The sequence below is a fragment of the Terrapene carolina genome, unplaced genomic scaffold, assembly GCF_002925995.2.
Source record: "Terrapene carolina triunguis isolate 2854851 unplaced genomic scaffold, T_m_triunguis-2.0 Scaffold604, whole genome shotgun sequence".
Taxonomy (NCBI): domain Eukaryota; kingdom Metazoa; phylum Chordata; order Testudines; family Emydidae; genus Terrapene; species Terrapene triunguis.
Window position 1 is genome coordinate 563,456 of NW_020664955.1, and position 141,004 is coordinate 704,459.

Here is a 141,004-nt window from a genome sequence, read left to right on the forward strand (position 1 = left end):
TTTTTTTTTTAAATAGTGTTTAGTTTTCCTCTAGTTATGGCGATAAAAAGATCATCTGGTTGGAGAAGGACAGGTTCTGCTCTGAGTTACAGCATCAGCCAGGGCTTGCTGACGTCAGTGAAGAAGCACTGGTATGAGTGAGAAGAATTTCCATTTTGACTCAGGAGTGTGGGGACAGCGACTTGTAAGAAAGTCTGATGTTTACAGGACAAACCCACGTCTGGAGGGAAAGTTGATGCCATTGCATCCTTGCAGGAGGTGTGATGTCAGTAGCTGAATGCAGGTTTAGGAGTGTACTGGGCAGAGTATTTGTACATGCAGTGCAGTAACCCGAAAGGAGATTGGGGTCCCACTGCGCTAGTCCCTGCTCAAAGACAGCCCCAGTCCCAAGAACTTACAGTCTAAACACACAAGACAGGTGTTGGATCTTGTTAAACACTCGAGATGCGTTAGCAGAAAAATAAAATTAGAACAAAAGCAACTAGTTAAAAATGATACCGAGAAGAGTAACTCTTAAAGGTTTCGGAAGAGGCTGACTAAAAAGCCAGAGGATGTTCCCAGCAAAGTCGTTCTTATCCAGATCTATAATACTCAGTAGTGTGTATGTGCACTGCTCCTCTGTGTGTCATGGGTCCGATACTGATAAGTATTCAAGGTGATTTGCTTTCCGCTCATACTGTGGTGTGGGGGCCTAGGTTTTTGGATCAGAGTTCTGTCCCCGCTGTTGCTGTGAAATTCCAAGTGGCCATGGTGGGTGGCACAGTGACAACTGTGAAGTTGCTCGGTAACCACAGATTTGTTACAGCTGTTGTAAACATGGCCTCTGCTAGTGTGGATTGGGAGTGATGCAACTCTACCCTTCTTCTGCCTTGCCTGGAGCCATTTTTGTGTTGTTTCTGCATTAGGGTAGCTACCCTTGAACAAAGCCCCGGTGCAGAAGCACTGTGCCAGTGCAACACAGTCCCGTAAATTACCGGAGTAAATCACATGGGTGCAACTCCTGTTTTGCACTCTGTCTATATTAGTGGTTTGCATTAGTGCAAACTGCCCTATTTATACAAATCCTTACTCTAAATACAAAGGCTGTTGGGTGCCCCACTGGTGGACTCTGACCAGTAAGGGATGACAGAGGGGTACTGAAAAGGCAACTGTCTTGGGTTCATCTGCAGCCATCGAACCAATGAGAACTTGTACCTTTGAGTTGTGTGTTGAGCACAGCTGAACTAAATGTTCGTATTAGGCTGGGAAGGGTGAGTGTAGCAACCAGGATGTCGGTGCTGCTAATGGAAAGGAGCTTTATTCATCCATCTTCCCTCGTTTTCTTTTTCTTTCTTGTTCCTGTGAGTGTCTTTCAGCTCTTGCCCCCCTCTCTCTCTTTGGAAGGGGTTGATTTCTGGGTTTATTGAAGGGACATCTCCACTTCTCATGCGTATGTCCCTGTTTGCATGCCAGTGGTGTCGAGAATCTGGGGTTAGAGAGGAGAGGTTACGGTTACTCATGAGCACAGTGATTCTCCAGAGAGGGTCTTGATTGTGGTTAGGGAGGGAAAAGGAGGGGGTCTCAGTAGCAGGTGGCTTTTCAAAGATCCATTGTGCAGTCAAGGATATCGCTAGCAATTTATACACATGCTGCCGTCTTGCCCCATCCACAATATCCAAGACAACCTTGCTGCTACAAACACTCTGATCATTAGTGCCCTGATTCGGCAGCAAGGGCCACTGCTCTTGCATGGGGGTTGAGGTTGTTCCGTACCTACCTTGCAGGACAGGTCCAGTATCCCCATATAGGGTATAGTAGTTCCTCTGTCATTCCCTGCCCTAGGTTAAATCCCTGATCTCCAGTGCCTGGGAACAGAGAATTGCCAGATTGGATCACACAAGGAGTCCATCTAGTCAGGATCCTAGACTAGATGGACCACCAGCTGCTTCCAAGGAAGGAGTAAGAAACCCTAAAGGAGGCAGTGATAGGATAACCTGCTCTCGGGGTAAATTTCTTCCTGACCCTCAATAGATAGAGGTTAGCTTATGCCCTGAAGCATGAGGGCTTTGATCCCTTTCAAACCCCTTTCTTTATTTTTAGAATTTATTGTTTTAACTTTGGTTATCTTTGTTAGCCATCTCAGTGGATAACATTCAGCTTTGATTCCGAATGGATAGGGGACTAGATAGATTCACGGATCTTCCACGGGTTTGCTGAGTGATCTTGGGCAAGTCACTTCCTCTCTCTGCGCCTCATCAGCTGTAAAATGTGGATGATGATACTGAGCTCCTTTGTAAAGTGTTTTGAGATCTCCAGATGAAAACCACTAAAAACTAGCTATTATTACTAATCTTTTGGCCGCAGTGATATCTTGAGGCTAATCGTGCTTGTGTGAAAGATGTCTTTCCTTTTATTGGTCTGGAATGCTGGGATATTTGTTTAGCCAGCCAGCACTGTTTTGGATAACTGATCTAATTTCAAAAGTGTTTTGCTCATAAAACGTGCCACAAAGCTTCTCCACCCTCACACACTGACCGAGCTGTCCCAAAACTGATACTGTCTAGGGTTACCATACGTCCGGATTTTCCCGGACATGTCTGGCTTTTTGGTCCTCAAATCCCAGTCCAGGAGGAAATTCCAAAAAGCCAGACATGTCCGGGAAAATAGGGAGGGGTCGTAGGGCTTGGATCCGGGCTGGAGCCGCTGGGGCTGGCGGTGCTCGGCCGGCGCCGCTCGGCCAGGGCTGGGGCCGGGGCCGGGCCGGAGACGCTCGGCCAGAACCGGGGCCCGAGCTGAGCCGGGCCGGAGATGCTGGGACTGGGGCTGGGGGTGCTCGGCCGGTGCCCCGGGGCCCAAGCCAAGCTGGACTAGAACTGCAAGAGTTGGCAGCACTGGGGTTCTATCCCTTGCTCTGCTACCGACTTGCTGAGCAACCCTGGGGAAGTTTCTTCCTCTCAGTGTGCCTCTTTTCCCCCCCTCCCACCCTTTGTGTGTCGTGTCTATTTATACTTTGGGGTAGGGACTGTCTCTTACCATGTGTGTACAGTGCCCAAGTCACTGGGGCCCTGGTCTCATATGGAGTCTATAGACATGACTGTCATGCAAACAGCCGTTACTAATGGGCAGCAGTGGGAGTGCTTGAGATGAGTGATTTGCAGGGATGTGCGTGGTGATAAAGCCCTTAAAGGAAAGTCATCCCCGCTGAATGTCATTGAAAACACATTGCCTTGGGTGAAGAATGTCAGTGCTCAGAGCTTCTAAAGCACCTTTCATCTGGGGAGCTACAAACAGGAACTAATTATCATTCCACGACCCCTTCCCCACCATCTCTGTGCGGGATTTACGATGATCCCTATTTTACTGATGTAGAAACTGAGGCACAGAGCGGTTGAGCTGATTTGCCCACATTCACGCAGTGGAGTCTGTGCCTGACAGAGATAGGGACTAGGACCCTGGATTCCTGCCTCCCTGCTCTAAGCACTAGGTAGCACTGCCTCCCAAAACGGGGAACGGAACCCAGGGGTTTTCTTGCTCTAACCATGCTTTCCTGGAGATGGGACTAGTCTTGGCTCCTACTCCCCGGTACTAATCGTTAGCATCCGAAGAAGTGGGTTGTAGCCCACGAAAGCTTATGCTCTAATAAATTTGTTAGTCTCTAAGGTGCCACAAGTACTCCTGTTCTTTTCCCAGAAAATTGGCTCTTCAGCAGTATCCTGAATGATTCAGGGAGAAAGAGACCCTTGGGCTAAGATGGTTCACGCATTATCCAGCGAAGGGGATGGATCTCACCAGGGTAAGGCAAAGCCCCCGCCACCCATCGTATATTCGTACACGAAGTGGCGGGGTCTGGAACTGAGGAGAAGGGGGAAGCTGCTGAAATGCAGCAAAGATTCTAGATCATTTGCAGACCGATTCCTTTTGCTATTTCTAATTCTCCCTCTCCCTGCCTGCCCCTCCCCTACACCCACACAGCAAAAAGAAGAGAGCATATTCTTTGATCGGGAGTTTCCATTGATCCACAGAGTGAGGGTGCATAACATGCTCTCTTGTCTTGAGACCAGGCACCAAAGAGGTGTGCTGCGGATCATGGGATCTGTAAACTGGTTTCTTTAATTCCCTTTTCTGAACACACTCTATCCCTCCCCCCCCCCACCGCCCCATACACCTGCTCAACCCCCCCCCCCCTTCCTTCTGAACATGGCAAAAGGGGATGTGGGGGGGGAGATCGCATAGTGCTTGTTGGGTCTGGAGGTTGCATGGGAGTCTTGCATTGATCCATTGATTGCACATGGTCTCTTGCCTGACCTCCTTGCTCCCAGGGAAGCTGTCTCCATGGCTACTGGCCCTGCTCCCCCAGTGGCAGACTGTAAATTCCTGCAGGCAGAGCAGAGCCTGGGGATGGGGAGGGGGGGTGTGTGGAATCAAAGAAGGAGTAGCCAAAGCCAAATAGAAAGAAAGGAAGAAAGGGCGTTGCTTGGATGGATCTCTCCTTTCCACTCCCCTTTCTCAGGTCCCCAGCTCTAGACCAAGGCTCCTTGTTTCCCCCTTTCATTGCTGCTGCTGCTGCTGCTGCTCTCTTGCAAAACTGGAATTGGCTGGGATTATTTAAAAAAAAAATCAGAGGCAGCAGCCGGGAGAGCGATCAAGTCCACTTTCTTCAAACTGCCCTGGGTCTCCTTCTCTCACTCGCTTCTCTTTAGAACCAAGAGCCTCAAGCTGAACCCAGAGCAGCGTTTTCCATCAGTTCAGTTCCCTTCCCTCCCCCAGTCTCTCTCACAGCCAGAAGAGAGCTCCTTACCCCCACCCCTTTTTTTCTCCTTTCTTGCATGTTTAGGCTGTTGTTGAAAAGCATCAGAAAATTCCCCCCCAGCAACCATCCCCTGTCCTCCACATACACACACAGACTGCAATGGGGGCTTTGCAGATTGCTGGATTTTGCATTCTCTTCTTTCTCCTCCACTCTGGAAACACGTTGGCAAATAAAGCCAGCCAAGGTAAGAAGAATCTTCCCTGCTCGAAGGTTTACTGTTCTATCTGCATGCAGGCGACTTGTACCTTTCCTCTGGGTTTTTAATTCCGTCTGCCGTCTGAGAATTGAGCAGCATTAACAATAAATTGTGGAGTTGTTTGCAAGGTTGATCACAACATTATCCTGCTCTCCCTTTAGTTTTTAGCCCTTTAATGAATGCGGTGTTCATGTCTTAGGGGTTGGTTTAGACTTTCTTTGAGAGGAGAAAGGGGGAATATTGGGTGGGGAAAGTTTTTGTTGTTGTTTTGTGGCTTTGTTTTGTTTTTTAGCCCTAGAATCAGAAAGAGGAAAAAGGGAGCAGTTTTCTTCAGTGTCTCTATCTGTAAAATGGGAAGAAGAATACCTACTCCCATGTGGGTTGGGAAGACTAATTAGCTAATGATTTTAGAGTTAACAAGTGATGCTGAGAGAGACAAAAAAGAGTTGATGTTGGTAATGATGGAAGGTGTAAAGTGCATATTAATATTTATTTTTGTGTATATTCAAGTTTATTTAACCCTGTAAACATTTAGCTACTTCTTTGGTGATGGATGCTAGAGACAAACTTAAGATAGATGATGTATGGTGCTTTGGCTCTATATATATAGAGCCAAAGCACCATACATCATATATATATATGCAGGCGACTTGTACCTTTTCTTTGGGTTTTTAATTCCAAAGCCAAAGGGGGTGTGTGTGTGTGTGTGTGTCCAAAGCACTGTGTGTGTGTGTAAACACACCCTGTCTTTATCTGCTTCAGGTTTTTCTATATCACCACTTCTATATTTACCTTGACTTTTTCTATATACACGCACTTAACTTTATGTGTGGTCTATCTGTATTTTAAGGGTTTTTTTATAGCACCTCTATATTTTGCTTAGATTTTCACACGTGCGTGTGCGCACACACACACACACACACACACAGATATGCGTGGTCTGGCTAGCTATATCTTCATTTTTTCTATAGCACCACTATCGGTATCAATCTCTGTTTTTTCTGTACACTCACACACACACACACACTTTTCTCTCTCTGTATGTATAGATCATCTATATAAATCTGTCATGGCTTTTTTTTAATACTAGTATCTAAGCACCTATGGACATGCTGAGATTAAATAGTGTGTAGGAGAAATACAGGGGTCAGTAGGGGACGTTTCTAAAGAGCATTAATGATAATCATATTTCAGCCATGGGTATTCTCCCCCTCGTCCCCATCCCCTGCAAAGTTGGAAGGAATTTCAAGGCTATTGTCTTATCTCTTTTAAAGTGTTTTTAAAACAATAGAAGACTTTATGGGAGGACTGTCTGGGCAAACACAAGCGGATATTTTCCAGGGTTTGGAAAGAGAAAGTCCAGCTTAATGTAAAGCTTTATGATTTAGGCTCAGAAAGGAATGTTTCGTTTTTTATCCCGCCTCAAATTATCTTTGGTGTATACATTGCTTTCATTTCTTATCATAATATTTATTTATTAAGGCCTTTTGGTTTCCAGTTCCATTTAAGCCTGGCCCAGAATTGCATTAAAATAGCAAAGTAAAATTCCATCCTGCAGAGACTTGACAGATCCCTTCAGGGGAAGAAGGAGGAGGGGTGGGGAGAGACAAAACATTGGGCTAGATTCTCAACTGGGGTAAATCCAGAGATTTACCCCAGTTGATGATCTGCCCTCTCCCCATTTTAATTAAAAGAACCTTTCTGATCCAATGAGCAGATAAATTTAATTATTCTTGCAACTGTAGATTAGCAGGCAACTAATCTGTTATAATCAATTAATTTTGTAGCGTACAATAGTAGCTGTTCTCAATGAGGATGTTTCCAGTGAATTGTGAGTGAAAAGTAGCTGTGAAAAAGTTTGAAGTTGAGGATTAGATCCTTCTATATCGCTGGAAAGACCTGAGGTCTTGAACTAAATGGCATGGAGAGAGGGAGAGACAGGAAAAAAGTTGAACTTGGAAAGCATGGAGTATAAATTGCATATCACAGAGAAAAATTTATCCTCATTGGGAATCCAGTATCCACTGGCTTTCAGAATGAACAAGTCACTGTAGGTCTCTGGAAAACTGACATGTAAAAATTAGTGTGGTTAAGGCATGTTTTACTGGGAGGTTTTGAAAAACAATGGGCCAGATCTGTGGCTGGTGTAAATCTATGAAGCTATGCTGTTTTACACCAGCTGAGGATGTGGCATTGTATAAAATATTTCCCCCCCCCCCTTTTTTTTAAGGGCTCTTTAAAAATCTACTAACTTTGAAGCTTTTATCCTTCTAATGCTACCACCCAGGCAACTGTCTTGAAAGCTGGAGGCAGTTCATCTCCATATTATGGGTTTGCCTTCATTTTAATAAACAATCTCAGCATTTGTAGGGCTTGCTGACTTATTCATAACTTTGAATTATCCGTTGGAAGTTTAGTCTGAAAGAAAGGAACAAATTTAGTACAATCATCCTCCAGGCCTCACTTAAGTGGAGCCAGTGTCTGGAAGAGCTTTGGACCTCTGGGGAACTTGTCACGTCTGTTTAGGCAGGGAAAGGCAGGGGAATTAATAGAAAACCAAATAATCTGGGTTCAATTAACAGATAGACAAAAGAAGATGCTGGCAAGCCAAGAATTGTATGTACCAAGTTGCTACTAAGGTCTGCGTTCTTCCCATAAACCCATGGATAAACTGGTCAAAGAGTATATTTCAGGATACTTTGGAAGCCAGAGCTATATGTCAAGTCTCCTTTTGTACTGAAGAGCTGATAAATTCACCCATTCTTGTTTATTCCTTTGTCTACCTGTTAAACCATTTTACGATCCATAAGAGCGTGACATGGAAGTCACCTGTTCTACTGCCGGGCTTCACTCTTGTAAATACGCCACAAGTGCAAGCCAACCTCTAACGACTGGGGGTCAGGAGAACATAAGAATGGCCTTACTGGGTTAGACCAAAGGTCCATCTAGCCCAGTATCCTGTCTTCTGACAGTGGCCAGTGCCAGGTGCCCCAGAGGGAATGAACAGGGAATCATCAAGTGTCGCCCATTCCCAGCTTCTTTCTCCCAGGAAATCTTTCCTCCGGAGCAGGTCATCCCATCACTGCCTCCTGCAGGGTGTCTTGCACCTTCCTCTGAAGCAGCTGGTGCCAGCCTCTCTGAGACGGAATTCTGAGCCAGATGTGGACCCATTGTCTGATCCAGTCTGGCAGTTCCTATGGTCCTAGGTAATCATGCTTCTCCTTTAGATCCTCCCTTAAGTCATTGAGCTGCAGCCTCCACATTTTCAGAAGCAATGCAAAATTGCATTTGCCCTTTGATGGGCAAAATTCAGAAAGAAAATAAGGCGGGGGAGGGGGTGAATATAGCATCTATCAAAGGATTCTGCTACTTCGTTCTTAATACCAGGGTTGCAAACAGTAGCTAGTGCAAAGTCTAATACAGACCCTGTACAAATGCAGTAAAGCAAAATGAGGTTTAAAATCTCGTGTGTGTGCGTACGCGCATGCACATGTGTGTTAAATAGAGACAGAATGCATAGCCTAAATAATTGTTAATCTACAAGTAAAAGCATTAATTAGCCTTCTTTCTTAAATATCTATAAAGATATAATACTTTCCTGGCTCCAGTTTGCACTAGAAGGAAAAGATCTTTCAGCCTCCCATCAAGAAACTTCCCTATCTACCCAGAGGCATTAATCTCCAGTGTTATTACGAAGATGCTGATTGCAGATGGGTTTCTGGAGTAATGGGTTGGGTTGTCTTTTAATGGGAGTGTACCTGCAGGGCCCACAGCATGGGGAATTTTCAAGAATATAATTTATATGATTGCAGAGAAAAGACGCTCCCCTCCCATCTCAGTGTAACCTTTTCCCCCCACTCTTCCTCTTTCCTCCTCCCCCTGCTTATGCCCTGGAAAAGTCAGAGTATTATAATCACGCTCCCCCTGCCGCCACGCTAAAATATGAAATATAAAACTGTAAACATTTCAACATGCAGCAGTTCAAAGGAAATCTTTGATTGAGGGCATCTAACATGCCTGTACTTAGATTTAATAAAAAGGGGGGTAATGGGGAGGGAAAACGACTTTTTTTTTGTAACTGACAACTGGAGTATAAATATCCAGACACCTTGAATCTTCCTGTGTTGAGGTGCATTGCTGTCTCCGAACGGCAGAGGATTTTTATTTATTTATTTTTCTGAGCAGAAAGTCACACTGGAGTAATCTATCTGGGAAAAAATATGCATGAATAACTTTACCCTTCACTTTCGAAATTATAAGTCTCTAGAGAGGCGTTCGGAAAAGCTTGTGATGGTAAAGAAGGTTTGCTCTGTCTCACAATGTGAAACTAGCCCCAGTGCGCCATCCAGACTGACTTTTAGCTAAGGCCGTTTTCCCTTCTGGAGATCATGTGACCATCAGTTTCTAAACATAAAATTTTTTAAAAGGAAAGTTTGATTAGTTTAAAAAATCCACTATCCAAACGGGTGGGGGGGGGGGACGACACAAAAACCAAAACAAAAAACCCATAGTAACAAACACTCCTATTTTCTTAAAGAATTAAGGGCTGGTGCATTTTAGAATAGTTGCATCTAAATGGATTTAAAATGGTCTGTTAAATTGGTGCAAAACCCTCCTGGTGTAGACTGAATTGGAAGTAGAAGTGGGTTTAAATCGGCACTGCTTTTCCAATGCAGATCAGCTCACAGGGACTGAGTCTGATCTCCTGCGTGCTGGTGTGAAATTGGTATGAAGGAGAGGACCCAAACAATGATTAACATTTGCCATCCTCTCCAGAGCAGAGCAAATTATTTAAAAAATAGCTTGGGGGTGTTGTAACATGTTAAAGAAACAAACCTTAGGGGGGAGACAAGCACGAAAACCACAAAGAAATTTACAAAAGAAAGACCAGCTTGTAGTGAGGCGTTGGAGATTGCACAGCACGGACTGTGGGGCCGGGACGGCGCGGGGAACCATGGAGCCACAGGCTGATTATAAAAAGCCATGAGAGCTCGTCAGCAATAAAACAGAAGAGCAAGGTGTAATGGTGGAAAAACCTGATGAAAGGCTCAGCACTGCCTCCTACCCCGACCATTGAGTAAGGGAGCCCAAGGTATTATGGGGGTCAGCTGATGGGCCACTTGAGATCAGACTGTAAAATTGTTGCCTTGTGGCCAAATTCAGTTCTGTTACATGAAGTTATCAAGCCGTAATGCTGTCAAAGCCACTCCGTAACTGAGAGCGGAATTTGCCCATTCATCATCACAGTTCCCCTCATAGGAACCTGCACACAAAAGAAGTAGCAATGTACCATAAACATGGCATACAGGAGCTTTGCTGCCCCAATGTCGTCGTTGAATAGTCTCTCTTCTTTACATAAGGGAGGGTGTTATTGAGGAGGAAACATGGCTAGTGGATAGGACCCTGGACTAGGCTGCAGGAGACCTGGGTTCAAATCCTGCCGGTGCGTCCTTGAGCAAGTCACTTCATCTCCCTTTGCTGACTGTAAAATGGGGGATAACCCCTCTTGGGGCTCCGTGAAAAGACAATCCCTTATTGATTGTGAGGTGCTAAGATGTGGGGATGAGAGTCCCATGCTGTGGGATGGCTCCTTCGGTGCCTTAGGTGTGATGAGAAAGCTGCTGCTGCCCTGAGATTGGCTGACCACGGTGAATTCATCCTTCCTTCTGTGGCAGAGGCCAGGCGGTGGTGGAGAGCGGCAAGGGAGGAGAGGAGCACATGGCAGCATACATGCTAGCCAGCAAAAGGCCTGGTTTTGCCCAATAAGCAGTTACCATTCCTAGTGCAGGTGTTAGGAATTCTGCCCTCCTGCTGCATAAAATAGTGCTCACAACAAGCCTGTTACTCCTGTTCTCCACTGGTGACTTCAGTGGGTACGTCTACAGAGCAGCTTGGCGGGTGTGTCCCAGTGTGGGTAGAAAGACAAGCAATATGGTCGCAGTGGCATGGGTGGGCAGGCCCACCCGGTCCCCAGGGTCCCTCCCCGGGTGGCTAGCCCATGCTGCCATGTCTGCTCTGCTCTTTTTAATGCACTAGCTTGTGCAGAGCTAGCGTGTCTGTCTGCCCACACTAGGAAGCACTCGGCCAGCTGCTGTGTAGATACACCCTATGGAGTGACTCCTGATTTATGCCAGGGAAAGGGAAAGGGCGGTCGAGCCCAGAGCATCTCTGCACTCTCACTCCCTTCCCCCAGTAGCACAACCAATGATTTTGCCCTTAGAGATTGTGTCTGAGATTTTCATGACCCTTTAATTTTAATGGGAACTGGGTGTCCAAACTGGATGGCTTTGGGAATCTCAGCCTAGCAACAAGGGTACTTTCAAAGCGGTGCGGCCCCTTCTGATTGGTGTGGCAGGACAGTCTTGTGGGTAGAGCACAGGACTAGGAGTCAGGACACCTGCCCTGACTTGCTGTTCAGCTGTAGGCAAATCACTCTTTGTCTCCCCATGCTTCGAGTTCCCCTATCTGTGAAATGGGGATAATACCCCATCGGGGCGGGAAGGGAGAGGGGGCATGAAAGCCTGAGTAGTGCTTTGAGCCATGGGCAAGGAAGGCCGTCGCGAAGGCCACTGGCTTGTTGTCATCTGTTGGAAGTGCACATAAATGCCTGCTCCATCCGCCAGATTTTCAGAAGAGCTCAGAATGTTGGGTGCTGGTCACGTGACAATCTGGCCCCACGCGTCTACTGGAGTCACCAAATGCAGGGCCTGGCTAACGCTGGAAAGCCCTGGGAGTAGTGTTTGAGATTTGAATTCTAAGTCTTTGACTGCACATGTCCATTGCCTGTGGGTGTGTCTCCCCTTCTCTCTCAACTTTGTAACCCACCGCGGCCTCTAAGGTTGCCAGTTTTGTTTGGACGTATTCCTGGAGGTTTCATCATGTGACATAAACTTTGATTCCTGGAGACTCCAGGACAATCCTGGAGGGATGGCAACCCTATTGCCCTCTCCCAAAAAACAAGGCTCTGTAGAGAGTTGTCTGGGGAAGCGGTGAGCTCTGAGGCCTCCTGATAAACCATTCCACTACAAAGAGACTCAGCCAGCCAGCTTCTTTAGAGATGCCTCCAGAGTACATTCTGAGCTCGTGAGGTCTGTTTCTGGAGGAAGGGGCCATGTGTTCAGGCCGTTTCATCGTCTTCCAGATGAAGCAGTGCGTTGTCCTGTGACCAGACCTTTTAAGTGCAATACAAATTGCCCTCCCGAGTCCTTCTGCTCCCTGGCTGTGCTGTGCGCCAAACAAATGATTAATAAACTGCACCGCAGTGTCTGAGGTGGTTCTTAATACCCTGGTGAAAAGGGCTCCTGAAGTTATAAAGCTTAAATTTGGCATTAAGGCTGAGTGGAAACTTAATGAGGCTGCCAACAACTACACACACAAGTGTGCACGCACACGCACACACGGAAAGGCTGTTAACTTTATTTTTATATAGTATATATATTTAATTTAAAAGAAAAATCTGAAGCTCTTAGAGAGAGACGAAAATTACAGCATTTTTGTTTGTATTGGAGTTGTTTTTGCCACTACCCCGGCTTTGCAAATTGATTTGGGCTTTTAGCCTAGAGATAAAAACGTATTGGCGCTTTTTTTTTTGTCTTAACACAAAAAAGGAGGAGGAAAAAGGACCCTAGCCAGGCTTTTTAAAAAATAAATAAATAAATAAAGCTGGTAGCATGGATAATGTGTCCTAGTGGATGAAGCACTGGACTGGGATTCAGGAGACCTGTGTTCTGTTCTTGGCTCTGCTACTAGCCTGCTGGGTGACCTTGGGCAAGTAACATCTCTTTGTGCCTCGGTTTTCCCATCTGTAAAATAGGGATAATAATAGTGACCTCTTTTGAAAAGCGCTTTGAGATCTGATGATGAAAAGTGGCCGCATAAGAGCTAGGTATTATGATGTGTATGTACAGTGGAACCCTGGAACGTCTAGCACCACTGCAATACAAATAGGGCGGAAGCGAGGGACCACTGGTTAGGGTATTAGCCTAGGGCGCTGGAGATCTGGATTCAGTCCTTGCTTTGCCGCAGACTTTCTGCGTCCCCTTGGACAAGTCACTTAGGGTCCGTCTACACCGGGATAAAAGTCCCATGGTGGGCCTGGGTCAGCTGACTCGGTCTCATGGGGCTTGGGCTGCGGGGCTAAAAATTGCTGTGTAGACGTTTGGGCTTGGGCTGCAGCCCGAGCTCTGGGACCCTCCCCCATCGCCAGTTATTTAGGTGCCCAGATGGAAGCTGGGCTCTCTTGAAAATCCAGCACTAAGTGGGGACACTGAGCCCTTCTGAAAATTCTGGCCTTGGTGTTTACACTTTTCATATCTTTGCAGTCGTAAGAGAGGGCAATGCTGGTTTTGATTTTGCCTACAGTAGTCTGCATTTCCTTTGCTAACCAGGTCACTGATCCTTGCGCTCCCGTTTCTTAGGAATGCCACACATCCTTGGATCTGCCAGCATGGTCCTAGGGCACAACATCCTGTCTTACCTTCCTGCTCCTGTATGAAGAGCCAGCAGACACTCTAGCTTGCTAGGTAGCTTAGGTATTTACAAGGTCCCCATTAATGCAGTATCTTAGTGCCGGGCAATTTCTAATGTAGTTTTCCTTGTGACAGGCCTAGAAGCTATTGTCCTCACTGTGCAGATAAGGAATTGAGGCACAGAGACGTAAGGCTAGATTTTAAAATGTATTTAGGTGCCTAAGGGTGAAGATAAATGCCTAGGTGCCTAACTCCCTTTGGAAAGCCCACTCGGCACCTAGCTATCTGTACCTTTGGGTGCCTAAAGAAATTTGGCCCTAAGTGACATGACCAAAGTCTGTGATGGAGCAGGGAATTGAGCCCAGATCTCCCAAGTCCCAGGTTAGCACCCAAATCACTAGTGACTAGATGATCATTTCTCGGTCAGCAGTGCAGAGGGGGATGGGTCCAGACAGCAACCCCTAGTCATGAGCTCACTCTGTAGACTCCCCTTGCTCTCTGTACTTGGAGTGGAGCAGCAGGAGGGAGCTACCAGCTGACAGAGGTTGGGGCTGTCAGCATGAATAGGAGCTGGGAGGGAGAAGGGGTGGGCTGTGGCTCAAGAGGTGTGTGAGCACAGGGGGCCTTCCCCACCCCAAGTTTCTTACTGTATTTATTTTTGCCTTAGTGCTTTGAGGCTGTTTGCTCCAGGAACCCCTGTCCTTGGTGTTTGTTTTTGTTTCTGACCGGTGGCCACCCCTCTGGGGCCATGTCTGTGCTCCTTTGGTGGGTGCAGAGGCCCCGAGAGTGCTCAAAAGTGCGGGCTGTCCCCAAATAACTTCCCCTCAGCTTTTCCTTCTGCTTCTCCACTGCCCCATTCTCCTCCTGAGTGACCCACAAAATTCCATTTGGGGCAGGCTGTGCCCTAGGCATGTGCTATGGTTGCCACTTCCCAGAACCCTTTGCTGCTGCTGGGTGTCCACTAGCACCTGGCCACATGAAAGAGGAGAGAGAGACCGTGAAGAAGAAATTTTATCCTCACCCTCAGGTACACAAATGCTTCTTCCCCCCCACCCCCTTAGTGTGGCACCAGTCTTGGACCCATCCCACTGTGGGCCTGGTAGTGATAAGTGTTAATAATTTAGTCCTTGGTCAAGATCAGTGTAGGCACTAGTGCTACCCAGAGGGAGCTGCTGGCAGGATATTCTCCATGAGGGCCCATGGGATTCACTCTTCACATGTTGGTCCAAAATAGCCTGTGTGTCTCAACCTGCTGGTAAGCTGCAAAGTCTGCCCGTGTTCAGCAGGCGTTTGAGGAGGGCTGAGGGTGAGGGTCTGTCTCTCAGGAATTTGCAGGGTGGTTGGAGGTTTTGATCTGGTCTCTGAGATGTTCCAGTGACAGTGGATGGGAGGAGAATGTGCTGGTGTGATTTTTTTGCATTGGATTTTTAACTTCTTTGCCCAGAGCCTGGTATAGGCGGTGCCCGTGTTTTCCTTGCAATCAAAATAAGGCCTGGTCTATTCTTAAAAGTTAGGTCAACATCACTCTGGCACTCCCTGTGTGTTGTGGCTGTGCCGATCTAACCCCCGGTGTAAATGTGTCTCAGTGCACCTAATCACCACTGCTTGGAGAGGTGGATTACCTATGGCAAAGGAAGAACCCTTTCTGTCACTAGAGGAAGTGTCTACAGCGGCACAGCTACAGCACCCATAGTGTAGACGTGGCCTAAGTGAATTGTCTTGCAGCCTGGGCTGAGCCGGCGTCCAGATGAGTTGCTGTGTTCTAATTGTCTAGACGCGGCTGGGAACGGTCACATAGTGAAAGTTTGTGTCAGCTGATTTACCCAGCACCTGAATTCATCCTAATGAGGCTGATAAGTCTGGCTTTGCCTGGCGATGGAGCTGCGCAGAAGAGTGTGGGACTGCTAGGCAGAGCTCCTCTGGGAACGGAGCTGTATAGTCTCTCTCTCCTCATGTGTATTCACTAATTCTTGGTGCCTCCATTTTTGGATGGATTTTTGAATTCATCTGGAGGTCTAGCGGCTCAGCCCCATTGCAAATCAGACCCATAGGATCTCCAGCTGAGTTCCCATAATTAGCACCCACTTCTAATCATTTAGGTTGAAGTAGGTAGCAGTGACTCTACACAAGAACAAATGACTCCAGCCATTTCAACCCCAAAATGTTGAAATCCTTCCTCATGCTCCTAATTATGAGCCCTACTCATGGTCCAGGACCCCATTGTGCTGTATAAACAGAACAAATGTCAAATGTCAAGTGCTAGCTGTGTCAGGAAAGGATATTTCACACAGGAACTTCCTTCACCCAGAATGCTAGAAAAAACCTAAGTCTGAGCCTGGATTTGAGAGCTGAGATTAAAAGGACTTTCTTTTATCAAGGGGAAGCATCACATAGGTTGTGTCTTACATTTGAGAGAGAGAGGATTTTACAAAAGCAAATATGAACAGAAACATCAATGGGATGTTGAAAACATTCTGCTCAGATGGTCTAATAATCGAAACCCTCCTGCCTTCCAAAGTGCTGGAAACGCAAACAGCAATGTCGTGCCTAGAGCTTGTCAAAATTTTTCAACTGACATTTTTTTCCTGCAGAAAAACAGGGTTGCATTGTTGTTTTTTGTGAGCAATTTTTTAAAGGAAGTTAACTAAAAATGTTTGTTTCAAATTGAAACTTGTGTTTCATTTTGGTTTTCAAAAAACAACAATTTTCCAGGATTTTGATGTTCTGAAATATGGGATTTTTAGGGGGAGCGGAGGTTTCCTTTGCCAGTGAATGAATTGTATAGAGGAATTTGAGTGCGATGTTTGTTTGTTTTTGTTTTCCCCGTACAGTAACTTCTCAAAATTTCTCCAACTTTGGAAAAGTTACAAAGTGGCAAAGTTTTCATTTATCCTTTTGCCAACATGTATCTTCTCCACATTTGGAGATGTTTTGAAAAGCTACAGAATGCTAAAAATAAATAAAAAAAGACGTGGGAGGAAAACCTAGACATTGTTCATTAAGTTGGATTCACTGGCAAAAAAAGAAAAAAATGACAAGAAAGGGGGGGGAACCAAAAATGTGGTATTTTGAACATCTTCACTTTTCGAAAACCGCATTGAAAATTTCCCACAAAATATCGAACAATTTCAAATGCAAAATTTTGAATGAAAATTTTTTGTTTGAAAATGTTCATAGAAAAGAGATGGGGTTTTGACCAGCTTTAATTGAGCCTGTGCCCAGAAATCAGGACATGAAACAGACTAACATCAGAAAGCAAAATGGTCTAGAACAGCGTTTCTCAAACTGGGGTCTGTGGACCCCTGGGTGTCCGTAAGGGTACTCCAGGGGGTCTGCAGGCCCCGATGACCAACTCTTCCCCCTCCCTCCCAGCGCTTCCTGCACGGGACCGGGCGCATTCGGGGGAGGTGGTGGAAAGAGGTAGGGGTTGAGCAGAGGTGGGGCCTTGAGGGAACGGGTGGAGTGGGGGCGGGGCCTGGGGCTGAGTGTGGGGTTTTGGGGTTTGTGAAAATTTTTAAATCAAAATGGGGGTCCCCGGGTTGCTAAAGTTTGAGAACCGCTGGTCTAGAAGATCTCATTGTCCCCGCTGAGTGAAAATGAAGCAGAGTAAATTAAATTAAATATTTAGAAATTTCAAAGCTAATGTGATTTTATTATCAGGACTGGTAAAGAAGTGTCTTACCTTGAGAGCTGTTAAGGAGAGCGTCTGGGGACTGCTCCCGGATGCCTGCCTGTGTTCTAATTCCCGTTCTGACTCCGATTCCCTCAGTGACTGTCCACAAGTCACTTATACCAAAACTTTCAAGCCCTGGTACCTAAAATTACGCTCCTAAATCCAGATGTAAGTGCCTATGCATAACTGGCCTCCTTTCCGGAAGTGCTGAGTACCCACAAATCCAACTGAAGTCAGTGGAAACTGGTGTTGCTCAGCGCCTCTGAAAATCAGGCTGCTTTTACTTAGGTGTTTAAATATGGATCGGGGAGCCTCAGTTTAGCCTCCTGGGTTTGTAAATTTTGGCCAAAGGTCTTTTTTGTTCTCTGTATAGCGCCCACGGGCTCCTGGTCCGTGACTAGTGCTCAGAAGGAGGAGAGCAAGGTGATCTTGTGCTTTGAAGCATCAGACTTGGAGTAAAGAGATCTGGGTGCCTGTGCCGTGAACGCCCTGTGCACCTTTTGAGCCAGTCATTTCCAGCACTTTCAAGCACCCATGGGGGCCGCTGAAGACCAATGGAACCCCAAGTGCTCAGCACTTCTGAAAAGCCAGACCTTTGTGTCCGTGCCTCAGTTTCCTCATCTGTAAACTGATGCTTCCCTACTTCTGCAAGGCACAATCGGTTAGTGTCTGAAAAGTGCTGTGAAGATGGCAGCGGTGCCTAAGTGCTGAGTCTTGCTATTCTTAGCATCCCTTTCAATGTGATGAAAAAGGTTACATAGAGTTGAATATTCCTTTGAAAGTCTAATTGCAGCTGGACGCGATGCCAAATGGTGAGTTATGGTAATTCCAGCGCTTCCTCCTGCACTGAATGGCTCTTTGAGTGAAAAGTGTTTTAGCTGCAGCCTTGTGAATCCTCCCCTTCTCCCTCGTAGCAGGCACCACGCAGGTCCCCAACTCTGTGGTACCGGCTGAGAGAGTGTTTGCAACCCGTGCCAGTGGTGGTTTGTTGGGGCACAAGACGCCCTTGTCTGTACTAAGGGGCATCTCTGGCCTTTGCATAAGACTCCGGCGTCCTGTGTCTCCCCAGGGGCAGCATGTCAGGTCTGCGGATCGGTGTGGGCAGCAGCAAGAGCGTTGAAGCGGAAGGAAAAGGTTAGGGGGACTCTGCGTGTCCTGCAGCGACCATTAGCCTTTAACTTGGGATCCCTTCACCGCAGCCCGAGCCACGGGTTCCTGGCTCTGTATACCTGAGGGGTTGGAGCCGCTCCCGTTCCGTGGCGAGCTCTCTGAGCCCCTAGTCTCCTTTAGGAAATGTGGTCGTGGAGTTCTCTGTGTGATCCTGTGTGGAAGTCTCGGCTCTGTTCCCGGGAGCTGGGAAATATGACTCGGGGAAGGATGAACTTGACACTTTTGTGGGCTTTTGCAGGTTTTTCCATCTTGTTTTTATTTGCAGACGTTTTTAATTTTAAAAGTGGTGCCCGTGTCTTGTTGGGTGCGTGCGCCCTTGGGGGCAGGGTGAGGGGGGTGTATTTCCACAATAAAATGCCTGGCTCTGCTTGGGAGGAAATGACCTTCCCCATTTCTCCCGTAGAACTGTAAGGAACTTTGGGCCAGATCCCGAACTCAGCTACGTTCATGTAAATCAGGAGTAATGACATTTAAATCAGTGGAATTGCCCTGGAGTTATACCAGCATGACTGGAAAAAGAATCTGACCCGCCTTCCCTTCCATCTGTGTCTAAGACCCCTGTGTCCGAGGGGTTCCCTGCGGTGGAGTAGATGCTAGTTCTAAGCTACAGCATTGTCTTTGGCTCTGTGGAAGCCCTTTCATCTTCACCTATTGTTGGAGGGTCTGCAGCGGCGGCTGCCCTGTTGGAACTACACAGTTTCATAGGAATATGGGGGTGGGAAATCCCAGGAATGTGGAAGGTTTGGACTAGCAAGGACTCCCCTTCCCAGAAGGGTAAGCGAATAGGGATGGGCAGCAGGGCAGAGACCAGGGTGGAAAGGCAATGAGAGGAAGGATGCAGGGAGATGGGGCCGGTGACAGCCTTGATCCCAGCTTTAGAAAGGAAGGGAGGTGACCAGAAAGCATCCCTGGGGAAGCTGGGCAGCTTTCATTGCACACCGGCTCTTTATTGCAGCAGATCGGTGAAGTGCGCGTGGCAGCGGTTGGTGGGGGGACGGACAACGGGGAGCAGAGGGGAAGTCTGCAGCTGGGGACGTCTCACTACCGACAGCTTTAACAGTGGGGACCGGCCCCTTCTTTGTGCCCAGCCAGTGCGAGCTATCAGCGAGGCCAAATGCGCTCAGATGAGTTACGCCTCAAAATGTGGCTGTCTCCATGTTGCTGAGTTATGAGGTAACCGCTCGGGTCTGACAGGGGTCGCTACTAGCCGGAAAAGCTTTGGCACAAAGAATCTGATTTCTCTCCTCGCGAGCGCTCTGTGCACTGAGTGGCTGTATTAACCTCGAGCCCTAGAAGGATTTGAGCAGAGGGCTCCCTGGTGAATTTGATCAGAGCAAGTAGAACCTGAGGGCAGGTCTACGCTAGAAGCGCTCCAGCACCGAGGCAGCTGCACCGCGACTGGTGAAGACGCTCTGTGCTGACGGGAGAGCGCTCTCCCATTGGTGTGATTACTCCGCCTCCGTGAGAGAGCATCTCCCGGTGATACAGCACCAGTGCGGACAGCGCTTAGATCGCTGTAACTTATGTAGGTCGGGGGAGGTGTGTCTTTTTCACACCCCTGAGCGACGTAAGTTAGATCGACTCAAGCAGTAGCCTAGACCTGCCCTGAGTCTAAGAAGGCAATCAAGTCCCACGATGGCGACATGGAACCGTTGCATCGTGCTCTCTTCCACCCTGTCTGGAAGTGCCTCTTCCTGCAGAAAGTTGGATCCGATTTCCCCACCCCAGACTGTAAATCTTCTGTTGTCTCCAGTGTGTTGGGTGAGGTTCTAATGGGTGATTAATGATCCGGGGGTTGCAGTAGTGGCTCCCGGCCATGATTAATGTAGGATAACAAATCTGAATGCATTGTGTAAATATTTATACAGTACACATGCATGTGCCCCCTCTGCCTTGCAAGTGAAAACCTCCCAATAACAGCTCCTGTGATCTCCCTGCCAGTGTGAGAATAAGAGGCAGGGTGTGAGAGAGTAACTGGGGTTTTCTCCTGTTCGATGTGGGACTCCCTCCTTGGGATATCTCCCATTGGTCACGTTCACGCTTCGAATGGCGGCTTCCCCCACTTGGGAGTCTGCTCAGCAGATCTCCTGAGAGCAAAGATCTACCAGGCCAGCGGAATAGTCTCCCAAGAGAAGACTGCAGCATCCCGGCCACTCTGGGCTTTCTGAGCGAGACTGTGGGATCTGTGGGTTTCAATCTCTTTCTATTGAGATTAGCCGTTTGGGAAGGACCGAATAGTCACGACCCCCAAACTGAGAGCCTGTGTGCTAGATGGTGTATTGCAGGGAACAGTCCTGCTGTGGGTCAAGACCTATTTTATTATCCCCCTCTCCTATGTCTTATACAGCCCCCATTGCTGTAGTGTAGGGTGACCAGATGTCCCAATTTCATAGGGACAGTCCCGATTTTGGGGTGTTTTTCTTATATAGGCTCCTATTATCCTCCACCACCTGTCCCAATTTTTCACACTTGCTGTCTGGTCACCCTACTGTAGTGTCTGAGCCTCACAAGTATTAATGCACCTACCCAGACAACACCCTTACTATGATCCCCATGGTACAGATGGGACACTGAGGCACAGAGAGGTCAAGTGACTTGCCCAGGGTCACAAAGGTAGTCTGTAGCAGAGACAGGAATCGAACAGAGCTCTCCTGAGCCTCAGTCCCGTGCCTTAACCCAACCAGCCCACCATTCCTCTAGCTCGTGCGAAGCCATCTGTACAATACCTGGCGGTAGAGAGAGATGCAGCTACTGACTCTCTCTCCTTTTAGGGACTGTGTCATCATCACAATCCTTTTAAACGCCTGCATTATTCTGCTCATCAGCATAGCTTCTGTGCCCTTCGCTCTTGTGAGAACCGGGGGTGAAAGCCAGCCTGGGAAGGAAGCAAAACCAGAATAAGACCCCACAATAGCTCATCAGCCAGCTTACAGCATTGGGGGTGGGACCTGTACCTGTCAGTCCCTGGCCTGGGCTGAAAAGTCAACCAGTCGAGCTAATTACCCCCTCCGGAGTGGCAGTGGTGGCTCTCTAGCTGAACGAATGAGACATGAGCCGTAGACATGTTCGTGCCTGCTGCGGCACATGAGGACTCTCTTATTCACTTAGGGTATGTCTACACTGCCGTAAAACACCCTCCCACCTCGCAGGGTCCAGAGCCTGGGCACCAGCCCGAGCCCGAACGTCTACACTGCAGTTTTACAGGCCCTGACATGGACCAGCGACGGGTGTTTAATTGCAGTGTAGACATACCCTTAGGAACCACATAGTGAAAAGCCAGAAGGGAACCAGGTGAATAGCCTATTACTCATAAACCACAGTCAGGGGCTGTCTGTTTATAAATGGCCACTGTCATTAAAACCTCCAATAACTCTGCCTCCTGCTGTGTTAAACCTTTGCAGCCAGCAGACTGCGTCCTCCTGGAGCCGGGGTGTGCGGGGTGGTAGGGAAGCCAGGCCTTTCCTCCACCTCCTACCTGGTGCTTATCCCCTGCCATCGGTACATGGCCTGCCAGCGGAGCTGCTGTTGCTGAATTGCAACAGGGCTGGTGGACACCTTCTAGACAGTGAGCGAAAAGGGGGTGAGGCAGGGAGAGGAGGGCCGTGTGAAGCAGACGGATGGAGAGAAAGGGAGGGAAGAAGAGAGTGAGGTTAAGCAGGGGGAGCTGGGAAGGGGGACCAGGTTGGTGGGCGAAGGAGATAGAAAGGGTGGGGGGTTGGGGGGCAGAAGAAGGGGGAGACTGGCAAGAGGAGACCTGAGGGGAGAGAGCAGGAGAAGGAGCTCTCCACTCTGGAGCAAGGAGTCAGGAGGATGGGCTACGGGTTAAGTCACAGGCTGGGATACAGGAGACCTAGGTTCCGTTCTTGGTTCAGCCACCGTCCGACCTTGGGCCAGTCACCGAGTCGCTCTGTGCCTCATGTGTGCAGTGGCGATCATGGACCAGCCCTGCCTCACACAGGGGTTGTGAGGATAAACTCCATTGCTGAGAGGGGGGCCGGATGGAGACCTAGGCAGAGTGGAATGTCTCCAGCAGGGCTGAGAACCCGCTTCCGGAGACCAGGGGAGTTTAGTCACTAGTCATTGTGGGGGCTTGGTGCTCTCTGGCTGTGCCGGGGAGAAGGCTGGCTGGGGAGGGAGCGGCGCTCTCTGACTGTGTGGGGATTCCCGCACCAAGCCCAACAGCTCATGGCTGAACTTGTTTGTACTGATCCTGATCCAGCTCCTGGTGAAGTCACCGGGAGTCTTTCCACTGCTCTGAGCACCGGCTGCGTCAGGCCAGTCGTTGGCAGTCTCAGCAGAGGCCAAGGGCTGGAGGAGGCCTGGAGACTGATGGCTCGCCCCTAGCGGGGCTCCCTCCATGGCTCGGCTGAGGCCCATTGATTGGGTGCAGTCAGTGCGTGTGGCGAGCCTGCCTTGCTGCTGCCCGGGCTGCACCCAGTCAGTGGCTACACCGAGAATTTCAGTCTCTGAGGCTGATATTTCACCTGCAGAGCAGCATCAGCAGCAGCGGGCGCAGTATTGACAGGTTGGGTGTTTTTAGCGCATCTCCAGGCAGTGCAGAGATTCGTGACGTCGCTTGCTTTCTTCCTCTTCCACAGATGTTGACGAATGCGTTGAGGGGACTGACAACTGCCACATTGACGCCCTCTGCCAGAACACCCCCAAATCCTACAAGTGCATCTGCAAGTCCGGATACTCCGGGGACGGGAAGCATTGCAAAGGTAAGGAGCACAGCTGGGAGAAAAACCAACCCAGGCTATGAGTGTGTTCTTAAAGAGTTAGCAATTGGAAGTTTTGTGAGTGCTGTGCTGGCTGGAGTGAAAGTCGATACGTGGCTCTTTAAAGCCGGAGAGCTTTCTGCTACGGCTGCAGTCAGTTGTGCACCTTTATGGTCCTTTCCTGCCCAAATCCAGAGTTCGGTTTGGTAAATCCATGGCACGTCATCCATAAATCCATGGCTGCTGCTGTGGAGGAGCGACAGTGAATCCAAAGTGGCTCTGTTTATACTACTGTCGCCTTGACTACTCAGACCAAAATGAGAAGCTGCAATTCTTAACCAATGAAGTTCTACTGTTGGATTGGATGACAGTCCTAAAAACAGTCCTGTCTACATTACTGCAGCTTCCACTGTTGCTACCAGCTGTGTCATTGGAGAATTACAGGTCCCGTTTTGGCCAGCACAGGGTCAGCCTGTGCAATGGCAGGTTCTGGGCCAGGAGAAGGCTGGGTCTTATTTTTAATCGAAGGGTGGAATTTGGCTCTGAATCTGGAATTTGTAAAAACAAAGCCGTGGTGGCATCACCCTCACACTTTTAGGAAAAGACAGATTCCCGCGATTGTATCTGTTTAAATTCTAGTAGGATCTACTGGATTTTGTTTTAAAGAAATCAGCCTTTTCCTGCTGTGTTTGCAACCCAAACACTGCAGCCTTGTGCTAGGGCATGAGACCCTGAAAACATGAAAAGGACTAGTACACAGGAGCGAAATTGACTACCCATTTGGCGCTCTGCCCAGTCCCCTCAATCCTGTACCCTCTCTTCTGTGACCCCTGGGTAAGGTCCATTCCAAAATGATTTCACTGAAATGAAGAGCAACAATAAAATGGTTGGGCTGGAATTTTAATAGTCCTAGCTTTTTGCGTGATTTGAAATCACGCTCTGGGATCAGAATAGACTGGACACAAATAGCTGATGGATTCATAGAATCATGGGACTGGCAGGGACCTCGAGAGGTCATCTAGTCCAGTCCCCTGCACTCATGGCAGGACTAAGTATTATCTAGACCATCCTTGACAGGTGTTTATCTACATACAGTCTAAGCTCAGAGATGCCTCACTGTGGAAACAGAGTGCATTAATAATCATCTTCAGCCATTTCAGGAAATCCATTTATGACTTCTTGTGCCAGAGACTCCTTGAAGTCCGCTAGAGACTTCACTATTGCTGTTGATTCTACATGGCGCTGATGCTAAGATACTGTGATGATGGACAGCGGGGAAAAGCTAGGGGTAGCTATTCTCTGCTCTGAGCAATTCTTGCCTCGGGACTCTATAACTGATTACAACATAGAAGAGATTCAAGTTTAATCTCTGTACCTTCCCTTCCCATCTTTTTCATCTCTCTATGTTGTTGGCACCATCCATCTTCCCTGCCCCAAGCCAGGGACACCTGGTGGAAAGCTAATGTAAAGATCTTGAGAAACTTTCTGCAGCCATTTCTAGCCTAAGTTCTGGGACCTCCAGAGGGGTCTGAAGGGTAGATACTCGGTCAATAGCCAAAGGTCACTCCATACAAGATGCTGTGTAAAGTGTTATGTCTGAGCATGACTGTGGCTCCTTGGGCCCCATTGTGCTAGGGGCTGTACCTATACACCACAAGAGACAGTCCTTGCCCCCAACAATTTACGATCTAACTGTAGAAGAATGGAAGTATTGTTATTCCCATTTTTCAATTGGGCAGTGGAGGAACAGAGAGATGAAATGACTTGCCCAAGCTCACACGTGGGGAGTCTCTGGCAGAATCAGGCACTGAACCCAGATCTCTGGAGTCTGAGTTCAGTGTTTTCGCCACAAAACCATCTCTTCTCTAAAGATGAGGGTTCCTACCCAATCGCACCTCACTTTTAGTTGTTGTAATCGCATTTAGCCCCAGTGCTGTCCATTGCTGGAAACGAGAGGGCATGGACTAGTAATGGGGAACCATTGTACAAGGTTCCTCTCCTGCACTCTGATTACGTTGCCCTCCGTAATGCTTTCCTCTTGAGCACGACACCCATTCCTTTAAGCACCAGAACCAACTCTCGCCCGTCTCTGGAGTATCTCAGCTTCCACTGACATGGTGAATGGTGGAGAAACAAACAAAGAGATTAAAGAGACAACAGCCAGTCAGCTGAGGTCCAAATCTAGGTTTTGTTGAGAGGGGAGGAATGCATTTCTACACAGCTTAATAGGAAGAGAAACATTGTTGTGAAGTTGAACAAAAGAAAAGAAAATGAGAACCAATTTTTAAAATGCAAATGACCCCTATATTTCCACTACCCCACACACAGCAGCCTCAGACTGAGGCCAAGAATTTAACAAGAGCCAGGAAAGGATTGGATATTTACACGGATACCAAGCATATCCAGACTTATCGTAATTAGTGATGACAAAATTTGGAAGGGATATTAAGCCTTATGCTTCAGGCTTAAGCTGACTTCTAATTATTAGAGACCAGGATGAGATCTGTGAGGTTCTTACAACTTTCTTTGAAGCAGTTGGTTCTGGCCACTGTCAGAGATGGGATACTGGGCTGAATGGACCTTGGATCTGATCCAGTGTGGCAGTTCCTATTGTTCCAGCCTTAGTACAGAGACACAAACCAAGAGAGTGAAAAACAGGCTGTAAACAGAAAGCGGAAGTGGCCAGGCTAGACTTGCTGTTGCAGCCGAGAGAGATGCAGAAAACACAAACTGCATCAGCAGTGGAAGGTTAAACTGGATTTAAGAATCCAAGGTGATTTCAGTGACCCAAGTAACGACTTGTGTTTTTTTAATTATATGGGGGGTATCCGGAGTTGTTTTATGTACTGTGCAATCCCGTGGAAGTCACGGCTGTAAGTTGGCAAAGAGGTCAGCCCAGCAGTTTTGTCTCCACAGAGTTACTTTAAACGTATCCAGTTCTTTACTAGACTAGCTTACTCAGTGACCCATTCTGTCCTATGGACCCTACTGTCCCACAGCGAGAGTCCTGCTAAGGAGGTGGGGGAAGAGCACTCCCCATGCAGGATGTTTGCATCCCGTGCCCACCATGGAGCTGAGCTCCATGGGAGCATCCTCTTTCCCCACGCACGTGGGTTGCTGGGGCAGACCAGGGCTATACATTCAGAGTAATGGTGCATTAGCAGCAGGAGCAGCTGCAGATCAGCTACTCCTCTGCGGACACCCCCTGTGTCAAGCCCAGCTATCCTGACTTGGTGCAGAATGGGGCGGATTTTGCTCTTGGAGCCCACAGCAAAGGTCACGCTGTCTTTGCATGGCTTGTTCCGTTGGTCATGAGCCAATGGCTTCCTTAGGACTGCGTTTGAATGCGTGATCTCTGTTTTGCATCCTGTGCCTGCTGACTCTTGGCAGAGGCTGACAACAGGCCTGTGGTTATGGTGCTTTGCTCCTGCAGAGCTGGTCTCAGTGGTGATGGCATGCCCACCCTTCCCGCCATATTGTTGCCATGATGATGTGATGGGGAAGCCTCAGAGTAACTGGGGCAAGCAGCACCAAAATGCCTGTGAGTGGCACTAGCCCACACTGGGATGTATGATGTTAGGGGACGTGCATGTCACCCTGACCATAGCCAGTGTGGTGACCAAGAGCATCACGTGTAATGAGTTAGCAAGTCTCAGTGAACCCCCTCCCGCCTAGGAGGCATGTAGCTGATCTGAGGTACAGCGATGGGCCTGGGGAAGGGATTCAGGTCTCTCACCACTCTCCGGGCTTCTCTCCTCTCTGTGCAGACGTCGATGAGTGCGAGCGGGACGACAACGCTGGCTGCGTCCACGACTGTGTCAACATCCCAGGGAATTATCGCTGCACCTGCTACGACGGCTTCCGCCTGGCGCACGATGGCCACAACTGCCTGGGTAAGGGGTTGGCAAGCTGCTCAGTGGCGGGGGGTGGGGTGGGGCCGGTGTTCCCCACGAGTCTGCAGACAGGGAATCTGCTCCTGGCTGCAAAACTGTGCTCTGGAATCTCAGTGTGCATGTTAATCATAGGATCCATAGAAATGCAGGACTGGAAGGGCCCTTGAGAATTCATCTAGTCCACACACACACCCCTCGTCCCCCCACCCCCGTGCTGAGGCAGGACCAAGTACCCCTAGTGTGCCACTGGCTGAGTCATCAGCAGGGATTGACCCCACAGCTTCTGGATCTAAAAGTATGAGCCTGAGCTGAAGGACCAGCTCTAGTGGCTTGAAGGCAATAGCAGGCTTATAAAACCTTTATACGTGGTCTAACCACTGTGGGATGCACATAAAGCTGGGCTGTGTTAATAGGGGTTACATTTCAAAACAGGGTGTTTCTAGCTTTCATGGTTGTAGAGAAAATGTGACCCCAGTGTAGTTGATAGCTGGGTGTTTTCCTGAGTCTGCAGGCAGCCTGAAAAAAGCCTGCAAGTTGAATGGCTTGTTCCATTCATCTCATTGGGGTGTTAACCCTGACTCCTGATTCTGGGCATGAACCTGGGATGTGCTGAGCGCTTCCTATGAGTTGCTGTGAACCTTCAGCTCCCATTGATATCAGTGAAGTAGGAGGTTGGTCAGCCCCTCACAGGGTCAGGCCCATAAGCAACAAGCTCACAGTTCTCCAACCTTGCATTGTGAGGCTGGGCACAGCAAATCAACTCTCGTGGCTGAGAAGTCTCCGGTGGAGCAGCCAGTCTCCAAGCCATCGCAATGGACCACCTCCCCCCTCAATGTCCTGCCTCACACGGGTCCAAGGAGGAGTGGCTCGGAGCTGCAGGGTGATCCATGTTCCCTCCTGTGCCTCCAGACACGCAGTATGGTATTGCACAAATCCTCCAGCTGTGAGATTTTACTGCAGTGTTTATTGCTGTTGTGTCCCAGAGAGGAATGCAAGCTGCTCTAAGTGGCCAGTCCAGCTATCAGAGTTAAAGGGCCCCCCGCCCTTTCTCTAGGGTCAGGCAGACACTGCTGGGTTTCTTCACTAGAGGATTTATCATGGGAAGGATTTGTTGTTGTCCTGCGTCTGTTTTTAAACCGACCCTTGCAGAGCTCCGTTCTCTGTCCCCTTTATCCTGGTGGGAAACAAGCTTTGACTCTGGGCTGGGGAAGGATGAAGCAAGAGCAGATGTCTGGCTCAGAGCCTCTGTGCGCCTCTTATCGATGAGACAGCTACAGCTATTTTGTGCACGGACCTGCCATTTATCATATGCCTGTACAGCCCCTAGCACAAAGGGGCCCAACCTGGAAATACTGCAATATTAATGGAGAAATAATAATACATGTTGATTCTTTTCCTTGGACTGAGGATGATGTACCTTCAAGGAGGCGGAGCTCTGTGTCTCCACCTGGTGGGAGGAGCTAAGCCCTGCCAGTGGGGCAGGGGCAGGAGCAGCCGTTGCTCATGGCGCTGGTTATACTGACCGCAGCTGAGTTTCCTTCCTACAATCACCCCATCAGGCCAGTGACTGCCAGGGGATGTTCAGGACCCATAAGCTTGATAAGTGGGGAAGCTGAACACCTGCAGGATACGAGAGTCGTCCCCGTCCCCCCACACACACGCCCTAGTCTAAAGGGATGAGTGTGAATCCCAGTAAGTGAACCTAGACAGCTCCTGCCCCTCTGAGTCTACAATCTGTACTGAGCCCAGGTGGGCAGCCCCCCACGCTGGGGGTCAGTGGAACAATGTACTCCATGGCCCGTGGTGTAAATCCTGGCTGGCGGAGAACCTGCGGCGTGTCTAAGTCCCTGCTGTAGTTTTTGCCTCCCAAGAAGCATAATCAGGATGGTGCCAAGCTGGGTAATGCCCATCTGAGACCTTCCCACACCCCGTTTCCATCTGGAGCTCCCAGGTGTCTGGACCAGTCCTTTGCAAATGATCAGGACACTGGGGGCTCGCACGGGGAAGAGGGCAGCCTGGTGTCCTCAGTCGATGTCAGGTATGGGTATCTTGGAGGAAGCCCATGTTGCTCGGCTCTTCCTAGTCGAGCCAAGGTTCCTTCGTCCTGCAGAGCTGGGATCCTCAAGTGGGCCTTTGTGCACCAGCAGGGGAGATGACTCTGGCTCAAGAGCTTGGTGTAAGCTCGAAAGCAGTTGGTCCAGTAAAAGATATCCCCTCACCTACCTCACCTCGCTAATATCCTAGGGCCAACACGGCCACAACACTGCAAACAAAAAAGAGTAAGTGTCACTTTTCTGCAGTATGGATGGAATCCAACTGAGATGAAACGGGGCCCCCAGAATCAAGTCCGGGCAATCCCTGGATGTCTCATTTTGTGCCTTCTGAAGAATCTTTTGAGCCCAGAAAACTGGCTTTGGAAATGTCCAGAGTCCCGTTCCACTGTACAAGCTTCCCAGCTGGTGTGATGCCGGCAAGGCCATGCACATGGTCTCATGGAATGAAACAGAGGAGGAGACTCGTTCAGTACAACAGCAACAGTGTGGCCCGTCCCCAGTCGTTGGCAAATTCAGAACCAAAATACTGGTTCGCTTTTCCGGTGCTACCCTAAGGCTAGGTCTACACTGCAGCGGGGTTCCGACCTAAGATACGCAACTTCAGCTACGTGAATACCGTAGCTGAAGTTGCGTATTTTAGGTCGGCTTACCTGGCGGTGAGGACGGGGGAAAGCCGACCGCTGCCGCGCTGCCGCCGACTCCGCTGCCGCCTCTTGTCGAGGTGGATTTCCGGAGTCGACGGCAGAGCGATCAGGGATCGATTTTACCGCGTCCTCACGAGACGCGGTAAGTCGATCCCCGATAAACCGATTGCTACCCGCCGGATCGGCGGGTAGTGAAGACATAGCCTAAGATCCCCCTTCCAGGGCTCAGGTGCCCCTTGGTACCGCCAACATGCCATGCAATCTGCCATGTAGCTGTGCAAAGGGATCTGTGCAGACAATCTTCACGGCCAGCTCCAGTGGGCGAGCAGTACAAGTAGCACAGGTTTTCCCCACTGAACTGGGAAACAGCATTCCTAGAAATTTTGCTTGTCGTCAGCAAGTCCTGGCAGGTCTGCGGACACCACCAGCCAAGAACTGGGACTCCCAGCTGCTGGGGAGTCTTGCTGAGCCACTCATACGGGGAGCGAATCCTGGAGCGACGGAGAGAGAAAGTTTTAAGAGGCATCAAAATTGGGAAAGACACAGAAAATGGAGAAGCAGGAGCCAGCAGAATGGATGGGGAGGGTGTGATGAGCTACGATCCCCGCTCTCCATCCCCATCCTGCCATGCCCTTGACTCTTCCCAGCCTCACACTTCTCTTGCTCACCCATTCAGCCTCGTCATGCAGCATTACAAAAGCTCCCTGATGATCTGCTTCCTGGTTACCCCCATCTTCTCTGCTCAGATCTATCCTGGAACATTCCAGGAGCTGCTTTTGCTTTCCCATCTCCCCGCTGTGCCCTCTCCCTGGCTCAGCCTGGCCTGGCATTATTGCATTCAGTTACCCAGCTTGGTCATGCCTTTACATCTCCCCCCATCGCCATGCCCTGATCCCTGGCGCAGCCCTGCCCTGCCGCAGTCTAGCAGCGTCCCTGATTTCTCGAGTGCTGCCTATCCTCAGCTCTGCGGCATAGAATCCAGTGTGTTAGAAACCAACACAAAAATATATGTTGGGGGCAGATCTTTTCTTTAAAAAACCAGTTTTTGTTGTGTCTGGATATAACAGTAAGAACAGCAGCAACAGCTGGGAACCTTCAGAGACTCATGCGAGTTCTTTAAACACTGACATATCATCAGTGAAATGCTGACTCCCGCCCACCGCCCCTGCCCCGGGACCTCGTGTTGAAAGATTGTAATCTCCCAGTTACGTATTTCAGACATGTTATTCGGGAAAATTGCTGACAGGAGAGACCGCCAGCCCTGGATCTCATCCCTGTGGTGGTATCTGTGAGCACGGAACTGCTCAGGAGCTCCGAACTGGCAGCACCTAGCGATCAGTCCTGCTTGGGCCTGGGGTTATTATTCCCCACGTAGGTGGCCATGGTGTCCTAAGGCTGTTCCTCATTCCGCGGCGGCACCCCAGGAGTGCTGGGAAGTCAGTGGATCTCCTCATGCCAGGAGAGAAGATCTGTGCTTCCCAGCCGCCCCGCCCCAGCCTGGAATCCTTGGAGGGGCCACGGGTACCAGCACAAAGGGTTCTGAGATGCAGGGACAGAGCGCGAGCCGCCGCGCTGCGTCACACAAGCAGAGGCTCCCTGCCAGAGGTGCTTTCTGGGAGTGGCGGACGGTGGGTGGAGAGCAGGGCAGGTGTCGCCCTGCACCAGGCTATGCAGCTAAAAATAATGCTCAAAGCCTCCTTCATCCGTGTGTGGCTGCATGCCATGCAAGCACTAGCTGGGTTTGTCCTCAACCACCCTCTCTGCAAGGCTGGTTGCCTTTACAGATGGAGAAACTGAGGCACGGGAGGGGGAGCGAAGTGACATGCACGGTCACATAGGCAGCCAGTGGCAGGGCTGGAGATAGAATCCAGGAGGGCAAAGGGGCAGAAGTCCCCCACGTCAGCACACACACACCTGCACAGCCCTGGGTTTTGAGAGCTGCAGACCACAGCTGCCAGGAGTGCATCCGTGTCTGTGGGGGAAACCAACATGAGCTGCTTCCCCCGTAGGCCCTGCTGGCGTGTGGGTGTACGTCTGGCAGGGACATTCTGCTCTTCCCCTGCTACCCGAAAAGGGACCAGCCTCCCTCAGATGCAGGCACCCCAGCTGCCCGTTCCCTTCGCTTGTGCTTGAGGGTCAGCCCTGCACCTGCCAAAATAGATGAGTTAATAGTAAATACGGCAGGGATGTTAACCAGCAACCAGGGTAAGTAAATAATCCCCAGGCCAAGACAAACCCTGCATCTGCCTACAGAGGGGTCGTACATCCTGTCCCCTATTGTCACAGCACTCCCTCAATGGAACTAGCAGGCCACCTGCCCTCCTGTAGCATCACCACCCCTTCCTCCATTGGCACCCACTGCGGCTATTAGCACCTAGGGGTGGGGTAGAGAAGCCAAGGAGATGGAGCAATGTACAGTCCCTCTCACATCAGATCTCCGCGGAAGAGGCGGAAGCGGCTCCGTGCTGATTTCACTCTCATTAGCGCCTGCAGCGGGATTGGTAGTGAGCTCATCGCTGGGGGTTTATGCACACATACGTTTTGCATTAAGCCTCATCACTGGGATCTTGCTGTCCTCCCTGTTAATAGCAAGCCCGAGATTTACACAGCTGGAACCAGAGGCGGGAGGCGTGGCCCTGCCTTCCTTTCCCGGGAGATGATGAACCCAAGGAAAGAAAGCAAAGCCGGGATGAAGAGCGGTGGATGTCATGTGTTTACAAAGGTCCTGGCTCCAGTGGGAGGGCTGGAATTCCACAGGCAGTGCAAAGGATAGGTGAGAAGAGGCTGCCTGCAGGAACTGAGGGCCACCGGTGGTGGAGGGTAACTGGCTTTAGTAGACCTTGGCCAACAACAATCAAAGCATGGGGAAGGGGGATTATTTCACTGTTTCTTCCCCCGCTCGTGAGCGTCTAGCTTTATCTTGATTTCTCCCAGTCAGGTGCCTCAGCCCAGGAGCTGGGTGCTAGGTAATGGGGACAGGATGAGGTGGGAAGCTGAGATCCTGCCTTCTCGTGCTGCTTGGGGTCTATGGGGCAGCGACCAATGCCGTAAATGTGCCCCCTACGCGAGCCTCACCTGTCTTCTCTCATGTGCACTTGGATGGTTGGTTTTTTGGAAGGGAGTTGTGGGAGCAATATAGCCCAGGGGATGGGGAGGAGTTTATCAGGCAGAAAAAGTCCACTTCCTCCCCGCACGGATCTCTCTGCCTTGTCCCTGCTGCTCACCCAGGGACCATTGCTCTTTGCTTGCCCAGTGACATTCCCTTCCCACTCACCGGGGTCTGTCGCTCTGATCAGCTTCCCAGCTTCTTACATTTCAGGCCATGTTTTCTTGGTTGGGAGCCCCCCGCCAGCCAGGACAAATTCTCATTCCCCTTGTATCAGACAAGCTCCCCCCAAAGTTTTCTTGGGCACCATCTCTGGTGGCTCTTCGCTCTAGAGCAACAGCGGCCTTCTTGGTGGCATGGAGAACCTGCTTCCAACCAGTCTCCACCTCCTGTGTAATTGCAGCCAAGGTCAGGGCTAGACCAGTGATTGGCAATACTCACTGCTCTTGGTTTACAGATGCTAGCTGTCCTCCCAGGAGGAAGGCCAAGGATTGTTGTCCATATTTCACAGAGAGGGTGTGGGTGAGCCAAAGTAATTAGGCTCTGGCTCACCCACACCCTCTCTGTGAAACGCGGACCTGACACTCCTGACCTATCTGATTATTCTACTCTTAGACCAGTGGGCAGTTCCAGGCAACCAGCTGCCGTTGGCTTTAGGAACACAACTGCTGGAGAATAATCCTAGGTTGCATGTATAAAGGCGTCTTTTGGGCCAGGTCATCAGCGGGTGCAGGTGCTGTAGCTACGCCAGTTTACACCAGCTGAGGGTCTGGCCCTTTATCTGTGGCTCTCAAAGGAGGTCTCCATTATCCCCATTTCACAGGCAAGTAAACTGAGACTGTGTCTTCACTGCAAAAAATAAGAAGTGGTGTTCTTTCCATCTAGAGAGTTATCCTGATGTAAACTCCTAGTGGAGATAAGGCGCAGATAGTTATTCCCTAGAGCTGGCGAGTTAAGGTCAAACCTATACCCCGCACCTGGGGTTTACCTTGTCTAGCTGCGTCCAGGTGAAAACTCCAGTGCCTTTTTTGGCAGCGAGGACCTAACCTAAGGCACAGAGAGGCTCAGTGACTTGCTTAGGGTGTTGCAGTGAGTCAGCGGCAGAACTGGAAATGGAACCCAGGCGTCCTGACTCCCAACCCCATGCCCTGTACGCTGGACCATGCTGCCTCTGCCAGTTCATACCCGCAGCATGGGGCACAAGCCTCCATGCCAGAGCCCCCTTCCCCAGGCCGCTGGCTTCAGCACGTATTCTTCAGTGCTGTGGGGAGGGCGTGTGCGACAGTGAGGGTGGGATCTGAGTAGCAGGCAGAACCCGGGGTTGCTCCTTCTGGGACTTGTAGAGGATTGTCTGCAACTTAGACGTTATTAAAAGAAATTCCGCCATGCAAACCTCCCCACCCTCCCCCCCAAGATCCTGAGTGACCTTTTGAACCAGGATAGGAATTCAAGCCCTCGTCCCGCCACAGCGGCCTTTTGGCTTCTGGCTGTCTCCGTTGCGTTTAATGAAACAGGCATTAGGGGCTGCGGAGCCTCATTTCAGCCCTTGGGTTTGAGCTGGTGCCTTGTCGTTCTTGTGCCGAGTTTGCAGGAGAAGTCGCAGGACGTTAAGCTCTTGTTATAAGTGAGGGATTTGAAGGGAGTTATTGGCCTGTGCGGAACGCGGCTCAGCTGGGACAAAAACTCAAGCTAAGGAAACAAATCTCCTGCCATTGAACAAGGCGTCCCTTTTCTGTCTTGCTGCTGGCTTTCCAAGCTGGCTACTGCAGAAAAACTGGCTGGAGCTAGCTTGGTCCATGGAACAGCAAGGGCAGAGAACATTTCCGTGAGGAAAATTATGATGTGGGGGGACAAATCCAAGTGCCTTTTCTGAGGTGATGTGGTCTTTTATTTTTCTCTCTGGCTTTTATCCTTGCTCAGTCCCCGGGTCAAGCCACCTTGAGCTGTGATCTGGGTTACGTTTCCTAAGCTAAGCAAGGTTAAGCTGGAAGTGCACAGTTGAGAGACGTCCCTGGAACACCTGGGTGGGAGTGTTGCCCCAGACTGTGGGGCTCCTCCTTGGGTGTCAGAGCTGAGTCCTAGCGGCGGGAGGCGCTGGGCTGGACTCTGAGTTGAATCTGAGTGGCGCGAAAGGACCAGAAGGCAGCTGTATCCATCCATCTGAGAATTCCCCTGGTGTAGGGGAGCTCCTCGCTGGCCCTGGCTGTGCCACTCCATGCCCAGGTCTGGTGTGGGAGACTGGGGGGAGCATGCCAGGAGTGGGTGATGCTCAGCTGGTGCATAGTCCCTCCTGGACGGCTGGCCAAAGTTGGAACAGGGACTCAGGAGAGTGCAGGTGTGCCTTGAGAAGTGTAACTGGTTCTCTTTGCTCAGCAAAGAAACTGGGTTGCTGCCTTTTGGGTTAAGTGTACATACAACTGAGGTACAGGGCAGATCCCTTGGTCCTTTCCCTAAAGGTAGGGATGCTAGCCACAATATCCTGGGTAAATCCCAACTCGGGAATTTATGTTCTGCTGAGTTGAATTTCCCCTGTAGTTTCAATTGGCTCTGGTCAGAAGCTGGTGGATTCCATCCCAGAGGTGGCTGCACTGCAGTGGTGGGTGAAGGGCCTCCTGCAGCTCCTTCATAGGGGTGCTGGAAGGATGAGCAGAGAAGTGCTTTGGGATCCTTGGATGAAAGCCAAGCATTTGTGTATTCTCTCTTCACATCTCTTTCTCAAAATCAGTTTCGCACCTGTGCCCTTTCAGCGAGAGACACCGTACCGATAGGCCAAATGAAGAGCAAACTCCTGAAGATGGGGAAGAAAATTACTGGCCATGGCTTTGGACTGTGTGCTGTTTTCAGGAGATAGCGAGTCCTGCGAATGCCATGGGATGCTCCCCTGTAGGAAACCCTTCCAGGGGGCAGCCCCTCTCTCCTGCTTCTCTTGGCCATTCATGACCGTCCCATGGGGGTTTCCCCCCTTTTGTTCCATTCGGAGAAGCAAATGATTGTACCTGGCGCCTGCCAGCAAGGATTGCACAAAGGGAGCTGTTTGAGCATGGGTAACTGTCCTGCCAGGAGAGCCTTGCATGTCCAGGTATGGGGGAGGGTGTCACACTGTGTGGCTGTGTACATGTGTGACTCAGCAGGGCCGGCTCCCGGTGTTTTGCCAGCTGGAGCGTAAAACATTTTCAGCACCGCGCCAGCCCAGAGTGGCTGCCAGCCAGTGAGGGGAGGAAAAGGGGTGTGGGGGAGCGGCACAGCTCTGTGACGCGCCCCCTGGCAGCTGTCGCTCAGGCTGACCAGTCACCCTGCTCACCTGCCCTGCGTCTCAGCATGAGTGTGTGCCTATGTGTGTCTCTGTGTAAGAGTGTGTGTGTCCTCAAATATCTGTGTGTGTGTGTGTGTGTGTCCTTCCAGCTGTCTCTGTAGGAGTGCGTGTGTGAATGTATGTTTGTCTTGGCATGAGACTGTACATGTGTGCACATATGTTTCTGTCTGTAAGAGGCCGTGTGTGGACTTTGTGCATCCTTGTGTATGGGGGAGCGTGTGTGTATTTTAATTAGTTGCTCAGACATTTGCTCAGGTTTTCGGGCCTGATCTGGAATTCCTTCACTCCGCACGCTGTCATCAACCTGCTAGTCCAGCTTTTCCGGAGTCCAATCCACAGCCCCACTGCCGATGTCCAAGGGGCTCAGCTTTCCTCTTAGCTGCTGGGTTTGAAACGCTCGAGTTCACAGGAGGTTTTCTTTGGCACTGGGCCTCTCGCTCTCATCCTGATGCTTTCCTTGCATGTTTGGAGGGGAGAGGTCTGGTCCCATTTCTCGTCTGCTCTTCACGGCTTTCTAGAAGAGGGTCCAGGGCAGGAAAAATCCCTGGATGGAGAAGCTGCATCACCCCACAGATCTAAGCGTTTCAGGCCAAGGTGGCAAAGGGGATCTTCAACTCTGTGATCTCACTGCAGCCCAGTCCAGCACCCAGCGCAAACCCCTGCCATAAGCTGGCCTAGTGTCTCAGAGACAAGATAGGCTGAGAATTCTGTCCCCAGAACTTTGTATTTGTAGGAGCCGGGAGATACTGGAATCACTCATCCATGGACCCAGCTACTGGTCTGTTAGGTTCAGAATGACAGGGTGAGCACTCAGACATCCCAGGATTCCCCTCTGACAAAGCAACGGTGTGTTGATTTTTGGATAGGCAAGGGGCCAACTGAGATGTCTCTCTTTCTACTAAGCCGGGTCCATTTTGCTATCTTCTCTTACTCATCCCACTAGTCAGTTTTGTTGCCCTGTTGCGTCCTGTCTGACGCCTAGATTGGGGTGACCTCGGGCAAGTCCCTGTATCCCTCTGTGCCTGGGTTCCCCATCAGTACAATGAGCATAACAGCCCTGCCTTACCTCACAGGGCATGGGAGGAGAAATAGATCCAAGATTGTGAAGCACTCAGATATTAAGGTAAGGGAGCCCAGATAAGCACCTACGGTAGACAGTGAGTTCTCTGGGACAGGGACTGTCCTCTTTGTGACTCTTCTGTACAGAGCCCACCACAATGGGGCCCTCATCTTTGACTGGTGTTCCTAGGTACTATCGCAGTGCAGACAAATAATGATGGGAATCCTCTCTACCTGCAGCTCGTCCCATTGCCATCCTTCCCCTAAAGGACTGCGTTTCTTGCAGGTAGGAAGTGGATGAGCGAGTGCAGGTTCAAGGCAAGGCTTGCAGTCTCCTATCGAGCCAGCCTTCATCTTTGACCCCAGGCTAGATCTTTGATCCTTGCCGTCAGGCCATGTGGCCTGAAGAACATCTGTGTGGATCGTTCAGAAGTGCAGTTCTTCACATGCCCATTGTGTTTGTGCACTTGTGCCCGTATCAGAGGCAGCTGGGTTCATGTGCCATCCCCAGCGGCTGCCGTTCATGTCTGGGTAATAATTCGTGGGCTGTCGCGAGGACAGGCTGAGACGCTGAACGCTGACACGGGGGGTCAGTGGGAACCGTGGGGCTAACTGCCTTGGTTCAGCTTGAACAACCTCACCCATGGTTTGCAATGAGTTGGAGTGGGGGGAGGGTCATGGTGGTCAGACATCCGGTTCACAAGCTCAGCATCACCGGGGGTGCTCACCAGACCTTTGTTAGCCATTGCAGGGGAGGGTGTGTGTGTGTGTGTGTGTGTGTGTGTGTGTGTGTGTGTGTGTGTGTGTGTGTGTGTGTGTGTGTGTGTGTGTGTGTGTGTGTAAAACTTCCACAATGTCTGGTCATGCTGTACTTGTGCTGGGGGCACTAGGGGACTCCATTCTCCAGAGGGCAGTTGGGAAAGCAATTCGCCTCTTGGCCAGGGTATGGAGCAAGGGAGGCTGAAGCTCCCCTTCCAGCCAGGCTGATGCTAAGCCAGACGCGCTTGACGAGCAAACAGCCTTTGAGCTTCGTTGTAGTAAACCTAAATAGGCAAGAGGGCAGCGGTGAGATGAGGCTGCTGGGGATTTGAGTCTCTTCAGAATTAATTCTCCGAGCGAGCACTGAGCTGAGGTTTCCCTGCTCCGAGTAACAAACGCCTGGCGTTTTCAGGCCTGTAAAAGGGCCAGAGAAGTTGGCTGGGCGGCGTTTCGGCTCCGATGTTTAAACCCAGTACCTAAAGTGAGGCTCCATAGTGCGTATTCAGGCACCGGCTGTGAATAAATGGTCTGGCTCTTCAGAAGTGCTGAGCACCCAGCAGGTGTGTCAGGTACAGGGAGAGGCTTCCCAGGGGTCTAGCAGACAAAAACCTGGCCACTTACCTATTCATAGAGGAAGGGAATTGAGCTTCAGAGCCAGTGTAGTGTCTTGCAGCTAGAACAGGGACCTGAGAGTCAGGACTCCTGGGTTCTTTTTCCATGTCTGCCACAGACTTCCTGTGTGACCTTGGATAAATCATGTCGTCGCTCTGTGCCTCAGTTTCCTCATGTATAGCGCAGGGATTAGATCTGCTAGAGGAGTTGTAAGGCTTAATTAACCCTACTTTTAACATCCTTAGTGCCTGTTCTGCAGTGTTTTACACGAGAGGATAAGTACCCCGACCCCATTTGTACAGAGGGGTCAGTCAAGGCACAGAGAGAGGAAGTGACATATTCAAGGCTCCACAGTGTGTCAGTGGCAGAGTCAGGAACAGAACCCAGGTGTTCTGTTTCCCAGCCCAGTGCCCTAGCCACTGAGAAATGCTGCCCCTCATGTAACCGCTATGTGCCTCAGTTTCCCCATTGATAATACTGAGATGACTTTCAGCCATTTATCTAAAGCACTGGCAGGTCCCACTGCAAGCTCCTATGGGAGTCCCTAGGGATTAGAGCACAGTGTGGTACTCTGGTGTACTAGCGCCATGCTGCAGGGGATGATGTCCTTAGACGGAGGGTGAATGCGTGGTGGTGGTGAACGTCGCACTCATTCCCTCTCTCGCTTGCCCTGGCAGATCTGGATGAGTGCTCGGAGGGGAACGGCGGCTGCCAACAGACCTGCGTCAACATGATGGGGAGCTACGAATGCCACTGCCGGGACGGCTTCTTCCTGAGTGACAACCAGCACACTTGTATCCAGCGCCCGGAAGGTTGGTCTTTAACGGCTCTCGCTCCCAGCCCAGTTACTGAGCGCTTCCCCCTGCCTCCAGCATCTCCTTTATGGACTGGAGTGTGCAAGGAAGATGGGCAAGCGCTTGGACGCTGATGGTTTCTCAGGCTAGAGAGGGGCCATGATCTATAGGCCTTGTCTACGCTTGGGAGTACAGCCTCTGGCATAGCTGCACCAGCGCAAAGCCCTGCTGTAGATGGGCAAAGCCACCCTTTGGCCACTCTGGAGCTACCTCGGTGGCTGGCCATTGATCGGGAATTGGCCCTGATTCCAACGATGTAAACAAGGTCTTAGCCACGATGTCTCTCGCTCATGTGCAAAGAGTTGAACCGCTCCCTAGCGCAGGGCTGGGACTGACCCCTTTGCACATCAGCTGGGACGGTGGGGTCCAGTCACTGCCTTCTGAGGCCCACAGTGGGAATCGGCTATTGGGACCGAGTGAGCATCCGTCGCTTGTAATGGCAGAGGCTGGATATTGGCGAGCCTTGGTCTTCCCATCCTGCTGGGTGTATCCTAGCCCTGGCAGAGAGTTCGTTACCCACATTGTGGCAAAAGGCCTGTTGTGAGCAGCTCATTAGCAAACCCAGCTCTCAGCATCACAGGGTTAAAGCACCATCAGCTCTCCTTAAACACAGGACTTATTAGCTATTTCCTCTGTCTAATCAGTGGTGCCGGAACAATTTTAATAGTAGGGATGCTGAAGGCAGAAACCATGTATTTGGGTTGTTATTACTACTTCAAGCCAGGGGGTGTGGCAGCACCCCTAGTTCCAGCACCTGTGTCTAATTTACTTTATCTGGGGATTTATACCATGCCCATCACCATGGTATCTGGCATCATACCAAGGCATCTGCCTCCTTTACGGCTTCCATTCTTCCACCACTGGTGAAGGGGTGGGTGGGAATGGTTGTCATGCCAGGTTGTCATGTCAAGTCAGCGGGTGGAACAACCGTTGCAGCCAAGCATTCTAGACACTTAATAGAGCAAGACGCCTGTCGTGCTGTGCCACAGCAGACGTTGAGCGTGGCCAGTTCGGTTTTACACCAGTGGGGCAGTCGTTCCCAGCAGCTGCTTTGGTGGGCACATGGGCTGCTGTGTTTGGATGCTGGCTGTTGGGAAAGTATCTGTGGAGGGTCTGGAGTCATTTGCAAACGAAACTAGACCAGCTCTTTGATCCATGTATCAAAGCCCTTGCAGGCCCTTTAATAAGGCACCCGAAACAATAATACCAAACGGAAGACGTTAATCCATATACAGGACCTTTTATTAAAGGAAAACGTACCAAAAAACTCTGCACGCCAATCCACAGGACTCATCTTCGCTTGCCAGTACTTGTGTTGATCCTGCTGTCTCCTTGTCGGTTCTAATTCCCTATTGTTCGAAGTAGCCTCTTAGGTATGCTGGAGAATAGAGGGGGTTTGTTTCACTAGGTTTTGTCTTTTCTGCTTGGCAAGCATCCGTTTGGGTTTGCTCTTTCTCTCCCGGCTTCCCTGGCTGCAAAAGCCCACGTAGCAGCTTTTATCCTTCGAGTTTCCACTTGAATTTTACCCACCTGGTGCCAGATTCCAAAAGAACAGTGTGGTTTAGTGGGTTGAGCCGGGACCTCCTGAGTTCTGATCCTGGTTCTGACTCAGTGTGTGTCTGGTGGTTAGAGCGGAGCGTTAGGAGTTGGGAGTTGCTTTTCTGTCTCCCACTGTGACTCACGGTGTGAACGTGGGTGAGTCCCTTCCCTGCTGCGCCTGTTTAAAATGGGGATGATGCAGGTGAACTTCTCAGGGGAGCCATGAGGATTTTTTAAGGCTGGGAATGTGCTATTGTAACCCGCCGTTCAATGTTAGGCCTCCCCTCTGTGCCCGGTCCACAGAAGAAATGAGTCCTTTACAGTGCCCAGCTGCAGGACTGGCCCTTTACCTCAAGCTCTAGAGGCTCATGCTCTCGCGCTTGTGATCTCCCCCTTGTGACCAGCATGGAGGCTGAGACGCTATCTACCGTGCTAGTCATTTCTCTTCTTCAAGTTTAGCGGCTGTGCGCTGGATCTGGCCACAGTGCCAGCCTCGTGTTGAAAGTGTCTGAGCCTGGCCAACTTCCTCCAGACTGAAGGCCCTCCTTGTTCTGTGAGAGCTGGCGTGGAGATTAAGACTGGTCGGGGGGCTCCACGCCCAGGCGATACACATCACTGCTTAGTATCGGGGGTAGCCATGTTAGTCTGTATCCACAAAAACAACTAGGAGTCCGGTGGCACCTTAAAGACTAACAGATTTATTTGGGCATAAGCTTTCATGGGTAAAAAACCCCCTTCTTCAGATGCAGGGAGTGAAAATCACAGACACGAGCATAAATATACAAGCACATGAAGAGAATGGAGTTACCGTACAAGTGGAGAACCACTGATGACAAGGCCAATTCAGTCAGGGTGGATGTGGTCCATTCCCAATAATTGATGAGGAGTTGTCAATACCAAGAGAGGGAAAATTGCTTTTGTAGTGAGCCAGCCACTCCCAGTCCCTATTCAAGCCCAAATTAATGGTGTTAAGTTTGCAAATGAATTATACTTCTGCAGCTTCTCTTTGAAGTCTGTTTTTGAAGTTTTTTTGTTGAAGGATGGCTACTTTTAAATCTGTTATTAAATGTCCAGGGAGATTGAAGTGCTCTCCTACTGGCTTTTGTGTGTTACCATTCCTGATGTCCGATTTGTGTCCATTTATTCTTTTATGTAGAGACTGTCCGGTTTGGCAGAGGGGCATTGCTGGCACATGATGGCATATTTCACATTAGTAGATGTGCAGATGAATGAGCACCTGATGATGCGACTAGGTCCTATGATGGTGTCGCTAGAGTAGATATGGGGACAGAGTAGGCAAAGGGGTTTGTTACAGGGATTGGTTTCTGGATTAGTGTTTCTGTGGTGTGGTGTGTAGTTGCTGGTGAGTATTTGCTTCAAGTTAGGGGGCTGTCTGTAAGCGAGGACTGGCCTGCCTCCCAAGGTCTGTGAGAGTGGGGGATCGTTTTCCAGGATAGGTTGTAGATCGCTGATGATGTGCTGGAGAGGTTTTATCTGGGGGCTGTACGTGATGGCCAGTGGTGTTCTGTTATTTTCCCTTTCGGGCCTGTCCTGTAGTAGGTGACTTCTGGGTATCCATCTCACTCTGTCAATCCGTTTCCTCACTTCCCCAGGTGGGTATTGTAGTTTTAAGAATGCTTGATAAAGATCTTGTAGGATTGGAGCAAATGCAGTTGTATCTTAGGGCTTGGCTGTAGACAATGGATCGTGTGATGTGTCCTGGATGGAACCTGAAGGCATGTCGGTAAGAATAGCGGTCAGTAGGTTTCCGGTATAGGGTGGTGGTTATGTGACCATCACTTATTTGCACTGTAGTGTCCAGGAAGTGGATCTCTTGCGTGGACTGGTCCAGGCTGAGGTTGATGATGGAGTGGAAATTGTTGAAATCCAGGAATTCTTCAAGGGCCTCCTTCCCGTGGGTCTATATAATGAAGATGTCATCAATGTAGCACAAGTAGAGGAGGGGCGTGAGGAGGAGCGTGGAGTGAACCTGCCAAGAGTCCTCCGGCTGTACGGGAACCTTTCCACTGGACTCGTTCCCTTCCCTCTGTTGTCTTCTCCATCTCTTCCTCTCTCTTCCTCCTCTGCTTCTCATTCTCTCCCTTCCACTCCAGCATGCTGCTCTCCACCCTCCTCGTGCTTGGGCTCACCTATCCTCGCTGTTCCTGCTGCTCTTCTTTCTGCCGGTCTCTCTCTCTCCTTACTTGACAGCTGGACTCCCCATGGCCGGGCTGGGTCCAGCATAGGAACCTGTTCACGGGAGTATCTTGTGTTGGGCTCAGCCAGCACTGATTCGAAGAGGCCAGCTTGAGATGCCCGGGCTTGATTTATTTTTTTAGCGGAGGTGCTGCGCACTTGCCACTCCCGTTGGCTTCAGTTAGAGCTGTGGGCGGTCAGGGCTTCTGAAAGCCAGGTCCGCAGTGTGCTTAACGCTGGGCAGCCCATACATGGAGGTGCCTCAAATCATTGACCCCTTGGTGACAGCACTGCGGGCTGCTGCACAAGAGCCTCTGGGTATGTCGTTGGCGGAACTTGGGTCGGTGGCGCTGTTGAGGAGACTGTCATTTGGGGAGACTGCAGCCTCCTGTCGCGGCATTGGTGTCCAGCGTTGAAGACAGCTGGGGGCTCCCACCCACAGGCGGAGGGAGATCCCTGCAGTCAGTCCCAGCCACCAGCAGAGGGGAAGATAAGGAAAGGCCAAATTCTGAGGCTCCTGTGTGTCTCGGCTGGACTGAACCCCAGTGTGATAACCCAGAGGAGTAATGCAAGCCCCTGCCTTCTGCCCCAAACAAATCAACCCTCAGACTGGGCCCCAAACCCCCTGACTTTTGTTGGGTCTCCGGTTTTCTTGGCATCTCTACACTTGCTCAGCTTCTTTTGAATGGGTGGAAAATACCCAGCAACAGCTCACAGTCTGAGTTAAATCATCATTAAAGCTGCCCTCCCCCGTTCCCTCCCCCATCTGCCTCTTTCAGCAGTTGGATTTACCTTTATTATCAGCCGGAGTTGCGTGTCTATAGATAAATGGTTTAAGGAGCAGGAAACATTGGCTAAAAGAGGGGAGGATTACTCGGCTGGCAGGAAGCAGAAGGCAAGTGGGAAGTGCAGGAACAGGCAGGTGTGAGGTTTCTGTGGCTGATCCAGAAGGAATCCTGCCTTCCTGGCAAAGCTGCGCTCCTCAGAACCCTAATCCCACTCTGGCGACGGAGGTGCGGAAGGAATGATTAAGAAACCCGGGAAGGCGGTCTGTGCAGTACAGGATCAGAACTGGCCATTAAGTCCGCTCTCCTGCCTCCAAGTATGGGCAATACCAGGCGATTCAGTGAACAGAGAGGAAAAGCCCATAATGTACCTGGCCAGTTGGACAATGCAGATGGTGGGGAGGCGCAGGAAGAGACCGTCCTGACCTTCTATGGGTGATCAACCAGTGTCCCTGCAGCATGAGGTTTAATCGTCCTCTTTTTATGAGTTGTTATTGCCTCGGCACCTAGAGGCTGGTAGCAAGGGAAGCCTTGAAGCTGCGGCTGTGGCCGGGGTGTGCCTGCAGATTTAGGAGAACCAGAACCAAGACACAATAAATGCATCTTCTGCAGCGAGTGCGTTCTAGAGGTGGGGGGGGGTCCTTCGCTGAGAGGGGAACGTGCTTAGGGGAGGGAAAAGGATGGTGAGGTGTGAGCTTCAAAGAAGGGATAGAGGTCAGTAAATTGACAGCCTGCACAGGGCCCTGCTGGTGTACGCGAGGGCAGAGCTGGGCCTGCTGCATTTCAGCGTGGCACGCAGGATGCCAGGGGAGGGGCATGGCTGTGAGCTGGCGGACAGATGGCTGAGTGCTGGCGTGACGGTGCCTTCCCTGCGTTCCCCATGGGTGTGTCTTGCACAGCTGTGGACAAGGGGCCTGGTTCCAGCATGGCATGAAGGAGGAGTGCAAGCGTGGAAGGCACAAGCCAAGTGGGGCTCAGCTGGGAGAGACTTGAGCAGAGAGAGTCTCTGGGAGAATCTCTGCATGGGAGACTCTTGCGCAGCGGGGTGAGATTATGCTGTTCAAGAACGTGGTGCCTGCTGTGAGACCCAAGGCATTGATGGGACAAAGGTGACGGATCGGGACGTGAAGCAGGGCAGCTCACACTTGCTCTTCTAGTGTGAATGTGCAGTGTGGCTCCCAGGAGGCACCTGTTGCCAAAGGAGATTCCAGTTACCTGTCCTGACTTCTACTGTGGCTGCCGGAGTCTTCTGTTAATAACTCTCCACAGTAGTGTGTATATAGTAACTTACATTCTCTATAGTGCCAAGCATTTTACAGGCCAGATGCAGGGGAATTGCTGCCTCCCCCCTGGACACGCAGGCATCCCCGGGATGGAAGGCAGCCGCTGTCTAACAGCTCAGCATGACGCTTTAGGGGAGCGAGTGGAGAAGAATCCTACGCTCAGGTGAAATTGCCAGCTGCAGCTCTCCTAACCTGGAGCCGGGCCAGCATGCCAGAACAAAAATTCTCCTGCTCTTACATGAAATCCTAGGGCATATTTAATGACGGCACATGCCCTGAAGATGCACCATCCTTGGGCATTGCATCAGTACTGACTTGGAGGAGACAGTCAGCAACGGGCCCTCTCGGCAGCCCTGGGGTTATTTTTGGAGGTCTCCCAACTATATATTAACCCAGCTTAGCTGGTGAGAGCTGCCAGGATCAGAACCCAAGGTGGTGTGGCTGCAGGTTGCATAAACTATGGCTGGTTGTAAATTGAAGCAATAAAAAGCAAGACAAGCCACCGTCTGGATGAGAGGCAAAGGGCTGTGGCTGCTTTTCCCACCAACAAACAGCTCAGAAGTACTGCGTGTGCAGAGCAGATCTCAGAGGGCAGGGGCTGGCCAGGCAGGCCTGGTACTTGGTATTAAAGGAGAGATTGAGCAGTAAGACCGAAGAGAGGAATCTCACTCCAGGGACAGAATTAGGGCCACTGAAAAGGAGCTCGGTTCTGAGCACAGTGGGGGTTTTCAGAGCCAGCGCGGAGGCCAGGACTGGTGTGGTTTGAACACAGGATGGTTATAATTACGGACAGCTTGCCTGCCACTGCAATTAGAGATGATCACCATTATCTAGAGCAGAGCTGCGCTGGATTTGCCATGTAGGTGATACGAGGACAGCATGTGTAAGGCAGACAGGGTCCAGGCCTAGCTGCTTTAACCCCTTCTGCACGGACAGCCGGTGCAGCCTCAGGGGGATCCGAAGAAGTGAGACGAGAGCGCAGGGTCAAAAAACCCAACCGACTGTACCGCAGCCAGAGCCCTGGGACTGCAGAACCTGCCTCCCCTAAGGCTGGCAACAGGCAGCCCATCCCTCCAAAAAACAGTTTCAGTTCCCATGTTCCCCAGCCACTCACTCAGGACCCACCTGCAACCCCAGCTAGGCTTGGAGGGGGAAGTCCCTTAGAGTGGAAGAGTACGGCACGGCGAGCCCTGGAGCCCTTGGTTCATTGCCATTAATACACTGTGGGTACACTCCTGCCAGCCCCACCCGTGTGCCTATCCCCAGCCACAGCCAGAACACTGCCCGGTGCTGTGTTCCTCCCACGCAGTCCTTGGTGATCTGGGACACAGCCGGGGTGTGGAGCGACTGGAGTCTAGGCCCCATGGACATTGGCACTAATATGGAAGTGACCACACAAGCCCTTGTCAGCTATGGATTTGTAATGGGGAAATCCCAGGGGCTTCCCTGCTTGTTCTGTGACAGTGGAGAGGCAGGGGCGTGGTGGCAGATGTGAACTGTCCCTGCTGCTGTACAGCCAGACCCATGGGGGGGCAGTCGCTCCATCCAGCACTGCAGCTTGTCCATGCATGCTGGGCAGAATGCTCCTTCGGGTCTGCCCCCGCATATTCACCTCTTCATGTAGCCACCTTGATGCGGGTGCTGATCTACTTGGAAAAGAATCGCCCCGCCCCTCCCGTTGCCCTGCTCCAGTGCATTGCACCCTGCCTCCGAGTGCCTCCCGCTGGGAAAGGCACGGGCCTCCGACCATGTTATAGACCTACCCTGGCTCCCTGGAGTGACCCTATGTTGTGCATGGAGCCATGTTTGCCTCTGGGTGCTGGATTTTATGGGACCTGGAGAGGAGACTGTGGAGCCCAAGTTTCTAAAGAGAGACAATTAAAATGTAGCAGTAAAAGGGGAGAGACACAGGATGGGAGCAGGCACTGTGGCAGGGGACTTTGGCCTTTCCCTTTGAGGAGGGACGGTCAGAGCTGGCTTCGGAAAGGCCAGGACACATCCCTCTATGCTAGCAAAGTCCTGAGGGTCGGAGAGGAATGCTGAGGCATTTCATAAAGGGCACAGCCTCCTGCAGCCCTGCTCTTAATGGGCGCTGCTTAATACTGTGTGCTGCCAAGTACGTCACAGCCTCGGTGCCTCCATGTGGGGCAGAGAAGCACCGGGCTGTCCTCGTTTGAAAAATGGGTTTAACGGAGGCACCCAGAGGGCTGGGAAGTAGGAATATAGCCCAGGAGCCCTGAATCCCAGTCCCCTCCCTGCTCTGATCACTAGGCATCACTCCAGTCCTCAAACCAGGACTAGAACCCCGGAGTCCTGACTCCCAGCTCCCCCTGCTCTAACCACTGGACATCACTCCCCTCCTCAGGCTGAGAACAGAACCCCGAGGCCTGCCTCTACCCCACCTCCCCTCTGTGTTTTTTCAGCAGGGTGCCTCTTAGCATGTGGGACATCTCACTGACCCTATTCAAGGTACTCCAACCCCCTGAGGTGCCTTCTCCCAACACCCTTCCCCTGGGATCCCCCATTTTCTTAGCTGCTGGCTCATTTTCCAGCAAGTTCCCTTCGGAAAGGCTGCCGTTGCTGACACCTCTAAGCCAAGCCAGTCACCTGCCCTGCGGCGCCCACAAAATGTTCACACAGTTAGTTCCCCTTTCCCCACCATAAAGCACCCCAAGAAGGCCCTGGGTTTGCAACTCTGCGTTCCCCAGAGGGAGCCAGAGCCCTCCCCTTGAACTGGCCGCATCACGGCGGGCAGACTGGTGGGGTCTGAGCGCTCAGCATGGAATCTCTTCCTGGAACCGGCTGTGCGTGTACCCACCCCAGGTTCCTGCGCTCCCCCCGGCTGGCTGTGGGTTTTGTTAAATGTTATATAAACTCCTGTCAGTGCTCCATTCAGCACCCGCTGGGCCCAGCTTTTTGCGGCTGAGGTTACAGGTGACCTTTCCTTGTCTCCCGTCTGGCTCTAGCCGTCAGCAGCTCCTCGGCCTCGGGGCCAGGACTGAGTTAGGGGACAGGCGGGGGGGCAGAGAGGAAAAGGAGACCGTCCCAAGGGAAGCGTGTGTGGGGGCAGGGGAGGGGGGGCGCATAGCTAAAATAACGAGCCATAAGCCCAGCAGCTCCTCAAACCCTCCCCCTTCTGCCCTTTCCCTTGCTGTTCCTCAGGGCAGTCAGGCTGTAAATCCTGCCTCGGTTGTCAACACTTCATGCAGCTTGTGGGCACAGACAGAAGTTACCTTGCCGCTCGCACCACGCTGCTGCCTTAGGAATCCCCTGGGGCACACATTGAAATGGGAATGCGAGCTGCCGCTGCCCGGTCCCCAGCTCCTTTCCCCTCTCTCCGGGCGCTTTATTACCCAGCATAAACAATGCTCTGATTATGTGTGTGTGTGTGTGTATAGGCCTCTAATCACAACCATACCCGCCCTGTTCCCATCTCCTCGCCTGCGCATGGGGCATGGCTCTGGGAAGCTTCCCTTGCAGGCAGCCCCTACAGGGCATTCCCGCAACACTAGGGTGTCTGCCCTGGTAGGCCCAGGCCCTGTATGGCCCACCCTGAGATGACGAGTTACTGTTCTGTTGTCCCTTGGCCCGAGCGCTTAGCCAATATTCAAGGCCCTTGGCAGGTTGTTTCCAGTAGGAGGAGAAATGGATCATCTGAGTCGGTATTTGTTTGGTGCAATCCTATTGCTTTACTGAGAAGGCATGCAAAGTCCTGGTTCCCTGAACCCAGCACAGACCAGCATTTCCTTGCTCGCAATTCTCAAGCCTGCCTCACCGGCCAGTCCTGTGCCCCAAGGAGTTCTGTGTCTGCTCCCTCTCAGAGCCATGCTCATGATTGCTTCTCGGGCTTTCTGCCTCACACACCCACACACAGCTGCAACCAATCAATGCCCTCACCTCCTGCATCTGTAATTGGTCCCCAGGGAACCCCCTCTTATGTTCTCCAAGTCAGTGCAGCCCAGCGCCTTGGGCAGTGGCTTCTAATATTTGTTACCTTCCTCCATAAAGGAGCTTAGTTGCTTCTTCCATTGAGCTGGAATGAAAGGTGGGTGGCAGCCCCATCAGCGTCAGCGAGGTCTCCGATGTGTATCAAAGACACAGCAGTCCAACACATGTTGATCACATTGGGCCAGGCCTAGTTGAGTCTGAGATGCTCCGTCATGGGTCTGAACTGGCTGGATCTCTGCTCTCCTCAGGGGCCCAGCCTTGATGGGATTGGGGCTGCGGCTTGGTCAACCCCACCCTGAGTGGGGGTGGGATGGGATGAGCTGAGCTGGAGGTTGGAGCCACCTGGGGGAGTGGGACCAGGAGGTTGATTAGACCTGGTTGGTTGCTCTGGGCTTTCAGCACTGGGAGAGGCCAATGCACTGGCTCTCTGGCCAGATAGAGGGTATGTTGGGGTAAAATGTTCCTCCGGATGTTGCTTTCCCCTAGTGTGTGTCCCTCTCATGGCCAGTAAGAATCTTGCTTTGGGCTAATTCACACCCGTCGCTTTACAAAGGGGACGGGGGCCAGCGTCCCTCTCCGCTGTTTTACAAATGGGGAAACTGAGGCATAGCAAAGAGAAATGACTCCCTGTAGCCAATTCAATGAGCCATTGGCAGAGCTGGGAATAGAACCCAGAAGTCCTGGCGCCAGCGCGTGTGATTTGACAGCAGCCTTCCTCCGTGAGCTGCGGAATAAGCTGGGCTGCTTCCCCCAAGTTGCAGCCTTCCTAAGGCTCCGCTGGCAGTCTCCAGGTGGCGTTTGTGCCTGGTCATTACAGAATGATCCTTTGTGCCTTTGGAGTCTCACGTGCGGCTCAAGGCTGATCTTGTGCAGCCCCTTCCAGGAGCTGAGGCACCGCGAGGGGAAGGCAGGCCAGGCCGTGCACCAGCGCACCAGGGCCGCGGGTCAGCGGTGGCAGCCTGTGTAGAAGAGGCTGTCGCATGCCGCTGTCTGGTGGGGACGGCTCTGCAAGTGCAGAGTTGAGCCCTCTCCCACTCCCACCCGCAGCGGCCTGCCAAGAAGAACAGCGACAGTGAAGAGCGGAAGGGACCCGCGCTGCTGCCGGCAGCAGAAATCTGAACCGTGGGCCTGCAGAGGGTGCTTCGTGGCTTGGCCTGCAGGGAGCCATTCCCCCATGGTGTTCCGTGCCAGAAGAGGCGCCATGACGGGGACGGAGTGCTCTGTAGGTTGTGGGGAGGGACTGTGGGCAGACAAGGTGCCATGCACACCCCACCCCTGCCCTGGCTGGGAAGTGCTGCCATCCCACATAACCTCCACCAGGGCTGAATGCTGCCCTGGGGCTGGCTGCTGTTGTCAGGCTGAGGCCAGGCTGTTGGGGCAGCAGTGTGACCCCAGGTGCCTGCAGCTCCTCCCACTCCCTGGGGCGGCTGGAGCTGGGCTAGAGCCAACATCAAGGCCCCATAGTAACCCCAACAGCTGCCCCATACAATGTGACAGGCCCGCCCAGCCCTCCCAGCGCTGTGTGTCCAGGGGGAAGCCTGGCTCCAGCTCCTGTTGATGGCAAGTGGCCAATACAGGGTGATGGATGCTGTCAGGCTGGGGACGGAGCTCTGGACTTGGCCTCCATGCACCAGAGCAAAAGTCAAAACAATCCAGGGTCGTGAGTCAGCAGCGCCCTGTTTAGTTTGCAGCCTGGATAGCCCAGACAGCAACGTCAGCAGCTAATGCTGCCTCTGTCATGTTGACAGCCCAGCCTCCTAGAGCTGTCCAGCCCCTCCCAGGAAAACAGCCCTGGGCACCTTGACACGGCTCCTTGCTGCGGAAGCCACCGGGGAGCAGAGCAGAGGCACAGGCCAAATCAGGGGAGGATAATTGGAGGGGGGCTATGGATGGTGGTGAGCAGGCAGAGTGGGGGGAGGGTAGGGGAAGAGGGGAAGGACCCTGGGTGCAGAGGGGCGCAGTGGGGATGTACGGTGGGGGCTGAGCATGGGGAGGAGGTTGAGGGTGGGCAAAGCAGGAATGGAGGGGAAATGGGTACTGAGGGCGGAGGGAGACTGGGCAGTGGGGCAGGAGGAAGAAGTGATGGTGCTGTGGTGGATGGAGATGGGGAATGGGCATGCCAAGGATGGGTGGCGATGGATGGCATGTGTGGGAGGGGGAAGGTGGGGCTGGGTTTCAAACGTGGGGGAAGCATGTCCTGGCTGGATCTGTCCCAGGCTGGCAAGAGGGGTTTGAAGGGAGTCGAAGGCATTTTGGGGTGGCGGTGGGGTGCATGTGGGGCAAGGAGAGGATTTTAGGGGGGCTCGTGTTAGTTGGCTATGTGGACAACTGTCCTCGGAGAGCGCTAGGCAGGGCTGTGGGATGCTTCCCCCAGGCAGTCACAGGCAACAGAGGTTTCAGTGCCCAAGTTCTAGGCTGTGCCCAAGTAATCTGGCCCCTCTGAGATAGTGACCATCTTGTATTCAATCCCAGCCAGCATGAGAGAAACTCACCCTTCATCCCAGACCCTCCCTGGCCCTATGGCCTGAGCCCTGCAGGGGAGCGGTGGAGCTTTTATGTGTTTTCTTCTCTCTTTTAGAAGGAATGAACTGCATGAACAAGAACCACGGCTGTGCCCACATCTGCCGGGAGACCCCCAAGGGGGGCATTGCCTGCGAGTGCCGGCCGGGCTTTGAGCTCACCAAGAACCAGCGGGACTGCAAATGTAAGAGCCCGGTGCCTGGCTGCTCCTCTCCCCACCTTTGCTTATGGCTTCAGCCTGGGGGATACCAGCCCAGCCTCGTGTCATGAGACCCACCTTTCTCAGGGGGCTTTGGGTCTTGAGGCAGCTCCATGGCAACCACCATTCCTTTGTAAAGCTAATACGTGGCTCTCCAGACTCCCACCCCCTGCTCTAGGCCGCCCTCTCCACCTACCCAAGGAAATGAACCTAAGACCCCCTAGTGGCCAAACTTCCCGCATTAAGCGCTAGACTCAGGAGTCCTGACTCCATCTCCTCCTTCTCTGAGTGCTAGACCACACTGCTCTCCCAAGTCCGGGGACAAAACCCCAAATCCTTGACTCCCAGTCACCCTGCGTTAAGCTCTAGACCTCACAGATCCAGGTAAAGAACCCAGGAGCCCTGACGCCCATTCCTCGCCCCCCAGCTCTAACCATTTAGACCACATCACCTTGCACTTCTCTGCACTTTCCTCCCACTGTCTAGAAATAAAACCGAGGAATCCTGATTCCTAATAAAAGCTTAATAACACCCAGTTTCCAAATGGGTTGATTCCCTGAGGTTTATGGGCCGTGTTTCCAGCCAGCCTCCTTCACTGCTCTTGCAGCATCTGTTGTGTCCGTGGGCGCGGGCCGCTGCCTGCACAGGCTGAGGCAACCCCAGATAATACAGAAGTAATTAAAATGGGGTCCCGACGGCTCAACATCCCCCAGTGAGATCTTTACTAAATCCCGTTGCTCCCTCTTCGCAGAGCTTCAGAGCTCATTCTTTTGCAGAGACAACGGGCCAGAGTCACCTCTGGTATAACGCTGCATGGACTTCACCGCTCTTCCTGGGCCGAGCCTGCTGTCTGATCAGCTTTAGTCTTAGGCCTGGTCTACACTAGGCTTTTATGTCGAATTTAGCGCCGTTATATCGAATTAACCCTGCACCCGTCCACACCAGGAAGCCATTTAGTTCGACATAGAGCCCTCTTTAAATCGATTTCTGTAATCCTCCCCAACGAGAGGAGTAGCGCTAAATTCGAAATGGCCATATCGAATTAGGCTAGGTGTGGATGGAAATCGACGGTAATAGCTCCGGGAGCTATCCCACAGTGCACCACTCTGTTGACGCTCTGGACAGCAGTCCGAGCTCGGATGCTCTGACCAGCCACACCCCGGGAAAATTTGAATTCCTTTTCCTGTCTGGGCAGTTTGAAGCGCAGTTTCTGTTTGGACACCGTGGCGAGCTCAGCAGCAGTGGCAGCAGTGGCAACGATGCAGAGCTCTCCAGCAGAGATGGCCGTGCAATCCAATAGAAAGAGGGCCCCAGCATGGACGGATCGGGAAGTCTTGGATCTCATCGCTGTGTGGGGAGATGAGTCCGTGCTTTCCGAGCTGCGCTCCAAAAGACGGAATGCAAAGACCTATGAGAAGATCTCTAAAGCCATGGCAGAGAGAGGCTACAGCCGGGATGCAACGCAGTGCCGCGTGAAAATCAAGGAGCTGAGACAAGGCTACCAGAAGACCAAAGAGGCAAACGGACGCTCCGGATCCCAGCCCCACACATCCCGTTTCTACGAGGCACTGCATTCCATCCTAGGTGCGGCCGCCACCACTACCCCACCCCTGACCGTGGACTCTGAGGATGGGATATTGTCCGCGGCCGGTTCCTCAGCGGACGGGGAAGAGGAGGAAGGAGATGAGGAGGACGAGGCAGTAGACAGCGCTTACAACGCTGATTTGCCCGACAGCCAGGAGCTCTTCATCACCCTGACAGAGATCCCCTACCAACCCTCCCCAGCCGTTACCCCAGACACAGATTCAGGGGAAGGATCAAGCAGTAAGTGTTTTAAATATCCAAACATTTATTTACAACATAACTGGCATATTTAAAATATTAACAGTAGCTAAAGTGCTTTAAAACATGTAAACATTTATTTGCAACAAAACAGGAAGATTGAAAATATTAACAGTGGGTAAAGTGCTTCAAAACATGTAAACAGGAAAGTCAAACAAAAGGGGAATCAGTGCAAAGTGTATCATGATTACTCCGTCTTTGGGCGCCTCAATATATAGTCCGAACCATTTTCAAAAAATCTCACAATGTCCGCTTCATGATTATAGTGCACAAAACCCTGCAGTCATTTGTCCCTCCAAGGGCACCTAAGCCAAGAACTGGTCAATGTAACCGGGGATCGAGGCGACATCCTCCGGGGAGAACTCCTCATACACCTCCTGCAGGTGTTTTTCAAGCCTCATCAGCAGGTTCCTGGGCAGGGAGAGCTTATTAGGCCCCCCGTGGTAGGACACGTTTCCCTGCCACAACGCCAGCAGGTACTCCGGGATCATGGCCTTGCACAGCAGTGCAGCAAATGGCCCCGGTTTCTGCAGGCTGTCCCGGAGCATCTTCTCCTTCTGGCTCTCGGAGACCTTCAGGAGGGTGATGTCAGGCATGACTCCCTGCTGTGAATTAGGTAGGGGAAAGTTAGTATTGGGACTGCTTGCCCGTCCCTTTACAGAACTGCAACCGCCGGTTTACAGCCACGCGGTTTACAGCCGCGAGGGGCTGGGACAGGGGCAGAGTTCATGCTTGCAGGATTGCTGCCAGCAGAGACTCGCATTGCTTTCTATGTGAAAGGAGGCCAGTGCCACTCTTAAAGTTTTAAGCGGCCACAAGTCTACGGCTTACCATGTTTGCCATCTAGACAAAGTCCGGTGTCCTGCCCTGCTCCTCAGCTCGCCACAGCAAGACCGCAGGCACTGTAGGCGAGGGCCGAAAATTCGACCTTGTCCTCAGTGCGCGTGTGATAGGTGCTCTGCATGGTCTTGTTCACAGAGAAAGACTATGTTCTCTGTTCACAGATACATTGCTCTGTCTCAGGAATTCACTCCCTTTTTCCAATTCCCACAGCCACATCTGCCCAGAGGCTAGCGCACATTAGGAGGAGGAAGAAGAGGACACGGGAAGACATGTTTGCTGAACTAATGGAATGCTCCCGAGCACAGGCAGCCCAGCAGACACAGTGGAGGGAGAACTTGTCCCAAATGCACCGGGCAAACATGGAACGGGAGGAGAGGTGGCGACAGGAGGACAGGCAGGCTACTCAAACGCTGCTTGGACTAATGAGGGAGCAAACGGACACGCTCCGCCGCCTTGTGGATGTTCTGCAGGACCGGAGGCAGGAGGAGAGAGCCCCGCTGCAGTCTCTCTGTAACTGCCCTGCCCCACCACCAAGTCCCATACACCCCTCACCCAAAGTCCAAACACGGAGGGGTGGAAGGGGCCGGGAAAAATTTCACTCCACCCCTGCGGACTGCTCTACCACTAGAAGGCTCTCATTCCCCAAAATTTGAAAAGTCCTTTCCTACCCGCCTCACACAAGACCCCGTCCAAATTTCACCCCCCCGTTCCATGTGCGGTTGTTAATAAAGAATACGTTTCTGTTCATTTCTGTTTCCATCCTCTTCTTTTGGAGGGGAGTCTGTCTGAAGGGGGGGGAAGGGCCTTGGTCATTGGACAGGACAGTCACCTTTAGCAGGGGGCAGGTGCAGCAGCAGGGCACATATGCAGTGCAGTGACTAGTTATCCTGGTTAGTCTGGGAGGTGGTTTTCATGTTTTGTCTGGTGGGGGCGGTGGTGTTGCTCTGTGACTTGGTGGCGGGGGAGGGCAGTTACAGATCTTATGCAGCGGTCCTTACCCTGGATCACAGAGCCGCGCAGCAGGGGATCTGTAACCCTCCTCCCCCTGCAAGACAGTCACATAGCCGACACATACACGCAGTCCCGGCCAGGAGGGCTGGCAGGCTCCGTTGAAACTACCAGTCCACCACCGCGGAGCCTGTCATTCCTGGAGTTTAGAAGCATCATTTGCATCACAACCCTAAACCCGCCCCCCGCCACAGTCTGCGTCCCAGGTTTAAAACATTCCCGCGAAAACAGTAATAAAGACAACGGTGTCCATGAACAAAACAGAACAGATTTTATTTTTTGGGAAGGGGGTGAAGGGGGTATGTAAGTGGAGAGGATAGTCGACGGCAACTGGGTAAAGAAACGGGGGCAGGTTCAGCTTCTCTGTAAACAAACTTAATAGTCACTGGTTGCCCTGCTCACTCAGGAACCTAGCTTTCAAAGCCTCCCGGATGCACAGCGCGTCCCGCTGGGCTCTTCTAATCGCCCGGCTGTCTGGCTGGGCGTAATCAGCAGCCAGGCTATTTGCCTCAACCTCCCACCCCGCCATAAAGGTCTCCCCCTTGCTCTCACACAGATTGTGGAGCACACAGCAAGCTGCAATAACGATGGGGATATTGGTTTCGCTGAGATCACAGCGAGTGAGTAAGCTTCTCCATCTCCCTTTGAGACGGCCAAAAGCACACTCCACCACCATTCTGCACTTGCTCAGCCGGTAGTTGAAGAGTTCTTTTTCTGTGTCCAGGGCGCCAGTATAGGGCTTCATGAGCCAGGGCATTAGTGGGTAGGCTGGGTCCCCGAGGATCACTGTAGGCATCTCCACATCCCCAACAGTTATCTTGTGGTCCGGGAAGTAAATACCTTCCTGCAGCCGTCTAAACAGACCAGAGTTCCTGAACACGCGAGCGTCATGAACCTTGCCCGGCCATCCGACGTAGATGTTTGTAAACCGTCCCCGATGGTCCACCAGTGCTTGCAGCACCATTGAAAAGTAGCCCTTTCTATTGATGTACTGGCTGGCCTGGTGGCCCGGTCCCAGGATAGGGATGTGAGTCCCATCTATAGCCCCACCGCAGTTTGGGAATCCCATCGCGGCAAAGCCATCTATGATGACCTGCGCGTTTCCCAGAGTCACTACCTTTGACAGCAGTACCTTGACGATTGCCTTGGCTACTTGCATGACAACAACCCCCACGGTAGATTTGCCCACGCCAAAGTGGTTCGCGACTGACCGGTAGCTGTCCGGCGTTGCAAGCTTCCAGAGGGCTATGGCCACTCGCTTCTGGACAGTCAGGGCTGCTCGCATGCGGGTGTCCTTGCGCTTCAGGGCAGGGGACAGCAAGTCACAAAGTTCCAGGAAAGTCCCCTTCCGCATGCGAAAGTTTCGCAGCCACTGGGATTCATCCCAGACCTGAAGCACTATGCGGTCCCACCAGTCCGTGCTTGTTTCCCGGGCCCAGAATCGCCGTTCAACAAAATCCACATGCCCCATTGCCACCGTGATGTCCTGGGCGCTGGGGCTCGTGGTTTCTGACAGCTCTGTGCTACTCTCCGACTTCAGGCCCTCACGGCGGTGCCGTAGCCTCCTCGCCTGATTTCTCTGCATCTGCCTCAGGGAAAGGTGTATGATAAGCTGCGAGGTGTTGAGAACGGCCACAACTGCAGCGATGGTCGCAGCGGGATCCATGATCGCAGTGCTGTGGCGTCCGCGCTGTCACTGATCAAAAAGTGCGCGAACTGATTTCCCGCCGGCGCTTTCAGGGAGGGAGGCAGGGCGGTAGTGACTGACGGATGCCGACAGTTACCCAAAAGCACCCTCGCCACATTTTTTTACCCAGAAGGCATTGGGGGCTCGACCCAGAATTCCAATGGGCAGCGGGGACTGCGGGAACTGTGGGATAGCTGCCCACAGTGCACTGCTTCCAATGTCGACGCTTTCCCTGGTAGTGTGGACTGACAAAGTCGAATTACTGTCCTTAGTGTAGACACACACGTTCGACTTTCTAATATCGATTGCACATATTCGATTTAACTAAAATCGAACTACTCTCGTAGTGTAGACATACCCTTAAAGTAGAAGATTATCTCACCCTAGTGACTGGCACCAGAGAACCACAAGAATCATCTGCTTGGGGACTCGCTGTTGTCAGCCCCTCTGATCTCAGGCCAGGAATTCACTGCTGCTGCCAAGATTTTAATTTTTTTTTAATATTTTATTTATTTGATTGTTATTTTATTTGTTCTCAGCAGCGAGGATGAAATGGAGCTTGAATCCAGCAAACCGATTCTCACTCTGGGCTAAGTTAAAAGAGTAACTGCCTGCTTAAGAACATCGGGTCGGATTTTCAAAGCACCTAAGTGACATAAGAGTTTTTGAAAATCCCACACATCTCCAATAACAAATTTTTTATTACTGAATAAACATTACCATGCTGGACCAGATCAGTGGCCCTTCTAGCCTGCTCTCTGGCATTGGCAAGTAGTAGATGCCTATGAGAAAGGAGCAAGAAACCCCATGGTAGTGTCATTCTGCTAAGATTTCTGCAGGGAAAGTCAGAGACTTAGAAATGGCTGATGAGGATTTCTTTTTAACCATTGTGGCTGAGACTTTCCCAGCTGCCTAGGGGATTGGGAATGGGGCAGCTAAATCTACTAGAGAGAATTACGTCTCAGCTTAAAAATTTCTGCAAACCCTGGATTTTAAATCCTTTCATAAATTTTAAGTTTAAACCATCCACGGTCTCCCGGAGCAGTCTTGGAGCTAAACCCTGTTGTTCTGTGTATTTGGGACTGTCCTATCAGTTCCTGTTCCTATAGAGTTGAAGGCCAAATGGGACCATTGTGATCATCTAGTCTGACCTCTTGCATAACACAGGCCAGAGAATCCCACCTGCTCCAAGCTAATAATTATTATTTTCATTTCTGCTACTTGGGTTTCCTTGGGATTTGCACTTGGGACCTCCAGCACCATAGGCAGGAAGCCCAGCACTAGGCCATGATGCCAGCTCCCTACTTCCCCTTCGAATTGTGTAAGGTATTGTCCTCCAAGTAGCGATGAAATGGCAACAGCTTTCAGTCACTACCAATCGGGGCCAAGATTTTCAAAACTAACTAGCAATTTTGAGGGCCCAACTTGGGGCACCTTTAGGGGCCCTGATTTTCATGGGCGGGTGTTCAGCACTTTCTGACATTCAAGCCCCTTTAAAGTGTCTGAAGTCAGGCACCCAGAATCACTCGTCACTTCTGAAAATCTTGACCCTAGGCTGGATTTGAACTCGCAACCTAGGGTGACAGGATCTAGATCTGACTCACTCTAGAGCCACTCGTTCCTCTCACCTCACCTCGGCTGGCTTTCTCACGCGGCTCTCAGCCTTCCACCTCTTGGACACCAGTATAAACGTGGCCCAGCTGGGTATTAACTGAAAGTCGCTACCATGGGATGGTGCGTTGGCCAGTGTGAATCGAGCTGGGGAGATATGTCCCCATGACAAAAACTGCCAAGGTTGGGAAGAAAGGCCAGAGACAGACAGGGCCGTAGGGATAGAACGTCTCTCTCACATCCCTAGAGATGATCTAGATGGCTTCAACATCAGGTACTGGGTCAGATGGACCAGTGCCCTGCTCAGGATGCGTGACTAAATGGATTGTTTAGTGTGGCAGGAGATGGGATGCTGGCATAAAGGGACTGTTTGGTGTGGCAATTCCAATCTCCAGATAGCCTGCATTCCCCTGCTCATGTGCATTCCAGATCAAGAGCGTAGGATGATGATGTTTGGAACCTGCTCTAGGCTGTTGCCGACTTCTTGACTGTGGGTTCTTTGCCCCCTGCAGTGACCTGCAACTATGGAAATGGAGGATGCCAACACACGTGTGACGATACAGACCAAGGGCCCAAGTGTGGCTGCCATGTGAAGTTTGTGCTGCACGCTGATGGGAAAACGTGCATAGGTAGGTGAGAGCTGTAGCTTAGATCACACCTGTGTGTGTCTGTGTGTGCGCTCTGGCTGGGCTGTGGATCTCAGCGCTCTTGCACTAAGACTACTTGCTTACAAGGCTGCTGCCCCAGACTCCACTGAAGTTCACTGAATGCTCCCTCTCTCCTACCTGTAACACTCACCGGCCTGGGATCCAGAGCTGTATAAACTGCTGTGAAAGGTTTATTCTCTGATCTGTCTCTGTACAGCCAAACAGTTGGCTCTGGGTCCCGCTCTTCAGGCTTCCAAGACATTGTGGAGTTTTCCCCCACAAGAAATCTAGGTATTCTAAAGAGCAGCACAGATTTTCTCTGTGTGCGTGTGTGCGTGCTTGCGTGTGTGTGTGTGTGTGTGTGTGTGTGTGATCGATCCACTGCTCAGCTGCACATCATAAGCCCTGTATTGCTGTCCGGTAATTGGAGAGTCTCCTTTAGTTCAAATGGACCAACAATAATTGGTTGTTTAATAGAGCTGGACTAGAATTGGACTCAGTATGTTTGAGGATGTTTCTAAGTAATCTAGCAAGGGTGGGGGAGTCTTTTGTACAGGCTTAATTAATACATAGATCTATATATATTACATGACAGCATGTATTGTAATTGCAGACAGCTGTATGGGGTACATGTACATTCACTCACGTGCTCTTGTGCACATGGTCACGTGGATAGTTGCACATGCACTCCCAGTCCTGTTCTCACACTCGCACACTTTTGAGCAGACACATGGGAAAGTTCTCTAGGAAAAGAATTAGAATGCCTCGAATGAGGAATCTGAAGCTTTGTTCTGGACTAGCTGTTATCTTCCCTTGTGTTGTTATCCTCTAGTCTTTGGGGAAGGATGAGGGGGGAGTTAAGATTTGGATGTGAGTCTGTTCCCAGCAGGAACTTGGCACCATGAGGTTTCAGCCCACCAACAATTGTCTTGCAAAAATGAAAAAACAAAACCCAACAACCCCCAAAATCAGCTTTTTTTCTCTCTCTGTTTTCAAATTGTAAAACATCAAACAGAGATAGAAGTTTTACTAGTTTCAGATGCTTGCACAGCTTAACAGCTGATTTGATTTAAAAAAATGTTACATTTGGGAAGTGATTAAGTCCACAAATTGCTGTAAACATGTTAGCTCTTACTGCAAAATAAAAAAGGAATTAAAAGCAACTGAGAGATTTAGCTCTTTAAGCCCCTGCTGTGCAGGCACAGAAAATGCCCTGCACATGAGGCAGCTTCATTCTACAAGCTAGCACCAGGACAGCCCATCTCGTCCCTCTCCTTGGCCTGTGACTGTCCCCCTGTTTCACACACGTGATCTGTCCAGTCTAACTTTACACCTCCCAAGGAACCGGGCTCCCACCCCTGCCTCCTGGGAGATAATTCCCCACCCTCAGAGATCTCTCTGCCAGGAAAACTTTCCTGACATTCAGACCCCAAGTTTTCCCTTCCTTAATTTCATCACATTACGCCTAATTCTACCCCCTTTCGCCCCCCTAAATAATCTCACTCCTTCCTTGGTGTTTACAGATGTGTGTCCTGTTATCCTGTTCCCCCTTAGACTTCAGTGAGCCAATCTCTGTGTATTTACTTCTAGTCATCTCTCCCTCTTACCCCCCCCCCCCGAACATCTGTGTTCCTCTCCTGTGAACACCCTGCAGTTTGTCAATATCTTTCTGGTACCAGGAAATCAATGGCAAAGCTCCCATTAACTTCAGCGGGAACAGGATCGACCCCATGGAGAGGAACTAGTGCCTCCCTGCTCCGGGATGTGATGCCTCTACCTAGGCAGCCCCAAGCGGCTTCCGGCTTTTTGGGGGGCAATATTGCACTGCAAATGCCTGTCTGAATTATTGTCCACCATCACCCCTAGACGTCTCCCGGCCCTGCTGCTTCTCCAGTCTCTCCTTCCCATTGTATAGCTCTGCTTGGGAAGTTAGTGCCCCTGGGTGTATTAGTGCTTGCATTTCCTCTGAGTTGAATCTCACTGTGTTCGGGTTGTTTTCTGATCACGTTTTCAGTCACTCTGGCTCCCTTGGTATTTCTCTGTCCTCCCTGGTGTTTTCAGCTCCTCCAGTATAGATTTATCTGTAAATGTAATGAATGGGCAGCTTAATCCTTGGTTCTGCGTCATTAACGAAGAGATTCAACTAGACCAGACCTAAGCTCTCTGAGACAGGGAGTGTCTTTTCATTCTGTGTTTGTACAGTGCCTAGCATTATGGGCTCCTGGCCCAGGACTAGGGCTCTTAGGCGCTACCACAGTACAAATGATAAATAATAATTAATAACGTTAGTCTCTGTGGTACCTCCCCTTGCTTTGATGCTTTTTATTACCCTTTTTCCATGGCCCTTCAGCCTCTTTTCGATCCTCCTACTGTCCATTTTCCAATCACAATTGTGTTACTCTAACAAAAAAAAAAAGTGCAATTGAGTGACCAGATCTAGTCTTTATAAACCATTGCTCACGTTTTCATTATCTTCCAGAAGTTTAGTGATTTTCCCCCTACCCTCCCTTATTAATTGAATATGAATAAAAATTAAACTAACGGCAGTCGTGGCCAGGACTGGCCTCCTCACCTTTCTTTGAAGTTCAGTACCATATTTACGTTTCTCCCACTCTCATGTCAACACCTCAGTTTTCTACAAAAAAAAAAAAAAAAATCCAGCGGTATAGTAAATTGGGTTGCAGATTCCCTTGAGAGAATCTTTCTTCTACAGACAGCAGGTTTTTTCTATGGTCTTAACAGGGAAAAAGACGAGGGGCCAGATTTTTCAAGATGTTTAGGTGCCTAAAGATGCAGATTGCCTAGCAGAATTAGGTGCGTAACGGCCATTGACTTCAATTGCACTTAGTCACCTAACCTGCTTAGAGCTTTGTAGTTCCCACTCGGCCCCTATTTGCATCTTTAGGTACTTCAATATCTTTGTAAATATGTTTGATTTTTCCAAATATTCCCTTGCATTCTCTGTGCACAAGTCGGGCAGGGCTCCTTCCATCCTCTGGCCTAACCATTCCTTCTGTGCCTGGGTAGTCTAGTGGTTAGAGTTGAGAACTGGGTGCTCTGGACACCTGGGTTCCACTCCTAGCTCTGCCATTGACTCACTCTGTAACTTTAGGCAAGTCATTTCTTCTTCTGTAGGTGCTTCTGTTTACCCACCAGTAAAATAGGGATAATACCTACCTTCCAGGGCACCGGAGCCTAATGCTTTAATGTCTAGCTAGTGTTTTGAGGTCCTTATTTGAGGCCTGTACAGGGTTTCAGGATAATGTTCTGATGAGGGTCAAGATTTTCAGCAGTGTCTAGGGATTTAGGAAACACAGCTCGTGGGGCCTGATTTTTAGAGGGTCTCAGTGCTCAGACATTTAAGGTATCTCATCAAGTTGAGCCCTAGAATCACTAGTCACTTCCGAAAACCTTGGCCAAAGAATCTCCAATCATGTTTTCCCAGCCCCTTAGAAAACATTTTCCTGTGCGATTCAGTACACGTAGTTTATCTTCCCATTAACTCACCTCCATGCATGAAATTAAATACAGCCACGAAGCATTTTAGTAGTAACACTGGCCACCCCAATCCTGACTAGCCGCTGATGCTCCACTCCGGACTCATCCCAAGGGGTCTGTTCACTGCATCCACTCTGCTGTTCCTTCCTCCCGCAGCCATGTGAGTTACGGACATAGCGTCCCTTTCACACTGGGCCAGCTTCCAGCATTGCCCGGCCCTTTGTCTGGTGAGCCGCGCTCTGCCCCGGGCTACACCCGGCTGTGCTGATCAGTGTGAGTGAGGGCAGGGTCCAGCCCGGCACGGTTGGTAGCATCGGAGTGCATCTGAGTCCCCTAACTGCGCCCGCCTCGAACAGTGCAGGATTGTGCTGCCAATCCCGCCTTCCCTGCAGGGATGCCCGGCCGACAGATTTATAGTCAGGCAGGAGGCTTGGGTACCTGCTTGGATATTTATAACTGCTCTTTTTTGTTTTACGGCCAGGTCTCAGCAAACAGCTTCCCTTGCTCCCCCCAGCCCTCCCCCTCCCCCCTCCTTCTCCATTTCCTCGGAAATACTTCATCAGTTCAAGGGGAATAAAGTTTCCAAGGAGGGGAGTGCAAACCTGCTCCCCAGGCCGAGAGCTTTGAAATTGAATGCGGTGTGTTTGAAGGGCCGCTGGGAGCAGGCTCCTCATGCAGGTCTCTTTCAGCTCACACCAGCCAGCAGGAAGCAGGGTGGCTTCATTTGAATGACAGTTTCATTAGGCCGCGGCCGGTGTTTTTCATTTTTCTGCTCTTTATTGCTGCTTTTAAAAATGCAGATAATGAATAACATGCCTCTGAGCGGAGCAGGGGCCAGCCCTCATGACTCCCACCCTGGCTCCAGGATCGGAGGAGGGGAGGCCAATGACCTTATGTATTTATGTTTATTCTCTCAAACAGCCTTTTCAACAGCCCCCAAACCCGCCCCGCCCTGTAGATTAAAGTGCTCTGCAGCGCGTTGGGTCAGGTCAGCCTCACACGATGGGAGGGGCTCGTTCCGTCCGCTGTTAGAGACGCCAGAGGAAAGCAGCAGGCCCGCAGTTGTGCGCTCAGCTCTGGACTTGAGGCTTTGTGGTTCCATATGGAGAAAACATGTCTGTGAGATGCACTGTCACTGGTGGAGGTGTCAGTCACCCTGCTAAAGTGCTCCCCAAAGGGGTGGTTTGTGCTCCCCAGAAATGGCAACGCTGCTTTATAGCACGCTCCCCAGATGCGCCAGCGCTGCCCCTGCATTGGGATATAGCACACTCGCCAGCGCTGCCCCTGCATTGGGATATAGCACGCTCCCCAGACGCCCCAGCGCTGCCCCTGCATTGCGATATAGCACGCTCCCCAGACGTGCCAGCGCTGCCTCCCCATTGCGATATAGCACGCTCCCCAGACGCGCCAGCGCTGCCCCTGCATTGCGATCTAGCACGCTCCCCAGATGCCCCAGCGCTGCCCCTGCATTGGGATATAGCACGCTCCCCAGACGCGCCAGCGCTGCCCCTGCATTGAGATATAGCATGCTCCCCAGCACTGCCCCTGCATTGCGATATAGCACGCTCCCCAGACATGCCAGCGCTGCCTCCCCATTGCGATATAGCACGCTCCCCAGATGCCCCAGCGCTGCCCCCTCATTGCGATCTAGCACACTCCCCTGATGCGCCAGCGCTGCCTCCGCTTTGTGATATAGCACGCTCCCCAGACGCGCCAGCACTGACCCTGCATTGCAATATAGCACGCTCCCCAGACGTGCCAGCGCTGCCCCTGCATTGCGATCTAGCAAGCTCCCCAGACGTGCCAGCGCTGCCCCTGCATTGCGATATAGCACACTCCCCAGACACCAGCACTGCCCCTGCATTGCAATATAGCACACTCCCCAGATGCCAGCGCTGCTTCCCCATTGCATCCCCTCTGTATTAGGCTGTTAGTGGATGCAGGGAAAGCGCGTGTGTGTCTGGGGTGGAGCATAACACAGCTGGCAGCTTGGAAGCCGGAGCCATGAATCAGCAGGAAACATGATTGGAGCAGGGGAACGAAATGTAGTTTGGCCTTTAGGGCAGCGGTTCTTGAGTTTTATCATACAGTGACCCACACCCAGCCACTTGCAACGGGTCCTCCTCAGATGCTCCCAGAATCCTTTGCCTTTGGTCCCATGGGCTTATGGGGCGCTCCTGGCATCGGAGGTGGACCCAGATGGGCAGGAGGCCAGGAACTAGGAAAGAGGAACATCCCCCACCCCCGTCCCAGGTACCTTGAAGAGATGCTGCAAGAGCCAGAGCTATTGAGGGCAATTGGTGGTCTGCAGAATGAGCCATGCATGGGGGATTGGGAGAAGAGATGGTCTGTGAAGAGATCTTGCTCTTGCAAAACGTCTACAGAATGGAAGAGCCACTGATGTGGGGTGGATTTTTGCTTTTCTCTGAAGCATGGAGCAGAGATCCGATCAGGAGTGGCACACCCTGTGTTCTCGTGTCTCCAGCTTTGCGGCTTGTGGGTCACCGGGAATCCCAATGAGCGTGAGTTCCAGTATGTATCAGTTTAGTACCTGGCTCCCCCTCTCTCTGGGGGAATGCTGATGGATTGCATGCTCTGGGGTCACCGGGTGAGTTGGCCCTTTAAGGCAGCTGGGGCTCAGCTGCATCCACAGATGTGGTTTGACTCCCGATGTGGAGAAGAGGAGGGACACAGAGTCAGGTGGCTAAGAGCAGGCCTGCTGGGAACTAAGGGCAGCCTGTGGGGCTGCTGACCCAGGGACTCCAGGGAGAGGAGACTGAGAAGTCAGGGCTCTTTAATGAGCAGGAGGGCTGGCACTATAGGAAGAAGACTGGGCAGCTTTGGACCGTGGGGTTAGGTAGTCTGGCTGTATCGGGTCACCAAGCCTGAGAACCTATAGTGGAGGGTGGGCCTGGGCTCCCACTGTGCTGCCATCTAGAGACCTCTGCTGCTACCAAGGGGCTGATTAGATCCCAGGTGGGCTGGAAGATTGGTGGAGGAGGACAGACCTTCAGAGGGAGGAATGAGCCCCGGGCAAAAGATCTGGGTTTGTGTTGGTTTGGATTCTTTGGGGTGAACTTTGGGACTTAGCCAGCGGGGTAAGTCGCTTCAGCAACTAATAGAGCCATCGGACACAAGGAGAAACTGAGGCAGGGTCTGACGTTGGGTATAGAGGGACCTTGCATTTGGTTAGGTCTTTTCCCATCTTTAATAGCGCGGATCCTGTGAGCCCCTCTACCAGGCTGCTCTACCCTTCTCAGTGTGAATAGAGGGGGTGCACACGGTCACACATCTTTTCTGCCCCCTGTATTATCCAGGGTGTCTGGGGTCGTGCCATGCAGGGCAGCATTAATAGGGAACTAATTCAGTCACTGCTTAGTCTGCCAGCCAGCAGGTCAATTGGTGCCAACTGTGACAGCGCGTTCTATGGCATGGACCTCTGTCCGTGTGCTGAGACCCACCCAATTTATTTTGCATGGGATGGGGGCACCGACCAAACTTTGGCTAGCAATGGCTTTTGGTCGCTGCTGGGTTCAAGTGGGGTTCAAGGCTCCTTATCCCATTACTGATCTCCCTGAGCTACTCCCCAAACTCATTGGGCAGCCCTGAACCAGGTTGCCTAATCCCCTGCAGCTGGACTCCCCAATCCTGCCTCACATCCCGCTCATTCTGTTGGCCATAATGGGGCGAGCATATTACAGGCAGGTCTGCCTCCCTTAGAGGGCCTGTTCTTTCCCCAAGGCTCCAGTCTGTCCCCCCTTTACTCCAACATGGGGAGTGCAGACCTATGCCCAAGGTAGATATGACATTTGCATCAGTGCAATTGGCTTGAGCAGCTGTAAGATGTTACCCGGTATTCTAAGGTGGGAAGGGGCATGGGGGGGCTGGGGCAGCGTTTCCTGGTGCATCTACAAGACGTTGTCTTCTCCTGCTGGATGCCCCCACAGTCACAAGAGACTGACCATGCAGGAGATACTCCCTCTTTCTTGATGCAGAGGAAGGGAGTTAAACCCCCTGCCCGTGTGCCCTGGGGGCATCCATCCCCCCCAACCCCTGGTTTGTCCAGCAGGGACATTTGGGGCAAATCCTGGTGGCACAGTAGGATCCCGGGCGCCAGTTAGGATTTGCCCCGTACTGAGCGCTGCAGAGAGCCGAGGACCTGATGCGTCTGGGAGCAGATCGCACTCCTCTCTCTTTTCCTTCTCACCTTCCTCCTCTCTTCGGCTCTGTCCTGGCCCCTCCGCTCGGTCTCGCCTGCTTCTGCAGTTCGTTTCTCATTAAGCCCTTTGCTCAGACGCTCTGATTGGCTCTCGTCGCCTCGCCATCCCTGGGGGATAATCAGTTCCACATGGGCTGTGCACGTATGGGGGGAAGCACTGCCCAAACGCTCACCTTCTCTGTGCTGCCAGGTTCCTGGTCCTTGGGTCAGGCCCATCTGCTCTGCTCTTCCTCTGTGGAGGGGTGAGGAATTGGCTCGGGCGGCCCCCAGGAGGCCCAGCATGTGGAGAAATGACTCTCTTCCTCCCCCCGCCAGCTCCTTCTGGCCTGCTGCCGTGGATCCGTCTTACTAGGCAGGGATCCACACAGTCATGTAGTACCCATGGGGGAAGCAAAGCCCAAGCCTGGTTCAGGCTCGATCCTGACCCTAGTGAAGGCCCTGGGACCTCCACCGTCGATTTTAATGAGAGCAGCAGTTGGCGCTTTGTTCCTCAGCCCCCAGTCTCCCCTGAGTGCGGACGGCTCCAGACTTCACTGCCGGTGCTGCCTAGACCTGGTCCGTTTTGGCTTGACTGTGACTCCTCCCTTCACCTCCTTCGTGCTGGCTCAGGCACCCACGGGCCTTGCGACCACAGTGAGAGCAGGGCTGAAAGTGGAGGCAGGTTCTACGCAAGGGTCCTTGTTTCAACACTCCCTCCTCCCAGCCGAGCTCCCCCTCTCACCTCCTCACTCCAGCTCTCAGGCTCCAGCCTCCTCATCAGGTCCCCCCACCCCCTGGCCAGGCCTCAGCCTTCCTAGAGCAACCCCACCAGCATGTGTGTTACACACATGTACCCCAGAGCCCTCTGTATTTGGCCCTGGCCTCCCTGAAACTCCCTGTACCAGGCCTCAACCTCCCTGGAGCTGCCTGTCTCACGCCCCCTCTCCCTGCCCCAGGTAGCAGCATACTGCCTGCTCCTGAAGCCTCTCCTCTAGGACCTCTCTTCCTCATACTTATCTTTGCCTTCTGTGACATGTCTGCCCCTCCCTGAGCCCCCTGCAGCCTGGCTCAATGGGGCTGTGTGCCCCTTCCCTTTGTCTCCCAGGAACTGCTCCAGCCCCTGCCAGGCTGGTTGGGTTCATTCCACAGGTGCTTTTCATGGGATTGTCCCGGGGGGATATTTGCCATGCAGTTCATGGCAGAATACAGCTCCAGGCCCTGCTACTGACTTGAAGCTGGTGATACAAGGGCCAAATTCCCAGGTGATGGGCAGTTACACATCAGTAGGTGGGCGCTAGGGGGTCTAAATTGCTATATGGTGAAGGAGCAGAAGAGGGTGTATGTTAGTGTGAGCTGGTAGTTACTTGGGCCTACTCCTCCTTACACCTCTCCTGCTTGCGTTTCCTGCCACGCTCTTCTTTTGCACCCGTGGGGCCTGATTCTTCTCTCACGCCACTTTTACACCAGTGTCACACCTCATTTACATCAGGGTGAGGGCGGAATTGGGCCCTTGGTGTGTCCATGACACCGACTGCCTTAGCCCTTGCCTTTAGCCGGAAAGCAGCAATTAAATGGATTGGAAACTGATCCAGTTAAACGAGAGTGAACGACCTAACGAAGACACACTTAAACCCATTTAACCCTTGCTTAAATTGGTTTAGTTTGGTACATTACTGGATTAAGTTAAACTGATTTAAGTGCGTCTCCATTAGGAGGTCTGCACCAGTTTAACTACATGGATTTTTAAATCAGACCAGTGCACCTTTTCTCATACAGCCAAGACCGTATGGTCCCAGATCCTCTTCGTTGCCCTTATGCTCAGACTCCCTTGCACCCATCACACACGCCTGCTGTAGCTCACAACCCCATACACATCCCACCCCGAATTTGATCCTGTTGTGTGGGCGACACTCTGCTGCCCAGATAGCGAAGAGCTAGTCTGCAATAGCATCAAACCGAACGAGGAGACACGTTCAATACTAACCAACTAACGCTGCTTCTCTTTGCACCTCTCGGTCTTTCATCCCCTCACTCCCAGCCTGTAGCATGAGAATCCTGCCTCATTGTGTCAGAGGACATGGGAGGGGACCGCCCCAGCAGTCTGCTATGGGTTCTGATGGACCGGGTGACAGAGTGGTTTGACGGTACAAGCTCAGGCCTCTGTGCCAGGCTCATTGGGGTGGGGGAAAGGGAGGAAATCTTTGCAAATCTGAGAGGCAGAGAATAAGAAATAATTGAAATTTTAAAAAGGTAGGCTTCTTGCTGGACACTGTTTCTAAATCACTTTTTTATAATGTTAAACAGGGGAGAGGCACCTCCAGCAACACGTTACCCCCCAGACGTTTTCTAATGGTAAATATTTTTGTTCTCTATCTCTTTGAGGAGTTCTAACCGTAGATGCATCTTGTCTTGGCATAATAACCGGGCATGGGGCCTGAGCCGCCCACCTAACTGCATGCCACACTTCCCGCCGTAGCGCATGTGGCTCAGGGGTCATTAATGATGCACTTTCCACCTCCAATGCTTACTAACCTCCCCCGCCATTCCTACTTCTAAACCCGCTGCAGCAAGGCCAGCCTGGGATCCGGCCATGAGTTGTCTCTGCTACTGGAGAAAGAGAGAGAGAGAGAGAGAGACAGGGCATTCCGACGAGGAGCAGAGCATGTGCGGGATGTGGGGCTCTGAATAGCTGCCTGCTTTGCTTGTGCTTATGGCTAGTCCTGCTGTCAGAAGATGTAAACGGCTTTCAAACTGAGGATAAGTGTCTGTAGGAGGAACAGGAGTACTTGTGGCACTAACAAATTTATTTGAGCATAAGCTCAGACTAACATGGCTGCTACTCTGAAACCTGTCTGTAGGAGAGGCACTCAAACTTTGCCCATCTCAGCAACCTAAGGTCCTCTCTTCAATTTCCATGTAATGGAGCAGATCATGGTTTCTCTTGTCTTAGTGCAGAGGGTCAAAATGGAGCATTGCATTGTGGGAATTATGGTCTCCGAAGACTGTACCACTGAGTCAAAGACTGAAGTAGCTGCAGGTAGCATTTTGACATTTTTGAGGCCCCCTGTTCAAAATAGATGTGGGCAAAATTTTTCACTCTAATAGTTGGTTTGCCCAAAAATGCAGTTTCAGGGCAACCGAAACTATTTGCCAATTCACGTCAAATTCGGCAAATAGTTTTGGCTGAATAAAAAGTAAATGAAAAACAAAAAGTTTGAAAAAGCCAAAATGGCATTTGGGACTTTCAAAATGAAACCTTTTGACTTTTCGTTTTGAAATGATGATGTGTTTAGCAATGTAGCTAGATTTTGTTTTTGTTTTTTTAAATTAAAAGGGTAATAAACATAATGCAAAAAGCAAAGCAAACAAAAAACATTGTTTTGGGTCAAAAGAAACATTTTGTTTGACCCCAAACAATTTATTTTTCATATTGGGGTTTTGTTTTGGTGAGGACAACTGAAAAATGTCAGTTTCGACCCAAAATGAAAGTTTTTTCTGATTTGTTTTTTCTGATATTTTATTTTTTGGCCACCAATCTGGAAAACCAATTATTGCCTCTGCTCTAGTTCTAATTCCCACTGTAGGCCTGGCCCAGCCAGTGGGCAAGTGGTGGCCTCCAGCGTGGCTCTGATTTAAGTGTGGAAGGGCGATAGAGTGATCCTGTAGTTAACTGAGATGTCACGTACCTCCTTTATGAGGAGACTGTCCCAGCCCACAGAAGAAAGGAGTTTGCTGCATATGGAAGGTCAGTGCCAGGAGTAAAATCCAAGTCTCCGGCTTTCTAGGCAATGATGTAACTTGAGCTGAAGGGTCAGCGGTAGCTAGGTCAAGCCCCCAGAGTCTCTCTTACTTTTGCCCATGATGCTGTTTTTCTGGACTGCCTGTGAGCTTGGATGTCAGTCGGGGAGAGTGGTACTGAGAGTCTGTCTGGAAAGAGCTTTCTCTGAAGCTGCCTTCCCCTCCACAGTGGGAATTAGGGGAGTGGCTGGTGTCAGTTTGGGGAAATCAATTTACAAATAGGACTGTGCAGGAAGGAAGGAAACAGCCCCTGGGGTCTCTCCTGGAGAGAGCATATTGGTCAGCTTCTGCAGTGGGTGAGGGTCCCCTCTGCATTCTAACTGGTCATGGATTCCAAAGGGTTTAGCTGTCTGGAGGGCAGGGCCAGATGTCTTTTCCCCCTTGGTTTGCTGAAAGGGGATAGTGCATCAGTGATGGCCAGCACCCTCTCCTCTTACAAACAGGGAGTTCCTCTAGCCAGGCGCAGCTTTGATCCCTGTCCAGATGTTAACTGGAAGCCCGGGGCGCCTGTTCTGTCCTATATTTCATTCTCCACTTGCTAAATGTTAATGCTCTTCTCTACGTTGATTGGCCTTTGCTTCTGGTTTGGACTCTGGGGAACATTCTAGCTATGTGCGCTCCCTGTGGACCACTCTTCTTCCCTCATGCTCTGCTTCCTGGGCCAGTGAGACCAAGCTCTGCAGGGTGTCCTCTTCTCATCATCCCCTTCCCATTCTTTCTCTCTCTCTCCCCCTCTCTCCCCTTACAACCGGGAAGATGCGTTTATTGCAGTGAATTGTTGAGTTGTCTATGTCCAAACCTCCCGGTGTCTGTAAAATGAGTTTGCTTCCAGTCACAAAAGATCTGCTTGGCCCAGGATCGAGCGGATAAAAGTTCCCCTAACAGTTTGCCCACACTAGGTGTTTGCTGTGACACAAGCATCACAAATGTGACTAACAGTCACCAGGATTCAGTGCATTAACCATCATTGCACTAGTCTCCTCTGACCCACTGCAGGCTCTGTGTAATAAAGCAAAAGCTCGGATATTTTTCCAGCCAGTCCCCTGAATTTCCCACACACAACCATTGTTTTGCTTGTGCAAACTGGTGCTCATACACACACTGTTTTCACACGTGCAGACTCCCTGTCCGCTTGTGCACCAAAGCACAGGTTTGAAGCGTGCAAACCTAGGCACGTGTGCAAATACTGTGGGTACAGTAGAGGTGGCTGTTTGAAAATTTGGCTGTGTGTGTTAGACAAGCCCTTGAAGCTAAGGAAACAGCTCCCGCGACATAGGCACAAGGGGAAACACAATGTTATGGCTGGGTTTGGCAGCTTTAATTGGCCACTCAGAATTTTTGCATAGGATACTTTGCACTTAGCGCTTTTCATCTGAAGATCTCAAAGCACATTACAAAGGTATATAATAGCCCCACTTTACAGGTGGAGAAACAGAGGCACACTACAGGTGAACTGACTCGCCCAAGGCTAGAACCCAGGAATCCCCAGGCCTTATTTTCCGAGGCGCTGAGCACCAGGAGAGCCCAGTGACTTCAATGGGAGTTGTGGGTGCTCAGCACCTCTGAAAATCATGTCCTTCCCTTGTTCTGAGCGCTAGAGAACACTGCCTGCTGGCCTTCAAAAGCATGTCCCAGGGCCTTCATGGTTTTCTCATGGAGATTTGTTGTTAATTTTGTGGGTTGTAATTTTGGCATAATAGTTGCAGTTACACAAACAGCCGTCATGAAGGTTTGTCCTCGGAGGGATGTGATTAGAACAGCAAATGCTGCTTTTGAGGGGAGGCTTTGCAGAGCATTACCCCAATTTTTTGACCACCCTGCATTGCATCACATATTCCCCTGCATCCCAGTGATCTGCCTTTACTCCCAGGCAGGCTTAAATAGGCCTCCCTATAAAGCCCATCAGCTCAGCGCTACCCTTAGATTACCCAGAAAGATCCTTGTGATGTGAGGCAAAGGACTTTCTCTTGCTGTGGAACCTGCTGCCTCCACGGCACCTCCTGGCTTGGGAGCCAGGGCAGCACCCTACCCTGATCCGGCATTAAGAAGTTTTCAGTAACATGGTTATTGCCTTAGACAGGCTGGATTAAACGCTCTCTGCGGTTACTGTATCTCAGCAGTACAGAGATAGCAATCGGTTCAGATTATCCAACAGCTGATTGGATGAAAGTCGCAGGATTAAATCCTTCAGCATCTGGTTTCAAGGCAAGTAACAGTCAGTTCATCTTGACTGGCCAAGGGCTTATCTACACTGGTACAGACTCGTAGGCAGTCAGCCATAATAATAATAACACCTAGCTCTTATTTAGCCCTTTCCATCCACAGATCTCCTAGCGCTTTAGAAAGGAGGGCAGTATCATTATTCCCATTTTACTGATAGGTATACTGAGGCACAGGAAGGGTAAATGACTTGTCCAATGTTGCACAGCAGAGGAACTGGAAATAGAACCCAGGTCCCCTGAAGTCTAGTCTAGTGCACTCTCCACTAGGCTATACTGCCTCTCTGTAAGATGCACTTGTACAAAGTGTGGCTTATTCCAATTTCAAGCAGGGCTAACCACCATCAGTGCAAATAGCATCTTTGCCTATCTGCACAGAGGGTTTGCACCAGTGCATCTAGTCTCTTCTGGCTGGAATCATCATGGATCTGCATAGACATGGCCAGGCCTAACCTTCTTTCTTGCCCGCTCTTCCTTTTACGGTTTTTCAAGAATTGTTTTGTTCCTCCTTGGATGCTTTCATTTGGCAGAGTGCAGCTACTTCTCTCTTAGCCACTGGGCCCAGCTCTGCGGTATTTTAGTTGTGGTTGGTTTCACTTTTGTACAGTTCCTAGATACATTGTGATGGGCTCAGAAGGCATTAATTAAAACAGTCCCTGCTAACGAGGGTATAAACACAAAACCCCTCGATCTCCATTTATTTAAGGCAGATGAGAAATCAAGGATGGCAGCGTGGCTTCTAAGATGGTGGCCTGATTCTGTTCTCACTGTCCCTGGTGCGAATCAAGTATAGTTCCATTGAATTCAATGGAAACACCCCAGTGTAAGTCTCAGAATCGGTCCCTTTTTTTTTTTCCCTAGTCCTCGGCGTGTGTGCAGGGAATGAACCTTTCAGTTCCATGAGCCAAATTTATATAGCAGCATTATTAGGAGTGTGCAGTAAAAACGCAGGCAGACACAAGATGCACGGAAAGCGTGATACTGTGTTAAAAGGCTATAAACCAAGGACTTTAAAGGGACCATCTGAGGTTAAAGATAATGGGCCTGATTTTCCACTGCTGTGAACCTTGTGTTGTTATTTACATCTTTGCAGAGTGGGTGTGAAATGCTACCAGATCAGAATAGCAACACTTTACCCCACCTTGGGCTCACGTTGCATGGGGGTAAATGACTGTAAGATGCAAAGTAAAGAAAATCAAACCCCACCTACTAAAAAATAATAATACCCAACAAGTAAAGTTCCTAACCTCTTTTACAGAAAACACAGCAGATGTTTAAAAGTGACAGAATTTTGAAAATCTCGTGTACTCTGCGCCCCTCTTGTGGCTTACTTTAAGCATTTTCTTCAGCTCAGATGATGAAAACTGAGTAATTAGTTTTATTTGTGTTCATAACTGCTAGTCAATTTCACATGCCCCAGGGCAGATTCTGTTTTTCATTACACGGGTGTAAATCAGGAGTCAGTGGAATTACACCAGTATGAAAGGAGGATTGTGAGCAAACATTAGCACAAGGCTGCAAGGTATTGGTTGCGAACACAGCAGAGGAGAGTTTGTGTTTTTGTTTTTTGTTTGTTTAAAAGCAACATCTTTTCCATTTCAAGGCAAAGCGTATCATGACGTGCAGGAGAATTTTCTCTTGGTCTTTGTTCTTGTCAGAGCTTATTTTTACAAAACTTAACTTTGAAGACAAATTTGACTTGACGAGGCCTCTTTAATATTAGTAGTCTGGTTTTCTTTCAAAGAGTCTTTGATTTCGAACTGAAATCTCAACATAGTCCACTCAGAGGTCGAAAAGTGACTTCTGCTGGGGTATGAGTTTCTTGAAACCTTCCCTTCTGAAACAGACAGATGCCCTGAAAGCAGGTTTGGAAACTGATTTCAGATGAGACATAAAAGCACTTGCAGTTATTAAAGGTTTCATGGCACTTGAAAAGTATGGATGTTAACCCCATTGTCCTCCCTAAACGTCCACACTGCCTCAAAGTTTCATTTGGATACAACAGTCTTCTTCACTTCCCATCCTAAACTGTTGTGCAGTGTTGCTTTGCACTGTTAAACAGATGCCATGTTCCACCCCAAAGGTGACCGCATTGCAGTACTGGGTAAATGATCCATACATGCTGATGACTGTGGTCCCTTCTAGCCTTCACATCTATGCATTTTTATAATCTAGATGTTTGTTTGTTGTTATTTATCATTGAAAGAACACCCGTCATAAAAAAAGACTCTTGGGATCCTTTGGGGGAAGCGTGTCAAATGCACATGTTGGCCCAGGGAATGCAGGAAAAAAGCCCGGGGTTGTTGTGGTTTCCTTGCCCCGATAGTTCCAAAGGTCAGTGCAGTGGGGAGCAGGGGTGCAGGGTAAGGAGCAGGTGTTGGCTGCCTGGATCCCATGGAACAGAGAGGAAAGGTAATGTCGGGGCTGGTATCTGAGTTGTTATTTTAACGCATAAGGCTCTTTTTGTTTGTTGGTGAGCTGTGCTGATTGCAGCCTGCTCCAGCTGCTGTGTCATGATCAGGAAGTGAGACGGCGGCTTTCCGGGGGGAGGCCGCTCTTGTGTCTTTCCTCCCCCAGTGATTCAGCCGGCACTTGCCAAAACCCTGTGTGGTTCGATGAGTCATGTTTACACACTCCAGGCCTGGAGAGCCACATTCCCTCAGCCACCCAGGGCTGATATCACCGCAGAACAATGGATCCCACCCCACACTGCAAGCAAATTACTGTCTCCAGAGGCCTGAGACAGGCAGGGGTGAACCCAGAGCGATAATTAGGCTTTGGGTGTTTTAAGAGCCAGAGTCTCGATTTCCAAGGCCATTTGAAAGTCAATGGGACTTAGGTTCCTAAATCACTTAAGCACCTTTGAAAATGTTTCCCTTTGTCTCTACCCAGGAGATTTGCCCTGATTACCACCAGCTGCACTGGTGCCAAACCACAGATAGGCAAAGCTGCTCTTTGCACTGGTGGAGCTTGACACCGGGGAAGTGGCACTGGTGCCAGTCCCGGTGTGTAGCAGCTTTGCCTGTCTCCGCTAGGGTCCAGGCCCAGATCCTTAAAGGTATCTAGGCTCCTAACTTCCAGCGATGGGCCCAGGTTCTTATCTGGTGTAAATGGATGTAACAACATTGAAATCAGTGGAGCTATGCCAGCTTACTCCAGCTGAAAGATCTGTCTTCTTGCATGCACCACTGCAACTATGCCAATAGCTGAGTCTGGCTGACTAGGTTCTTGCCTTCCTCCGTGTAAACACAGAGCATCAAGGGTCAGATATGGATTCCGTTAAGGGAGCACATGGAGCATAATTGTCCATCTAGCCACTCGCTCTAGGGATGGGGACTTGGAATTATTCTGCGCAGGTCCCCTTGCTGCCAGTTTTTGTGCTGCCTCATAATAAGAGATGCTCTGGGTCTGGAGGCAGCATGCCCTAGTAGATTGGGTACTAGGCTGGAAATCAGGAGAGGTGTGTTCTAGTCCCCATTTGACCACTGATTTGCTAGGTGATCTTGGATTAATCTGTGCCTCAGTTTCCCTTCCAGCCCATTTGTCTGTTTACAGCGTACGCTTTTTGGGGCTGTGATGGTGTCTGACTGTGTGCATGTACGGTGCCTAGTACAATGGGGCCCTGACCTTGGTTGAGGCCTCTAGCTTCTACTGTAATACAGCCTGATGCTCTCGGGTCTGCATAGAAAGGTCCTAGGGAGGTTGACTAATCACTATGATGTGGGGGGCGCACCAAGAGCCCTGAGGCAGCCACTAGAGAGAGACACGTCCTCCACCTCTATCAAACGTTGGCATGCAGTGTGTTCTCTCTGCTCCTCTCAAGGACGGTCACCCTGATGTCTCAGTCCTCTACAGTCGCACTGTTCCTCCACTGAGCAAAAAGGCCTTTGTGGGTGTAGAACCCAATAACCCCTACCTCCCCACTCAGAAAACCGACTCAAACCCAGCTCTGACCCCTGTGACAATCATGGCATGAGACATGCCATTTGCTCACCTCCAGCTCTTGCATAGCTGCAGTTGTCCGTAATGGTCATAACATTATCCAGCTGTAGTATTAGGCTATCTGCTTTCCTGCAGAGGGGAGTTCCGGTGGTTGGCTGCATGCTGTGTAAGCATCTGGGTACATAGATAGGTGAAGAAATATGTCCTTAGCATTACATTTTGTAACTCTACTGGCCATATATTTCATAGAATGGTCCCTTTGTTCTCTTGTGATGAGACAGCATAAAAATAGCAGCAGCAGGACATTCACAGAATAATAATCCCAAATCCCCAGCACAGCAGACAGGGGTTAGGCGTTTCAGTCAATTACACTTCATGTGGTTCCCGCAAAGAGAGACAACCTGGAATTTGCTCTTTTCCAACGAATTTCTTCGGCGGGTTAGCACATTAGGTTCCTTGAGCCCAAATGTCTCGGTCATTCAAGTAGCTAATGTTCTGGAAGGGAAACTTTATTGGTCTTCATTAATGAATTTCAAAGCATTGTTCTAGTGGTTAGTACAAAAAACAAAGATTTGGTTTCACAGGGACATTGTGCCAGATGAAAATGTTGCATTTAAAATAATGCCTCTTCCTGTTGTAACAACAACGGCTGAATTTGATGACAGGAAGTAATTAACATTGTAAAAAATCGAACGTGCGCTTTGCCATTACTGCAGTGTGTATGTGGTTTTATTTTGCAAAGCTTCATTCAGCTTGGACAGTGCAAATAGATTTGCCATTTTCATTTCATGGGGCCAATCCCACTGTCCATACCTCTGTTTACTCTGCCAGGGAACTATTCATGAAGCAAGGTGCTGTTGAGCATGAGTAAGGATGGCCGAATCTGTTCCAAATTTCAGAAGAGCCCGGCACACAGGTGATGGGCTCTTTTGAAAATCTGTCCAGCACTGCCACGGTGGGAGCCTGAGGGCTTTTGAAAATCTGATGGTGAATTGCAGGTAACATTTTCAAGTATGTCTACCTAATTGAGGAAGCTAAATCCCATTGATTTCAATAAGAGTTAGCATCTAAATACCTTTGAGGATCTGACTTCAAAGTCACGTTTGAAAATGGGGCATTTTAGGCATTTTTGAGAATTATTCTCTGCTGAGCACTTGTAAATCTGGCCCCATGTTTCTAGTTAGAGTCACTTCTTGTCCCCCCCTCTAGCCCAGCGCTGCTGTGTATGGGTTGCAAACACTGTCCTGGCATCGTTAAATCATCCCCAGAACTCTATTCCCCTTGAATGATAATTGTCTTTAAAGGGAAAAACCATTTCTACTAACGTTGGGGTTTGTAAAATTTTTTATTTAACCACTCCCTGTGCCTAGCTTTAAGCACACGAGGAGCCCCGTGGAACATGCATAAGTTCTTTGCTGGATGGGGACCAGAACAGCCTGCTCCTTTGGGAAGCCAGAACCTCTTCCAGTCACAAACAAACTCCACTTTCCCAGTGCCTGGGAGTGACAGGTGGCCTCCTACAGGGATTTAACTAGCTCACATGTGCCCCCTTGAAACCTTGAAACCTGCCAGCAAACTGCTGTGCCTCAATCTCATCTCAAGTCCCATCTCCAAACATTCCTGAGCAGCCGCTCTGGCTTTTACCTGTGTTACTGCCTAACATGTTGTTTTAATAGAGAAAGCGTCTCCTGATAGAACAGACCAGTTCCCCTTTCCTGTCTGCCACGCTTCAACCAAGAATTCTGATGTTATTAATGAGCAGATTCTTTGAAGGAGAGAGGGTTATCTAGGGGGTAGAGTGGGGGACTGGGAACCTGGACTCCTGGGTTCTTTTTCCTGCTCTGCCATCGACACACCAGAAGACCTGGGATGCCAGTGCACCCCTCAGGATGTGGGGAAGGCTAACGAATGCTGTCAAATGGTTTGAAATCCTCTGAAGAAAGGCACGATAGAAATGCAAAGCATTAGGAAGGCTGTGCTCAAGTGGGATGCTGCCAAGTAGATTTATGCCCCACATTTGACCTGCCTTAAAATTTCTACAAGACTATTTTAATTTAAGCTAGTAGCAGTTGTCCTCCAGAACCTGAGCATCTATTAAAAAAGAAAACCCACGATTCTGTTGCTGAGACATTAAAGACAACCAGTGGCAACAGCTGTTCAGTGTTTATGTAGGACCTACTCTAAAGTTTTGCAGTCTCCTGGTCCCTTTGTCGGCCGCTCAGCAGTAGGTCACTTAGCGGGTCCTGTATGGTCGACATGTGTGATGTTGGTGCACAAACAGATGTGTGCATCTCTCCCACCATTCCCCGGCTTTCTTGGGAAACCCTCAGGCAAAGAATCAGTGTTTCCAGATGGAAAAAGCCAAACTCCATGTTTCCCTCCAAAGGGAGGTTAAAACTAATACAGGGAGAAAAGATCCTGCAAGTTCTGAATGAGTGTGTGCATGCGTGTGTGTGTGTGATGGTGTCGCTATTAATGACTGGTTGCTCTACCGGTGAATCAGAAGATTTGCTCTCTCCTCCCTAGGCACAGGTAGGCGTCCTCTTCGCTTGTAGAAAGCCCTGCCCTGGGTTTTGTTGCTCTGCCGTTACATTCAGACCACCACTGAGCCGTGTGACAAGACTTTCAAAAAGGGATGCCCCAAAAAGGGGCTGGATTTGCAGAGGGCATTCAGCTCTTTCTGGAAATTTGGCCTGTTTGGGTATGTCTAACTGCAGCTGGGGGACCAAGCTGCCGAGCCCGTGTAGTGAAACTCATACTAGCCTGCTAAAGATAGCAGTGTAGATATTTCCATTTGGGATCTCGAACCCACCCAGCACGAAGTCACCTCAGCAGCGTGTTTGCACCTCACTCCTAGATTGGGCATCCTTTAAAAGCATTTATTGCTAACCTCTCTCTTTTCCTCCCCATGCAGAGACCTGCGCCGTGAACAATGGGGGCTGTGACAGCAAGTGCCATGATGCAGCCACGGGTGTGCACTGCAGCTGCCCAATGGGCTTCATGCTGCAGCCAGACAGGAAAACTTGCAAAGGTAAGGGACCAGCGAGCGAGGGCCTGGCAGCTTTGAGCCCAGATTATATGGAGGAGTGTGGAACCAGCAGCTCTCCTGTTAGGGGATTATTCTCTGCTGGGAGCAACTTTTACTCCTGGGGGAATTCTGCGCATGTGCAGAATTTATGACTCCCACAGATTTCTTTGCTTCCTCGCAGAAAAATGACTTTCTGATGGGGAAGCAAAGGGACGTCACAAGAGCGGTCATATGACCCTCCCCAGCAGTATGTTTCGGGTGCCCAGGGCAGCCGGCAGAGAGGTAAATCACTGTGGGGCAGGGAGCAGAACTGGGGAAGACTGGGCTCGTGGCTCCTACCCTGCGCCGGGCTCAGCTGCTAGTCCTCTTCCCCCAACACTTCCTGCACCCATCACTCCTCAGCTGCAACCCCCTTGCATCCAGATCCCCTCATACCCAGAGCCTCCTGCCGTGCATGGAGAAACGTTTCAGTGGCCGTGGAACTGATGAGACAGCCACATATGTCTCCCTGGGGAGCTCTGGTTCCTGCTGTTAGTGATAAGAGGCCATCTTCCTCTCTCCCGCATCAGCCCTACTGCAGTCTGCTCTGCAATGGTTCAGTAAGGATTAAACCCCATGCGGAAGAGCATTGCTGTGCCATAAGAGAGCCTGGGGCTGTCCCCACCAGCCGGTGTCTCTGGAGGCTTCGTGGGCCAGGCAGGGTGCTGGTTTTTAAGAGCAGAATTCTTGGTGGAGGTGGACCCCTGTACTAAGTCTTCCTCGTACGTGGGGATGGTGACCTGTGGGTGCTGCGTGCTAGACCCCGTGTTTGAGGTAGATCTATACTGAGGTCCTATGGTGATGGGTGTTACACCGGAGATCTGTGCCTAGATACTATGGTGATAGGCACTGTGGTGTGTGCATGGGTTGACGGGCTGGGGCTTGAGTATCTCAGGAGACTCCAAAGAGTTTGGGCAAGATGTACAAAGGGATTTAGGTGTCTAACAATGCAGATGGGCGTTGAGTGGGATTTACAAAAGTGCCTAAGTGCGTTAGACACCGAAGTCCCATCGACTTTCCTGGGAGTTAAGCACCAAACCTGCTTAGGCACCTTGTGGACAAAAGCACCTACCTGCATCATCTGGCGCCTAAGCACCTGGCCCCCTTGGCAACATGAGGTGCTCTCCTCTCCTCCCCCGCCCTCCGACAGGCCAATGCGGTTAGACCTGAGGGCGAGGGCTGACTCCCAGCCAGCACAGAGGCCTCTACCCAGACTGTACATCGGACTGTGGAAGATGAAATGCTCTTTGTTAGTTTCTAAGGTGCCACAAGGACTCCTGTTCTTTTTGTGGATACAGACTAACACGGCTGCTACTCTGAACCTTGTCATTGGGAAACCAGTTCACCTACAAAGGGAGGGAGCTGCATTTCCCAGCCGAACTGTCCCCGCTCCCCGAGCTTACCTGGGAAGGTGCACCGTACCTGGGATCGCTGGCGAGGTGCACTGCACCCTGTCCCCTGGGGCGCCTTTTGGAACTTTTGTTGTTCAGAGGCGTTAAAATCCCACTTCCCAGCCCCCACCCCGGCTCTGCCTGGGAACAGCAGCCCTGTTGTTCCGATTCCTTGTGAGCCAGGGATTGTAGCTGCCTTGTGTCAGCCCCGTTCCCTGTGAAATCCAGAGGCAGGGGAAGGTTCAGTCTGGCGGCAGTCATGCAGCCTGGCAGCACAAACACTGTGGTGGGCTAGCAGTTAGAGCAGGGTTCTCAGTGCCAGGACTTCTGCATGCCAACCCCAGTGACTCACTCCTTCACCTGCAGCAACTCCGTGAACCTCTCTGCCTCGGCTCCCTCCCCTGTGAAATGGGGTTGAAACATCCAAGGGGGGACTGTGGGGAAGGCTGATTTTGTGATGAAATCAAAAGACTGGGAGCTGGGGAATCTGGATTCCGCTCCTAGCTCTGCTACAGACTTCCTGGGCAAGTCACACACTGTCTCCCTGTTTGATGGCTCATCTTTAAAGTGGGATAACACGGCCCTATGTCAGGGTGTTGAGAGGCTAACTTCACTCTTTGCAACGATGAATCATATTCTTGACGGTGGTCATGGCTGATTCATAATGTGTGGGTGCCAAGGAAATTGACCCATTATCCCAAAGTGAGAGTGGACATAATGTTTGTGCAGTGTTTTGAGGTTCCTGGATGGCAGATCTAGAGGTATATATGCTATTTGTGTGGTATTACTGAGTAATAACCCATGCACGCCCTTAGCTGCGGATGGCTGCGTTGCATGGGCTGTCTGGGTCTGTTTTCAGCTGTGTTCATTGTTTCCTGACACAACTTTCACCCGTGAAATTTGCACTTGCAAAATGAATTGTAGGAGCAAATAGAAGTTTCCATGCTTGCTGGGGCTGTACTTAAACAGAAATGCTGGCCGAACGGCCATCAATCCATCGTGTTTTAAATTAGCAGCAAATTCACTACATTATTTTAAAAAAAAGGAGGAACATTTGGAGGAATTAGGGGTATCACCAACACATGTGCATAGTGTATGTGAGTGAAAGAGACAGATCCTGTCTCACACACACACACACTCACGCACATACGAGCTTGGGGTTCCAGATACATGCCATCCCTTCAGCGGGAGACCCTTGACTCGGCCAGCCCCCAGGAGAGAAGGTGAAGCTCCAGAAATGGAAGGCGCCTGCGTTCTGTCTTTTGGCAGCTTGGGGTCCTTGACCGTAGTTGAAAGGAAAGCACCATCCTGCTGAAAGCCATCTACCTGCCTGACCGATTCCAGACCCCTCTGGGCTTCATTATTATTGTTCAGAGCACACCACCTTTCCCATTCTGCAGTTCCAGGAAAGCATAATAACCCAGAGCCATATCCCCTGTGTCTGGGATTTTATTACAGTTGTGAGCTGTTTTATGGCTAGTTCACTCACCATAATAAAAGAAAAGCCACAACCCCAGAGAGCCGCAGCTGTCATCCTGGAGCTGAAGGCAACACAGAAGTGGGGGAGGGATGCAAATGGAGCTTTGGGCAAGGTCTGCCCTGAGCTCTTACCTGGGATTTGTCAGCCCAGGCTCGTTCTGTTTTACAGGTCATTTCCTAGCAGTAAATTTGCAGGCGAGTACAAAACCAAACCCAACCGCTTAGCAGGTTATAGAAGCTCTTTGGAAATGCGGGGGTGGGGTGGTATTTATTTTTTAGTGTCGCTTGTTGCCTAAAAGTCGGGAAGTTTTAGAAACCTGCGTGCTTATTTTGTCTAACTCCTATTCTTCTGAGGGTGATTTTTCCCCTTCTTGTTTTCTGCCAGTCTCTCTATTGCTAACGCACGTGTTCCCCAAGAGCCCTCAGCCCCACTTGCCAGTAGCGACTGCGCAGAATCTTTGTATCTGTGTCAGAACGGATGCTTTCCACCAAGGACATCCAGGCATTTTGCAGATATTCATTCATCCTCCTTCCGTCCCTGTGAGCTGGGTGCGTAGTCTAATCCCCACTGGACAGATGGGGAAACTGAGATGCAGCGATTCACCCAAGGATGCAGAGCTGGGAATAGAGCCCGGGTGTCTTGATTTCCTCCTGGCCTCTGACTGTATTGTATCATCCTGTCCCATCACAGGTAGCTGTGCTCATCAAAGGCCCCAGTCCTTCTCCCGTTAAAATCAATAGCAAAACTCCCCTTGACTTTAATATCCATCTAGCTGAGGCACTTAGATGGCAGCTCTCATAACTATACTATCAGAGCGTCTCACAATCTGTGCCACATTGAGCTGGCCAATACCCCCCCTGAGAAGGCAGCGCTGTTCTCCCTAGCGTTCTGATGGGGAACCGAGGCACCGAGAGACAAGGGATATCACACAGGGCGTCGGTGACGGAGCACAGACATGAACTCGGGTCTCCTGATTGCAGGGCTAGTGCCCTAACCGCCGGGCCGTCCTTTCTTTTCTTGGGCAGCTGGTTCCTTCGCCTCTAACCGCACCCCCCTTGCTTGTGTCGCTGGATCCAGTCAGTCTGCGTAATGGGACCTTTTGTGTCTCCCCGCCACAGATATCGACGAGTGCCGGCTGAACAATGGCGGCTGCGACCACATCTGCAGGAACACGGTGGGCAGCTTCGAGTGCAGCTGTAAGAAAGGCTACAAGCTGCTGATCAACGAAAGGACCTGCCAAGGTGAGCGCCGCGCGGGGCCTGCAGCGCAACTGGGTTCCACGTCCCGTGGAGGGGCTCCAGGGCTGGTAGCTGGTCCCACTCCCCTGGGAGCGACGCAGTGTCGAATGGAGTCGTGGAGGGGTGCTGTGCACCTCCCAGTGAGGAATTAGCCATGGGGGGCACTTCTGATGGCTAACGCATGCTGTGCTGACAGCGTCACCCCCAAGCACTCTTGGCTTTTCAGGTACAAAGGACTTTGTCTTAGCATCAAAAACATCCCATGTCTCCAAAGCAAAGGTGGCCAGGGTTGTTCAGCCGCTCCGCATTGTTCTCAGTGGGAGCGCGTGGGGGAGGGGGGTCCCCATTGTTCTCAGTGTGTGTGTGGGCATGGGGGAGGGGGTTCTCCATTGTTCTCAGTGCGTGTGCGTGCATGGGGGAGGGGGTTCCCCATTGTTCTCAATGGGTGTGCACGCATGGGGGAGGGGGTTCTCCATTGTTCTCAGTGCGTGTGCGTGCATGGGGGAGGGGGTTCCCCATTGTTCTCAGTGCGTGGGTGGGCGTGGGGGTGGGGGTTCTCCATTGTTCTCGGCGTGGGTGTGCATGGCGGGGTTCTCCATTATTCTCAGTGGGAGCAGCCAGAAGCTGGGCACTTTTGAAAATCTGGCCCCAATTGTGGGTTCTGAGTACTTAAAAATCTGGCCCCAGGGGACTCCCAGAGTCTCAAAATTCAGCTCCTAGACTTCTCCCAGGCCTGAGGCCATGAGAGAGACTCAGGGGCCCAGCAGTGAAAGCAAGTTCCTGATCCAAACCTCTTCACGCTTCAGAGGTGTTTGGATTTTGGGCTCTGGTCTGGGCCCGTCTCTTGAGTCTGCGAAACTGGGCTGAAATTCCAGGCGTGGCTCTATCCGCAGTCAGCGGGGTTACTCGGATCGTCAAGCCACCGAGGGGATGGCTGCAGGAATCGTTGGGTGAGGTTCTTTGGCTGGTGCTACGTGGGGAGTCAGATGAGATGATCGTAATGATCTCTTCTGGCCTATGAATCAACTAACAACCTCACTGGGCGTGCCAGATAACATCTCAGAGACCACAGCTTACAACCAACACACGAAAGCCTGCGGGCATTCAGTGTTATCACACCTTGGCATGTCTTTCTGTGGAATGTGTGTATCTATGTAACAGCTACATGCATGGCCGCACGCACACGCATGCTAAACTCAGGGGATCTGAGACATGGGGCACAGGATGCCCTCTGAACCTAGGGAAATGCGTGCAGCCTCATTCGCACGTTAACATACTCAGACACGTCACTGTTTTTACAGACCATGGCAGTTGTTTATTGCACAAGACTTTTGCAGGGGATCCAGGGGATGGGTTGACATCTCATTGGCTACGGCACACACATGTGCACATTCACACATATGCATACACACGTGGGCACACACACGCCAGCCATTTTCTTTTTCCGAGATCTGTTCTCTTCAGAGGCAGCCAGGACTCTCAGGAACCTTAATGGGAATAAACAGCCTGGCCCATCCCCTCCTGCCCTCTTCCCTGGGAATTGCCCTTCGCCAAGTGGCCCAGCTGGTTGGAATGAACAGGGGTGGGGTTATGGCATGCGCGGTCTGGGATTGTGCTGTGGTTTGTAATCAACCACATTTGTTTTCACCGTGGACCATAGAGGTAAGGCAGGGACTGGCTGGGTGGGCACGGAGGGGTCAAACCCTCAGTCCCTAACAGAACACTTCTATCCTACCGCTTTCAGCTTCCTCCATGCTCATGCAACTTGATCTGCCTGGAGCAGAGAAGGGAGGCAGTGTGTTGACTACTGGTTAGAGCAGGGGACAGGGAGCCAGGACTCCTGGGTTCTCTGTTTCCAGCTCTGCCATGGGCTCACCCCTCTCTGGTAGACCCATCTGTAAAATGGAATAAACTTTAACTCTCTCCCTGGGTGGGAGAGAGTCGTGCTTTGCAATCTTCTTATGAAAGGCCCCATGGGCATGCAAAGTATTATCTGTCTGAGGTCACCCAACTCATCTCACTTGTGAACGAGACCAGCCTTGAGCTGAAGTATGCAGGGGGGCCGGTATCTGCACCTCCCCCTCCCCCCCAATGCCAAGATTCCCAGGCCTTCCCTGAATCAGCACTTGGGCCCTTCATCGCTGGGTGAGTGTCTGAAGCCGTGAGTCGCTGGGGTGTGACAGAGTACAGGTGTTACCTGCTGAGTGCACGGGGCCAGGCCCTGGGGAGGTCGGCGGTGGGGGATTGGTGTGCCTTTGGCTGGCACCTCTTTCATCTCCATCCAGGTTCTGCATTCTTGGAAGTTTGATCTGATCGTGGCAATTAAGTTAACAAAGCCAATGAAATAAAAATAAACCTTGCAGGCCAGGTTTGCCCCTGCAGACTGTGCCGCCCTCCCACAACGAAGCCCCCCGCAGGGCAGAGTGGGTGACGCTGGCACCTTCCTTGGAGGGGGCTCTGCCAGGGGATCGCAGCTTTGGTTTCCATTTGGGGCGGAGGAGGGGGGAAGGTGTGCTGGATCACATGTCCCTGGACCCATGGCATTGGGGAGCTTGCAGCTGCTTTCCCCCCCCCACCCCACGGGGGACTTTCCATTCTAGGCTGGCACCTTGGGATTTAACCCTTTGGCTGTGGCTACACTCAAAACTTCAAAGCACTGCCGCGGGAGCGCTCCCGCAACAACGCTTTGAAGTGTGAGTGTGGTTGCGGCGCCAGCGCTGGGAGAGAGCTCTCCCAGCACTGCAGGTACTCCACCTCCCCGAGGGGATTAGTTTACAGCGCGGGGAGCGCGGCTCCCAGTGCTGGGGCACTGTTTACACTGGCGCTTTACAGCGCTGTAACTTGCTGCGCTCAGGGGGGTGTTTTTTCACACCCTGAGCGAGAAAGTTGCGGCGCTGTAAAGCGTCAGTGTAGCCAAGCCCTTTGTCTTGCAAAGCATCTCTGCGGCAGGGTAAAGGCTGGGCTTGGGGGGGCGGAGAGGCATAATCCACCCACTGTGGAGCTCTGTCGCCCTCTAGTGCTGGCTGGGCCGCAGGTGGAGTTTGATGACCCTGGTACATCCTTTGCTAACACAGACAGGTCTTTTGGCTCCAGCCATAGAGGCTCCTGCTGAGAGGTCCCAGGTTCATTGCGGATAACCCGCCCAGGGGCACAGCGTTGCATAGACCTAGGGAGACTCAGTGTGGCAGTGGGGCTGGGAAAGGGGTGTGTTCTGGGGTGCTCCCATCCCCCTGTCCTATGCAGGGTAAAGGAGCAGATGTTGGTATAGACTCCGTTCCCGGCTGGCTCTTCCCTGCAGGGCTTTGGACTTGGACAACCCCTCTGGCACAGTGGGAGAGAGCTGTGCACAGCAGGAGTATTCATTTCAGTCTTTCTGGGTGACGCTGGAGGTGGGTGGGGAAGGAATCGAACCCTTGAGAAGCCAGCCAAGCCCCGGGGCTCGAGACCCCTGTGGAGCCCACCCCCTGGCTGGGCCGGGCCTTGCCTCATGCTCTCTGTCTTTCCCTCTTCCTCCCAGATATTGACGAATGCTCCTTCGACAGGACCTGTGACCACGTCTGTGTCAACACCCCAGGGAGCTTCCAGTGCCTGTGTCACAAGGGCTACACGCTGTACGGGCTCACCCACTGTGGAGGTATGAGAGTTACTGTCCCATTTGCCAGCTTCCTGGCAGTGGGATCTCTCTGGCAGGGGAATCGTCTCCCCAGGGAAGGGCTGGGAGTCCCATCACTTGGGCTACCTAGGACTAGACTGGACCAGGCCCTGGAGAAGGATTGTATGGAACAGTCTTGCCTTGTTTCCTGGGGTGAGGAGAGGGGCTGGGCTATATGGAGCCCAGTAGGGTTTTTCCAGCTTTAACATGTACGATTCAGTATACTGCATGGCTAGGCTGTGGAACTCATTGCCACAAGTTATCATTGAGGCCAAGAGCTGAGGATTCAGAGAAGGATATAGATAAGGGTTAAAACGAACAAGTGGTCTAAAGCTTCCTGTGTCAGCGAGAAGCCAGTCTCGGACTATTGGGAGACAGGAAGAAACTATCCCAGGCAGGTTTTCCTGGAACTGCTCACATCGGTGTTTCTTGCACTTTCTCTGGAGCATCTGATACTTACTGCTGTCAGAGACGAGATCCTGTACTAGATGAATTGACGCAGTCTGGCCATCTCTGTGCTCCTACCAGGGATACATTTCTTGCTACCCAGCAGGAGACAGGAACCATGTGCGTGTGTTGGGGGGTTATGCAGCTAGCATACAGGTGTTCAGAAAGGGCTGGATGAGCCATGAAAGGGACTGCCGCCCAGGTGTCCCTTGAGGAGGAGTGGATGGCAGAGAGATCTTTGGGACGCAGGCACTGGGATCACGGTTGTGGGGAAGTCCCATACTGCGCTCCTCTCCGGAGCAGTTGAGTCCCTAGTATCCCAATCCGCTCTGGGACTTTGATTGCTTCTTTCCTGACTATTCCAATGGCTTAACCTCTTCGGATAGGAAAACAGGGCCCCCGCTGCCACGTTTGCCTCCCCCTGTAAGCAGCGAGGTGGATGCCAAGGGGGGAGGGGATTTCTCTCTTTCTGACGATTCCTAAATAAATGGAGCTCCATAAGCCGAGTGGGTGCAGGGAGCCAGACAGTTGTGTCTGCAACTTCAAACAAAGCGACCGGAGCGATTTGCGACTTGTCCGCTCAGGGAGAGAGAGAAAAAATCCCCAGAGTTCTTGGCACAAAGTTGGTGGGGGGGACGACTTCAAAAAGGTTTTGAGTTGAGTTTCCCGAATCAGATAACTCCCGAGCGCAAGGGAAGGGGAAGCCTGTGCCCGAGGGAATAGCAGGGAAGATGAAAAGCGCAAAGAGGTTTGTTCAGGCGTGTTACGGCAGCAGTGTGGTTTGCAGCGGTAGTTTTCAGTGCAAGTTACGTATATCGAGATACCCTGGATTACCTAGATTAAGGCTGGTGCACCGACACAAAGAAGCCCTCACGCACACAACGAATGCACCCTCCTGCACAACACCCCCACCATCCTGTGCACACACAACAGATGCTTGCACAGACCAGTGCAAATGCCTCTACCTGGAAACCCGTTTGATTCTGTGATGGCCTGTGATAGCAGGAGACTGCACTCGATGACTCAGGAAGTCCCTTCCTGTCCTGTGTAAACACAATCCAGACTGAGAACGCACCTCCCACGTCCAGCAAACGCAAGTGCCCATGATGGGGCATATTCTCGGCCGATGTAAAGTGCTGCAGCTCCAATGGAGTCAATGTAAATGCAGTTCATAGAATCATAGAATATCAGGATTGGAAGGGACCTCAGGAGGTATCTAGTCCAACCCCCTGCTCAAAGCAGGACCAACCCCAACTAAATCATCCCAGCCAGGGCTTTGTCAAGCCTGACCTTAAAAACCTCTACGGAAGGAGATTCCACCACCTCCCTAGGTAACCCATTCCAGTGCTTCACCACCCTCCTAGTGAAATAGTTTTTCCTAATATCCAACCTAAACCTTCCCCACTGCAACTTGAGACCATTACTCCTTGTTCTGTCATCTGGTACCACTGAGAACAGTCTAGATCCATCCTCTCTGGAACCCCCTTTCAGGTAGTTGAAAGCAGCTGTCAAATCCCCCCTCATTCTTCTCTTCTGCAGACTAAATAATCCCAGTTCAGTTCAGTTAGATGTCATTGGCATGGCAGGCTGGACTAGTGTTGTCAAACTCACATACCTAAATGTTCAGTGAACCCTGTACCCAGGAGCCCCCCTGTTAGACACCTGGTCCCTGCCTGCCCCAGATAAAATCCTGGCCCTGCTGAAGTCAATGGGAGTTTTGCTATTCACTTCAATGAAGGCAGGATTTCACCCACTGAATGCAGCTCTGCTCCATCTTTCTTGCCAGGCTGCCTCTGTTTATACAGCCAGTGAGTCCTTGCTGTGATTTCATGCCCACTTGCATGCAGACACAAACACACAAGCGGGTCAACACAGACAGGCAGCCACACTTGTCCATGAGCGCTCGCTCACAGCATGTGCTAAACACGCCGGACAGGGAAGTGCTGTCCCTCCCATTGGGAGCAGAAGAGTTCCTTGAGGGAGGAGGTTTATAAAACCTCTCGTAAAGCCAGAGGCCGGCTTAAACCGCCTGCTGGCTGCGGTTTGCAGAGAGAGTGAGGCAGGATGTTGGGAAGGGCTCTTGGTTTGTGTCACACCGCTCAGGAGTACACACGTTACTGGGCTCAGTGTGGTGGTCATGGGGTGAATTTCTCTGTCCTGGTATATAGGAGGGTCAGATAGGGTCGCCAGCCCTCCAGGATTGTCCTGGAGTTTCCAGAATTAAAGATGAATCTTCAACTAAAGATTATGTCATGTGATGAAATCTCCAGGAATTCATCCAAACAAAGTTGGCAACCCTAGGGTCAGACTAGGTGAGTTAATGTTCCCTTCTGGCCTGAGGCTTGATGAATCAATGAATGTGGGGTGGCTGAAATAGATGACAAACTAGGAATCCAGAATCCAGGATGCAAATCGAGCGTTGAGAGCAAAGCTGCTAAATGGAATCTAGTTTTTAAGTCCTGTCTTTCTATGTCTGGCTGGTCCCCCGTCCTAGCAGAGTGATTGGTTTTCCCACCAACGGAGAGATTTCACATAGAAAACAAAAAGAAGATTCTATCGAGCACTTCAGCTGCCCCTGCGAGGCAATCTAGACAGAGAATCTAGTCCCTATGAGCCAAATGTTTGTCACCACCTGGCTGGGCTACTTTATTTCCCTGTGTCTGGGGGTAAAGGTGGAGCCACACAGAAATTCCAGCTGGTGGAGAAAGCAGCCACTCGTTAGTGAGAAAAACCACCAAGGACACAGCCTGGGACAAGGGTGGTGCTGGTGATTCTGAGTCAGTCCTGAATCCAGCACTCCAGCAAAGTTGGTGCAAAGGCTGCTGTCACGGAGGAGCTGCCATGGTTTGGGATAAGAAATAAACCAAAGCCCCGATCCTTTGGCTCATGACAGACCCCTCCACCGATAGCACTTGTGTCAGGAGTCGGCGCGTTAGCCCCCGCATCCTAACCAAATTCAGTTGAGAAATTCCTTCCCACCTTCCTGTGGGTCGGTCGGATACAGTATTTGTCTTCACTTCTTGAGATGCAGCGTTGCTGTGCATTGTAACACAGCTGTCGCTTTCCACCCCAGAGACGGATGCATTTCAGTGGTGGGTGACGTGAGCCCTAATAAGATCGGCCCATTTGGGTGATCGAAAGGGCTGTGAAGAAGGGAAGGCAGAGCAGCTCCCCTGCCATCCACTGCGGAGCTTGTGAAGCAATTGACATGGTGGGATTGGGTCAAAACCAGGTTCACATTGGCAGTGCCTTCGGCCAGGACAGTAATCCTCTCACTGACCTTGACCCCAAGAGGGTGGGGTGGGGGGTGGGAGCAGGGAGCAGAGTCCCTTATCCCCATCTCTGGTCTGCCTCTCCCATCTAGCTGTTCAGTCTTACATTGCTCCATAGCATCCATCATCATGGGCTATTCACCCCTGAGGTTGCTCCTGGTCACTCACCATCCCCCTCTACTCTCTGCTCACCTTGGATCTCTGCCCAGCCCTGCACTCCCCTTCCCCTTCCCTTTCCCTCTTGCCCAGCTGGGAGGAGCTGGGTCTGGCTCTGCTCGCAGACCTCCAAGGCCATGGTTGGAGTCCCAGCGAGGTGGGGGGATTGCTTAGCTCTCTATGGGGACCCATTGCTCTAGTTGCTTTCCCCAGCCAGTGGGCGCTCTGTTGGCTTGTGGGAGGAGTGATCAGAGGACAGCTCCTGATTAATGGAAATAGCCGCTGAAATTGCTGGTTGCAGGGAGCTCTTGGGGTGGGGATGAGGATGATTATGGGGCTGTGCTCACGCTCGGCCTGGCTGTCAGCAAGGGGACAAAGGTGAGAAGAAGCTTCAGGGAGCTGAGGAGTTTGAGCAGGAGTTTGAGCAGGGAACTTCTCCTACATCCTACCAGAGAAGCCGCTGGCAGTTTTTTTCCTCTGACCCTGGCTCCAGGGGGAGGCTCTGAGAAGAGGGGTCGGGCTAGTGGTTAAAGCAGTTGCCTGGGTGCCAGGACACCTGGGTTCTCTCCCTGGCTCTGCCCTGACTTATCATGAGACTTTGAAAAAGTCCCTTTGCCCCTCTGTAGAGTGGGGTTGGGAGACGTAATGGGTTCCTGCTCACACGGGGCTTTGAGACCCTCACAGGCAGTGCTGCTGGATACGTGCCGGGTCTTGTCCTGTTTGTTACCGTGGGGCAGCTTCATTTTCTGCCGTCCTCCAAGCCTTTCTCCAGAGTGTCCCTCCCCAGAGTACTGATTAATGGTCATCGCGCCCTGGGAGTCAGGGCTAGCTGCTGTCCGGAAGTGCGTGCCCTTACTTTCTCCCTACGGAGAGTGCCTGGGGCAGTGCCATCCTGAGTCACAGCTGATATGCAGCAGGGTGCTGTGAAGAGGGGACTCACGTCCCTGCACGTGTTGGACTAAATTCTCCTCTTGTTTCACGTGTCCTTCCCCACTGGTGCTAATCGGAGCTGTGGGATCCGGCCCGAGGCATCTCAGGTTGGACACCCAGAATTACAGGCTGCTTTGAAAATGGGGCCTTAAGTGATTTGGTCAGGACTGCACAGTGAGTCAGTGGCAGAGCCAGGATTAGAACCCAGGAGTCCTGGCTGCCAACCTCTGCCCCACCAGCTGTAACTGCTGGAACACTCCAAGAGCTAGAAATAGAATCCAGGAGCCCTGCCCCCGCTCAGCCTGCTGTAACCTCTAACAGAGCTTGCTTTATGCAGCATGGCAATTCCAGTTCTCAGTAATCGTCTCGCTTTGCTCCCTGCAGACATCGATGAATGCAGCATCAACCGAGGAGGCTGCAAATTCGGCTGCGTAAACGCCCCTGGCAGCTACGAGTGTACCTGTCCGGCCAGCTGCAAACTGCACTGGAACAAAAAGGACTGCATAGGTGGGTAGAGAAAACCCATGCTGCCATCTAGTGGGTGAGCATAGGTCAGCCGGCAAAGCCTGAACAGAGATCTGCATTTTTCTATTCGGTCCTTGCCAGGACGTGGTGGATAGATTTGATCCAGGTGGATTTTGCTGTGAAGGTGCTTTGTATGGGGAGACGGTGCAGCAGAAAGGGTGCTGCTTATGGGTTGGATTTGGCCACTGGGTGCACGTTGACCATGCACCCCGGCATATAGCGTCCTCTCTTGGTCCGAGTGTCATGCCGGGTTCAGGCTCCATGCCCCAATCTGCCTTTCGCCCCTCTGCTGAGACTGCTAGCACAGGGGGCCAGATCATGCTGCCTGTGGAGCTGGTTTTCATGCGGTGGTCTCCTGATCTAAATGCCCCCTTCCTCCCCCAAACCCATCTCTCCTGGGCTGCTGGACTCAAGAGAAGAGAGAGTTTGGGAAGCGGTAGAGGAAATTCTGGCACCTCACCTAGAAAAGTGCGCATCAGAAAGTGTCGTCCTTCACTTGCCGAACTTCCCCTGGCTATTTCTGACCTGAGTCAAATTCTGTTTGTTCTTTACATAGTGCTCTTCTCCCCAAGGGATCCCAAAGCACTTTGCTGATAGATATACCTATAAAAATCTCTTTACCTGCCCTGGACATGCAGCGACCTCTGGGGAGGGACACAGCAGCTGTTTTTAACAGCCCGCAGCAACACTGTGGTGCCCAGTTGATTCCCTTCCATTACCAGCCAAGAGAAGGGATGGGATAGACTGAGCAAAGCCTCCTCAGAATGAAGAAGTGAGTGAAACCCCAGCAAGTGCCTCTCACCCCTCAAGATGATCTGCTGACTCATGGCCCCAGGTTGAGTGTGTGAGTGTAAAGCTGTGCGGGAGAACCCAGAACACCACACACACCCTTGTCTTGCAAGGATGGCCCTCAGCAGAAGCAGGTGGCTCAGGGAGGAGGATGGATGCTGTGGCAGGAGTGGAGTTGGGAGTAAGGTTAGAGTCCCACTGTTGTATTAGTTTGGATAGAATAAATGGGCTTTTAGCTGCCTCTTTCTGGTCACAGGTTTCCAGCAGTGTTGCAAAATAGGCAGTCTTGGCCAGCTAAGCCAGACTCTTCTTAGCCAGAAGGAAAAAGGAGAGAGAGAGAGAGAGGAAATAGAAGAAAGATGGTGGGGAAGGAGAAGAACACGCCCGGGGGGAGAGAAAAAGTCTCACATCCCAGGTGGTGGTCAGGATTTAGCCAGTGGAGGTGGTGATGTCATGTGACTCCCTCTCTCTCTGGCCTGGTGTGGTCAGGACATCTCTCAGGATCAGAATGACGAAGGCCCAGGGACCCAGGAGATGGTGGGGGTGGCAGCCATGATGGTGAAGCTCACTCCAGTCGCCAATTTGTCTCTCAAAGTCTCTTTCTGTAAGGACCCCAGAAGGAGTGATGGACTGTGTAGCCCATCCCCTCACTGTTTTGCCCACCAATTAGGCCTAATTTCCGACCCACCAATTTTGATTCATTGATGGTTCAGTCTCACGGTGCTTGGTTTACCAGGGACGATCAAAACGCCGTCCTTGAGCGATATCAGGAGGTCTTTTTGTTTCTACTAATTCAGTCTCTCTGTTTCCCTGTTGCAACTTTCCCGATCACTATTGATGCCGATAGATTATCGTGAATGAAGTTTCACTCACTTTTTTCAGTTGCACCCACAATTGCGCTAAATTTGTAGGCCCAATTATAACTCCCCACCCCCAGTGCCCAGAGCAGCGCCTGCTTGGCTGGTCGGCCCCGAGTTGCCCCTTGCTTGTTGTCACCACTCAGTGCTTGTTGTCCTTCAGAGCTGGTGAAATGCCTGACGGGCCCCATCTCTCACCGGGCCATGCTCACCTGCAACAAGAACGGCAAGAAGGACAGTTGCTCCCTCACCTGCATCTCCAAGGCCCGCTTCCTGCCAGGTACCAACCCGTGGCGGCCACATCTCCCCTGAAACCTACCCGGGGCACTGGTCTTCTCCAACGCCTTCCGTCCCAAAGGGCTTTACAAATATGGATCTCTCCCTGCCCGCTACTTAGGTGGATGCTTAACGGTGCCCCACAGAACACCATATGTAGTTGAAAGCACAGAGGGGGCTTAGGGAAGCAGGATGTCTCTGCACAGGCTAGATTTAGGCCTGGATAATGCTGAAGTCACCACACTGTAGGGTGCACTCCCCTCAGGGGGTGAAGAGGACCTTTCAGGGGGCCATGGCTGGGGCCCGGGCCAGCCCCCACCGGGAGAGAGCACCACACAGCTCTGCTCCTGGCCCCGCGCCTGGGGTTCCACTCCTGGTCCCACACCCAGGGCCCCACTCCTGGCCCTACACCCAGGGCCCCGGCTGCCAGCATCAACCCCCGGCTGGGCCTCCGCTGCACTCCTGGCCCCACCCCCAACTGTGGCCCCAGTCTTGGCCCCCTTACCCCGCAGCAATGAACCAGTCTCTAGAGCATCAAAGGTTGGGGTCAGATCAGCACACGTGAGCTGCTTAGGGCCTGATTTCCGAGGGTGCTGAGCCCCCACTGATCTCCCTGGGCGATGCAGCGGAGCAGCACTTCGGAAGCCAGCCGGGAGTGAGCCCCAGGCTCTGTCTGAATCCCTCCTTTCTCCCTCTTTGCAGAGTCCGACAGCAGCTACACGGTGAGCTGTGGGACGCCCATCCTGCGCCAGGGGGCCCAGCAGAGGCCTGGCAACAGCAGCCATCACTGCGTGGGTAAGGTCGCTCTCCTGGGCCGGTCTGAGCCTCCCCTGCCCCCCAGCTGCCATGGCAGGAGGCTCAGCTGGTACCTCTGGTGTTTAGCACCTGCCTTTTCTTTTAGAGACTGTCGCTGCTCCAATCAAACAAAAGGCTTCCTTCAAGATCAAGGACGCCAAGTGCCACCTGCACCCGCGCGTGAAGGGGAAGCAGGACGAGTCGGGGAAGCACGGGGCGCCAGGTGAGACATACACACACACCACCCGCCCCAACCAGCCGTGTAAGTTCCTCTATGGCTGTGTGGAGGGAAGTGGCCCTATTGACCACCTGGGCTTGGGTTTCCCAAGGGAGCTGTGGGGAGGATCCTGACTCTCTATCCCCCACTCTTCCAGGCGGGGCGGCCCCCTGCTCGGATTGCCAGGTGACCTTCGTGAACCTCAAGTGTGACTCATCAAAGAAGGGCAAAGGCCGCCGGGCCCGCAACTCCCCCAACAAGGAGGTGACACGCATCACCCTGGAGTTTGAGGCAGAAATCAAACCGGAAGAGGTCACAGGTGAGGGACAGGGTTGAGAGGACCAGCTTTCCCAGAGTGCACTGGGCCTGAGGCGATCCCAAGTTTGGGGATATGGGACTGGGAGGACTGTTTTTCCCAGAGTGGTTTGGGCCTGAGGAGAGAGGCCTGGCTATCCCAGAATGCACTGGAACTGAGGTGAGCCCACGTAGCAGTAAGAGCCCTGGCTTTCCCAGTGTGCACTGGTCTGAACTCTCCAATAACATTTGCCTTGTGCTGTTAATTACCTTCACACCTTGCTAGGCAGCATGTTCCATGGCCTGTGTGAAATGAGCTTGGCAGCTCTTAGACCAGCTCCTTCTGGGCAGGCGTCCATGTCATGGAAACCACCGTCCCGGCTTGCACTGACTGGCCCCCTCACCGGCGGTCTGGCCAGAGGCCAAGGACTGAGAAAGACCATGGAAACTGAACCCCTTCTGCACCTCTAGAAGGGGCTTCCGCAAGACGTAGATGAAGCAGGCTGATGGGGTAGGGTGGGGGAAATTTGCCCTGCCACTCCTTGCTCCGGTTCTAGTTCTCTGGCCAGTGATAATGTTGCACAGAGCTTCCAGCTGTCCACAGTGCCGCTTTAACAGTTACATCCAGAGCCATCCCAGGTGCGGTGCTGGGCACTAAAAGAGGAGGTGGGTAGAATAGGCAGTGATGTATAGTCACCCCCAGCGTGTGGAAATGCAGAGGTGGGCAGCAGCCCAGGCTCGGGCGTGGGGAGATGGGATGAGTAGTCAGGAGGAACCCCCTAATCCAGCTGAAGATACCCCTTTGCTGCTTGAGTTCCCCCCCCCCCCCCCCCCCCCGGTCCCTGCCACCCCACTCACACCTGATAAAAGATTGGTGGGGAATCACACCACTAGCCCCTGCAGGGATGGGGAGGAGCAGTCTAGGAGGTCATCTGCTTTTCCTTTGCTCACCCTGATAGTCTACCCCCTCCCCCGTCTCTGACCTCTAGCCAGCTGCAATATTAACTGCCTGCGGCAGAGGGTGGAGAAGAAGCTGAAGTCTGCAATCAAGGCCCTGAAGAAGTCCATAAACCAGGAGCGATTCCTGATCCGCTTCGCGGGCATGGATTACGAGGTGGCGCGGAAGCTGAGCATGTCCCCGGAAAGGCAGGAGAGCTGTGGGCCGGGGCAGCAAAGGCTAGGATCCAAGTGTGGTAAGGGAACAGCCGGGGGGCTGGGGGCCTGGGGCCAGTTGCACATTAAGCTGTAGGCCCCTAGTGCTGAATTACAACTCCCAAGCACCAGCGCTGCCAGCACCAGTGCTCCACGTGCTGACGGGCAATAGATGAAGTTACCATGTGTTCTCCCTTTAGAGGCACTGACTTGTCAATATTAGGAGCTGGGGACCCCGAGGGCCTCTCATCTGCAGCCAGAATAAGGCATATTAGGGGATAGCTTGGTGGGGGTTCTCGCTACATGTGTCCCTAACGGCTCTGCCTCTCTCTTAGTTAGCTGCCTGCAGGGAATGTATTACCACGGTCAGATGGAGCAGTGTGTCCCTTGCCCCCCAGGGACCTACCAGGAGAAAGAAGGCCAGCTCTCTTGTGACCTTTGCCCTGGAAGCGATGCGTATGGCCCGGCTGGAGCAACAAACATAACCACCTGTGCAGGTATGGTGCAGGGTCGATCGGTTGCTGTTTGTGACCTCAGAGAGGCTGGCCGAGGAACCAAGAGGCACCTTACAGCTGCGGCATTCTGCCGTTCTTGACTACCTTTCCCATAGGGCCCGGCAAGGGCCTTTGGGTGGGCTTGGCATTGTGGGATGGGGTTAGGAGCACCAGCAGAACCAGTGCAGTGTGCGGCTTCTATTCTGCGCTGCAGAGAAACCATTGTAGACCTCATCCCCGGCTTGTTCAAGGCCCGGCGTCAGGCATGAAACAGCTCCAGGGGTTCCACACCAGCGCTCCTTGCATTGCCTGGCCACAGACAGGCCCTTGGAGCTGTCCCTCGACTCTCCATTCAGAACAGGATGGGCGAGAAACACAAGAGGGAAGCACAAGCGCCCAGTAAGGATGCAGGTGTGGCGGCATGACTGCAGGGGGCTGCCGCTTTTGGCTGTTCTTCCTGCAGGGTAAACTTGGATGCATCCCAGTCATGAGCCAAAGGGGGTGGGGGGTTGTAAGTGCAGAACCATGGGGGAATCAGATCCACTCCATTTTATCAGAGCCTCCAGAGTTCAGGAGAGAAGGGGACAGAGACCATCTCTTTGTCCTGTTTGTACAGCGCCTAGCACAATGGGGTCCAGACCCACGACTGGGGCTCCTCGGGACTGCTGCAGTAAATAATAAAGATCGGGCTGAATGGTTCTGAGCCACCTGCAGCTGTCACCAGGGGGTCACACGGCAACAAGGTGGTAATTTCCAGGCTGCTGCAAGGTGCCTGCAACCAGTGGGGCTGCCCCACGGATCTGAGGAGGAGCCAGAACTGCCTGTGGCTCCCCCTGTCTGGGGTTCAGCACCAGTGACATGCAGTGGAGCTCAGGGCACAAGGAGGCTGCATTATTGCATGACTGACCCACATCTCTCTTTTATTTCCGAATGGGCCTTAGGTCAGTGTCCCCCTGGCCATCACTCAGTGGACGGCTTCATACCCTGCCAGCCGTGTCCCCGGGGCGCCTACCAGCCTGAAGCTGGGCGAGCTCTGTGCTTCCCTTGCGGTGGGGGGCTGACCACCAAACACGAGGGAGCCTTCTCCTTCCAGGACTGCGATACCAAAGGTACATCCAAGCCAGCAGCTCCGTCGGCATCTGGGAGGGGAACAGCCAGGGGAGATCAGAGTGGCGGGGCAGCTCCAGGGGAGGTTGGGGGCCTGAGTTCCCAGGACTGAGCCTGCTTCATTATCGTTACATCCCGCAAACCCACCTCTGCCTCTTCGGCTCCCCAGGCCCGTCACAACAGCGACGTGGGCGGCGAGGCGGGAAGCTTTCATTTTGCCAAGTGCCTAGTGGGGGGCCAATCCCACCCTTGCGTCGCTGCTCCCTTTTGCCCTGCACATCCTTCACCAAAACTCTTGGCTTCGATCTACGCCCCCACCTTCCCAGCGGTATCCGCTCACCCGCCCTGTCCCATTTGCCCCGCTCTCCTGTTAGACTGCAATCTCCTTGAGAAGCTACGTGCTCGTTGAGCCACCTTGCACGATGGCGGTACGAATCCACCAGCCCAGGCACAAAATCCATCTGCCCACCCTTTAAATAACGCTGCCAAAGTGAACGAGAATTGGAGGCATGTTCGCAGGGCTGTTGTAACGCTGCGCAGATGCATTTAGTACCCCAGAAATACTCTTACAAAAGGAGCACTCCAGCACTGTCCAGTAATGGACTCGGACTCCGCAGTGTTGCTGTTACGAAGCTATGTGGGGTCTTGGTGTTTATTAGGGTTAATAATAACAGTGTAATAATTGGATGCTTATTTTTAGGCTAAGCTTTATTACAAGGAAATCTGGTCTGCCGAGTTTTGCAGTTAGCAGTGCATGATGATGTGGATGCAATTTCTCCTCTTATTAAAGGGCTGCAAAGTGTGGGGATCGTTGAAGTTAATGCAAAATCCATGTCGCTGCCCCGAGGGGGGAGAGAGAGAGAGAGAGAGAATAACCATCCTAAACAGGAAGGTCACAGCAGCCTAAATTAACACCTTAAAGGAGCCTTGAATATGCTTTCCCCAAAGTTCACATGGGAATACCTCTGTCACTTAAAAAAAAAAAAAGTCTCTTTGCACACAGCTTCCAGGAAGTGTGAGTAGGAGCTGGGAATCGGAACTCCTGGGTTCTACTCCCAGCTCTGCCACTGACTTGCTGCTTGATCCTGGGCAGGTCACCTAACTTCTCTGTGGCCATGTTTCCCCAGCTGTAAAGCAGGGAAAATACTCACCTCTCTCCAAGGAGTAGCAGAGCTGGGAATGGGAACCAGGAGCCGGCTGCTCTGATCACTCATGTCTGCTTAATAAAACGTCTGATTGGCGAAGCTAGGAGAGCTGTGGCTCCTAGACAGCTGGGAGTGACTCAGTGAGCTGATGCCTCCTTACCTGATCACTGACCGTACGTTTTCCTCTCCCCTCTCACCATAGTTCAGTGCTCCCCGGGTCATTACTACAATACCAGCGTCCACCGCTGCATCCGCTGTGCCGTGGGCACCTACCAACCAGACTTCCGCCAGAATTACTGCATCACCTGTCCCGGCAACACCACCACGGATTTCGACGGCTCCACGTCCGTGTCCCAGTGTAAAAGTACGCACTTCAGGCAGCCCGGGTGCTGTGTCCATATGTCGCATGTGCAACACAATCTCTGCCAGTCGCTGTGTTTTCCTGTTAGCATGATGTCCAGCCAGAGGGCCCTGTCTGAGTCCTGGCCCTGGCAGAAGGCCACCTCCTCTTGCTGTTTCCCTTTATGCACCCCCAATCACGTGCACAGACAGCTGCATCTAACCATGCACGCAGTCACATGCACACATTAATAGATGTGACCATAGGTGCATCTGTAGGCACAGATAACCCGGTGCATAGAGGATTGGAACATCCAGGATAGCCTGATCCAATTTTTCTGCCCGCTGATCATTGCCTAGTGCCCCCATGTCAGAGAAGCGTATTCTCTAGTGGAACTAATTCCCAGTGACCACTAGTCCTTGTTGCCTTGCAGACCGCCAGTGCGGAGGGGAGCTGGGTGAATATACTGGCTACATCGAGTCTCCCAACTACCCCGGCAACTACCCCGCCAACATTGAGTGCACCTGGAACATCAACCCCCCCCCAAAACGCAAGATCCTCATCGTGGTCCCGGAGATCTTCCTACCATCCGAGGACGAGTGCGGGGATGTCTTGGTCATGCGGAAAAACTGTAGGTAACCGATTGCTGTGGTGTGGCCATGCTGGGCAATGGGGGTGCTGGGTAATCCTGTGAGAGCCCCCCTCCCCCACCACCCAGGCTGTCTGGTCTGCGGACACCTCTGGGAGCAGCGGAGCCCAGTACGTGATGGAGCAGGCGTGTGTGGAGGAGAGGGTGACAGCGCTGCAGGTGAACTCGATGCATCCCTAAAGAGCTGCCTTCACCCCTGGCTTGGTCCCAAGTAGGCCAAGTTTGATGCACTCAGCCTAATGGGGAAGTCTGCATCCTTGGGCTGTGGGTGGGTAACTACTACGGGGAGTGGGGTTTGTGGGGAGTGGATCCACCCCACATACCTCACTACCTGGGGCTGTCTTCCCTGCAGAGCTGGGTGCATGCCCATCAGTAAAGGCTCCTGGTGGTGCATCACTCATGGCACCTGGCCCCAGGCAAGGAGATGAAACCACTCTGCCCAGCTGCAGATTCGTCTCCATCTAGATGTCTTCCCAAGTGTTGCCCTGATTATAGTGACGCCATCTTGTGCCCTGCGGGAACAGTCCCTGGGGTGCTATGAGGCTTGGAAGCAGTTCCTGTTGCTTTGCCAACCTAGTCCCCAGGCGCAGTGTTTCCATATGACGCTGTTGTGCTGCATCACCCAATGCTGACGCCACATCAGAATCTCATCACTCAGTCCCGTCGGGCGAAGGGGCCCCGGCTCCACGTTTGCAAAGGTGGCCATAGAATTAATTGAACTCCGTGGTGCTCAGCACCTCTGAACATCGGGCCCCTGGGTGACCAATGCTGGCCATCCACAATCTGTGCCCACCTCTGAAAATGTTGCACTCAGGTGCCTCGGTACCCCTACTGAATGGTGGAGGAGGAAGGTGGCCCCTGGAGTAAGGAGTAGAACCGGAGCCCTACAGTCAGCTCCTATTTTCTCATAACACGGCCCTTCGGCAAGGAGACCCCCGCCCACAATATTGAAACAAACAAAAAGATGTCTGGACCTGGGTGTTTGTGTGGCTGAATGATTCCAGGCAACACCTGGTCCTGTGGTGTCCTCCTCCGCAGCCTCCCCCTCCTCCATCACAACCTATGAGACGTGCCAGACGTACGAGAGGCCCATAGCCTTCACCGCCAGGTCCCGCAAGCTGTGGATCAACTTCAAAACCAGCGAGGCCAACAGCGCCAGGGGCTTCCAGATCCCCTACGTCACCTACGACGGTAAGTGGGGGCGCGCAGGACAGATGGCGCATGTGAGGGCATAGCAAGAGCAGGGGTAGGACTGCAGTGTACATGCTCGGCCTGCAGGACTCAGACGCCTGGTGGTCTTGGAAATCTCAAACTGAGCATTGTAAAGAGATTGGAATTCCATAGATGATATTACACACACAAAAGGCCAATGTTAAGGTGGCAAAGTCAAGCACTCACAAGTTAGGAAATGCCAGAATTAAGCTTGTGTGTGCAACCTTAACCCAGCCCCTTGTGCCTATGCATTACGATACAGTCTTTAAAAACAATGAGGAGTCTGGTGGCACCTTAAAGACTAACAGATTTATTTGGGCATATGCTTTCGTGGGTGCTTGTGCCCAAATAAATCTGTTAGTCTTTAAGGTGCCACCAGACTCCACGTTGTTTTTGTGGATACAGACTAACACGGATATTTGATCGTCTTTCATTACATGATCATCTGCTATTTTTTCCACAAGTACCTGGGCCCAGCAGGGGGTCATTGAAAGCTCAGAAGCGACAGTCTCCCTGCTCTCCGTTCAGGTGCCCGGCCCCAGACTCAGCAGACTCTGCAGCAGCCCAGAGCGGCATTGCAGGGCAAGTCCTGCTCAGCCCTAGGCAGGAGCATGCTCAGTGTGCCCGGGATCTTTGGGAAATTTAGCTGCTAAAAACAAAGAAGTCTGTACGAAGCATGTGCAAGCTGCCAGGTGTAATTTGGCCAAATTTGGGATGACGAAAGGTGACAGTGCCACCCTCCTGCCAAATTTCAAGTCCCTGCTCCAAAGCACCAGGGCACTAAAGCTTTTCAAAGAAAAGGTTGCCAGATTTTTTTTAAATGGGCAAAACAATATATTTTCCCTAATTTTGTTCTTACACGCGGTGGCTGAACTCTTTGGGCTAAAAATTTTTCCAAAACAGTTCAGCCTGAGACAGACACCTGGCATGGGAAATTTCAGTCCAGACGCTTAGCATGGCAAAGTTATCAGCAATTGAAAACAGGGTCTTACAATGGGAAGTCTCAGGCAATCTTAATAGGCAGGGCTATCAACCCAGCTTAGAAGGGAATACGGTACACACGTCAGGAAGTTTGCTGCCAGTGTACAGTACTTGTCTAGACACAGTGAAAGGAACTAAGGGGTTAGAAATGAGACTTAAGAAGTGACCAGTGAGTAGATGATCATTAATACCATAAATATTTGTAAAGTGCCAAGTAAATCTGCCCCTTCTCTCCCAATCCGGGTGGGCTTTCCCTCTTCTCTCCCAGATGGTTTTGTACCTTTCTGGATGATTAACTGCCTCACCCTGGCCCCACCTGCACTCCACCCTCCTGCATCTGCCCTGTGCTCAGTTCTGCAGCTAGTCCCTGGGCCTCAGGCTGAACTCATAACCTAATGTCCTGCCTCGTAAGGCTTTCCTGGCCTCAGAGTTTCCTCAACACTGCTATACACCTGTCTGGGGCATTCTAAACTAACCCAAGTGTAAAGTGTCTTGCCTGATCTATTAGTTTCTTGAAACACCTGAGTACAGTGATTGGCAACATCTGCCTTCTGCATGGGTGGGGGGGGGACCACCCCAGCTTTTGGGGCTCCAGGTATGTGGGAGACAATAAGTTGTGGAGTGAAGCTTTTCAGCTCATGGCGGAGTACAATTTAGCTACTTTCTGGAGCCCAGAATTCCACCCTTACAATAGCATCCTGTCGCTGAATTAGCTGAGCGCTCGTGCCACCTGCTTTCCCCCTGACTGCCTTTCTCGCTTGGCATTGCAGAGGATTATGAACAGCTAGTGGAGGATATTGTCCGGGATGGCAGGCTGTACGCCTCTGAAAACCATCAGGAAATATTAAAGGTGAGACCATCTGTGAGCGGGACTGGGAATCGGGACTCCTGGGTTCTGTTCCCAGCTCTACCACTAACTTTCCAGGCGAGTCACTTCCCCTTTGTGTTACCTGTCTGTACAATGGGTACTCCTCCTAGTGCTGCCCCGTCCTGACGTCCTTAACGCACTCCCAGTATTCACAGGTGTGTCCTGGAGCCACAATATGGAGCCCAGGATTAGAATTCACCTACTGAAATACAATGGCTTAACCTCGTGGTCCTGTAGCTCATCGCGTGCCCATCACTCTGTCTAGTTCTCCCACATACACTCTTTGGAGTCTCTCTGTTGCTTGTTTTACTGTGGAGCTGCTTGCTTGCATTCTTCGAGTCTAGTTAAAATTGACTGAGGCAGCCTTGTCTAGTAGCTACCGCAGGGGTCGGCAACCTTTCAGAAGTGGTGTGCCGAGTCTTCATTTATTCACTCTAATTTAAGGTTTCGCGTGCCAGTAATACATTTTAACGTTTTTAGACGAACTCTTTCTATAAGTCTATAATATATAACTAAACTATTGTTGTATGTAAAGTAAATAAGGTTTTTAAAATGTTTCAGAAGCTTCATTTAAAATTAAATTAAAATGCAGAGCCCCCCAGACCGGTGGCCAGGACCCGGGCAGTGTGAGTGCCACTGAAAATCAGCTCGTGTGCCGCCTTCGGCACGCATACCATAGGTTGCCTACCCCTGAGCTAGAGCAAGGGACTCTGAGTCAGGAGATCTGGGTTCCATTCTCAACCCTGCCACTGATCCCCTCTGTGCCCTTGTGGCAAGGCGTTTAGATGCTTTGTTCCTCAGTTTCCCCATCTGTAAATTAAAGCATTTGAGCTCGTTGGATCCATGCAATAAGAACACAAAGTATGATCTTTTAGACCAACCATCAGTCAGACCACATCCATTGTGCTTTAATTGTGAGAACTAGCTTTTACCTGGAGGTGATGTGACTTTGCTTTGTTTCCCCTGAAGGACAAGAAGCTGATGAAGGCTTTCTTCGACGTGCTGGCTCATCCACAGAACTACTTCAAGTACACAGAGAAACACAAGGAGATGTTACCGCGCTCTTTCATCAAACTCCTCCGCTCCAAAGTCTCCAGCTTCCTCAGGCCTTACAAATAGCCCCCAGGCATTTCCACCCGCCCCATGGGCTGCCCTCCGGCCAAGGAAACTTTCTTTTGCTCTTATTTGATGGTTTTTGGGTTTTTTTCCTAAACAGCTTTTTAAACAAACAGAATCCCCAACTCTCACTATGCAGACGACTCTAAACAATTTCTCCTTGGCTTTCTTCAAACTCATCTCAGCGCTGACTTTGTCTCCAGCAGGGGCGGTCTGTAATCTCAAGGCATCCCATGCTCTGTTTTACTACGGAGGTGCAGCCCATAACGATTACCAGTCCCAGATGGGGATGCTCCTTCTCAGCCCAAGTGGCCTCTACATGCCAAGGCAGCTGCGACCTGTTCTGTTTTATGCAACTTAAGTGTAGCCACTCTGGTTGCCTTTTTGGCCCTTTGGATAGCCCTTGATTACTACACATCTGCGTACAAATCTGTCTCTGTTCCTAGGCGCCATAAACACACCTACAGAGCCTGCACTCCTGGGATATAGTTTGGTATTTTTGTTCCTGCTGTGGGGCTTTCTCCAGCTGCCAAAGCAAAGGAAAGTTGCTGCAGCCAGAAGGGGCTGTTTCTCAAAGAACTGAGCGCAAAGGAAGCCCTGAATGTGGAAGGTAATGCCTTATTTATCGCAGTGTTGTGGTTTAAAAATATATATATATCAACACAGCTTTGCAGGGGGGATCGGGAAAAAAATATACTTTTTTGTTAAAAAAGAATACTTAAAAAAAAAAAAAAAAAAAGACAACGCTGAAAAGCATCACAGCAAATGGCAGTTCCAGTGGGCGGAAGGGAGATCTGCATCTCTCCAGGGAGCTGGGTTGGTCTCTCTGCACTTGAAGAAAGCATGGCCAAGCCGCGTTCTTGTAGAACAATGGATGAATGGGAGAAAAAAGGTAATGAACGAGAAGCCTTTCAGTTGGATTCATTTTTTTCCCCCATGGACACTTGTGCCAAGAGACCAGACTCTCTTACCAGCTCTGCCAAAGAGTAACTCGTCGACAGAAAAGCAAGCGATGTGAAGAGCAGGAGTAAATGTTTGTGCACTAGGATATCGTCCTTTCTACCTTTTTCATATGTATTAAGTGCAATCATTTGAGTCTTCTTTATATTATTTAGAGGGAAGTTTTTTCTACTAGAAACTACAATATTTATACCTGCCTAAGAAATGAGAATGTGTGTTTGTAACAAACAAAAACAAACCAAGGCTTCAATTAACAGTGACCCAAACGTGATGACGTTTTCAGACTTTGGAATCTTTTCTTCTGATATTGGTCCCTAATAAGGCAAATCCACTTGATGTTCCTTTTATCATTGACGCTTTTATTCCGTCCTCCCCCTTAAATCAGTTGAATCTTTCCCTGATGACTGGAAAGCACAAGATCTTTTCTCATCCACAAGTGTCTCCAGTGTGGTCAGTTTGTGCTAGGTCTCTGCTATTGGATGCAGAGTTACCAGTTTACACTCAGTTGCCGGTTACACTCCTTTGCTCTGCAGCATGAATTCTAGAACCCGGAATGCTAAAGACTCTCAAACTTCTGTCATTCGGGCTAACAAATCCTCTCCGTTAGCTGCAGTAATATGGAGGCTTATCTTGTCGTCAGTAGGTCTCCAGGCATGAACAGCCTGATTCTCCTCTCGTTCACCGCAGTGTAAATCAGGAGTAACTCCACTGAAGTTAATGGAGTTACATCATCATAAAAACAGCATGAGGGGAAGAATGAGGCTCCAGACAGGCTTCCCTTCACACTCATCTCCTGTGTCTCAGTGAACTTCAGTTTGGTTTGTAAGCAGCCCCTGGGGCTGATCTCACCAGCTTTAGCTATTGCCTGCTTTATACAAGTGCTTGTTTATATTTTCATGAAGAAACCAGCTAATCTGTTTCCATTTCCCAAAGAGTTGGAAGAAGCAGGGCAGGATATTGAGCCTGATCCTGGAGGCAAAATTCCCATTGACTTTTGTGGGAGTTCTGTATGAATTAGGAATCGACGAATGAGGTGCAGAGAAACTCAGTGCATGTTCCCATGACTGCCCATTTTGCTGGGACATTGTTGTATTAAACCGCTTGGGGAACCTAATGGCCAAAGCTCCATCAGACCCTTAGTTAATTCAACCTTGAAAAGTCACCATGTCTTTGGGGGAGATGCACAAGTGCTATTGGCGTCCAATGAAATGTGCTTCTAAATCCCTTAGGTGCTTTTGAAAATCTGCTGCCTCCTGCAGGGGTTCTCAAACTTAGTCACAGTGCAGGCCACATCTCACTAGGGAGGTTGTCTTGTGGCCAGCTCCCCTTCCATATACAATCACAGAGCTTCCAGGGGCCAACTCCAGCAGTTGCCTCCATGAAAAATACTAATATTTAAGCCAGCGTTTTCAAAAGTGGCCACTGACCTTGGGAGCGTCCATTTGGGAACCCAACGTGAGACACCTTAGGCCAGCTGAGCTCCTGCTGCTCCCTTTGATCTCGATTGGGCTTTAATGGCTGCAAGTATCACCTGTCTATTGATGTCTTGCCAATCTCCATCTCTGCCATAGCCCCACATCTCATCTGATGTCTCATCAGCTAAAACTGAATGTAGCCAAAACTTCTCTCCCATTAGCACTTCTCCTTCTTTCAACCTTGAGATGCTGTCTGGCTCCTCACTCTCCCTTGCCCCAGGCACCCAGGCCATTTCCAAATCCTGCCACTCCTTCCTTGTGAACCTAAGAGCTGTTCTTTACCGGCCATCTCCGCAGCCAGATCTCTGTCAGGCCCTTATTAGACTCTTCCTCTGGTCTCCCGTGTCCATGCGCACCACCGTGCAACATGCAGATTGCACCACTTTGCTGGATCTCCATCCGCAATCACGTCACCTTTGTCCGCGGTGGTACCTAACTCTGCCTCTTCCTTCTTATCCTCCCTTGTCTGGCTTCATGTTGCCCCCCAACCTCCACTCCACCACTATTCCCGCCCGGTTGTCAGCCTCTAGCACAGTCACCTTTGTGCCTTCTTCCGGGCAGCCCCCTATGCCCGGTGCAATCTCAGTGACCACATCCTGTCCACATTTAAGTCTATCTTTAAAGACCCACTTCTGCCATGTGGTGAATCCAGTTGACTTGTATACAGGTTTCCTATTTGTTGTTCTCCACTTCCAGCAGTCTCTGTCTCCTTTGACTGTGAGCAACTCGGGGCAGGAACAGTTCCTTCTTGAACACCCAACACATAGCCCTTTGGAGGCACCACCACCAGCTGATTATTTATTACCCAACACACTCTCATGGCTGTTAGCAGATAGAAGGGACAGGGAGCTGGGTTCTCTCTTGAGCAGATGATAGCTGATATCCCATATTTTCTTTCCCCCCCCTCCCCCCAATGTCTGGCTATACAGCTTTGTTCTGCTGCTGCCCCCAGGAATTCATTCGCTGTATTGTATCATCCCACCACTCGGCTGAGCGATGCTCAATTCTGTCCCCTTCATCCTGACTGCATCTCTCATGAGGGGTTGTGCTTTTTCATGCCATCTGTGTATTTGCCCCGAGTCCTCTTATAAGTTGGACACCTGTGGACTGAGATGCCTGCCACATCACTGGTATCTGCAGCAGACTCCCCAATGGAAAAGGCACAAGATCTATTTTGGGGGTTCAGAATGCATGCAGCAGTGCCTAGAGTATGTAGGTGTTTAAAGGGACATGATCAAGTCTAAAGGCCAAATTTCAGGTATGGTTTAAAAAAATAAATCCCCAAACCTGATGTATATAGAAGTGTTTCTAGGGCTATTTAAAACCATGGAGCCTCTTACATTTCAAAATGAGACTGCAGCAGTCTGACCCCAAACACAGCAACACGTAACCATGTGAAACCAATTGCTCTGGCTTCACTGGCCCTACGAAGGGAAACATGGAAACAGCATCTGGGGACATGTTATTTAGGCTCCTTTTGGACAAGATTTTCAAAAGTGACGTGTGATCTTGGGTGATTCCTGGGATGCCTTAAAAGTGCCCTGATTTTCACACAGGGCTGTGCACCCTCCCTCTGAAAATCAGGCCTCGAGGTGATAGAAGTTGAGTCCTCATTGGAAATTCTTGGCCTTTTAATAAATTTGTGTTTGCATAATCTGAGGGCCTGATTTTGCAGCCTTAGTGCCACAAACAGTCCTTTGACAGCAGTCCTGTTGAAGCCTACAGCCCTCATCCTGTAAAAATCGTAATATGTTCTTTGGTTACCAGCCCTTAATGGCTTCATTTAGTCTGTTCACTAATAAGCTATACACTAGTAAGCATTTTGTAGGCATGGCACTACTCCCTTGAAGCGATTGCAGGTTCAGACTATCTAGGTGTGACTTACTACCACAGGTAAATAATTATTTCCTCCATAATCTACAGCCTGCTATGTTAACTAGTCACTTAAATACATTTACTGCAATGGGAAATCTTGACTGTATTATGCAGCCAGCTGTTAGGATGGACAGAAACATAGTTTTGGAGGCCTGATTCATAGAACATGCCACTGACTGGTGTTTCCTTCAGACAATCCTTGGGGGGGACTATGAGGAAGATCTTACCAGATGTTATGTACACCATCAAACCCTGCTTCAGTTCCTTGTGCTACATCTGGCCCTGCCCCAAGGCAAGAAAATGTTTGAAAGGCTGAAAACTCCATCACCCACTTTCTGATGTACTGAATGTTTCAACATAGTAAACAAAGGGTTGGTTTAAAAAAAAGGCAAAAAAAATTGGAATATTTATATATCTTTTGCAGTGGGCCACAATTTAGCATCTCCCACAAAATGATGATTGAGTGATTAAAAAAAGATGTAGTTCATAAAGTTATTTGCACTTGATTAAAAAAATTGTATCTGAACTTTGTAAAAAGAAATGTTTGCATTTTGTATTGTCTTTTTAATTATTAAATTGAATTTCTTGGTGTTGTGTTGATCTTTTAGAAATTGGTTCTGCTACTTATTTTGAAGATTTCTAACAGTGGGACCTGAGATTGTTTTCTTTCAGAGATTGGAGAAGTTTCAAAAGCACCTAAATCCCATTGACTTTCAGTCAGACTAAAGCGCCAATACTGCAAACACACCTAAAGTACCTTTACCCCCATGAGGAGCCCCATTGAAATCTAGTCCCATCCCCACTGCTAGCACAGGATTCTTCTTCAAGGCTTAGTTTTTGTCCATCTCTGCTTCCATAGCAGCTGGGAGTTCTCTGCTGTCCATGAGATGTTGGTGACTGGTATGTGCATGGGGCAGCTCAGGTTGGTGCTCCAACCTCCTGCACTCCAATTCTTAATCCCTTCCAATACCCAAACCTTGTTTCCATTCTTAATCCTCTCTAACACTGCTGCTTAATGTGCCTAGCTCCCCTCACCCTCTTCTCATCCTACATTTCCTATCACTCATTCCTCAGCCCCCTCTCTCATTTCCCATTGCTGATCTGCCCCTCACTATCCTCAAAGCCCTAGCATTAGCCATGACCCGATGTGACAGTATAAACCATCACAAAGTAGAAAAAAAGGCAGTCCTCCAAGCAGCAGCTGTAAATAGTGGCCACGCCCAGGATGTTAGAACAAGAGAGTGGTCCAGCTGACTCTAATTAAACATTAATACTTGCAGAGGCTGCTGGAAGGAATCTGGGGCTAAATAAATCAGGCCCAGCTCAGTTCTGGGGTTAGAGTTCATTTCAGGAAGGGGAGGCTGTTGCTGAAGGAGAGCTGGGTGAAAAAGCTGGAACTACCGAGCCCAGCAGCAGGGCAGAACCGACTACTGAAAAAACAGGCCAGACCCTCAGAAAGGAAGGTACTGATTAGGGAGTCTGGGTACAGGCAGAGCCTGCTTCCTCTTCATTGGAATTTTTTTCCCCAAAAGGGGAGGGTTTTAATTGCACTTGTGCACTGAATATGCTTAGATTTAAAAGCTTCCCCCACCATGCACCACATGTAGCTATTCTGTGGATAGACCTAGATATCCATTAAAGGGCTGTTTGAAATCTAGTGACCATTTAAAAAATGGTTTAAATAGTTTGTTACCTGTACACCCCCCCTCATCAGTTTTAGAGAAAATAAGCTAATTCTCCCTTGTTTGTGGGTCTCTCAGTAAAAGACAGACACTAATCCAATTTCCCATCCAACTCAGCAGATAAGACAGACAGCAACTGGGTACTCAAATCATTTATTACTGCCAGTTTAGTAGAGGCGCTGTGGCTTGCCCATGGTGCTTTTGATGTACAATGCACGCACGTTCTGCCAGTTCTTCTTCAGCAAGGACACCAGGAAATTGATGGCCAGGTGAATGTTGTAGACTAGCTCATCCTCCGTCATTTTCACATGGCCAACAGCCACAGCCAGACAGAGCACCTGGGGACATAGAAAGCAATGTCACTAGACTCTAATGGTGTAGACTTTGCAGGGAACTGCCTTGACTGGAAAGGAACGTGTATTAAACAAGGACAGCAGGACCAAAAACTTAGCCAGCAGGGTTAAAGTCTAACTATCGTCACGTTACAGACCACCCTGCACTAGCTGAAACCTACAGCCACCACAGACTTTTTGCAGGCAATTAACATTAAGGGCCTGATTTCTCTTTGGAATTTCTCTCTTGGGCTGGGTTTAAGTCACAACATAAAAAAAAGTTAAGGGATAAATGTGGTTTAAAATTCCCCTGTTTTTCTGTGGCCTGTAAATGCTGCTGTATACATTCCAAGCAGGGCTTTGGAGCTGTGCTCTGGCTCTGCTCCAGCTCCAGGCAAAATTCTGCAGCTCCACTGCTCCAGAGCTGCTCCGCATTCCAGCTCCAGAGCCCTGATTTCCAAGCATTTTAAAAAGTGACAGACCCAGTAAATACAAGATCTGTAAATTCAGACATTCTAGAGCTGAATAATGATGTTTCACAGCTCAAAACCTACTCTTCCAGTTTGCATATCAGTAGCTAGAAGGCTTAAGAGCGCATGTTAAGTTTGACAACTGGCTTCCACGCACATTAACATGCATGCTTAATGTCTCACTGCAAACTTTGTTGAAAATCTGACAACGTACATAGGTGTGTTTCATCTTCTGCTCAAAGTGCTCTACAAAGACAGTAAATATCATTCCCTATCTATAAAATGAGGCTAATCTAAGGCATTCAGAACCAATGGCACACCAAGGAACAGAACCCAAGTCTAACGCCTAATCACAAGCCTGATTTATTACTATATTGTCTCATACACCCTTGCCTCCACAAATACTGCCCAGCATTAACCCATGCTGCACAGATTAGCTCAACCACCTATACCAACTGCTTAATTTTTTCATATTGTAAAATACAGAGCTGACTTGCTTTTTGCCCAACCACCAAGTCTTTCTAGTGACCAAATGAAGAACATGCACCCAGACCAAGTCCTTGATGCCAAATTTGCTGAGCTGAAGCGTACAGCCAAACTACAGACTGAAGAAAAAAAGGGCTTATAAAAAAACATGACTTAGTTTCCTTTCAAACTGTTTTAAAGCAGGTGCCCTGTTAAGGTCGATCAAGAACAGTTCTCTTCAGATGGGCTGGAGCTGATTTAGCAGAGTACTTAAATGTGTACTTAAGCCTTAGAAACAGACTTGTTAACTGAACTAATGAGTCAGGTTTACACCACCATAGTGCCCAACAGATGAATATGCATTTGAATTAGGGCTGCTGTGATTTAGAATATGATTCTGCTCCCTATAGTGACCTTTCTTCAAAATCAAGACAGGACAAGAGTCTAGAAAGTCAAAATTCTGCACTGTAGCTGCTGTGAAATCCCTTACACGGCTTCATGCCCGAAGCGTACACTACTACCAAGCACGGACCTATACGGTACAAGCCTGTTCTAATTCCTGGCTAACTGAAACCGAACCACATGCCTGCAGCGTCAGGAGCTTATCACACAGGGTGCGCATCTCTTCCTGCAAGACGCCAAACGCCCTCAACTCCCACCCACTTCAGTGAGCATTTAGGGTCCCCAGCATTCTGCAATATCAGGCTCTCCTCCAGTTTCTCTTAAAAAAAAAGTCAACTACTGACAAGTTACATTCTCCCCTCAGGTCAGCAGCTGAATGCTCTAGTTGTGTTCCCTAAATGCACAGAAGGGGACTGACCAGATATTGATCACTGGCTTTGTCTTTATCTTAAGAAAGAAGCTGAAGGATACCTACAGTTCAGCCCTGAGAGTAGAAATCCACATGCCATGGCAGGCAGCTAGTTGCTTCATTAAATCCCACCCCCCACAGGCCACGTAACTGACTTCTGAGGTTGGAGTTTACTTTTTTTTTTTTTTTTTTTTTTTACCTTCTTCATTTGAAATTTGATAGTAGACTTGACCTCGTCCATCTTGGCCACCATGTTCTCATTGTGGGTGAGGAGGGAGGGGAACTTGCCAGCTTTGTTCAGACCTGGACCCAGGATACGAGGAATCTGTTTGATCAGAGACTCTGAAGCCAGGAAGGCATCATACTTCTTAGCTATGGGGAAAAAATGTAATGCATGTGATTGCCTTTTTTCCTCATTTTAATTCTGGGCTTGATTTCCTCCTCAACTAGAAGCAGTTTGCAAGTTTCTCCAAGAGCAACTAATTAAAGCAGGGGTAGGCAACCTATGGTATGCGTGCCGAAGGCGGCACACGAGCTGATTTTCAGTGGCACTCACACTGCCCGGGTCCTGGCCACCCGTCCGGGGGCCTCTGTATTTTAATTTAATTTTAAATGAAGCTTCTTAAATAAGGTTTTTAAAATGTTTACTTTACATACAACAATAGTTTAGTTATATATTATAGACTTATAGAAAGAGACCTTCTAAAAACGTTAAAATTTATTACTGGCACGCGAAACCTTAAATTAGAGTGAATAAATGAAGACTTGGCAGACCACTTCTGAAAGGTTGCTGACCCCTGAATTAAAGCGTTCACACCAAAGACTCGTGTATTTACAGACTCTTCAGAGACTCTAGAACTAAGTCACAAGGTAGGCCAAGCCTACACTAGGGCTTTTGCCAGTATATCTGTTAGGAATGTGATTTTATGATTTGATAGAAAATGACCTAGTGTAGATGCAGTTATACCAGAAAAGATAAGACCAGACAGTATGAGTAGATGCTCAAGCCAACAACCACACTTCAGATCTAGTAGCCAACTTCCTCCTAACAAGGCAGTGAGCAGGAGTCTGGCTGCTGGGGGAACTCCACACTGGTCACATTTGGCACTGCAGGAGTGTTAACTATCTGTGACACCCTTCCCCCCAGAGATGTGTTACAGGTATACTGGCAGCTCTAGCCCTTCAGAATTCTACTCACCCAGCTTTTTCACTAGCTTCTTGTTCTTGTTGAGTTTCTTCAGAGCCTCGATGTCCATGTGAGGGATATCAACTGCTTTGGCCTCATCACAGTGTTGCTGGTCCCCCAGCACGCAGACTGAGAATTTAGGGCGTGGGGTGGACTTGAGCCTGTCAGGAAGGGAAGATGACACCACATACTGTCACTATGCACTGCCAGCACCACACACCTTAAGGGGAGCACACAGAGCCACAGCAGAGAAACCTTACCACAGTCACCTGCGATTCTTCATTCACCAGCCTCTAATCTAGCTTCTCCAATTGGTCGGTGGGATCAGCACAGAAGCCTCACCACACCTCCCCTCATGTTTTAAGACCCAGGGTAGGGGTCCGTCCAGCCACACCCATGTAGAGATCTGGGGGGGTCTGAACTACCCGGGCAATTCAGCACTGCACCCTCCTGCCACTGTATCAAGCAGTCAATGTGCTGCTCACCACATGTACATTCAAAGTGCCTGGAGGGAGTGGGGTGCAGGCTGAAGGCTGGGTGGGATCAGAAAATGCCGAACCTGACTGTGCCAGAGAAACGCTTGTCCTTCTGTGGATCATAGTTTTTCAGACTGATCTGCAACTCCACAGTTTCCGTAAACCTGATAAACAGAAAAAGAAACAGGCCAGGTCAGAATTTAAGAACCCAGTAAAACAAGATGAATAGCAACAAACATGGGAAAAGCTGTAGTAACATCTAGAAGAGCATAGAGACGCTGCCACAAACCCTTCCCCCCCCCACCCCCTTCACCAGAGATTTCCAGTTATGGAGTTGGCATTTGGGGAAGGGCGCTTCCCACAGCAGAGCAGAGTTCTTACTTGCGTGGTTTCACCTGAGTCCCTTGCAGGACCTCCTTCACTGCTTCGTACAAAGTGTCGCGGGAAACTTTGCTGCTGTAGATGTGAAAGGCACAAAGAGCAGGTCAGGCACTTGAAAGGATCAACTGAATGAATCACTCTGGACAGGTTGCAACTGCAGGTACATCAGCATCTAAAACCACCTTTAATCCCACCAACCAGGGGAGCTGTTGAGCCCACAGCATTCTGGGGGAATGAAACGAACCATTCCCCTGTAATGATGTGAACTCAAATACAACAGTCTGGGGCCAGTGCAGCACTGATAAAAATGAAACTGACATGCCCAGGTTCACTGTGCAGGCCCAGAAAAGTGCAAAAATAACTGAACAGCAACAATGGTGAATTGTAAGTTAGATCCATTGTTCTTTCAGCTTCACTCTCAGGCACTCGCAGCAGGGTGACTCCATTTTTAAATACAGTAACAATTTCTGTTTTCAGCCCATTTCATTCCACAGCCCCAGAGGCGCTGAAGCCAGAAAAGCAGCCACAGTGAAGGTTTCTTCCTTAGTGAGCCTTAACCCCACCATGGAGGGGCCCATTCTAGGAGCAAGAGTATAAAGAGTTTATAAAATATAGCTGGGTTCACCAAAGAATTAGCTCAGTTCATGGACAGCAAGTCCATCAACAGCTATTAGCCAAGATGGTCAGGGACTCAAGCCCATGCTCCACGTGTCCCTAAACCTCAGACTGCCAGGAGCTGGGACTGGACAACGGGACACCCCTCTGTGTTCTCTCCCTCTGCAGCAGCCGGCCCCGCTTGATCCGACCAGCCCAGCCCCGCTCATGGCCGGCTGGCTCAGCGCAGGGACACGGCGGCTCTCTGCCCCGGGGGACCTACCCGGGATCCACCTGCAGAGAGGCCCCCAAGCCGCCCCAAGCCTGGCGGGACCAGCTGAGCACGGGCCAGGCCGGTGCAGACGGTACCCAGTGGCGCTACCCACCCCCCGTGTCTCGGCCCAGCCCGCCTGGCCAAGGGGCCCCACAGGGAGGGGCCCAGGCATGTTCCCGCCCCCCACATCGCCTCCCTGACCCCCCGCCACCCGCAGCGCGGAGGGGCCCTGCCGCCGGCCGAGGAGGGAGCAGAGACCCTCCGGGCCCACCCGCCCCTCGCACCCCGGCTCAGCCCCCGAGCGGAACCAATTCCCCCGGGAGGGCCGCGCCGGGCCCCCCCTCTGCCTAATGCGGGAGCCGGGCCCGCCGCCGGGGTCAGCTGGGGGCGGATGGCACCGGATTGAGCCCCCCAGACACGCACCTCATCTTGAGACCGGCCCTCGCCGACTCCGGGTACCGCGGGTGCCGCCGGGCGGAAAGGGGCGGGGGTGCTCAGATCGCGGTATAAATAGCGCATGGTCTCGCGAGACGTGGGAGCGGTCTGGGCGCCATCTTGAGAGAGGCAGGCTGTAGTGGTGGGGACAGCCCAGCCTCAGGACGGAGCTAGGTGTTGTGGTAGCAGGATACACTTGTGAGCAGAGAGGGCTGTGCATCTCCAGAGCGCCCTTTATTTCCTTTAAGTGCAAACCATAGCTTGACTATTTATTGCACACTTCTCTGTATCTTTCCTAGGAGCCAGTGCCTGATTACTGAGCAGATGGGAATGAGCTCCAGTTTACAGCCAGGGGGTTGGCTTGGTGATGGAGAGATTCAACCCGTAGTCTGTTCTGAGCTTGTACAGTCTCAGCTGAACTCTGGAGCGGGCTGGGTGCAGATGCTTTTGCACTAGACGGTGGTTCTGGAGGTGGGTTAGGCGCTCTGGGAAGTCTCCCATGCTAGCTGCTTAACACCAGTTTGTGCCTGGGGCAAGATTCTTTCCTTGTTACATTGGTAACATAAGTGTGAATATGAAAAGAGCTCAGTCCTACCATGTCCCAGTGGGGGACTGGCTGTAATCAGTATCTCAATGGCATCTCATGGCTTTTAAGCTCTTATTTGGGTTTCAGCTGGAGTTGAGGGTGTTGGGCTCTTTGAAGAATCAGGATGGGGCATGTGGCCAGATGTGAGTCTTTTGTGGAGCCCTGGGGGTTCTGTACAATTTGCCACAGGTTTGCCTTTTAAACAAATAGTTCCCAAGATTACAATTGGCAGTGGCTTCACCCACAACTAAAGATTCCCATCAAACAAAATCTAACATAAAGTTGCAATTTAGGGCATGTCTACACTGCAATAAAAGACGTGTAGCTGGCCCAGGCTTGTGGACTTAGGCTCTAAGATCCCGTGAGGAAGGTGGGTCCTAGATCCTGGGCTCCAGCCCGAGCTCTAACATCCACACTGCAATTTTATAGCCCCACAGCGAGAGCCCTGCAAGCCCATATCAACTCACCCTGCTGCCAGTCTCTTAGTTCAGTGTGGATATACCCCTAGAGTCTGTGGCATCAGACCGTGTGGTGAGAAGTACATTTATGGCTACTGAGGTATTCTCCTTTATACCAGTCAGTGGTAGAAGCAATAAAATGTATGCTCTCTGTCCCCACTCTAATCCCACTGTGTGCTGTATTTTGTCAACTAGTGAGTGCCACTGGATTCAGTGTTTGCCAACCTGATGGCACATCACACTGCAACAGCGTTCTGCAGCATGTCTTCGGCAAGTTTGCCTCCTCCCCTCTGGATCTGAGGGTCATTGGCAGTCCTGGGTCCAGAGGCGTGCAGCCGTCCCCACCCCTGCTTCACACTGAGTGGTCCTGGGCTGCCAGTCTAGGGCACCCCCAAGACAGTATTCGTTTCCCTGGCAAAGGCTGAGGGCAGAGGCCTCACTGCTGTTAGCGCGCATGCTCTTGATGTTCGTACATGCGCATTGGTGGCACAGTTGAGTGCGTTCCGAAGGCGATCTCGCCGTTCCTGTTCCGGGGGAGGAGTTAGCGGGCCCCGGAACCTGGATGGGCGGCGGCGAGTGGTCGGAGCCCCAGGGCAGAGGCCGGGCCATGCAGGTTGCGGGGCGGGGCTCTAGGAGCTGGGCCCGGTGCATGGCGGTCAGGCGGCGGACTCGGCCCGCTCGGGCATCCTCAGGTGGGTGTCTATAGTGGGGGTGGCCCGAAGGGGGTGGAGGAGCCAGGCCTAGGCGGGCTGCGCCCCCAGCCCGGGCTCGGTCCTGTGGTAGGGAGACCCCATTTCCCAGCACCTTACCCGCCGCCACCGGTACATCCCCCGGCCCTGTCCTCCCAACGGCCCCCCGCTGCGCCCCCCGGGCCCTGCCACCCCCACGGCCCCCCGCTAACCCCTCCCCGGCCCCTCCCACCCTCCTGGCCCCCTGCCAGCCCCCCCCTCCCCCCCAGGCCCTAGTCCTCTTTTTTCCCCTAGCCCACCCTGATCCTTTCAGTAACCAGACCCCAACATTTCCTTCTGGAAGTCTCAGCCCCTGCACCCAATTCCTCTGTCATCCTAAATTCCTAGCTCCCTCAACACCCCATCACACCAATTCCCCAACCTATCACTGCCAATTCTTAATGCCCTCTAGTGCCCCAAATTCTGTCATTCCCATTTCTGATCCTCTCTGGTATCCCATTACCTTGCACCCTGATTCTTAATTCCCTAAACCCCAGAATCCTGTTGCCCCATCCTTAATCACCGCAACACCATCCCTATCTTTAATAACATCCAAACTCCCTGTCTCACCAGTCCTTCTTTCTAACATTCCCAGACATCCTCAACACTCCCAAACCTTATCCCTGCCATGATCCAATTCCTAGTCCATTTACACACTGTTTGCCCGTTCTGATCCCCTTCAACATCCTCTAACTCCCTATAACCTCGTTGCTAATCCCCTTAACTCCAACTCCGCCACATAATAGCCCATTCCGAATCCTCAATTTGAATTCCCCCAACTATTGCATTAAACTTCTTCTTAACTGATTTTAGGCCCCTTAAATGTTGTTTTTGTCCTTGTTCATCAAGGGCTTGTTTTTACTAGAACACATGTCAACAAACACATCATCAAACACAATTTGACACAGTGACAAGGACGGTCACATTAACCACAACCAGCTGCTAAAGTAGTCAACCATAGGATTACCCATGAACGGTTGGCACAGTGTTAAATGCATCATGGCCTTCCTGTGCTTGAAAGGTCTGTCTAGATGATAAACTAACTCAATTTCAAAGACCATCTTCTTTCAACATATTTGGAAATCCCTATTAATGGCTCTCTCCTGGTATCCCTTTTCACCCTGTCATGCACACATAGATGGCAGAGAGAGAGGACATGAAGTGCTGGGGTAGTCGGGGGGTTGGATGAGACATAAAACTGAGATCCTGAGTGCTTTTGATCATTAAAAGTCTAATGGCACTTGACTCAGTTCGGGGGTGTTAATAGTCCCATTCAAGCAATTACATTCTGCCTTCTGAGAGTTCCTCATATCAACTGTGTGTCGTATTCTTCACTGTCTTTCTGAACAGTCATGTAGTGTTCTGCACTATCAAACAGCTGCTCTGCTCCAGCACAGAGGTTGTTGCACTTTGGGGGTGGATGAAATAATGTTTGGGGTATCTGTACATTATTAATGTGCTTTATAGTGGTAAGAAGGATTATTTAATTTGATAGCACCCACAGGTTCCAATCCTGTTCAGGGGTCCACTGCAGTTAGTGCTGTACAAGCATAAGAAGAGACAATCCCTGCCCCAAAAAGCTTACAGGAGTCTTGGAAAAGATGATGTATAAACATAAGATTCTATTATTAGAGAGAGACTGTGGCCTAGTGGGTATATCATTGAACTGTGAATCAGGAGACCTGGGTTCTATTCCCAGCCTCACTACTGACCTGCTGGGAAACTGGGGGCAAATCATTTTCAGTTTCCCTTGGGGATAATGATATTGACCTCATCTGTAAACCTTTGAGATCTATGTATTATAAAAGCTACAGATAAGAGGAAAGTGGTGGTATTATTGTGGTATTAGTATGAGCTCTGGTCAAGTGTCAGTAGTCTCTTGGTCTATCCAAGGCCGTGATCAAGTGTCTTGATGTTTTTGGTCTTTTGGCCTTGAGATGAAAACCTTGTCTGTGTTTTGGGACCTTGAAGTGGAAAAAATTCTTTAATTATTATTATTGTATTATTCTTTCAATAAAAGTTACATTCTCAAGTACAGTTAGTGTTTTGCCCCCAGAGATCTAATAATTCACAGGTAAAATGCCAAAGTTTTAAACCTATGTGCTAAATTTTAAGTCATTTCTAATTGCACTTCCCACAAGTTTCCTCTGCCGCCCATCATCACAGCTGCTATCTTGGCTAATGCCACATTGGAACTCTTGGCTTTTGGAAATTGCAACACAGTGATGCACAGTGGCAGTAGGGCACATGCTGCCCCTCCCATTGCTGCTGATCTAGGCATCAAGGTTTGGTTTACGTAGGACATACTTAGATATTACAGTGAGATGCCATAGAAAATCCTAAGACATATGATCAGTCCCTCTCATGGTAATAAAGAGCATAAACTGCCAGGCTGCCCCAGAAATAACTTTTTTTTTAAATCCCATAAATCTAGGATTTTAAATAATTTATTGATGGAATGTAGAATGTCTCATAAAAATGCCATTGCAGGGGACTGGACAGCTTAGGGAACTGATCCTGGGATACGGAAGATTTTCTTCTCTAGGTCGCTGGTTCATATCCAGTCCAAGTTGTTAGTGACCCAAAATTGTTAGCATTTGAACGCTGTTTGATGGCCTTCGTATGGGATGATTAGGTGGGTTTCAGACCATTTCCTAGTTGGTATTTTGCCCATATCGCAAAAACTACCACATCGCTTGATGTTATTTGGCCCTTTTGGAGATGATCTCAGAAGATAAGTCAGCAACTGCACAGACCTTTCGCTTCTATAAGGGCTTGTCTATGCAGGAAAGTTCTTCTGGAATAAGGTACGGTGTGAATTGAAAGCACATTTCTGCAGTAGTTCCTTCCTCATGTGGGCACTCTAGTTCTAGATTTTAAAATGAACTGTTTACAGTGTACCTGTAGAGAAAAAATAATCTGCCAACTCACTTGACAACTGAGCTTTGTTCTCCCCATTTTTGTCCACAGAACTGGGCTTTGAAATTCACATGACAGACACTGGAAGGATTATGCACATTAGCCGATAATAACTTTCCCCCAAACTGTAGTTTGACATCCACCCATTTTTATGTGCAAGTACGAGTGTGTTTTTGGGGAAAATATAGTTTGAAATGTTCTTTTTATCTAAGATTTGTAACAAAGAAGAAAACTCCTTGCCTATTCCAAAAAGCTCCTGCTTCCAACACTCTCCAAGTGTGTGCTGATTAAAGTGAAATTCATGTCTGAGGAGCAGTCATCAGGACACTATGGAGAGTTTGGGCCTGCAGGCAGTGACCCTTACTGATGGGACAACAGCCTACATTCAGCAGGCCATCAAAGGTAAGAGACCCTTTGGACTACTGAGCCTGACCTCTCTGATATGTTGAGTGATACTGCAGAAAATCACCCCTGTTGGTATCATACACATAATACTTGCTGTTTCCCTTGTTGACTTGGGCAAGGAGCTTGTGGTTGTCTGTTAGGTTTCACTGACTCGTATCGAAGAGGAAACATACCGCTGATCTGGAAAATAACACACAGGAGCTAAGAGAGCTACTGAAACATAAACAGAGGATAGGTTCAGAATATAGTGATAGAATTTGGTTTACGCTAACACCTTTCTCACTGAAATGAGTGATGCGTTAAGTGTTGGTTAGTGAAGTAAAGCTGACACGAAATGCAACGTCTATTATTTTAGTTTGGGAGTTATAAAATGCTGCCCTCATGCAGTCTCTAGGAACTTACACAAAATACACACTCCATGCAGTATTGGATGTCAAATTCATAGTCAAACTCATCCATTAGAAAGATACTTTGTGTGTCCCACAATCTCTCCATCTTGGGCAAAAGCCTGAGGGAATAGATAGGCCTTGTGCTGTACCCTGAACGTCAGCAGGTGTGAACTGTATCCGACCAAGGGGTAGGTAGTGGGAACCAGAGCACAGAGTTCTCCACCTGGGACACCCAGCCCCAGGCATTCATTGCTAGACTGTTAGCAGGAGCACCCAGGCTCCGCTCAACTGTAGCCAAGAGAGTGCAGGGAGGTAAGTGGTGTGTTCATTCAGTTTGATTTGCAGCATTAGAACCTATTTTATTAATGTACCTTGTTGGCCAGGACATTAGGATTATCCACACTTTTTTCAGAAATAGCTGCAGGATGTGTGTCTTCTCCCAAAGAGCCACAAAGGATGGGTACAAGAGCCCTCCGCTTAACTCTCTGATGAAACATGGCATCTCTTTATACTATACATCATACCTGCTGCTCTGCAATGTCAGCATTGGGTTTGAATCAGACCTTTGGCCCAGAGATAAAGGTGCTGCCCCAGATGTACACCCAGGCACCGCAATGATTATTGTAGAAAACCTTCTCTTCTCTAAAGCTATGAATAACTGTGTTTTTCAGTTAGAGCAGGCACTCTGTGTCAGGACTCCTGGATTCTCTTCCACTGATCTGCTGTGTGACCCCAAGCAAGTTTCCTAGCTTTCTGTCCCTCAGTTCTCCCATCTGTAAAATGGGGATGATAATACCTCGCCCACTGGCATGTTCTGAAACTTAACTAATTGAAATCCTCACATGAGAAGAGCTGAATGAATCCAAAGTACGATTATTTTCATTATTGCTCACGTCCTCTGACAGGCTTCCAAGGGAGGTAGTGGAATCCCCATCACTAGGTTTTAAAGAACAGATTGGACAAAGTCTGTCAGGGGTGGTTTAGATTTACTTGGTCCTGCCTCAGCGCAGAGGGCTGGACTAAATGACTTCTCGGGGTCACTTCCAACCCTACATTTCTATGATTGCATAATTTCCCTACTCATTTGAATGAGAGCAGTTTATTTGAAAGAATTAATATACCACCCAGCATTTCTACATTCCTGGGGAATGACTTCTGGCAGAGCTTAACATTTCCTTATAGAGAAAAATTTCCTTAGTGATCCTTTGATCAGTAGGAGAAGGCAGCCCCAGTTCACATAGTCCTCCATTTCTGATTTTCCTTCATTATTTCCAGTTTTAATATGCTGCCTGGAGAACCTCATTCTGTATTTTAACTGGTCAACAAGTGTGTAGGTAGAACACAATTGATTTCTGCTTTGATCAAATCTATAATCTAAAAGCCCTATTAATAAAGAAGTAAACAAATAAGAAGTATTACGTAACAGCAGGCATACATTTCTTGGTCTCAATAGATAATGGACTCCTACTGGGTATGTCATTTCCACATACTTTTATAGTTCTGTTGACAATGAACCTTCTTAAATGCAGATAGGCTTAGTTCTTGTGGCAGTTTCTCTCCCTGGTCATATACTGGAGCCTGGCAATAGTCAGAAATTATTGATTGATTTAAGGTGGTTTGAGGTTCGAACCAGATACAACCCCCACCTCCCTGGGTTTTTTTAAATGCTAGAGTAATAGTTCCAAACTCTATCTCTTACTGTTGTGGTACTGCAGTGTTCTGAGTGATTTTCATAGGGACTGTGTCTACATCTGTGTTTGGAGTGCTCATGTGCTAGGAGCCCCTGGGGCTCTAGACCCAAATGCTTTGCACCCTCTGAAAGTAGCATGGGCTTCCATAGGTTACTAAAATGTCACAACTGGAAATGTATTTCAGAAGCAAGATGGCAATCCTAATTATACGATTGTAAGGTTCATTTCTCACAACCTGCCATGGGTAGAGGCAATTAGTGCTTCAGGACCTGTAAAGTTTTACAAGAATTGGTCCTTGACCAAGAGAAGAAAAATAAGCATTCAGTCCCTCATTTATGCCATTAAGTTGCTGGTTTAAGCCCTAGTGGTATTTGCTAGAGCATTTTTGTTCCATTTACTTCTCTTTGTTTACATGGCAGAGAGAGCTGGTAAAAAAAATCCTGTACCCTGTAAATAAGTGATGGTTGAGATTGCCTTAGACTGTTTCCTCCATTCAGACAACATAGGAAAGAGAGGTTTAATCTTCTCTATGGTATTCATAAGTGTACCCATTACTATGGTTCTGAATGCAAATAGGGGTTGATAAAATAATGGCCTCATTTGGTGACTGTGATCCCATGAGATTATTTCTCTTTAGGAGAAATAGCAAAGGGTTATGAACAGAGGGGAACAGTCCTGTGTGCTGGAAGGTTTATCAGTACTGCAGTCAGCGATGATAGTTTTCTTTTCACACTGTTGCAGGAGAGAAGCTGCTTGAAGGGCAAGTGATTGAGCTTGAGGATGGGACGACAGCTTACATCCATCAAGTGACAGTCCAGAAAGGTGAAGAGGAGGAGTGGAACTCGGGTGACATTTGGAATGTATCCCTACTTTGCTAGAGGGATGTTACTAGTGTGACTCAAGGCTGACGACCTTGACAATTAGATCCCATCTCTAAATTCTAGCGTCAAGGAGTCCATCTGTGTGTGATTTATTCCCCCTACCTATTGTTTTAGTGCTGAATGAAAATATAGATGCTTTTTCTGTAATATGTAACTTCCTGTGAAATGTGCAATAAACTCATCTGAGGCCAAATTTGCTGCTGATTTAAACAGATGCAGGTTAAAATAGTGTTGGCCTGTGCTCTATATCACAGTGTGTATCTGTCTGATCACAAATCTGATAAGTTCAGTTCACTGTGTGTCTTTATACATAGCCTCTGTCACGGAGTGTGAGGGAGTCAGGGTCCTGAAACCCCCACTTCCTGTGATTCACCGTGACTCTCAGCCAGCCAGTAAAACAGAAGGTTTATTAGACGACAGGAACACAGTCTAAAACAGAGCATGTAGGTACAGAAAACAGGACCCCTCAGTCAGGTCCATCTTGCGGGGTGGGGAGCCCAGACCCAGGTTCTGGGCCTCCCCCCATCTCCCCAGCCAGCTCCAAACTGAGACTCCCTCCAGCCCCTCCTCTGGCCTTTTGTCTCTTTGTTCTCCAACACCTTCAGTTGGCACCTTTCAGGGGAGGGGGCCCAGGTCATAAGTTGCCAGGAGACAGGGTGTCAGCCATTCTCTGTGCAGATGGCCCTCTAGGGCTCTGCAACAATCACACACCCTTATCCCACCACCTAGATACTTAAGAAATGCACAGGGGAAACTGAGGCACCCACACAGTATTCAGAGAAAGCATTAAGAACATTCCCACTTCGTCACAGCCTCTGTGTCCATGTGGTTTAAAAACAACATTAGGGCACTATACGTTTATCCGTGAACAGTCAGACATGAACTCCTTGTAAACTATTAGCTATATTAGACTCTGGAATAGTCTCCCAAGAAAAGTGATAGAAGCCCCATAGCTTGGGTCATCAATAGATATGTTTTCCTCTCGGATTTGAAATGAGATGGTGTTAACACAGCTGAGAGGGAAAGGGAATTTGTTTCACATGATAGGAGCTACAGAGGATAAGAACCTTGCACCAACCATGATAAGTGTTGTAAAGGAACAGAGAGAAGTTAGCTGCTAAATAAATAAAGGGAATTAGAGATAGAGGATGGGTTTATGACTGGAGTGGGACTCAGGATACTGGGGCTCTATTATCTGACCTAAAACTTGTTGTATGACCTTGGACAAGTCAGTTAATCGTTGTGTGCCTCGGTTCCCCATCTGTAAAATGGGGATAGTTTCATTTCCCCATCTCACACGGATTTTGGGAGAATAAATTAAGTAATGATTGAGAAGCTCATTTCCTGCAGTGATGAGTGCTGTAGAAAAGCCAGGAAAGTAGGGGGCAGCTCAGGTAAGTCCATGGTAGGTTTTAAAAATGAGCAGGACATTTTTGAACTGAGCCTTATATGTGCTCTGCTATATGGGGAATTGAGCAAATTGACTCTGAGATCCAGACATGAAATTCCTCACTCTGGTATCTATGGGTTGTGTTGATTTACAGAGTCTATAGCTTTTGAAGATGGGCAGCAAGTGGTGTTGGAAGATGGCAGCATGGCTTATATACACAACACACCTAAAGGTAATTATTAATTTTTCCATCCTCTCCCAGGGTCAAGCATCTAATGGATTAAACAAAATGTTGCGCGTTTCTAAGAATGTAGCTCGGGTGATGTAAAGTGTAGGAAATACAGATGTGACTGTACTAGGGTGACCAGATAGCAAGTGTGGGGGTGGAGGGTAATTGCCAACTATATAAAAAGAAAGGCCCCAAATATCAGGACGGTCCCTATAAAATCGGGACATTTGATCACCCTAGACCGTACCATCAACAGTAACACAATATGAAAGCCACATTCTGGCCCATGTTGCTACTAATAAAAATCTATCAGGTTCACTTGGATTAACCTTCAACCAAGGATTCTTAAAACTTTCCCTGCTAACTCTGCATGTTTTTTGTAAATGGAGGTTATTGGCTCTGTCGTCATCTCTAGCTCTGATGTGGGTTATGGCCCAGCAGAAAGAGAAGGGCGCAGAACTGGCTCAAGACTCTTACCTTCTAGCAGAGCTTGCAACACGGGGAATTATTGTTGGTACATGAAATAAAAAAGGTCATTCTTACTATTGTGAATGGATAAATATTAATAGCAGCAGACTAATAATGGGTACTGATGGGGTGGTAATGTGCCTTTTTAAGAGTACTTGCTTCTCCTATACAGAATAATTACACACACAAAAATTAAGTTAAAAGAACATTAAATTTGAAAAGTCAAGCTCCCAAAGGTTAGGGAATGCCAGGATTACGTTTTCCTGTGCCAATAGGTACATAGCAATTGCTAATAAGCACTCATAGGCTTGACTACAGCGTTTGATTTTTGTGGTCCCCTCCAGAGGGTTATGATGCCAATGCCCTGGAAGAGGTCCAGCTGGAGGATGGCTCCACTGCCTACATACATCGTCCTGTTGTCATGCCAGCTGGCAGCACCATCCTGGCCGTGCAGGCAGAAACAGGGCTGGAGGAATTGGCTGGGGAGGAGGAAGATGATGCCTTTGATGCTGATACCATTAATGCTCTCAAGCAGTATGCCAACAAGGTAAGGATGCAGCACTCCTTTTACGGTCTGGCATCATGGCTGATTGGCAGGTGGGGAGGAGCTGATTCCCAGACCAGATCAGGACCGGGGGTTAAGTAACCACAACTGCCTGGCACTTCTGTATACCAGCTTCTCAGTGAAAGTGCGGACTTTTAGAAGAGAAATTACACAGTACTCTTGTGGGAATGTAGCTAATGATGTTAAGATGGGTGTTTAACGGTCCCATAATACTGTTAATGAACATTTAAAGGCTCCCATTAGTATTGTGGAATACCGTTCCCCACCCTCTCTGTTAGCTGACACATGCAGGGAGGTACCTAGCTATAGGTGTGGTGCTGCTCCTGGGTTTCCACTATGCGTTGGGCTATTTACATATAATTGGCTGCAAATACAGCACCGACCAATGAAAAGCCAGATCAGGAAAAAGCTGGGTTTAATATGATCTGTTACAGGATGTGTTAACCAAGGTCCCAAAGCATGAAATCATAGCAACTGGGTGATTTTAACACAAAGGATGGAAGTAGCAATGATGGGTCAGACAAAGTTATAGGCAAGTGTGGCAGGGATTTGGACATGAACCAAAATGGTGAATAATTAGTAGAAATTTGCAGCGTGAACAACCTGGTGGTAGGTGGAACAATGTTTCCTCATGAAGAAATTCATAAAGTGACCTGAAACTCCCCAGATGGTACTACAGAAACCAGATAGATCACCTCTGCAAGTCAAGAACGTTTTGCAGCTCGTTGACAGATAGACGTGTGTGCAGGGGAGCAGATGTGGGCAGTGATCATAACCTTTGTATTGCTAAATTGAAGATCAAGGTAAAGAGGATGGTGCAGATTAAAAGAAGACCCAAACACAAAAAATGCCTTTTAGCTTGAACTGAAGAGCAGTTCTGATGGAGTGAACTGAAGAAAACTCAGACTGATACTCTGTGAAAACATCAGTGTGTGCTATCTAGAAAGTGCAAAGAGTTCTAATAACGAAATATGAAGGGGAAGAATGTATTTGCAATGCTACTTGGGCAGCAGTGGAAAAGAGAAGAAGTGCAAAGCAAAATTTGAATCATGAGACATGAATAGACAAGCAAGTGGCAAGAAGACTACAGAGCACTAGATGGAGAGGAAAAAAGGAGTGCTAAGAAGAAATAAAAGGGCAAATTGATAGAAAATGTCAAGAGTCTGAAGATGCCAACCTCATATAAGACAATAAATCAAACAACTAACAGGAACTTGAGCAATATTGGAAACCCTATTAAAAATGCAAACGGAAAGACTCTTAACACAGAATAACAAAGAAAAAGTTAGGCAGAACATTTTCTGGCTGTTTTAAATAGACTGAAGACCTACCGCTAAAGTTCGTTATTGATGTAGTGTCTATACAATGGAAAAGGTTAGAAAAGCCATCAGTAAACTCAAAAATGGGAAAGCAGCTGGAGTAGATGACATTACTGGAGAGATGCTTAAAGCAAATGATGAAACAGCCCTCGAGGATCTCCTTGTGTTTTTTAATAGAAGATGGAATGAAGAAAAGAACCCAACCCATGGAAGAGAGGCTCGTTGTAATATTGCCAAAGAAGGATGACCTTACATACTGCCATAACTGGAGAGGGATCACATTGCTTTCAGTGACTGGGAAAATCATGTGCAAGATTGTCCTGGAATTTGCCGAGAACAAATGGACCTTCAATTCAGAGAGGAACAAGCAGGTTTTAGTCCGTTGTTGTTATGTGCAGACCATATTGTTCTCAGATAGAGTGGCAAGCACCTCTTGTGATTAAAAAATGTTGATTTCAAGAAGGTTTTTGACAACTGACACAGAAACCGTCTTTAATATATTATGGAATATCAGCAACAATCATTAGAATAATCACGGCTCTATGTGATAATGCCAAATGTGCAGTCAGAGATGGTGACACCATCAGCCAATGGTTTGCAGTGACAACTGGAGTAAGGCAAGGGTGTGTTATGTCCCCACTATTGTTTGCACTGGTCATGGTATCATGAAGAAAGTGACCGCAGAAGGCAACCGAGGAATTTTATGGACAAATGATAAAGCACAATTGGATGATCTAATTTTTGCTGATGACACTGTCTTGCTTAGCTCAACACATTGCTTAACGGAAGAAAAGACCCAGCTTTTGGCAGACAGAGTGAAACAAGTTGGTTTGTTCATCAACAAGGGGGGGGGGGGAAATATTGCTATCAATATCCTAAAAATAACCTTTAGAGTAGATGAAGAAACACTAGAAAAAGTCAGTCATTTTATCGGTCTAGGGCGTGAGACGTGCAGTGATGGTGACATGCTAGATTTCAAGCAGCAAATATCAAAAGCAGCAAACAACTTTCAAAAACTTTGGATAAAGATTTGGAAAAGTAGCATGATAGGCACTGATACACCAGTATGAATTTTTAACACTGGCATCATGTCTGTCGTCCTTTATGGAGTTGGGTCATGGAAATCTACAACAGAAATTGATACAAAATTGATTCCAAAATATAAATGCCATCAGATTCAATTGGGAAGAGTTTCTTAGAACATCAGAAATTCTAAGTAGAGCAAACCAACCTAAAGCATCACATCTGGTAAGAAAAAGATGGACTTAGAGAAACATTACACAGAACAATAGAGAAAGAAGCCAAATCGATCAATATGACACTTAGAAGCCTGAACGGACTAGCACAAGACTAAGAGAGTCCACCAGTTTTCTATTTATGGATCTGAGGATATGGGAGGATAAAGAAAAGAAATGCAGCTGCGGAAGGAGCAATGAAATGCAGTGATCTCTATACAGCTTGGATTTTGTGTCATTGCTTTTGTTCTTTTCCCCTAGCCACTTGTATGTAATTTCATTCTGTCTTATCTAAATTCCCCTTATAGTTTCAATTGGATACAATATCTTTCTTCGCTTCTTGGCTGAAAATGTTGTGAGGTTTTGCTGTGTGCTGTTAAACAACTGCCATCCTCCACACTAGAAGTGGCTGCATTATAGTAGCAGATGAAATGTATAGTTATAAAGCATATGTGATTCTTCTGGATGGAAAGTGTTGGAGAAGTATAAGATACTGCAAGAATGTGTTTCTAGGACCTATGAACCTGCTTTATATTCCTGATGAGATGCAAATTTCACCAGCAGCTTAAAGGAGCTCACAGGCTCTCCAAGTCCCAGCCTTTGTTTCTGTGGTAAAATCGCGCACTCATAAGTGGGCATTTAAGTTCACTGTTAATTTTTCTCTCTCCCTTCCACAAACTGTAGATTTTCTTGCTTTAATTACATCAGGTGATTGTCTGAGCAATACACACTCTTAATGTTCGCCAATAGAAGTAATCAATGATGCATGTTTCTCTTCATAAAGAGATTGTTGGTTGATATGACCAACGTAGCACACCAAGATCTTTAATATGGCCATGAGACCCGTAACATTGCTAAGTCCCAAATGTGTCTGCTTGATCCAAGTGGTTGTGGAGATTACCAGTCCCAGCATGCAGTGCTCCATCTTAATTTGTGTGGCCTTAATATGGAGTATTGAGGGCAGGGGCCTGTAGTCTTCATACAGTCCACCTTTATATTAAAGATGTGAACAGCTGCAGTCAACTCCATTTTATTTTTGGGAATGGTCTTCAGGCTCCCAGCAATTTACCAAGGCAGCCTTCAGGTAGGCAAAGATTGGCTCCTCTACTGGAGACTGTGCCAATGTGACAAGATATTCCATCACCAGTAACAGCAGCTGTGGTGTCTAAAAAATAGCAGCCCGGGTGCGCTCTGCTGGTGTGAATGTCTCATTGCTTGGTTATGGCTCACCCGTTCTGTGCTCTGCAAACGGGCATGAGCAAATGGTACGGTCTCTCTGCTTGCAGGTCTCTGAGGAGGAAGAGAGAGTGAATAGCAGCAGCCACTTGAAGAATGAGGTTTCTAACAATGCCCCTTCCCAGGTTTGTACTTGTCAGTGAGATGTTCCTTTGAATCAGCTCAGGCTAACTTGCCAGCCCACCACTTCTCAGGTGTGGGTTGGAGAGGGAGCCGTAAGTGTGCCTTGTTTGACTTCACCAGTTACATGGCTAATCTTTTTTCTAGTATGGCTATTTTTGTTGATATCACCTCCTTATAGAGCTGTTTTCTTGTGGGCTTTTTCAACATCTGAATGTTGTGGGTGATACATCTTGCAGACTTGCAGTTTCATCCTAAAAATGTACTAGCCCAGGCACAAAATCTACTTTTCCACCCTGGGCGATGAGGGCGCTGGGAGAGCTAAAGATATTCAGTCCCCTTGTCAGTGAATGGCTTATGATGGGCAAAGAGGCCAGTAGAATTTTTCAAGGCTTAAAATTAGGATTACAACCCTGACATTCTTATTCAGTTTGAGATCTGGTAGATAATCATCTGAGTAATCCTTAGCTCTCCTGTAGCACCTTTCATCAGAGATTTTCAAAGCGCTTTGCAAACTCCGGTGTAAGGCTGGTAAATATTGTGAGCCATATTTTACATATGAGTAAACTGAGGCACAGAGCAGTGAAGTGACCTGCCGGAGATCACCCAGTGAGCTGGGAAATGGAGCCCAGAAATCATGACTCCTGCTCCCCTTGACTGCCCTGTGTATGCGCCACTGTACATTTGTATGCACCTGAGACGTATTTTCCAGTGGGATCAATGTACAGGATGAGGGTGCAGGGGTAAATTCATGTTGGCCTTGCAAGGTCTCTTGTGGTGGTTCTTTAGGCTTAGCCTCGCTGTGCTTCTTGGCAGGATCTGCGGGAAGAGGAGATGCGCAGCAGCGGAAAGGGGCAGCAGGTTGGTGACAGAGCCTTCCGTTGTGGTTACAAAGGTTGCGGCCGCCTCTACACCACCGCCCACCATTTAAAGGTAAGCCAGCTGATGCACTGACACCAAAAGCTCCAGCCAGAGGACCATCCCTTGCTATAATAGCAGCTCACAGTGCTCCCATGCAGGGGACTGAGAGACTCAAACTTGGCTCCATGAGGGAAAAGGCCAGGATTCCTGGAGCATGGCACTCTGCAGTGACTTTCTATGGCCATTTTGGGAGGTGCATCCAACCGTGAAGAGCCAGAGGGATGGGGCTTGTCACCTGGAGGAAGGCTGGTGTCTTGAGAATATGCACGTGAGAAGAGATGAGGAACCTTGAGGGGTTTAGAGGAAGGGGGACTTAATCCTGACAGTTGACTCTCGTATCTTTGGCTGCTGAGCTGCAGTGTTTTCAAAGCAGAGCTGATGGCAGTCAGTGTGTCCTTTGCAGCAATGAGAGGGATCTAGATCCTATCTAAGCATTAGAAACACTTGTTGTCCCGCTATCCAGCATGTAGCTTGAAGTAGAACACAGCAACTGTATAAGGTCTTATCTGGGCTAGGATAAAAGATCTTTTATTGGACCAACTTCTCTTGGTGGGATGTACAAGCTTTCGAGCAACACAGAGCTCTTCAGGCCTGGGCAAGGAAGCAGAGTGTTTGGGCTAAATACAAGCTTGCTCAGATTGTTAAGAAGAAGGGGTAATGCATGTTGGAGGCAGTCACTTGAAATGAAATTACCTCACCTACCTTGTCTCTCTCATGTCCTGGGATCAACATGGCTACAACAATACTGCAAACAATGTAGCGTCAAAAGTGTATTGTAAAAACGTGTTAGCTCGGGAGTTGTATTTTTACCACGAGTTAGTTGGTTGAAGTGAACCCTAGCAGGAAGCCTAGGATTCACCCCAGCTGGCTAACGTATTTTAAAAACCAATTTATTCTGTTACCTAGGGATTTAAATGTCTTCGCTAATCCTAGCCTAGACCAGGCCTAACAGCACACAGCTGCTACATGGCAGCTTAGCACAGGAAGTGAACAAGAATCCCGTGTCTGACTGATGTGAGGATGGGTGGGTTGGAATGTAGGTCGCAAAGCAGCTGGAGAGTCCCAAGTGTGCTCCTTCCCCCAGATCTCCACATGCTGCTGCCTCATCTAGTCTTGGCTTCACGTTCTGTCCCTTCTCCCTCTCCAGGTGCACGAGCGAGCTCACACAGGCGATCGGCCATATAGGTGTGACTTCCCGAGCTGTGGGAAAGCATTTGCTACAGGTAATGGTTGTAGATCATGTGCCGAAAAACTCTGTCCTGTGCACATGAATCTCATTCCTGAAGCTGCCAGTTCTATTGTTCCGAGGAAGCTCAGTTTTTAAGGCCTCATTCCTAAGACACTCTTTCTCTCCCCTTCCTCCCCATTGTAAACTGCTTGGAACTCAGCTTATCTAACTTGGAAGGGTGAAGGACTAAATGGCCCCTTCTGGGATTTGAACCTGTGTTTCCAGGCAGTCCAGGTGTTCCATCCCTTGACCTTCCAGGACACAGGACAGAGCTTTGACAATCCATGGAGTGAGACGTTGTCCATATATTCCCATGCTACGTGCAGCAGATTGCAACACGAATTTCCTGTGACCTCTTCCCTTGCAGGGTACGGGCTGAAGAGCCACGTGAGAACGCACACTGGTGAGAAGCCGTACAAGTGCCCCGAGGACATGTGCAGCAAAGCCTTCAAAACCTCGGGGGACCTGCAGAAACACATCCGCACACACACAGGTGGGCTGCACTGCCACATAGCAAGAGGTCTGAGCTCAGTCCTCCCCAGTCTGAAGGTCTTGATGACAAGGAAGCACGTGTCCATCTTGATTATTGTTCATTAGGTGTGTTATGATAGTCTCCAGGAGCTCCCATCCTGGACCAGGACCCCATTGTGCTAGGCGCTGTACAAACACAGAAAGACGGTCCCTGCCCCGGATTGCTTACAAACTAAGTACAAGACGAGAGACAGCAGGTGGATATAGACAGATGGGCATACAAGGAAACAATGAGACAATACTGTCTAAGCCAGTGGTTTTCAACCTTTTTTCATTTGCGTTTGCAAAAAGTTTCAAACGGAAGCATGGACCCCTTTGGAAATTTTAGACATAGGCTGCAGACCCCAGGTTGAAAACCACTGGTCTAAACAGACGGGACAGACACAGGTCATGGAAAGAAGACACAAGCAGTGTGAACAATGTGACACTAACAAACAGTGTGTCAGTTCAATTATTTTGTTGTTCTGATTTGTGTTGCTATATGCTTACATGCTGGATGAAACTTCCGTATCCTTAGATCCTTCCCAGCAGTGCTGCATTGGTGTCAAACTGAGACAGACACAAGCACCATGAACCTCAGCTTTGCAGTCTGATGCATGATAACAAAAAACAGTGGAAGGCGCTTGGAGTATTAGCTTGTTTCCTACAGAACATGTCTGCAATTGGCAGCCTCGTCAGGGAGAACTGAATTGGTCATGGAGACTTTGCTTCCCTCCTATGCTAAGAAGGAGTCCCCAACTGTGCTGTCTTCTTAGCATTAAACTCACCTAGTAGAAAGAGAGCTTTTCGGGGGATAGACGTTGTCAAGCATCGGGTTGGGGGGAATATGAAGAAGACATGTCAAAAGCATGAAGCCATTGTGTATGCCTTGCATGCAGCCCATCCTTTCTGCTTATTCTTGTGCACAGTGCAACCTGGATTCTCCGAATGCCCTAAAGCCTTGGAATTGAGGGACTCTTCAGTGTAACAGACATGATGGCGGGGATGTGATTGATCTCTGTTTCAAACTTCGGGGCGTTGTAGGGAGCGAAGGTCGGTCTGACTGGCAGAAACCATACTCTGCCTTTCTTCTTTTTGTTGATGAAGGTGAGCGTCCCTTCAAATGCCCGTTTGAAGGCTGTGGCCGCTCGTTCACCACCTCCAACATCCGTAAGGTCCACATCCGGACACACACAGGGGAGCGGCCGTACATGTGCCCCGAGCCCAACTGCGGGAGAGGCTTCACGAGCGCCACCAACTACAAGAACCACATGAGAATTCACACAGGTAAACTGGGGGAGAGGGTATAATTCCCCCTGTAGGAAAGACAACTGAGTCCATAGCCAAGTGACAACATTGCCTATAGCTAGCTGTCCAGTTCCATAGATTTCTATCACCTGGCCAAATTTTCCCTTTCCAGATTTTGAGGGTAGGTAAGGCAGTGAAGGTCATAGGACTCGCTTTATTGGGCCAGTTTATTGTTCCATCAACTCCAGTATCCTGCTTCCTGCTGTGGTGATCAGAGGAAAGCAAAACAATCCTCTGTGATGGACCTGCACGGTTGTACTGCAGGCGAAAAGCTCCCTTCCTGACACTGACCTTCTGTCAGCTTTTATGCCCGGAAGCATGGTAGCTGATCGCCCTTACCTTTTTAAACTCTAGTAGTTAACTGCTGCGGGGCTGAGGTTCTGTAGCCCACTTCTCCCCTGTAAAATAGACCAATAAAATGCTCCATAAAGGTAGCAAAGGCTCTACAGATCCGTGTGTCTACGAGAGAGACACACCAGGCCATGCAGAGTGGAGGGAGATCTGCCTGGAAAATGCTTCACAGAGCCCAGGACTGGGAGGCAGAACTAATGGAGTCTGTTCTTGGCTCTGCCATTGACTCACGGGGTGACCTTAGCCAAATCCTCTGGCTTCTCTGTGCCTTGGTTTCCCATGTGAAAAGGGGTGAATCCCTACGCCGCCCCTTGGCAGGGTGAGGATGAATGTAATGCTTGTGCCAGCTGCAACGTTGACAGCATGCCTAGTGCTGTTGTGGCCCCACCCTGTTGCGTGACCGCCTCTTTCCCTGTCCTAGGCGAGAAGCCGTACATGTGCACTGTGCCGGGCTGCGGGAAACGCTTCACTGAGTACTCCAGTCTGTACAAACACCACGTGGTCCACACCCACTGCAAGCCCTACACCTGCAACAACTGCGGGAAGACCTACCGCCAGACCTCCACGCTGGCCATGCACAAGCGCAGCGCCCACGGAGAGCTGGAGGCCACGGAGGAGAGCGAGCAGGCTCTCTACGAGCAGCAGCAGCTGGAAGGTGCGGGCCACGTCCTCCTGCAGCCCAGGCAGGGCTCGGATTAGACAGTGCAACAAAGGGAGAGACTGAGCCCCCCCAGCCTGGGCCTCCAGCCCCTCCCCTCGCTCACACCCAGCTCTACAGGAAGGAGCCCCCATCCTAGGCCCGCAGCCATTCAGGCGAAGCCCCACCTTCCAGACCCACCTCGTGCCATTGTCATTATGATCCCATGCTCTTATCTGTTGCGCTGTCCTATCCCGTCAGAGAGCAGGTAGATCCCAGGGTCATAGAGATAGTGCCACATCCAGATGCTGCCCTTCTCACTGGCACTTCCTTTCTCTTTTGCCCAGCTGCTGCGGCTGCAGAGCGGGGCCCCCCACTGAAGCGCCAGCAGATTGCTTTCCTTTCGGAGGAGGAGGAGGAGGAGGATGGGATACCTACCCAGGTTTCACTTATCTCTCAGGATGGAACACAGCAGGTACAGAGACCAGGGAGAATTCGGGGTACAGCTAACAGAGCTGGTCACTGCCTTTAACAGCCACATGTTCTCCATCCTCCTGGACAGCTGTCGGGTCCTTTCCTTTACCATTAGGTAGACATGGTCGGTCGCTCGCGTCGGGGTGTGCGATGTGGGCCGGGCTTCATCTTAGCTTTGAGTTTAGGGTTCATTTTTGTCTGAGTGCCGTGTGCTGAAAGATGCTGGAGAGCAGCAGGCTGTAACCATCAATCTGGTGCAGTCTGGGCAGAACCAGTTCAAGCTTCCTCCACGCGTCCCTGCCCTCATGCATCAGTTTTGACATGGAGGGCAAAGGAGGTTTCAGTTTCCTTGACCTCTGCTGAGAGAGCCGCTAGTAAAGTGCTTTTTGTCCTGTGGGAGCTGCCTGAGGCTCACCAAACACATTTGCCATTGGCCACTGAGCGTTCATCTGGTGGTAGCAGCTTTCAGTCTCTGTTGGCGTTGGCTGGATTTGGATTGTATTTTGCTTGCTATTTAAATTACATCCCTGTAACCACTGGCCATGCCCCCTCGCTGATCAAACACAGCCTTCTGCAGCAGGGCTTGAGGGCTAAATGTGGAAGTCTGTTTCTGCAGCACAGGGCTCAGGAAGTAGCTGCTGAGAATAGCTCCTCAATTTGCTTATGAGGCTGGCACAGAAAATTAACTAACTGCCCCTCATGAGCATGGCAGAAGATGCTTAAAGTGGGAAGGAGATGAGGTCAAATGATGAGAGCTGGGGACTGGGAGAAGGACTCCTGGGTTCTAGTTCAGATTCTGCCACTGACTATATGTCACCTTGGGCAAGTCACTTCACCTCTCTATGCGTTGGGTCATGCATCTGTAACATGGAGTCATGGTCCTTCCCTTCTTCATGGGAGTTGTGCTGCCAAACTCAGGAATTGCTTACGGTCTTGCATGGGAAGCACTGGAGAAAAGCAAAGTGGGATAAAGAAGAGGGGCGGACAGAGGGGCAGCTGGTACCCCCACGGTATCCTCTTTGTCCAGCAGGACAGCCCCCTTGGAAACCCACCTGGGTGCAAGTTGTGCCCTGTTAACCCTTTGATGGCTGACCATTTGTTTTCTCGTCACAGGTCAGTCTGTCCCACGAGGACTTACAGGCACTGGGCAGTGCCATCAGCATGGTAACGCAGAGTGGCACCATCACAATGCCACAGGAAGACCTTGCGGCTTCCGGCACACACACCGTCACCATGGTCAGTGCGGATGGGACTGAGACGCAGCCGGTACGGGCTTCTTTCTGCTTACTCACTCAGAACTGTTCTGGGCATGAAGAGGCCTTTTGGGCATGTAATTTATTTGGTTGTCTGTTTTCCAGGTTACGATAGTCACCGCTGGGGCAGTGATGTCTGAAGCGTCAGCCATCGCATCCCTCCATCACCAGCAAGTGGCATTGCTCGCAACTGCCTGCGGCACTCATATTGCAGTGCAGGTACCATGTGACACCCTGTCCAGGGCTGAGCTTTGCTCCTGTGCAATCACTCTGCTCAGATTCCCTCCCCACTTGCATCAATTTCAGACCTGCTCAAGGTGCTTGCTTCAGCACCTGGATTTCATGGCGGCCTCTGTGTCCCTCTCCTCAGTGTTCTTCCCTTTTAAGTCCCAGCTGTTTTCTATGTCCACCTGTGTACTCAGCTCCCACCTGCCTTGTCCTGGTACCTTTCCTTGTAATATTTCAGTAACATCTATTGTTATTTGTTATCTGCCTTCCCCCATCACCCATGATCTTCCCCCTTTCGAGGTACTGATAGTGCCTGCCTGCCTCACAGCAGTCTCCTAAACACACAGCGCTCCATTATGCCCCACTGCAACTCCCTTTTTCTGTGTTCCTCCTACTCTGAACCCATTGCCCACCGATTGTATTCCTCTCACCTATATATGTCTGTCCTTTCCCAGCACCCGTATTCCTTCCCCTTTGCTTTGCCCCAGCACTTGGTATTCCTCTATCCTCTGCACCCATGTTCCCCACTCCTTGTCTTCTACCTCACCCCAGCCCTCTTGCATCTCTGCCCCTGGGCTGTCCTGGTAAAATACAGATTAACTCAGTCTGCGCGTTTGGGAGAATGATACCATTCGTTCGTGTGTCTCCTCTTGTAGCTGGAAGAGCAGCAGAGCCTGGAGGAAGCCATCAGCATGGCAACAGCAGCAATTCAGCAGGAGTCTGTAACGCTCAATGCGACCGTGTCTGAGAACGGGTGCTGAGGCACTGCGCAACCTGTGGACAGGGAGGCTTGAGTGGAGCAGGGATGGCAATCAAATGGCCCCTCGTGTTCGGTTGGGGGTTTCAGGATCTGAAACAGCCCCCCCGGCTGCTGCACAGAAGACAAACTGTAATGCGTGGTACAACCCGTGAATGCAGAAGGGGGTCCCTGATAACTGTTACGTGCATCCAGCTTGTGTGCTAGGCAGGCAGCGAGAGCACATACAGGAGCTCTCTGGGCTGCCAGAGTGACCCTGTTTAAAGGGCTCTCCTATCGCTTACAGCGACATCTTTCTAAGAAATCTGTCTGGAGGCTTCAAAGCTTTCCTGGATCCCGGGCAGTCGCTCTGCTGCCATCCAGGACTATCCTCTCATTTTCCAGGGACACTGACGTCCCCTGGGTCCGGAGCAGGGCGGAAGCTCTTGTGTTCCTTTGTGGCCAAGGGTTGGAATTCCAAGGCAAGATGATCTGCTACACCCCGCATGGAACTGCAGAGACCATAGCTTCAGGGCACCACCAGGAGTCAGTGATCATTTTGGCGAGGCAGTTCCTGCTCTCTCTCACTAGGTGCTCCAGGGATGAACACAGATGGTCTGACATCCACCTCCCCCGGAAATACAAACACAAGTGGCACGTAAGCAGCATATGCACAGAAGCAATAAAGCCCCATCAAAGCAACCCCAGGCTGTCCTGGTCTCGGTGTTTTGGACGACGATCACTTCTTGACGCTGGAAGTCAGAGATTATCACCGGCACAAGCTGAGGGCGGCAGGATCCACATTAGCCTGGATGTGACAGCACTTCTCCCTTTCTCCTTACCCCCCTCCCTTTTGACTCAACAGCCAAATTCATTTCCAGACTCAGCTGCTGTGGGGAGGGTAGAGCACTCCACGTGGGCAGGCCAGCACTTCTCGGGGCACAAGCTAGAGTTAGATGTAAATAGTGAGTTTAAATAAAACTAATTAAAGTTTTGTTTTTTTTTAAATATCCTTTCCTCTTTCTCTTTCAATCCCTGCAGCCCGTGGGGGGGAGGGGGAGGTTGACATGTACTTAATAAAGCTTCTAAGTTTACATTCTTTTTCTCTTCCCTGCCCCGTCTTAGGGGCTTGGTCGCCAAACCAGTAAGGACCTAAGCAGCATCCCCTGTGCCTCAGCAATAGGCGATTGTGCCAATCAGCTGAACAGCGTCTCCCAGACGTCCCAGGAGCTTATTTCTCTTACAGGCTAATGTTAGCATTTGAATCCAGTCAGACCCTCTAGTAGATCCTAAAGAATCTCTCCCTAGGGGGCTGTCTCCCCTTTTCTGGGCCTGGGCTCAGCCTGAAGGTGTTACAATTTCTCTGTGTGCTCATTGGTCAGTTACTAGGCACCTTCCCCACTCCCATTCATTTTCTGTCTATCTAGAAACTTACATGGACCTTGTTGGTAGTGTCTGAGCACCTCATTGGTCGATTTATCCTCCCCACGCCCCTGTGAGGTAGGTCTGGATTATTATTATTTTACAGCTGGGGGGAGTTGAGGTTTAAGGAGATTAATTGACTTGTCCAAGATCACACAGGAAGCCACCCAAAAGTAGGGAGTAGTGAATGGACAAAGGGACATGTGCCGCTGGCTTCGAAATCTTCACCATGGGTATTCCCAGGAGTAGAACTCAGATCTCCTCAGTTCCTGTCCAGTGCCTTGCGATTTAAACCATTCTTCTTCCCCTAGGACTTGCGTAGTCCTGTTTGTCAGTAGGTTGTCTCCAACTCTGCGGAGGCTGTAAAAGGATGAAGATCT

General features: G+C 50.3%; 3 protein-coding genes across 6 annotated transcripts in view; 2 read left to right on the forward strand and 1 right to left on the reverse strand.

The window, feature by feature from the left end:
• The first annotated feature begins 18,202 nt into the window (after positions 1-18,202).
• Positions 18,203-108,696, forward strand: SCUBE3 (signal peptide, CUB domain and EGF like domain containing 3). Its single transcript, XM_024200229.3, has 23 exons — positions 18,203-18,260; positions 22,895-23,017; positions 26,782-26,907; positions 39,132-39,266; positions 51,638-51,763; positions 59,282-59,398; positions 69,417-69,464; positions 79,986-80,102; positions 84,128-84,250; positions 87,765-87,881; positions 93,089-93,211; positions 95,039-95,155; positions 95,854-95,946; positions 96,053-96,169; positions 96,321-96,482; positions 97,447-97,650; positions 97,945-98,106; positions 99,045-99,212; positions 100,558-100,719; positions 101,129-101,326; positions 102,383-102,535; positions 104,308-104,387; positions 105,375-108,696. Exons 1-23 carry the CDS (start codon positions 18,203-18,205, stop codon positions 105,522-105,524), a joined length of 2,979 nt encoding a protein of 992 aa, XP_024055997.1. The 3' UTR covers positions 105,525-108,696.
• Positions 108,697-111,650: 2,954 nt separating this feature from the next.
• RPL10A (ribosomal protein L10a) lies at positions 111,651-116,993 on the reverse strand. Its single transcript, XM_026659184.2, has 6 exons — positions 116,926-116,993; positions 115,635-115,709; positions 115,337-115,417; positions 114,790-114,938; positions 113,791-113,963; positions 111,651-111,851 (listed from the first exon to the last, which is right to left on the reverse strand). Exons 1-6 carry the CDS (start codon positions 116,928-116,930, stop codon positions 111,681-111,683), a joined length of 654 nt encoding a protein of 217 aa, XP_026514969.1. The 5' UTR covers positions 116,931-116,993; the 3' UTR covers positions 111,651-111,680.
• Positions 116,994-118,579: 1,586 nt separating this feature from the next.
• ZNF76 (zinc finger protein 76) overlaps positions 118,580-141,004 on the forward strand; it is a 23,146-nt gene continuing 721 nt past the window's right edge. The window contains exons 1-16 of one of the 4 annotated variants that reach the window (XR_003899921.1): positions 118,580-118,673; positions 121,841-122,030; positions 124,855-124,935; positions 126,539-126,616; positions 127,426-127,628; positions 131,487-131,561; positions 132,373-132,489; positions 133,625-133,700; positions 134,073-134,198; positions 135,323-135,502; positions 136,296-136,529; positions 136,859-136,986; positions 138,099-138,251; positions 138,344-138,457; positions 139,123-140,167; positions 140,630-141,004. The exon at positions 140,630-141,004 is cut by the window's right edge and continues 721 nt beyond it. Coding sequence is in view for 2 of the 4 variants with exons in the window: in XM_026659166.2 (XP_026514951.1) it covers positions 121,958-122,030; positions 124,855-124,935; positions 126,539-126,616; positions 127,426-127,628; positions 131,487-131,561; positions 132,373-132,489; positions 133,625-133,700; positions 134,073-134,198; positions 135,323-135,502; positions 136,296-136,529; positions 136,859-136,986; positions 138,099-138,251; positions 138,344-138,457; positions 139,123-139,227 (1,743 nt within the window). In the remaining 2 variants the exon portion in view is untranslated. Of the gene's footprint in view, positions 118,674-121,679; positions 122,031-124,854; positions 124,936-126,538; positions 126,617-127,425; positions 127,629-131,486; positions 131,562-132,372; positions 132,490-133,624; positions 133,701-134,072; positions 134,199-135,322; positions 135,503-136,295; positions 136,530-136,858; positions 136,987-138,098; positions 138,252-138,343; positions 138,458-139,122 lie in introns of all 4 variants that reach the window. The other 3 variants (XR_003899922.1, XM_026659166.2, XM_026659165.2) reach the window with 3 other exon arrangements.

Excerpts from the sequence above, each read along its gene's own strand:
- RPL10A (XM_026659184.2), bottom strand. Across the intron at positions 114,939-115,336 it reads CGTTTCTCTGGCACAGTCAG|GCTCAAGTCCACCCCACGCC; the intron begins GTTCGGCATTTT and ends CCTTCCTGACAG. Across the intron at positions 113,964-114,789 it reads GAAGCTAGTGAAAAAGCTGG|CTAAGAAGTATGATGCCTTC; the intron begins GTGAGTAGAATT and ends TTTTCCCCATAG.
- SCUBE3 (XM_024200229.3), top strand. The coding sequence starts at position 18,203 with ATGTCAGGTCTGCGGATCGGTGTGGGCAGCAGCAAGAGCGTTGAAGCG. Across the intron at positions 84,251-87,764 it reads CAACGAAAGGACCTGCCAAG|ATATTGACGAATGCTCCTTC; the intron begins GTGAGCGCCGCG and ends TCTTCCTCCCAG. Across the intron at positions 100,720-101,128 it reads GTCCGTGTCCCAGTGTAAAA|ACCGCCAGTGCGGAGGGGAG; the intron begins GTACGCACTTCA and ends GTTGCCTTGCAG.